Source organism: Dama dama, chromosome 33 (assembly GCF_033118175.1).
Source record: "Dama dama isolate Ldn47 chromosome 33, ASM3311817v1, whole genome shotgun sequence".
In the NCBI taxonomy this organism is placed as follows: Eukaryota; Metazoa; Chordata; class Mammalia; order Artiodactyla; family Cervidae; genus Dama; species Dama dama.
Genome location: NC_083713.1, coordinates 8,716,234 through 8,839,771, shown reverse-complemented (window position 1 = coordinate 8,839,771; position 123,538 = coordinate 8,716,234). Strand labels below are relative to the sequence as shown.

General features: G+C 50.1%; 2 long non-coding RNA genes and 3 pseudogenes across 3 annotated transcripts; 3 read left to right on the top strand and 2 right to left on the bottom strand.

The window, feature by feature from the left end:
• Window positions 1–4,564: 4,564 nt before the first annotated feature.
• Window positions 4,565–38,724, bottom strand: LOC133050745 (liprin-alpha-3-like; annotated as a pseudogene).
• Window positions 38,725–42,511: 3,787 nt separating this feature from the next.
• On the bottom strand, window positions 42,512–49,612 carry LOC133051246 (uncharacterized). Its single transcript, XR_009691808.1, has 4 exons — window positions 49,475–49,612; window positions 44,984–45,103; window positions 44,834–44,887; window positions 42,512–42,529 (listed from the first exon to the last, which is right to left on the bottom strand). It is a non-coding gene; the product is annotated as an uncharacterized LOC133051246 (long non-coding RNA).
• Window positions 49,613–49,873: 261 nt separating this feature from the next.
• Window positions 49,874–104,207, top strand: LOC133050803 (uncharacterized). Of its 2 annotated transcripts, XR_009691699.1 has the most exons (8): window positions 49,874–50,074; window positions 91,400–91,482; window positions 92,767–92,852; window positions 95,061–95,180; window positions 95,277–95,330; window positions 102,740–102,838; window positions 103,310–103,474; window positions 104,128–104,207. It is a non-coding gene; the product is annotated as an uncharacterized LOC133050803 (long non-coding RNA). The 2 variants fall into 2 exon arrangements; XR_009691700.1 differs by lacking the exon at window positions 92,767–92,852.
• On the top strand, window positions 87,270–87,388 carry LOC133051347 (5S ribosomal RNA; annotated as a pseudogene).
• LOC133051359 (5S ribosomal RNA) lies at window positions 93,636–93,754 on the top strand (annotated as a pseudogene).
• Window positions 104,208–123,538: the final 19,331 nt, after the last annotated feature.

Sequence of the window (123,538 nt, the reverse complement as noted above, 5' to 3'; positions counted from 1 at the left end):
GTGCATTGATTATATGCCAGATGCTGGGCGTCCCCCTTCCCAAGCAGGGGCTGCCACCTCCCAATTTACAGAGGAGGACACAGTGATGGTCACGCGGTCAGGGAGTGGTGAGGGCAGGTGCACACCCAGGCAGTGGGACCGTGCACTTTGCCGAGCCCAGCCCCCGCTCTGGTGGATGCAACGGGAATGAGATGGTTCTATGGCGTCCCTGACTCAATGGCCTTGAGTTTGAGCAAACTCCAGGAGATAGTGAAGGACAGCAAAGCCCGGAGTGCTGCAGTCCACGGAGTGCCAAAGAGTCGGACACAACTGAGCGACTGAACTAAAGCCTGAGTGTGTGCTAAACTGCTTCGGTCGTGTCTGACTCTTTGCGACCCCAGGGAGTGTAGCCCACTAGCTCCTCTGTCCATGGGATTCTCCAGGCAAGAATGCTGGAGTGGGCTGCCATGCCCTCCTCCAGGGCATCTTCTCGACCCAGGGATCCAACCCACATCTCGTTATCTCTCACATTGGCAGGCAGGACCTTTACAGCTCGCGCCACCTGGAAAGGCCCCGTGAACGCTGATGCAGAAAAGAAGGGCTGCTCCTAAGTTAAACTGGAAGAGCAGCAAGCTCAGGTTGTAACGAGGAAACCACACGATGAGCGACAACAGTGCGGACAGAAACAAGCAGGGACGCCTTCACCCACATAAAGAAAACAAGTGTGCCGTTCGGAAGAGGAGCCCGTCAGCCCTTGGAGGGACAGTTGGAACCAGAATGAAAACCGAGGCCGTGGTCAGCAGTGCCCACGCACACGGCCTGAGTGGCGTGGTGTCACTCACCGGGCTTCCTGCGTCCCCAGAGCTGCTGCCGGCGGTAACATCTCTGAGTGCTAGGCCGGCAGCGTCCCTGAGTGAGCTGAGGCATCGCTGCTGTCCTTGCAGTGCTGCTGCGGGGCCCTCTGTGGGCGGCCACCCTCGTCCCCTGCCCCGCCACCCGCTGGGGCCTGGCTGTCCCCCTGGGATCCTTTCAGCCCCTGAGCATGGGTGTTCCCAGGCCTCTGCCTAGCCGGACTGGGACGCAACTCAGGACTTGGGCTTGAGATATCAAGGCGACCGTGAATCTGGAAGGACACTGCCCTGGGGCCCGTGAGAGAGCAGGAGAGCAGAGCCCCCACGGGGAGAAGCAGAGCTGGGGAGCGTGCCCACAGCACCGCTGCCTCCTGCACAAGTGCCCCCTCGCCACTCCTTGACCTGAAATAGACCCCAGCTGCTGCTGCTCCGCAGGTGATTCCTACAGATGCACCTCCTGCAAGAGCTGTTGTCCTGCTGCTCGGGGGCTGCCTGAGTGTGCTCAGGAGGATCAGACAAGTGGGGCTGCCATGCCTGATTCTGGGGGAGGGCCTGACGCTGGACTAGGGCCGGATGTTGAGGGGGTACGTCTGATGCTGGGGAGAACGTCTTGTGCTAGACTAGGGTCAGAAGCTCGGGGACAGCCTGCTGCTGGCCGAGTGTCTGATGCTGAACTAGGGCCTCATGCTGAGGCGGGGGGGGGGGGGGACTTCTGATGCTGGACTAGGGTCTGAGGCTGGGGGAATGTCTGATGCTAGACTAGGGTCTGATGCTGGGGGAGGGCCTGTTTCTGGGCGACTGTCTGATGTTGCACTATGGTCTGATGCTGGGCTAGGGCCTAAGGCTGGGGTGGGGGGAACTTCTGATGCTGGACTAGGGTCTGAGGCTGGGGGAATGTCTGATGCTAGACTAGGGTCTGATGCTGGGGGAGGGCCTGTTTCTGGGCGACTGTCTGATGTTGCACTATGGTCTGATGCTGGACTAGGGCCTGATGCTGGGGGAGGAGGGCCTGATGCTGGGGCGCGGAGGGGGAAAATCTGATGCTGGACTAGGGCCTGATGCTGGTCTAGGGCCTGATGCTGGGGGAGGGTCTGATGCTGGACTAGGGCCGGATATTGAGGGGGTACGTCTGATGCTGGGGAGAACGTCTTGTTCTAGACTAGGGTCAGAAGCTCGGGGAGAGCCTGTTGCTGGCTGAGTGTCTGATGCTGGACTAGGGCTTCATGCTGAGGGGGGACTTCTGATGCTGGACTAGGGTCTGAGGCTGGGGGAATGTCTGATGCTAGACTAGGGTCTGATGCTGGGGGAGGGCCTGTTGCTGGGCAACTGTCTGATGTTGCACTATGGTCTGATGCTGGACTAGGGCCTGATGCTGGGGGAGGAAGGCCTGACGCTGGGGCGGGGAGGGGGAAAATCTGATGCTGGACTAGGGCCTGATGCTGGGGGAGGGTCTGATGCTGGACTAGGGCCAGATGTTGAGGGGATACGTCTGATGCTGAGGAGAACATCTTGTGCTAGACTAGGGTCAGAAGCTCGGGGACAGCCTGCTGCTGGCCGAGTGTCTGATGCTGGACCAGGGCTTCATGCTGAGGGGGGACTTCTGATGCTGGACTAGGGTCTGAGGCTGGGGGAATGTCTGATGCTAGACTAGGGTCTGATGCTGCGGAAGGGCCTGTTGCTGGGCGAGTGTCTGATGTTGCACTAGGGTCTGATGGTGGACTAGGGCCTCATGCTGGGAAGGAATGTCTGATGCTGTGGGGCGGTCTGATGATGGTGGGCAGCCTGCTCCCAGATGTACGCAGAGTTGTGATTATAAATCTCTATGAGAAATAAAAAAAAAATCTCTATGAGAAATCTTTTTTTCATACTTTCCTGACCGCCTTTGTATGTTCTTTCTTTGTGAAGCATAATTGCTGTGCAATATTGGTTTGATTTCTGCCGTAAATCAACATGAATTAGCCCTAGGTGTGCGTATGTCCCGTCCCTCTTGAATCTCCCTCCCACCTCCCCTTGCTACCTTCTTCTTTCTATGGGTATATGAATAATAAAGAGTGTTGACTAAATTGACATAGAAAGCTCCCACACACAAGCGTGCACACGCACACTCCCTAGTGCATTCCCCTGGCCAGCCCGCCCGGGCACCCTCGGTGAGCCTTGACACCTGCACTCTCTTCCCACCCTCGGCCCGCTGCCCTCGCCTCTGCAGCAGAGGGGCCCTGGCCCCGAAGATGCTGAAGTGATGGAGCCTCTTGTCTCCGGATCCAAGGGCATGAACACCCCGTCGGTCATCCTTTGGGGACACCTATACTTCCGCCTTCTAGCCTTTCCATTCTCTCCATCCGTTTCTCTTACCAGAATGTCCATGTGATGACACGGGCTCCCATTACCAGCTCTGGCCTGTTCTCAGGGAGAGTCCAGCTTTCCCTCGGCACTGTTAAGTGGCAGTGGGAAATTTGGCTTCAGTACTTTATTGAAAGAAAGCAATAAATAATACTGTGATAAAAATTGTTCCAAAGTAAACTGTATGTACTTTCTCACATATTCAGGAAGTTCACAAAATATTAACAGAAAAACAGAATGGTAACAATGAACTGTACAGGTAAACTGAAGGCACTACCCACATGTAAAGAGACATGCCGTCTCTGTCTACCAAGCTATCAGCGGCATCATAAATAACACACCGTGATCTGAACGCATCTCTTGCTGGCTTTTTTAATGTGCCACTGAACAAGTAAAAGTTACATTTGCTACTTATACAATCCAGAATGGCTATGTCATCAAAATCTAAAAGTGTATGCCTAGATCCATTCTTTAAACAAGTTTACAAACAGATGTAAAAAGATGGTTTACAGAAGAAAAATGAGGCCTTTGTCAGAGCTGCATCATGCTGTCTGTCTGTCGGGGATGTGGCTCCTTCACCATCCAGCACATCGGCTCCGCAGCGGGCGCAGGGCATCGCGATTGGTCCCGGAAGAGTCTCAGTGGAGAGGAGGGATCCGGGTCCACAGAGGCCAGGTTGTGGGACAGATTGTCATAGGCTTCTTCTAGTCATACTTTCAGCCCAGATTTCAGTAGAAGCTCACACTCAACACCCGTACTTTTACATCACTTCACGCTGCAGACAAAAAGCATTTCTTGCTGGAAAAAGTACAGTTTAGGTCAGTCGTTAAAATGCGACCATTGGTTGAAATTAAGTTTGCTCATTTCAGAGTGATTGTTGGAGAGCTTGGTTACATTCTGGAAGGATAATGCACACCGTGTCATGATGGTTTTACAATCGCAGGAAAACCCCTTCTCTCATGGTTTATCATTTAAAAATCAAACAAGAATAATGACAATAAATGCATCATTTACAAAAGCCCTATGTTTGTTCATAGGCTTTATACAGACAAGCAGTACAGTACATTCATTTGAAAGACTAAAATCAGGTATCAGAAGATGAATTGATCTGAAAGGATATTTATAGCCTGAATATACAAGAATAAGTATCTATCTAAATGAAGTCATAAGTTTACATAAAGATAAGAAACATTAAATTCTAAAATATTTTCTCTCTGGTATGCATGAATTTTTCACTAATGAAAAACCCTGTAATGAAATCTCTTCAGGTCCATATAACAAGTAGTAACAGATTAAAGATTGCACTGCCGCGGTGGGAGGGACACCCGTGCCCAGGGACGCTAGGGAGCCTCGGGCCGTGGTCTGACCACTCCTGCGGCAGCGGGGCGCCAAGGTCACGTTCTCTGCCGCTGAGGGCTCTCCAGGGCCGACCTCCGGAGACCCGCCGACCCTCCACTCCCAGGGCGTGGCCTCCGTGCCCCCTCGGGACCAGGCCGGCCTGTGCTCACCCCGAAGCTCAGCAGGAGTGAGTCCTGACTGTGGCGGAGTCCAGCCTCTGCGTTCCCGCCACGCTGCCGGGTCCCAGGAGCGCGGGAGGAAGCGTGTAAACCCAGAGTGCGGTCAGTCGTGGAACATCACACGGGCTGGAGGACACACACACTCACTCCCGCAGCAGCGCCCACTCCTACTCAGGGTCTGGGGAAACTTCTAGAGGGTGGATGATCCAGAGAGAGCGAGCCTGGGGGCTGCCACATGGGGGTCCCTGCCACCCGGGGTGGGGGTGGGGGTGGGGGCGGTCACACTAGAGCAGCAACGGCACATTCGATGACAGAAGCGCCGACATGGGGACAGCCACTGCACGTGACCAGCTGCCAGCCTCTCCTTAGACCTCCAGATTCACAGGGATGCATGACGTCTCTTCCAGCCCTCTGGACTGGATCTGTGAGATCGGGACGTGGGAAGGGACCAGCTACTTGTGGGTCAGTGGCCGGGCCCTCGTGGCCTGGAGCCCCGTGATCTGCTGTCCTGGGGGCCATGCCGCTCTCCACAGGCCGCTTCAGGGAGGGCAGAGCACGGGGCTGATCTAAGAAAGCGGAAACTCAGTCTCAGCCTCCCTCGGAAATGTCACCACTAATGTTGTTTTCTCATCACAGTACAGGCTGTAGGGCCCAATGGGTCGGCCCCGACCCCCAACTCCAAGTTGACTAGGAAATCTCCATAACCCCCTAGCAGAAACCCGCTGCCCCCAATTCAACATTTTCCGTCTTCCCCTGGGCCCCTCAGGAACACATCTGATGAGTCTCTGGCCAGGGTTCCAGAGAGGGCTGAAGACAGCGGGGGCTGCTGATGGAGCAGGCCACCTATCTAAACCCTCTGATTCTAAGCGCCCCGGACGCCTGCTGCACTGCGACTTCAAAAGCCTTGAAAACAACCCAGTTACACAGTTTATACCCTGCCTATCTCACGGGGTTTGTAAAAGGTCATCTGCCATATATTATATTCCCGACACCTCTTTCTAGGATTCTTTCTAATTTATCTAAACTCTAATGTCTATGCCAGCGTGTGCATCTGGCAGGGAAATGTTGGATTTATAATGAGGAGAATGGAAAATAAAAAAGCAAGCAGTAAGACTCTTCAATCGACTAAAGCTAAGCTGCAGTTAAGATCTGTAAAAATGAGCTGCATGCTCCTTGGAAGGAAAATGCCGTTTAAAACAGGAGAGCGTCCCTGGGTCTCCCCCACCCCTGGTGAAGCGTGTCATTGAGTTCTGGTGAAGAGACGATGCTGCTTCCCTGTAAGCCCCCTCACCGAAGTGCCCAGCTTAACACTTTGCTCTGTCAGAGCAAGTGAGAGCAAAGCTTATGAATCTACTCGTGGGAAGGGCTAATAACAGGAACAAAACGGCACCAAAGAGACCCTCCAGGCCCCGCTCCCTCGGGGTGAGCGCACACTCCCTCTGGGATCCCCCAGTGTGGCCAGCACCGCCAACCAGGGAGAAAGGAGCCCCTGAGACGCCGCTGTCACGGACGGGACCCTGGCGGCATGGGGGGCGCGTGCACAAGGCGTCTGAGCCACAGAGCCTGACCCCGGCCCAGGCTGTCTGGCCGTCTGTCTTGCCATCAAGTGGGGACACAGCGGCCCCGGGCACCCAGCCTGGACGAGCAGCGTTCTCCGGCAGGGAGGCCGTCAGAGGGAAAACCAGAGCTGGGTTTGAAAGGACAACTGCCAAGCCGGTGTACTTACGGCCCGGCTGAACTCGGGGGAGGACCTCTCTCGGCCTCACCTTCTTCCTTCGCCCCATCGACTGACAGCGTGCAGGGGCCCGAGGGTGGGGACAGCGAGGACGGGACCTGGCGGTTTGCGGGCAGAGACTCTGCGCACGCAGCAGCTGAGCCACAGACATCCTGTGGTCTGAATGTTTTCCTCCAAGAAGGCGCCCTCCTCAAGCTGTTATCATCATCCTTGGAAATTACAGGGCAGAAAACAAGACAGATTTTAAAACAAAGGACAAAAACAGAAAGCCACCAGCCCTTTAAATGGCCGAGTTTGCTACTGCACTTTTGTCCACGTGTATTTGACCCCATTTGTGATGACCATGTGACTGATTTGCCCAAACTGGGACCAGAGGAGCGTGGCAAGGGTGGGGTAACACGCGTGCCAGGACCCTGACTGCACCCTAACTGGACCACCCTGGTTGCCCGGGTGGACATTCCTCCTGACAGTTAGCAGGTTTCACTTCTCACTTTGGAGAAATCACATCTTGCTATATAATACAACACACTGTCATTTGCCATGGAAACATTTTCAAGCTGTAACCAGCCCTGTCTCACACTGAACAGAGCCCATGGATGCTTCTTCAGGTGTCCGATTCTCCTTGTCACACTCACGTCTCCTTAACATCCAATGAAGAGAAGAACTACAGTGTGGGGCTGAACGAGTCACGGTTGTGTGTCACGGGGAATTAATGTTTTGTGTGTTTTCAGTACACTTACGAAACAGTCCCCCAAGCACACGGGGCCTGGAATAGGGTAAGGCCATCCAGTTGCTCCCCAAAACACAACTCACAGACACCATTCCTAAGCAGAAACCAACGTTTCAATATAAAATAACTTTGAGGGAGACTAAAACTTAAATAGCAAAATTTAAATAGGTTTTCTAATGACTCAAATGAACTCAATCACACCAAGATGAGCTTTCAATGGACCATCTCCCCAGCCGTATTTTTATCTTTACTTTCCTTCTTAGTAAACCTGGAGATGAAAACGGCACTTACATGCACAGGGCGATAGTAAGGATTAAGTGAATGAACCTATGAAGGTACCTGGCCTCGTTCAGTAAGTTTTGTTACTGTTACTGCTATCAGTGATCTATTTTCTGAACGTTCGGGGAGGTCTTACCCTGTGTTTAATGGGGAATATCCGTTTTGAAATTTTATTTTATTTATTTTCGGCTGTGATGCGTCTCTGGTGCTGTGTGCACACTTTCTCCGGTTATCACGGTCAGGCTTCACAGTGCAGTGGCTTCTCTTGTTGTGGAACCCAGGCTCGAGGGCACGGGGGCTTGTCACCTCATGGCATATGGGGCCTTCCCAGGCCTGGGATCGAACTATTGTCCCCTGCATTAGCAGGCGGATGATTCTAACCCGCTGGACCACCAGGGAAGCCCTACAGCTAACACCTTATTGAGAATCGCTCCGTTGTACTCAGGCGCTCAGAGCCACAAGCGCACAGCGAGGCACTGCCCCAGGGAGACCCCGCATGGACAGCCCGCGTCCCCTCCGGCCTCCCCACCCGCCTGGCAACTGAAGTGCCTCCGCCTTCCTCCCGCCCCAGCGGAGAGGCTCCCACTCCATCGTCAAGGACACCCCCTCCGGCCTGGGCACAGGACCATGCTGCCTCCTCACGTCCTTTGACGGGGGGCCAGAGCAGTGTTCTTCACACTCACAGGCGTGCACAGCGGGCCCTGCCCTTCTCGGCTCTGGAGTGATCTGCAGCCTGCAGCAGCATTTGTGAGTCGAACAGGACGCATGGCACAGTCACAGGGAGATCTCCAGAGTCGTGGGGAAGTGCTCTCCCCTCAAGACACACAACCTGCAGAGCGATGTGAGCCCGAGGGCAGAGCACAACTTCTCTGGCCACAGAGGCCGATCTCAAACACTCCTTCCCATCTGCCTCCTCTGTAATGATGCGAGGTGTGATTTCTCCTCGGAAAGCATTTCCTGAATTTTCCTTTCCAATAGGAAATCTCTGAGGCGGCTTATACACTGGGAACCAAGAAATAGGACTGTACTAGCCTTTCATTCTGTGCTAGTTCATTCTGGCTTTCTTCTCTTTTCCTTTCCAGTTCTTTTCAGTCATAATTCAACCTTCACAGGCACACAATTCCACACTGCAAACTGTTTCTGTTTCCAAGAGAAAAAGAAAAAAGTTAGACCTGGCCACAGGCAAACGTCTCTCAGCCAACTAGTAAGAACTACTTGCACTGACTGACCTGTGAAAACTGTCAACCATTTTCAGTCGTCCGCAAAGGTCTTTCTCGGTCAAGTGGTCCAGCATCCGCGTGTCCACAAGGCACTCCATGAGGTAGCTGCGGCACTGCCGGAGGCCCAGGCTGGGCAGTCACTCGGTGCCGATCCGCTCGAGGGTCACGTCCCTGTATGCAAGGGTCTGCTTTCAATAACGAAGGATGGTTAATTCAGGAAAAACAACAACAACAAAAAACCCCATGGAAACAGTCACAAGGGCCATTTAAGTCATCTTAAAAATGGATTTTTAAACAATTACATATTCTCAAAGGCTAAGCTAAAGACAACATTGTTGCTCATAACTTCAAAATAATTTGATCTTTTATTTGCTACCTTTTAAATTTGCTGGCAAAGTTTTAGACAAAGAAACTACACCATTAAAAGTCTATGACTCATCTGTGGTAATAAATTTAACCTATCGACCAAACCATGATAAAACTGTAACTGACTGCACATTACTTCTCTGATATAGCTTTTATATGTAATATAATAATATATCAACAAAGAATGACCATGACTCATGAACAAGTTTGAAGGATCAACCTAACTCTACTCACTAAAAACATCTCTGGCTGGCTTTAATTTTAGTTTGAACACTTTGTTTTCTAAATTTCTCTAGCAAAACATCTGCTAATTTCAAAGTCAGTTAAGTGAATTAAAAATAGGTTTAAAAAGAAGAGATAAGGAATACAAGAACTAAACTCGACTGAAAGAAGAAATAGACAAACCCACAATTACAGTCAGGGACCTCAATCTTCCTCTCAGTGACTCAATAACTGATTGAACAGGGAAGCCAAGCAGACAACCATCCAAGGTCAGTGAGGATGTAGAAGCTTTTAAACAGTTCTCCAGGCTAGAATACTGGAGTGGGTTGCCAATGCTCCTCCAGGGGATCTTCCCAACCCAAGGATCAAACCCAGGTCTCCCACATTGCAGGCAGATTCTTTACCATCTGAGCTACCAGGGAAGCCCTCTTAAACAGCACTATCACCCATCCTGATCTCACTGACACTTTATAGAGCACTCCGTCCAACAGCAGCACGATAACACTCTTTTCAAGGGGACACAGGACATTCTTCAAAAGACAGACCAATCTCAGCATACTTAAAGTGACTAAAATCATGCAAAGGATGTTTTCTGATCTCAACAGAATCAAAATAGAAATTAAAAAACCCCTGATATCCAGGAATCTCCCAAACATCAGGAAATTAGCATATGTCTAAAGAATTCATGTGGCAAAGAAGAAATCACAAATGAAATGGGAAATAATTTGAAGTGGATGACAGTGAATATACAATATGCTAAAAGCTACAGGACATGGTTAAATCAGTACCTGGAGGGAAACGGATAGTGTTAAATACGTACACAAATGAAGAAAGATTGTGAATCAATAGTCTAAGACTCTATCTTAGAAAACTAATAAAAGAACAAATGAAATCCACAGAAAGAAGAAAAAGAAAGAGCAAAAATCAATGAAATGGGAACCAGAGAAACAAAACGAAATGAAGAAACTAAAATCAGGTTCTTCAGAAGTATCCGTAAAATTGACTAAGCAGAGTGATGAAGAAAGAAGAGAAGACATAAACTACCAATGTCAAGAATCACAGAGGGAGCATCAGTACAGATCCTACAGACACTGGAAGGATAGGGCAAACTGTGAACAATGTTAGGCAGCTTAGATAAAATACCCTACTTTCTTGAAAGACACAACCTATGAGAGCCACTCAGTAAGAAACAGATGACCTGGATCTATTAAAACTCAAATCTGTACTTAGAAATCCTATCCACCCACACACCCACACACACAAAATCTCTACCCTAAATGACTTTACCAGTGAATCCTAACAAACAGCTATGAAGAAAATCCCAGTTAACACAAACTATTCCAAAATAGTGACAAAAATAACACCCAACTCATTCTGAGGCCAGAATTCTCTTGATACCAAAACCACACAAACATATTACAAGAATATCAGTATGCCTCTGAGACACAGATGCAAAATTCCTTAAAGACTCATCAGGAAATCAGTTACCATTGAAAACTACAAGGTATCATGACAAGCAGGGTTTATCCCAAGAACATAAGATTAGGCCAACATTTGGAAAAAATCAGTGAAATCCACCACATCAATGGGCTGAAAATAAAAACCACAGTATTACCTTAAAAGATAGAGAAAAGGCATCTGACAATATTCATCACTGATATGTGGAAGTCTTAGCAATCTAGGAACGGAAGAAAACTGCCTCAACCTCATGAATAGCATCTATGAAACATGTAGAGCTGACATCATATGGTGCTTTCTCCCAAAGATCAGGAACAGAGCAAGGACGTCTACTCTTATGTCTTTTATTCCACTCTGTACTGGAACTCCTAGCCACTGTAACAAGACAAGAAAAAAGAAATCGAAATCACATGAACTGAAAAAGCAATACAACTGTCTTTGCTGATGACATGATGATTAACATGGAAAATGAATCGACAAAACAGTTACAAGCATGAAAGTGAGTTCAGCAAAGTTGCAGTATACAAGGTCAACATGTAAAAATGCACTCTATTTCTAAATACTAGAAATAAGCCAGAAATTGAAATTTTGAAGAATACCCTTAATTATAATGTCATCAAAACCTATGAACTCCTCAGGAATAGATCTAATGGAATATGTGCAAGATCTGCATAGTGACAGTGGACACCTGACATGTATATACACACACACCAAAGAAGGCACTTGACGTTCTTCAGTCCAAGAAGACTAAGGTATGTGCTGAGGAATTCCGTACATTATGGAATTCTTGGACCTAATACTTCCTGACTACCAGCGTGGATTGTTTCAGAAATTGGCCTCTGATCTACTATTTACACCAAAAAAGCTAGAAGGAATCATAAAAACTCCAACAAGAACACTCAAGTTCTAATAGAAAAAAAAAAAAAAATTTCTATTAGAAAATACATTTCTATAAATAATCATGAGTGGAGATAAACATGAAACATTTTTACATCATCACAGTATCATGTGTTTTCACTCTTTCAATTACAACTCTCATCTCATAAGCCTGACACTTAGAGCATGAATATGTGGTATTATTTTCTTACTTGTTGATTATGGATTTTTAAATAGACACAGAATGCAAAGACTTTGCTAAATAGAGAATTCCATGGAAGGAGAAGCCTCCTCATTTTTGTTCACTCGTTATATAGTCTATTCACATTTTAGTGGTCGATAATATAAGTTCCTGGGAGGATCAGGCTCAGTCCCAGGGAGACCCACATCTCCTGGGCTGTCATCCCAGCCCGTGGAAAAAATGCACACAACAGGGCTCTCTCAGGAAAAGAGAACATTTGGCACAGAAGAGACTCTGTAGGGTCTATTTTTCCATCACTGAAACGGTCACAAACACAAATCAGTTTTCTGAACTCTGAACAAGGTGAGAGTGATGGCACGGATCCCGTTCAATCCGGTACCACCAGTGGATAGCACAGTCCCATGTAGACCCCTGGGTGACGCTACTGGCTAAATTAAGACATTAAAATCTCTGACCACAGCTTGATGTCTTCTGCCGGAGAGCCCGAGGCCATCTCAAACTTCCCTTTGGCTCAGGAGCAGGTCACTGTGTGCCAGCACAGGGGAGATGCACGTTACATCATCTGCCCTTGACGGCTTCACAGAAAGGGGTTCTTGCTTACGCTGAAGACCAAAACTTAGCAATTCTGGCGTCGTTGGCATGGCTCATCCTTGTTTGGATTTCCATTGCAAAAAGCAAACGTTCAGCTTAATTTATATGTCAGCTTAATTCCCAAGATGCAGGCAAAGTTCTGCCTCTTAGTGTAAAATATACTGGTATTTAAGCAACAGTGAAATGCGCTCTTTTCAATTCACTGATGGTCATTACTGACTGGGTTAAATAATTAATGAGGATATTTATCTGGAGCAGAGGCACAGAATACCTAAGTCAAGGTGCCGGGGTCCAGCCCCAGCAGGATCGAGGGGAACCCTCAGGATGAACGGCGTCGGCGAATGAGAGAGAGAGAGAGAGAGAGACCAGACCAGGAAGGTGCGGCAGAGTCTGGCAGTTGCTTTATTTTTCACCATAGCCTTTATACCCTAAGTTGGTACATTTCTAAGGGGCAGATAAGCATACAGACTTAGTTTAACAACATCAGCTTGTCCTTCACGAAACCAGGTGTGCTCTGTATATTTTTTGTTTATGAGAGTCTTTTCCCATAGATTTTTTTGTACATTATCTTCTGGCCTTGAGGTTAGCAGAAAACAGAAAATTGGCAGTCTCATGGTACAGCAAGTTGTAACATAATAGAAATACAATCTTGTTAACATAAAAGTCAGTCTTTTTGCAGAAATTCTCAGCTAAATTTATCTAAAAAGTTTAACACACAAAGACTCTGTGGCTCTGGTGAGGCAGCCCCTGTTTAGCGCTCTTGGTTAAAATTAACAATTATCTTATTGTTTTTACACTAGGGCTAAACTCTTATTTTACTAGATCTGCAACTACATTAACAATAGTTTCTACTGCACAACCTCAGCACATTAACATCAATCTAACGTTGATCTAATAACCACTTTTAAAACAATATTTTTTGTATTTTGTAATAGGGCTTCTTCACCCCCCAAAGGGCTCTGTGCCTATTAGGGCCTTATTAATGGTTAATCTCTATGTATAATATCTTTTGGCTTTCAGATCTGTTGACAATTTATGGCTTGCACCTGGTGCAACTTTAAGCAACTTCAGTAGCCGACCCTGTCTTTTTTGTGGTTAATCTATTTTCTTTCTATTAGGTGTCATCTCCATGGGAACTAGATAGGATTACATTTTTCACAGAACAGAAATGCAAAGGATTGCAAAAACAGCAGATATGGCACAAAATAGGCTCTTAGTCTAAAAGTTAATTACCTGCAAGAAGTCGCCAGCTAATCTCTATCTAAACTATTTTCTATTAGGTGTATATGTGGCTATAATATTTGTGGAGCTTTTCTCACCCCGCGAAGGGGCCTATGCTTAATAGTTTCTTTTGTTAGTGTACTGTGCTTAGGATGTTTAGAACAATCATGAGCATTTTGTGCAATGAGAGCACATATTTATCAAACAAGCCAGAATGCCAGCAAAAGGGATTGAATTGAAGCATTTCCTTCATCCCTGGCCCCTTCATAGGGTACCAGTGTCCAGGAGATTTATTAATTAGCTTTTAAGTTGGTCTTTATTCAGTGAAAGAAGAGCAGGTGAGCTCTCGGCAGGCAACACAAGAATCTGCAGCAGGGCAAATAAGAACAACAGCAGATAAAGGGGGAGGATATAGGGTAGGGTAGAGGCCGAGGCCAACCTGGAGGGTCCCTTATCCTAGACGGCCTTGCCTGTCAGGTGTTTTCCTCGTGACCTCGTCACGGATGGGGTCCCGGATGGCCTTGCCTGCCCAGTATTTTCTTCATGACTTTGTCACGGGCGGGACCCCCCCATAACGGCTCCCAGCATCAAGGGGAGGGGGAGTTCACAGAATCATATTATAGCCACTTTGCTCTTCTGTTAAGTGATATAATTGGCTTTACTTCTGAAGCACAAATAGAGGGAAATGGGTGTTTCACCTCTCAGCTTGTGGTCAGGAAAACTCTGATTCAGAATTCCTTTGATTCTTTGGTTACACAGGTATCTTTCAGGGTCCATACACAGCACTGCCACCAGGGAGCCCCTCAGGGAAACTCCTGCCCACACCTGGTAGACTTCGACTTGTCGAGTGTCACAGAACAAAGTCGGTGGGGTCACAGGCAGGAAAATCACTGTTTTCAATCAAACTGTCTCAAAGCAAGGTTGCAAAACAGTTGTGACAGAGTTTTTGCTTTTGAGTTCAACTGGGGACCTAAAAATTCAACATGTGCATTAAGCAAGAGTAGGCTAAATTTCTGAGAAGTCCATCAGTAGGAAAGACTTTGGAACACATAGGGCTAGGACAGTCCACGGTAAATACCGACAGAGGCAGCGTCTCTATGGCAACTCTTGTGTTGGAAATTTATTTAAACATGATTTTCTCATTAGCAGATCTCATAACTGACGCTACCCCACCGGGGACTGAAACACACCACCCAAGTAGCTGCCCAAGCCATAGGGCTTTGCAGGAAAGAACGTGTATCAAAGAGATTTATGTCCATGAGAATTAACTACCAGAGATGTTCAAAACTGTCCATGAGACGTTCTCTTTAATCTTTTGCTTTGCTTCAGCTAATGCTTTCAAATCGTTACCAGTATTCTGACTAAATCAAGGTGTTGAAAACATCAAGAAAAGTAAATTACAAATTCTCACCCTCCCATTCTTTTTGTTGCTATATATATAGTGAAGAATACATTACAGAAAGTCTCCAACCTGAGCCCAGCTTCCCTCCTCATCCTCCTGATGTTACTTGGTTAGGGATACAAAAGAGCAGAACGATTAGGACTGGTGAGTGGGGGACAGGAGCACCTTCACTCTGCAGGGGAGGGGCAACCGAACTTGGAGACAAGCGTCACAGGGTCAGAGCAGCAGGCAGCAGCCATGCAAAGGCCTCAATCCCAACATCTCATGCAAAGAGCGCCCCCCACCCCCACCCCAGCAAGCACACCCACAGAAGAGAACACTAGGCCCCAGGGCTCAACCGCGGTCCCAGAAGGGAGACAGGCATCGAGTCTGTTCTACAGGGAGCAAGTCTACCAACTTCAAGTTCCTGAAACAAACACAACGTAAGATTAAATATGGATTATTCATATGTTTAACCAATACCTAAGAGAGACACTGATCCAGAACAAATGGAATGTGAAACGACATTTTTGTTTTCCACCAAAAGGCCGAGAACGGCCGCCCTGAGGTGGGGCCGCCCGGGGAGGGAGAGCAGCGCGCGCGGGACTGGCGGTTGGCGGCGTGGCCATGAGTGCCTCCATCTCCTGTGCTCACCAGACGTTTCCTGAGGTCTAGGGGGCCCCGGGACCAGCCACACCCCGGCCAGGGCAGCAGTGGCAGAGAGGACAGGTGGCAGAACCGGGAGCCCGGGCGCGGAGGGGCGGGCGGGGGCAGAGGCCGGCCCCCACCGCCCCATCATCAGCGCAGGGAGAACATGCCAGGCCTGCTCCTGGAACGACCCTGCCCTCCTAACACTGGGTCCCAGCCACAAGGAGGGAGCCCCAGCGCTTCGCCTGCAGCGCTGACCGCCTGAGCCAGGGGAGACGGCGAGAGGACAGAGCGCCCGGGGGCGCCGCTGAGTGCAGGGAGCATTCTCCAGGAGCTGTGAACGCCGCGCGCTTAGAAGGCTCCTGCCCAGGCAGGGCACAGCGGCCAGCTCTGGGTTCTGGGGGCACGGCCCTGAGCAGGTGCCCGCCAGGGACTGGGTCTCTCTGTATCAGAGGAAGCTGCGGGGGCTCCAGCAACGGCACCCCGCGGCATCGCCGGCTGAGACAGCCGAGCCCCCAGGGGGCGGGCGGGCTCCTGGGGAGCTGCTGTACCCCATCCCCGGGGAGCAGCCTCCTCCCGGGGGCTGCTGCTTGTGGTCACCGCCGGTTAAACTCAACTCATAAGAAGCTCCTTTACTGAGACTCTTCATCAAACCTCCGGGGAACTCTCAGCACCTCCATTTCTCAAAAGGTGGCTCTGGTGAGCCCTCCGGGGCACAGAGAGCGGAGCAGATATGCTGAGAACAAGCGCATCTGTGCGGGGTGAGCTCACCACCGTCACGCTCGCACTTAGAGGCCAGACGGACGAGAAAGCCTTCACGCTTTCCGTGTGCAATGATCGTGAGCTGAGCCAGGGCAGCTCCTCAGGGCAGGTACGTCTGGGAGGCCACGTCTCCTCACCAGGGTTCCTTTCCAGAGTGGACATACCGAGCTTGGCGACTGGGCTGTGTCCTCAGTCCGCACTCGAGAAATGAGGAGCTGGCCGGCGCTGATCTCCTGGCGGCAAGCCATGTTTGCACCAGATTTGCTTTAACTTTTCCAACGAGGAGGACCCTCTTACAGGACTTTCAAGGTTTCCCACGTGGAGGAAACTTGGATGAACACGACACGACTTGGTGTGAACTGGCAGATGTACGGACTCTTAAAACCCCGAGAGCCCAGGGTCTACAGCTCCCAAAAAGGAAACTGCTGAAGAGCACAGGCCAGACAAGTCAAATGAGGGGAAAGCAATGCAGCCTGGGGGCTAAGCCTTTTCTCTTTCACTTTCTTGACATTTATATTTCCATGTGTTTTAATACATTTTCAAAAACTTCCTTTTGTTACAGTTTTCACATTTTCAAAACTCCCTTTTTTATGTTTTCAAAAACACCCATTTCTCTGTTACAATGCCACTGCAGCCCAGCTGTTACAAAAATAATCTGTCTGAAGTATTCCATCCTCTATCTTTTAACAACACAACTGCCACAATGAAAAGCTGTCATGGTTTTGAATGCTAGAACTTTAAGCTGGAGCAGCGGACGTCTGTATAGAAAAGCCCAGAAGCGATACAAACGCGGAGGGGAGGGGGTGAGCTCTCCCTACGGAAGGGGGCAGGTGCACGGTTCTGGACGTGGGAGGGGCGGAGGGGCTGCTCAGGGACGTGATCTCCCGGATCGCCAGCCGCAGCTTCAGCTGGCGCAGCGGTTGCTGATGCCGATCTCACGCTGGATCCCTGTGCCCAACAGGGCGGACATGATGGCGTCGTTCTTCACGCTGGCTGGGCAAGCAGCCACATACCAGGCCGGCATCCCGACCCAGAGCTGCGGACGGGAGACACGAGGCAGGAGGTTATGCGTGGCTGTGGAGGGACTGACACTCCCAGCCCAGGACGGGGTGGGGTGGGCATGGGGTGGGGGCGCATACACACCTCCCGCCAGACCCCAGCAGCCGGCCCCTCCCATTGTGCAAAACGCAAGCCTTGTCTCCAGGCTTCCTGAAGCAGCTCGTGCCCACAAGTAACGAGACATTCAAAATTCAAGAATCACTACTATACACGGATATCAAACAAGTTAACCTAGGTATTTATTCTCTTTATGAATGTGCAACAGTGAAACAGTACGTATCTCCTCATTTTCCGTTAATCTTCTAAACCATCTACTTAATGACAGTTCAGACATTTTACAAAGAACACCTGAGTCATGGAATGCTGAATGACTCCCCGCAATTCCCTACAGAATCACCTCCTTCCAGGAGGAAAGAGTTATTGCCAACCTTAAAGGTTCAGAAGTCTGCACATCCAAGGGAGGAGGGTAGTCAAGGAGAAACATCCACTCTCCCCTTTCTAAACAGTGAGGACAGATATGTAGAAGAGGAAACCACAGCAGGGCCTGAGCAGAGGAGCCTGGCCCTGAGAGAGCTTCTGGGATGCACAGCATTGCACAACAGACCCACGCGGAGCAACGCAGACTTTCCACACAGAACTCACCCAGTGAGCAAGGGGACGGCTGGGTGGGGCTGCTGCTCTCCCATGCCGCTCTTCCGCTGATTAGCTGTGTGCTGCATTAAGACCCTGGTTATTCTCTTGGCTAGGGCGCTGTGTGGCTTGCGGGTCCCTCGTTCTCCAACCAGGGATCAAACCCCAGGCCCCTGCAGTGGAAGCGCAGAGTCATAGCTATTGGACTGCCAGGGAATTCCCTAAAGAAACACAGCAGCTTTACAAGACACTCAGATAGCATGCGACTTTACTTAAGACTGTGAAGTCTATGTATGCTTCAAGCTCAAATGTTTCACATCAAATTTCAAGTAACTCTTCCTTTAAGTCAACCTTGGGTTTCCTAGAATAGTAAATATCCTATTTTCTAGGAATAATTATACCCGAAAATACAACATGTGTCTTAATAGCTCAATAGTGAAAGTGAAAGTGAATTCTCTCAGTTGTGTCCGACTTTTTGCGACCCTACGGACTGTAGCCTAGAAGGCTCCTCTGTCCATGGCATTTTACAGGCAAGAGTACTAGAGTGGGTTACCATGTCCTTCTCCAGGGGATCTTCCCAACCCAGGGATCAAACCCAGGTTTCTGACATTGCAGGTGACGCTTTACCGTTTGAGCTACTGGGGAAGCCCCTTAATAGCTCAAGGAGAGTTTCTGAAAAGGCAAACTTTTAAAATTCCCATATCCCAGGGGAACGAGGCATATACCACATGCCTGGAGTTGGCGTCCCAACCACAACCACCATCCAGAAGCAAACGGAAGACTCGCCTGGCTTCTGCTGGAGTTTATTTCCTCGGCTGTAAGATATCGCACCACTCTGCTGTCACCGGCTCACTCTCAGCTGAAACCTCTCTTTACAGAGACGGCTTGAGAGACGAGCCTGGGGGGCTGCCTGCTCTGTGGAATGCTGCGATGACCCTGCTCGGGCCGCACTGCAGGGCAACTTAGCTGGACTCTCCTCTGCCCCCTCGAGGATCAAATTCAAGTCCGAGTCCCCAAGTGCAATTCATTAAAACACTTGTTCTAGCAGTAAAGTGACGTGGCATGCTTCCTCGCCTTAAAATTAGAGTCACGGGAGAAAGACATTCAGAAACACAGTGAATTCTATGGGGAACAGACAGGCCCGAGAGAAAGTCACACCGTCTGTGGATGACAACAGGCGCGTTAAAGCAGAACATGAGCACCAAGGTCAAGCTGTCTTTCCTAACGAGATGCTGTGTGAGCCTCTTCCCATCAAATGCCACACTCGGGGCACCACCCAGACAACAGGTGTGGCCTTGTTTTCTGAGACTGACCGTCCGCACAGCCCAGCACCTCCTACGAGGGTTCGCAGGGCTCCCCTTCACCAGCACCGGGCCCCAGCCCTGCAGCGCTGCGCGGCTCAGAGCCTGGAGCTGGGGCCGAGTCCCACGGGGAGGCCTCAGGACACACACAGCTCAGCAAGCCTGCTGACTCGGCTTCCCCTGCGAGATGGCGCCAAGGGGAAGAGGAAAGACAGCATTGAGAGCAGGAGCTACGTGAGGCCCGGGGGTGTCCCCGCACGCCCAGGACACCGCGTGACCCACAGGGACTCGGACGGCCCCGGCGGCCTCGGCCTCCACTCCTCACGGAGCACGTCCAGCACCTGCTGCGCCTGCAGTGCTCTCCCCGGGAGTTTCCACGGAACATGAAAATCTGAGACTCACCAACCCTGAACAATTGCCTGAAAGTGGATGCGTCGGCTGCGTAAATTTAGCAATTAAAAGAATACCTTTGAGACAAATCGGGCCTTAATAGAAAGAAAACAGTTTTGAGAAACCAACTCATTCTCACATCTATAATGCCATAAATGTTAAACTATATTCAAGTGATATTTTTTCTGGAACACTAAAATATTTTTCACGTTTTATAGATAAGGCATTTTCCCTGTAGTCAATGTTGTCTCTGGCTGACTGACAGAACTGAGATCACCCACTGTGTTCAGAAAATCTTTGTATTTTGAATTGTTCTCTATGAAGCCACCAGAACACCCTAGATTTGCCATGCGTAGCAACAAAGAACTACCCACTTGTGCACGCATGCACACGCACACACACACACACACACACACCCCTAAACACAGACACCGAATCCAGTAGGATTCCTTTAAAATTATCCTTCCATCACTTTGAAGACAAGAGGCGCAGGGCTCCTGAAACTGACGATGAGGCGCGCAGGCCCCTTACTTGCAGGCGTCCCTGACGTCCGTGTGGCTGGCCGTGTACAGCATCCTGTCTGCAGCCGGTCCAGCCGAAGGGACCAGAGCGAGGTGGGGGTCGAGGCTTCACATTTGATAGTGGTCTTGTCATCTCGTACCTCTTCCCGTAAAGCTGGCAGCTGAGGGAATGAGGCAAATGTAAAATTGGGTAACAACAGACTGTGTCAAATCTGTGAATCTGGAGCCCTGTGAATCTGGAGGTCTAAGGAGAGGCTGGCAGCTGGTCACGTGCAGTGGCTGTCCCCATGTCGGCGCTTCTGTCATCGAATGTGCCGTTGCTGCTCTAGTGTGACCGCCCCCACCCCCACCCCCACCCCGGGTGGCAGGGACCCCCATGTGGCAGCCCCCAGGCTCGCTCTCTCTGGATCATCCACCCTCTAGAAGTTTCCCCAGACCCTGAGTAGGAGTGGGCGCTGCTGCGGGAGTGAGTGTGTGTGTCCTCCAGCCCGTGTGATGTTCCACGACTGACCGCACTCTGGGTTTACACGCTTCCTCCCGCGCTCCTGGGACCCGGCAGCGTGGCGGGAACGCAGAGGCTGGACTCCGCCACACTCAGGACTCACTCCTGCTGAGCTTCGGGGTGAGCACAGGCCGGCCTGGTCCCGAGGGGGCACGGAGGCCACGCCCTGGGAGTGGAGGGTCGGCGGGTCTCCGGAGGTCGGCCCTGGAGAGCCCTCAGCGGCAGAGAACGTGACCTTGGCGCCCCGCTGCCGCAGGAGTGGTCAGACCACGGCCCGAGGCTCCCTAGCGTCCCTGGGCACGGGTGTCCCTCCCACCGCGGCAGTGCAATCTTTAATCTGTTACTACTTGTTATATGGACCTGAAGAGATTTCATTACAGGGTTTTTCATTAGTGAAAAATTCATGCATACCAGAGAGAAAATATTTTAGAATTTAATGTTTCTTATCTTTATGTAAACTTATGACTTCATTTAGATAGATACTTATTCTTGTATATTCAGGCTATAAATATCCTTTCAGATCAATTCATCTTCTGATACCTGATTTTAGTCTTTCAAATGAATGTACTGTACTGCTTGTCTGTATAAAGCCTATGAACAAACATAGGGCTTTTGTAAATGATGCATTTATTGTCATTATTCTTGTTTGATTTTTAAATGATAAACCATGAGAGAAGGGGTTTTCCTGCGATTGTAAAACCATCATGACACGGTGTGCATTATCCTTCCAGAATGTAACCAAGCTCTCCAACAATCACTCTGAAATGAGCAAACTTAATTTCAACCAATGGTCGCATTTTAACGACTGACCTAAACTGTACTTTTTCCAGCAAGAAATGCTTTTTGTCTGCAGCGTGAAGTGATGTAAAAGTACGGGTGTTGAGTGTGAGCTTCTACTGAAATCTGGGCTGAAAGTATGACTAGAAGAAGCCTATGACAATCTGTCCCACAACCTGGCCTCTGTGGACCCGGATCCCTCCTCTCCACTGAGACTCTTCCGGGACCAATCGCGATGCCCTGCGCCCGCTGCGGAGCCGATGCGCCGGATGGTGAAGGAGCCACATCCCCGACAGACAGACAGCATGATGCAGCTCTGACAAAGGCCTCATTTTTCTTCTGTAAACCATCTTTTTACATCTGTTTGTAAACTTGTTTAAAGAATGGATCTAGGCATACATTTTTAGATTTTGATGACATAGCCATTCTGGATTGTATAAGTAGCAAATGTAACTTTTACTTGTTCAGTGGCACATTAAAAAAGCCAGCAAGAGATGCGTTCAGATCACGGTGTGTTATTTATGATGCCGCTGATAGCTTGGTAGACAGAGACGGCATGTCTCTTTACATGTGGGTAGTGCCTTCAGTTTACCTGTACAGTTCATTGTTACCATTCTGTTTTTCTGTTAATATTTTGTGAACTTCCTGAATATGTGAGAAAGTACATACAGTTTACTTTGGAACAATTTTTATCACAGTATTATTTATTGCTTTCTTTCAATAAAGTACTGAAGCCAAATTTCCCACTGCCACTTAACAGTGCCGAGGGAAAGCTGGACTCTCCCTGAGAACAGGCCAGAGCTGGTAATGGGAGCCCGTGTCATCACATGGACATTCTGGTAAGAGAAACGGATGGAGAGAATGGAAAGGCTAGAAGGCGGAAGTATAGGTGTCCCCAAAGGATGACCGACGGGGTGTTCATGCCCTTGGATCCGGAGACAAGAGGCTCCATCACTTCAGCATCTTCGGGGCCAGGGCCCCTCTGCTGCAGAGGCGAGGGCAGCGGGCCGAGGGTGGGAAGAGAGTGCAGGTGTCAAGGCTCACCGAGGGTGCCCGGGCGGGCTGGCCAGGGGAATGCACTAGGGAGTGTGCGTGTGCACGCTTGTGTGTGGGAGCTTTCTATGTCAATTTAGTCAACACTCTTTATTATTCATATACCCATAGAAAGAAGAAGGTAGCAAGGGGAGGTGGGAGGGAGATTCAAGAGGGACGGGACATACGCACACCTAGGGCTAATTCATGTTGATTTACGGCAGAAATCAAACCAATATTGCACAGCAATTATGCTTCACAAAGAAAGAACATACAAAGGCGGTCAGGAAAGTATGAAAAAAAGATTTCTCATAGAGATTTTTTTTTTATTTCTCATAGAGATTTATAATCACAACTCTGCGTACATCTGGGAGCAGGCTGCCCACCATCATCAGACCGCCCCACAGCATCAGACATTCCTTCCCAGCATGAGGCCCTAGTCCACCATCAGACCCTAGTGCAACATCAGACACTCGCCCAGCAACAGGCCCTTCCGCAGCATCAGACCCTAGTCTAGCATCAGAAGTCCCCCCTCAGCATGAAGCCCTAGTCCAGCATCAGACACTTGGCCAGCAGCAGGCTGTCCCAGAGCTTCTGACCCTAGTCTAGCACAAGATGTTCTCCTCAGCATCAGACGTATCCCCTCAACATCTGGCCCTAGTCCAGCATCAGACCCTCCCCCAGCATCAGGCCCTAGTCCAGCATCAGATTTTCCCCCTCCCCGCCCCAGCGTCAGGCCTTCCTCCCCCAGCATCAGGCCCTAGTCCAGCATCAGACCATAGTGCAACATCAGACAGTTGCCCAGCAACAGGCCCTCCCCCAGCATCAGACCCTAGTCTAGCATCAGACATTCCCCCAGCCTCAGACCCTAGTCCAGCATCAGAAGTCCCCCCTCAGCATGAAGCCCTAGTCCAGCATCAGACACTCAGCCAGCAACAGGCTCTCCCCGAGCTTCTGACCCTAGTCTAGAACAAGACGTTCTCCCCAGCATCAGACGTACCCCCTCAATATCCGGCCCTGGTCCAGCATCAGACCCTCCCCCAGCATCAGGCCCTAGACCAGCATCAGGCCCTAGTCCAGCATCAGATTTTCCCCCTCCGCGCCCCAGCATCAGGCCCTCCTCCCCCAGCATCAGGCCCTAGTCCAGCATCAGACCATAGTGCAACATCAGACAGTCGCCCAGAAACAGGCCCTCCCCCAGCATCAGACCCTAGTCTAGCATCAGACATTCCCCCAGCCTCAGACCCTAGTCCAGCATCAGAAGTTCCCCCCACCCCAGCCTTAGGCCCTAGCCCAGCATCAGGCCCTCCCCAGCATCAGACCATAGTGCAACATCAGACAGTCGCCCAGAAACAGGCCCTCCCCCAGCATCAGACCCTAGTCTAGCATCAGACATTCCCCCAGCCTCAGACCCTAGTCTAGCATCAGACATTCCCCCAGCCTCAGACCCTAGTCCAGCATCAGAAGGCCGCCCCCCCCAGCATGAGGCCCTAGTCCAGCATCAGACACTCGGCCAGCAGCAGGCTCTCCCCGAGCTTCTGACCCTAGTCTAGCACAAGACGTTCTCCCCAGCATCAGACGTACCCCCTCAACATCCGGCCCTAGTCCAGCGTCAGGCCCTCCCCCAGAATCAGGCATGGCAGCCCCACTTGTCTGATCCTCCTGAGCACACTCAGGCAGCCCCCGAGCAGCAGGACAACAGCTCTTGCAGGAGGTGCATCTGTAGGAATCCCCTGCGGAGCAGCAGCAGCTGGGGTCTGTTTCAGTTCAAGGAGAGGCGAGGGGGCACTTGTGCAGGAGGCAGCGGTGCTGTGGGCACGCTCCCCAGCTCTGCTTCTCCCCGTGGGGGCTCTGCTCTCCTGCTCTCTCACGGGCCCCAGGGCAGTGTCCTTCCAGATTCACGGTCGCCTTGATATCTCAAGCCCAAGTCCTGAGTTGCGTCCCAGTCCGGCTAGGCAGAGGCCTGGGAACACCCATGCTCAGGGGCTGAAAGGATCCCAGGGGGACAGCCAGGCCCCAGCGGGTGGCGGGGCAGGGGACGAGGGTGGCCGCCCACAGAGGGCCCCGCAGCAGCACTGCAAGGACAGCAGCGATGCCTCAGCTCACTCGGGGACGCTGCCGGCCTGGCACTCAGAGATGTAACCGCCGGCAGCAGCTCTGGGGACGCAGGAAGCCCGGTGAGTGACACCACGCCACTCAGGCCGTGTGCGTGGGCACTGCTGACCACGGCCTCGGTTTTCATTCTGGTTCCAACTGTCCCTCCAAGGGCTGACGGGCTCCTCTTCCGAACGGCACACTTGTTTTCTTTATGTGGGTGAAGGCGTCCCTGCTTGTTTCTGTCCGCACTGTTGTCGCTCATCGTGTGGTTTCCTCGTTACAACCTGTGCTTGCTGCTCTTCCAGTTTAACTTAGGAGCAGCCCTTCTTTTCTGCATCAGCGTTCACGGGGCCTTTCCAGGTGGCGCGAGCTGTAAAGGTCCTGCCTGCCAATGTGAGAGATAACGAGATGTGGGTTGGATCCCTGGGTCAAGAAGATGCCCTGGAGGAGGGCATGGCAGCCCACTCCAGCATTCTTGCCTGGAGAATCCCATGGACAGAGGAGCTAGTGGGCTACACTCCCTGGGGTCGCAAAGAGTCAGACACGACCGAAGCAGTTTAGCACACACTCAGGCTTTAGTTCAGTCGCTCAGTTGTGTCCGACTCTTTGGCACTCCGTGGACTGCAGCACTCCGGGCTTTGCTGTCCTTCACTATCTCCTGGAGTTTGCTCAAGCTCAAGGCCATTGAGTCAGGGACGCCATAGAACCATCTCATTCCCGTTGCATCCACCAGAGCGGGGGCTGGGGCTCGGCAAAGTGCACGGTCCCACTGCCTGGGTGTGCACCTGCCCTCACCACTCCCTGACCGCGTGACCATCACTGTGTCCTCCTCTGTAAATTGGGAGGTGGCAGCCCCTGCTTGGGAAGGGGGACGCCCAGCATCTGGCATATAATCAATGCACCTTCCATCTCAGCGTTGTCTTTACTAAGACTAGGGATAGCATTGAATAATCTGCTCCTTTTTCTCTCTTGTGTCTTAACTGTGGTCCAGACCACATCTTGTTTCACTTACCCCTGGGTGTATATCCCACACCCAGCACAAACAAGACACTCTACAAATATCTGGCTGAAGAGGCAGGAACATACCCTGTCCTCAAGGAGATGAAGCCGAGAGAGATGGGGGCCTAATGGTAACACTGTGTGGTGAGGAGACCCCAGGAGGACCTGCGTGACTGTGTGGTGGGGCGTGGGCCATGGGCAGAGCCCCTGAGGAGCTCCTGGGGATGAGGAAGGTGGCAGGAAGGAGGAGGAGGGCCGTTCCTTGTGCGATGTCCAGAGATTGGACCTCACCCCTCACTGATGAGCACTTAGGCCATTTCCAAACACTTGTCAGTGTTCTGGAGGAAAGAATCATTGCCCAGCTCCTACTCAATCAACTTCATAGAATATGTTTCTAGCGTTGGAGTATAAACATCTGCTTTATTCATTCCATGCTTCGTTCATCCACCCATCGAGCCAGCCATCTCTTCAACCATCCACACACACTCACTAGTCCATATTCCACCCACTCATGAATTCCGTCCACCCATCAAGCCAGATATCTGTTCATCCATGCATCCACTCACTAATCCATCCATCCATCCATCCACTCACTAATCCATCCATCCATCCCTCTACACATAATTCATCCACCCATCCACTCATTAACTCATCAGATCATCTTGGACCCACCGAGAAGACGGATGCCTCCTCCGCTCCTGCTCCCAGGAGGACCCCGAGCGTGAGTGACAGGAGCCTCGTGGGGCAGCGGGGGAGACACAGAAGGGACATGCCTGCAGGCCCTCCTCCCTCTCAACGGGGAAGCACCCACCTGGTCCTAAGGCCTCCCTGCCGGGAGTCCAGGCCGGCCCTTTTACTTCTTGCCAAACAAGCGGCCGATGCAGGACCTGATGCCCTTCTTCTTCGCGGCTTTGTGCAGCGAGTCCTGGCTGATGGTGCTGCTGCTGGGGTTGCCCCCGGGGCCGTCCTGAGAGCCGGTCGAGCTTCGGGGAGAGAGAAGGACCTTTAACCGGCGCCCTCATGCAGACACACAACCCTCCTCAAGATCTATTGTTAGAACCGGCCACCCAGCAACACCCGCACCTCAACCTCGAGCACACAGTGGAGGCTCCTTCACCAACCACACTCCACACAAGCAGTGCAGGCTCCCGGCCACAGACATCTGCCCCGGGAAGCTGAGAGTCTCTGACAGGAGTTCCCCCCAGGGAGGGCTTGACTCCAGGCCAGCTGGTGCAGAGGGCACTCCGACCCTCCCTCAGGGTCTCCGCTTGGCAGGTGACGAGGCTCCCAGAGAAGGCGAGCTCCCCTGCTCTGGGCAGCTCCCCCCACCTCCGCAGGGTGACCGTCCCCGGCCGTGGCAGCACAGCTGCTGGTCAGGAGACCACACGTGCCCTCCGTCGAGTGCTGCCTGGCTGAGGACGGGAGCTTAGCAGGCGGTGGTCTGAATGAGGACAGTGTCAGTCACTGCAGGGGATGGAGTCTCCTGAGAGGAGACCCTTGAGGAAAAGGGAGGGACCCTCAAGAGGGAACCCGAGAGGCACGGGGCCGTCACCCTCAGGAACGCGCCCCGGGCGGGGCAGACCTCTAGCAAGAGCAGGAAGAAAGCTCCCACAGCGGGGTCAATCGTAGAGATGGACGTTTTCTAAAATCAGCAAGGCCACTGAGCTCTTCTCACCCAGCACCTGAAGTTCACCACTAAACACAGACACCGAACCCAGTGGGATTCCTTTAAAGACATCCTTCTAACTCTTTCAAGAGAAGAGGCGCAGGGCTCCTGAAACTGACGACGAGGCGCGCAGGCCCCTTACTTGCGGGCGTCCCTGACGTCCTCGGGGCCGGCCGCGCGCAGCGCCCCCGTGTGCAGCCGGTCCAGCCGAAGGGACCGTGGCGAGGCAGGGCTCGAGGTTCCACCTTTGATGCTGGTCTCGTCGTCTTCTTCCTCTTCCATTAAAGCTGGCAGCTGAGTGAGACAGGTGTAAAATGGCAGTGTAAAACTGGCTAACAATAGACTGTGTCAGAAAAGGCAACCTCACAGGCTTTACATTATAACCGGAAACTTATTTGTAAATCTATTTGCTATGCTTTCCTCCAAGTACAAAAAAAACAAAAAACAAGCAAACAAAAAACAACCCTTGTTCCAGCTTAGTGCCATCGTACAGGACTGTCTTGTTCAAGAGAAGCGGGGCGTGGGGCAGCGAGAGCACCCGACTGAGTGCAGACACCCTGGACGGGAGCCTCCCTGAAGCCGGGCTCCGCCCTCCCTGGAATCCAGCGACCAGATGGCCCCGCCGGGCAGGACAGCAGAGCGACGCCAGCACCGTGAACCCTGCATGGCATGAACCGCCCTGATGAAAGCACTCTGCTCATCGCCAGATGCTGCTCAGAAGCACCACCAGCAAGAGGAAGAAGCCTCTCAGCAAAGGCGTCCAGACCCTTCTGTTTGAAGGAGCAAAGCACACAGCTTGTGCCACCACCCAAGATCATTGGTAGTGAGGATGCAGCCTACTGGAGCCCAGGACAACAGGGGAAAGACAGAAAAGGTACCTCACCCGGCATGCGAACACCACGTGTCTGGCTCGTATTCCTCAGTAACGGACAGACTGGGGGCTAACACTGAAGTGCTCACTCGCAGTTCCAGTGTACTTTGCTCACTGTGGTTTACATAGAGCACCCCTAGGTCTTCACTCAGAGATGACCTTGTATGAGACTAGAGGGGTGGGATGGGGAGGGAGATGGGAGGGAGGATCAAAAGGGAGGATCATACCCACGGCTGAGTCACGCTGAGGTTTGACAGAAAAGAACACAATTCTGTAAAGCAATTATCCTTCAATTAAAACATAAGCCAATTAAAAAAAAAAAAGAGATGTTTCTCCTGGAGTCCCAGCTTTTCCGCTGGTCCTGGGTGTGAGGACAGGAAAGACAGTGGTGGTAACAGTGTGGGGAACAGATTAACCCCTTCAGGGTCCAGCCAGGTCTCACTAGTACATTTGGGTGTGTGGTTAAGCCAGGGGAAGTTTCAGGAAACAGGCACGGCAAGTATTTTTGTAAACAATGAGTGTCTTGTTTTAACCAACTAACCTGTGCCTTTGTAGTGGGATTCTCTAAAGAATACTGATCCACTGCAGCCCCACAGGAGCTTGGTGACAACAAAGTGACTCAGTGCAAAATACAGCTGAGCCCGTTCAACAGCAGCTGGGTAAACTATGCACCCTCCCCTCATCTCCAACAAGAACCCTCAGGCAACAGAAGGCTACAGAGGCTAGAAATTATCCCCACGGAACTGAACAGGGATCAGTCTCAAATTCAAGTTACAATAAGCCTTTATAAAAATCAGAAAACAACAGAAACAGAGTGGGAAGTGACACGCCTGGGTTGACCGTGGACTCAGGGGAGACAAACACCTGCCTCAAACTCAGAGACCGCGGCCAGCCCCTTCCCCGGGCCTCCTCCTGAGGAAGGCCTCTGGGTCCCCAGCCTGGCCGCCTGCCCCCAGGAGGGAAGCCCGCCCCCCTGGTGCCCACGTGACTAGGATGGGCAGGACGGTGTCCTCACGTAACAGGAGGACACAGCAGGCCACAGTGCCGGTGAGCGGCACACCCAGGTCACCAGCCCCAGGGCACAGTGCTGCTCCGCGGGGCCCAGCAGAAGGGCTCCCGGGCACTGAGCTGCGTGAACTGGAGCGCGGCTGCCCGAGTCCTGCGGGAAGGTCCCAGGAGTGGTCGGTCAGCGGGCTGGGAGCGGGAGAGGGACAAGGACGGCCAGCCCTCGGGGCACTGGACTCAACAACAGGGGCTCATCCAAGGGACCCGAGGGGAGAGGCAGCGAGCTCCCTCCTGATGCTCCCTCCTTCAGGGATGCTGTGAGGGACACGAGGGCCTCTGGAGGAAAGGGGGCTGGATGGCAGCAGGGTTAAGTGTCCAGGCTCTCATCAGACCAGTCCGCACCACACTGCTGGGTGTGCGAGCCTGGGCACGGGGCCCGGCCTCTCTCAGCCTCAGTGTCCACGTCTGCTGACTGGGGATGACAGCAGCCTGGCCCTCACCTGGGTGTCTGCCAGATGACATGACAGGCTCGGAAAGCACTCGCCACGCTGCCTGGCACACAGAGGCTCCTGCACACTGCTACCCCCGTCATTAGACTGGATTCCCCCAAAGCTACCACCTTCGGCTCGGATTCAGCCGTTTCTTTGAATAACACGCTGAGCGGAAATTCCACCGTGGTCCAGACGTTAGGACTTGGCACTCTCACTGCCGGGACACCGGCCTGGTCCCTGGTTGGGGAACTAAGATCCCATAAGCTGTGCAGCACGGCCAAAAAATAACTGAAGAAAATTTTAAAAATAATCCTATGTCTATTATAAATAAGCATGAGTTGATTAGAAGGTAAACAAGTGGGAGAAAGGCAAACTGTTACAAGAGTCCCCGAATGACCTATTACCAAGAGAACCATCAGCATATTTCAACTGGTGGATGAGTTTCAAAACTTCCATTAAAATGTCAATTATTCACCAGTACATAACCACATAATGTTCATTCATGTAACACGATAAGGACTCTTTAATACTTCACAGAGAAACAAACGCATGCTATATTATTAAATAGTTAACCATGCTTCCTTAACTCACTAGGCTGAAAGATGCATGCAAAGAAATGAACAGAAACCAGATTGATTGCAACTCTGATGCTAAAAATGCAAGAAGCGTCACAGGCAAATACAGTAAAGCAAACATGACAGCAAACATAGAAGTGAGATGAAGACTTAGAGAACATGGAGCTGGAAACAGAGCATATTTTTAACCACAGAAGCGAAATGAGCTATTCAAGGTTTACTAGAGAAACACTATAAGTTATTACTCAGGAGATACCATTCTATTACAATATCATGATTTATTAAAGCAGAGCATTCTGGTCAGCAAAGGGCCTTAAGAGTTGTCTGTTCTCAGCCAAAATTTGCTATAAGTTAGTTTCCCTTAATAGAAAACACGTTATACTTTAAAGTAGTAATTTCACTGATTAGGAAGTTACCATAATACCTATTTTAAACCTGAACAAATCTAACCACCTATTGGACATTAATGTAAAATCCTTACCTAGAACTTGATATAAAACTTCTCAGAATAAATCCATTAAAGCAGGCATCCCATGAAAATCTGTAAGGAAAGCTAGCATAATAGCAAGTGGAGTCTTCACATCTTATGAACCATAAAAGATACTTTGTACAAGAGTCTAGGAGAGACATTAACCATGCAAAAACTGATGAGATTTACCGTCTAAACTCCAAGCATCAACACCGAAAGGATATTGGGTCAAAAGACCATTAATTCTACGTTTAGAGGAGCATTTCTTCATGGAAGCATAATCTCATTTATGATTACACAGGTTATGTAGTGCATGATCCACCTACACAATGCTTCTAACTCTATAGCGATACACTAACTTTAACTTACTGCTATGCAGGAAAAACACCATTTAATGGGACACGAAGACAAAGCACAAACCAGACTAACGGGACACAGCATTGATATGACCAGAGCAAGGGGGAGGATGGCGGAGGGGAGATGGATGTGTGAACTACAGCCTCCGGTGGGGGGGATGGGAGGCTGGAGTCTGGATTGATGATGGCTAAACAGGCAACAGGATGAGTCAGGAAATCAAAACCAATGATGAAAGCAGACACGCCATCAGAAAACTGCACAAGGAGAAAATATTCAGAACTGTTCTTTTACAAATACTCGGAAAGAAATCAAGCATGAAACCACAGAGAAATCGTCCAAGAATTTTAAATATCAACTACTTAGACAATGATACAATTATAAAAGCAGTGTGTCAACAGACCACAAAATGGACCAGTTACCACTTCACATGCATCTAAAATGACCCACAGTTAATTTAATTCTATGCTAACAACGCAGCTCACAGGAAATGGGTGGTAACAGAAAAAAGGGATAATACAAGTGCAGTTTCAAGGCAGAGTGTTGTACACGTGATTCACGGGGTAAACAGCAGTGCACTCAGAAACCGAGGCTATACACGAAAGCAAGCCGGCCCATGTGCTTTAGAGCCGCACACTCTGTCACCAGAAGACCGAGGGCGTCATCCCGTGTTGAGACGCGGAAGAGTGAGGCAGCCCGACTTCTTCCCTGGGGCTCTGGGGCACCGGGCCTTTAACTGGTTTCATGCGCACAGCTGGCCTGAGGGAGCAGCCAGGCCCGTCAGCAAGCGGACCAGTTCAGAGTAGGTTTTCTTGCCACCGCATGCCCTGCACCCTGCAGCCATTCGTCCCCAATGGAACATGTGCTGCGCGGCTTTCACTCGCCATGAGGGCAGCCTATGGTTACTTTCACGAGGCTGTCTGCTCCCTGACCACAGAAACTGACCTGCCGCTGCCGTGCCCAGCAAGGGCCAGGCCCACCGCTCCAGAGGCAGTCTCTGGCTGAGTTCATGACGGCGTGCTAAGCCGGTGGTCCAAATATCAAGACGGATTGGTCCCTGTGCCATTAGGGAATGATTAAAGACCAGGCAGTTTTAAAAGTCTTAGACCTCTGAGCATAGCAATTGTACCTGATTTTCTTCTGGGGAGAACGAGAAAAAACAAAGAAAGAAAAACGGTGTGCTCGGGGAGGCATGCGGCAGGGAGGAGGCAGACACATACCGGAGTCAGGACGTCCAGCCGATCTCCCTGGAGCTCCGGGCTGTGCTGCCTCCCTCGGGGTGGGGAGCGCTCCCTGCTGGGCGGGCAGGAGCCGGCAAGTGAGGAGGCAGGACACAGGTTGAGGGAGCTCAGGGACTTAAAACGCCGAAGGCTGCCTAAGCGCGACCTGCCCGCCCTGCTGTCAGTCTCCTCGGCCCGCTGCTCCGAGCTCTCCTTCTCCTCCTGGATCCACCTAAAAGAGAGCAAAACTCGTCAGCTGCCCTCGTCAGCACAGGACCGTGTCTGGACAACAAATTTGGGCTGGCATTCTGTGTCACGATGAGCAAATTCCGGGAACATCTGCTCATTTCACATCTCGGCTAAAAGGTTCGACTTTAACTCTCTTGAATATTCTCAAACTTGGAATAACTTAGCACTGAGTCTTACAAACTGGCCCCTGGTCATTCACGTTTGATTTGACTTATTTACGCTAACATTCTGACGGGGCCTGGGTGGCGACTCTCTCCCTGTGAGGAGACACCTGAAGTTGACCACCTTCATCTTCCCTGCTCTCAAGGCAGAGAGGCACGTCAGGGTCTCAAGTCTTTTCCACTGGGAAACGGGAACTCTCTATAACCAACACAGCGATTCACGAACAAGCCGGAGTTTCTAAACAAAAGTCCCCAGACCAGATGAAGTGCTGAGGGGATTTTTCTTTTTTAATGGTTGTATGTGTAACAACGCATCACTTGATGAAGTTCTCCACCAGCTTTGTGCGAGTTTCTGGCTTCATGTCAATGTGACGCATTCACCTAGAATTCACGCTTCCTGCTCTTCTCCCCTAATGTGTAGTGGATGATTTTATATAGCAGTTTAAATACTCGATGATGCCTATAAAATGATTTCCAAAATAAAATACAGGATTCTGGCAGGTCATAACCTCTTCAGCTTCATTCTACCTATAAGTTCTGAAAGTTTTTCACTTGTGAGAGCAAGCTGAGGGACAGAATTTACCATTTATAAAACAAGTCAACTTACTGCCTAAGGAAAATTGACTTTACCTGACAACTTGCTGTAAAAATAAACATATTCATATGGAACCGTTCCATATTTCCGGCGGGGAAGGGGAAAGCCCGTCTTTCTGAGCTGGTCTGAGCTGACACAAGGCCAAGGAAGCAGTCTGTCTCGGCGTCAAAAGTGCAGGCGCCACCACCTGCGATGGCTGGCTGTGCCGTTCACCCCTGCCTTCCCCCCGAGCCCCGCGTGCTCGGCACACAGGCACGGACGGGCACCTCGGCCTGGGCTGACGTGACGAGAACTATCTGAGCAGCAGCTCTGCCTGGTCCTGCGCACGGTCACCGGCCTGCGGCCGCTCTGGACACGGGCCCGGGACAGGGGCGTAGCTGTGCGCGTGTGGCCCAGGCAGGCCTCGGGGCCCCCGGACACCCGGCTGCACCCAGACCCAAGGCCCGCTGCTCACCACGAGGCGGGCCTTTGCGTTCTATCCCGATCTGTAAACTGTTACAACTGCCAAGACGGTGTCTAAAGAAAACATCTTAAATATACTGATGAGATGAGAAAAACTCAAACCCATGTCTTTGGACCACTGTCTTACAACAAGCCAATCTTCACACTGTATTCAGTTAAAAAGGACAATGCAGATCTGAGTGGGAATTTGCCAACCCCCAAACCCCTGCTTTTCTGTTCCAGGTGGCTTTGCACAGGAACACGGGAGTCTCCGATGGACACAGGTGGGTGAACCCACAGGGCTGGGGGGCACACGGGCCGCAGAGGACACCGCCTCGGCACCTCACCCACCTTGGGGCTCAGAGCTGAAGGGAAAACGCCAGAACACCGCCCCACAGAGTGCTGACACCAGCTGTGGACAGAACGCCCTGCCTCACTGAGCTCTCTCATCAAGGGCGATCTCAGAACTGAAAATCCTTGAAGCAGGCCTGAAGTCAATTCTCTCACTGTGGAACACTCAGAATTCTCGTAGGAGAAGAGAGCTCCTCAGAGAAGCCCAGGTTCTGGGGAGCTGAGTTCGGGTGCACCCACCGGATCTCTTCACTGATGGCGTCCAGCTGCTCCTGAAGCATCACAGGAAGAGTGTCGCCATCGGCCTGCCCACTGGGCGGCAGCTGACCGGCCGAGCTGAGGAGGGTGACCCCGTCGCCCTCGCCGTCAGACACAGCCTCGTCACTCTCGAACGCCTGGGCCACGGTGGCCACCACGCGGGCCTGCTGCGCGGACTCCCAGTCCTGCTCCCTCTGGCTCTGCACCTGGGCACGAGAAGACCACGGCTCGTCCGCGACATTCAGGACAGCTCTCGTCTGTCAGGAACCGAGCACAATTTGTATGGAAGCCCCAACTTTGTATAAACGGCCATGCTTATGAGACACGGCCATCTCTTAAGCGAGCAGTACTGAAGAAACGGGCAGCAGGAGAATCGAGTTCCTAGGTGGCCTGGTGACAGTCAGGTCTCAGCGTGGACGGAAGGCAATCCTATGAGGTTATTCACAAGGGTGGGCTGACCGAGTCAGAGACAAAAACCCAAAATTAAAAACATACATCCATGCCTCCATCGGGCAGGCTGAAGGAAAATAAGAAGGAAAAAATCCTTCAGCTCCGCAGCCGCTGGGTCCACGTCAGCGGTCATCACTTGTACTAGCTCCCCGAGGAGTGCCGTCCTCACAGGTTCCCAGCCCTCCGTGCTCCAGGCTGGTCTGAACACGCACAGACAGGAGCGAGCTGGGCAGCTAGGGGACTGGAGGGCCAGCACCCCGCGGCTGTCCTCTCGGGGCACAGGCACTCGGGCTGTTCTGAGGGACAGCCCCTCGCACCACAAGGGCGGCTCTGCCATGAGAGACGCACGGGAGAGTGCCTGCTGGGGCCCGTGCCGCCCTCCCGATCTCACACCTCACACCCTTCTCTCTGCAAGTCTCCCCCCTGTCCGACTCTCAACCCAGGTCCTGCCTTGTTTCCCAGACATGACTTCAAAGCATCCGAGGGGCAGCCTCTAGGTGCTGGCTGCCGGCTCCCTGGCCGCGTGGTCTCAGCCCACACCCCCTGTGTTCCTCACGACCCCTCCCAAGGGCTGGGCCACCCCCTTCGCTGGCTGCAGGACCACCTGCCATCATCCCAGTTCCGCTCCAGCAAAGAAGCTGCCTATGGGTTCACCCCCATCCGCCCGGTCAGCACATCCTCTCTTCTCTGACCTTCAGATGGCACAACGGGAACCAGCAGACTCCTCCTCCAGGGCTCCCTGTAGCGCCCACTCGGGGTCTCTGAAGGCTCCCTGGGAGCGGCCTCTGCTGTCCCCCTCCCGCCTGGTCTCCAGCTCTCTGCAAGCAGGCGCTGTGCCCCGCCCTGCCGGGCAGCTCCCGGGGGCTGCAGGAACCCATGTCACCAAGCCCCCTGTCCTCCTTGCCCACCCCGCCGCCCTCCAACATGTCTCTCCCTGGCTCCAGGCCCCACCCTCCCTGGGGTTATTCCTCAGGCCCTTGCGCCCCATTTCAAAGATAAATAACACATGATGTCCACCACTACAGCCTTCATACTTTTTGAGAATGAAAGTACACAAATGACGAACCCTTAACTGAATTACACGATGACTGTCCAAACTCACCTGTTTGTCTGCGGTCCTTAATTCCTCTTCTAAGGAACTACACCTTTCGAGAGCGTGTCGTAGTTGCTCTCTCCACTGAAATAAAAGGGGCCGAATCACTGTGTGTTGATGTGTGTACATACGTTAGTGCGCTTCTTATTCTACCCTCACCTGATTCCATGGCTACTGTAACAGAATACCTTTAATGTCTCTCATTGACCTTAAGGTGAAGAAAATCTGCTTACTAACAGCTTTAAATTCTCAGTTTCAGAGGAAAAAACTGTTATCCTAAAAGAACTGTATTACCCAGTTTTTAATTGCAAATTGGTATACAGAATAAAAAAAACCTTGAGACATTTATGCCAACTAATACTTTTTAACTGGGCACTTCCCAGGTGTCTCAGTGGTAAAGAATCTGCCTGCCAATGTGAGAGGGCAGGTTCGATCCCTGGGTCGGAAAGATCCCCTGGAGTAGAAGATGGCCACCCACTCCAGTATTCTTGCCTGGGAAGCCCCATGAAGAGAGGAGCGTGGTGGGCTACGGTCCACAGGGTCGCAAAGACTCGGACATGTCTGAGCATGTACTCAGGCAACGCTTTTTAACCATATAAAACTCTGAGTTCTTACAGAAAAGCCTGTATTTACAAGAATTCAAGAAGCTCAAAAGTCAACTAGTTCCATAAATACACGCATCGTCCACCTAACCAGGCAGCAAATGTACAAATCCAGGACGGCCGCGTGGCTGGTACCTTCTCGTCCAGGGCCTTGTGGTGCTCAAAGAGCAATCTCAGCGCCCTGAGCAGCTCCACCTCGCTGGTCATGCTGGCTGGGGACTGCGCCTGCTGCGGGCCCGCCGTCATCCGGAGGGACGGCACATACCGGGAAACCAGGATCTCCAGGTGTTCCAGCAGCAGCTGCAAGGCGGGGCCAAAGGAGCACCTTCAACCTCACACTTGAATTCAGGGCTGAGAACGCCTCTCAGCCTCATGCTAAGACCAAAACCATGCTAAGGCACGTCGGAATCCCGCCAGTTCAGTCTGAATTTAGAGTGGACTTCCCCAGTGTCCCAGGAGTTAACACTCCACACTTCTGCAGGGCTCATGGGTTTTAATCCCTGGTCGGGGAACTAAGATCCCACACAAACTGCAGCATGGACAAAAATGGAAGCTAAGAGAACTCTCCCCTCAAGTGTACTAAAATTACATTAGCTCTCATCATAAATTTGAAGCAAGGTATGAGAACCCCAAACTGATCCACCTCGGTCTGCTCAGTGGGAAGATGTGAAAAATGACTTGAAAACCAGACAGACTTTAAAGACACCAACACGGAGCCCAGCGGTGACCCCCGCGGGGCACAGGTCAACACGTGAGACTCCGCCTACTGACCCTGGTGTTGTTCCTTTCGGCTTTCAGCTCCGCGATTTCCGCTTCTCTTGTAAGAAGCTGCTCCCTGCATGCCTTTAGTTGTTGAGATGTGGCCAACTCCTAGAAAACAGGTAAATGAGGAAGTAACTAAACGCAAACACAAATGTTAAAGAGAGCGAGACTCTGAAGACTGACACTGTCCATTCTCTCCAGGCTCCACTCAAAGGATCTCCCTGCCCCTCCGGAGAAGAGGGGGTCCGCTGACCCCAAGGCCACACAGACCCCTACAACTCAGACTGGCCTGCAGCCTCCACCTCGACCTGGCAGGCACGCGGCAGGGGAGAACCCGGAATCCAAGCCAGCCTTCTCAAGACCCAGGGAAGTCTGAGAAACTTTCTTAAACATACACCTAACAACAAAGTGGATAAAGAGATTCTTCAACGACACACAGACAAGTGACCTAGAGCCCCTGGGGAGAGTGAAGAAGAAAGGTAAGGTCTACAAGGCCACCAGGCTTTGGAGTGTTCCTCTGCGAAAGAGGCTGATGGCACCCCAAGGCCATCTGTTAGCCTGACTCCACTGAAGTCACCCAGTCATTCAATGAACTGCTTAAAATGGTAAATTCATGTTATATGTATTTTATCACAATATGTATGTACGCGGGGCCGTCCATGTGGTGAACTTGCTCAAACCGAACCACACGGACTCTTTCATTCTTCGATTGTTCTTTGCACAAATACAAAAATCCTGGGCCACGTATCCCCTACTACATACTAAGTATTCGGCACCTAGAGCACTGCCCAACACTTTTTAAGAGGCATGCAGTAGACATGTGAAGCTATGAGGGTGTATGTTATATACATGAGCACTAGGTACCCGTCACGAGAACACTGGACGAACTGGTCTGTGCTTTGTAAGATGGGAGACGTTAAGGGGCTTAGCCTTTCTGCTTCAAGGACTGACTCTCTAGCTCGATCCACATGCCCCAGAGACTCCTCCAGCCAGGGGATGCCTTGTTTGGAAGAAGAGAGACCTTAACGGGCTTAGCCTTTCTGCTCCAAGGACTGACTCTATGGCTCAGTCCACGTGCCCCAGTGACTCCTCCAGCCACTGTTTCCCTTCCTGTGGGGCCCCCGCCCATCGTCCATGCACCACATGCACAGCCTCTTACAAGGTCAACCTGCTGGGGTCGATCCTGCCCAGGAGGCCAGAACGCCCTGGCCGGCAGGGCCCACAACCATGCGAACACAGTGAAACAGAACCCCAACGCTTCACCAGGTGAGGGCCAACCCGACGGGCCCAGCCCCCGGCTGCTCTCACCTCCGGCCACTCTGCTTCCAGGACTTGGGATGAGGCCAACTTATTTCTTGTCTTGGCCTTTTTCTTGGGGTTGCAGCATGGGAAAAGCGCCCAAAGGCTGGCCCTTCTGCGACCCATCCTCGCGGATGTGGGCAGCCCCCCACTCAGGGGCACCTGCTGTTTCCCAGGCAGATACCTCAGCACCTGAGGTATCACCACCGATTGCACACTATGACCACCGGTCTCACGCACACACCACTCTCTCACACACACCGCTCTCACACACACCACTCTCACACACTGCTCTCACACACACCGCTCTCACGCACACACCGCTCTCACGCACACACCGCTCTCACACACACCGCTCTCACGCACACACTGCTCTCACACACACCGATCTCACACTATGACCACCAGCTCCGCTGTCTCAAGAAGAAATGGCACGAAGGCTCTGCCTCCAGCACATCTCCCAGGAGCCCAGAACATGGAACCCACTCTGTCACAAGGGGCTCCATGGTAACAGGGGGGCTGGGCTCAGGCCCACCATCAAGGGTGCAGAGAGCGGGGAGGGGCTGCCAAAAAGATGGCAGGTGTGTGTTGGGTGCGGGAGAAGGAAGGCCGTGCCCACAGCTCAGGCCCACCCTCAAACGTGACCCTGCAAAGTCACTGGGTCACAGTCAAACCGAACAGTATAAACTGCTTCAGAAACCACCACCACTAGGGATGAGCACGTCTTCTAAGTGGGCTTCTGCTTCCTCCACCCCCGAAATAAGCCTGCAGTGAGGCTACTGAAAGGGCACCCCTGAACTCAAGGGTGTGCCCAGAACCCACCCAGCTGAGGAGCACTCACTATGCTGGCTGCCCCTCACTCTCACCCTGAGCTTGGTCCTCCCTGACTGGCTCCCTCACTCGAGCTCAGCAAGGGCTTGACCAACCTCGCTCCGGGCGCTTACAATGAACCCACAGTGGGGACAGGGTTTCATTCAACCTGCTGCGAGCTCGCGCTCTTAACTTGGACCCTGGGCCGCCAGAAGACTCGGCCCCATGGGGGCGGCATGGTGGAAGTTCAGGGGTGGCCCTGCCTCCAGCCGTGACAGCCAGCGCCTCCCAGATCCCGCCAGGGGCTGCCCTGCCCTCCCTCCGCGCCCGAGTCTCCCACCCCCTCTCCTGGCCCCACTCCCAGCCTCGCGGCTCTCCACGCGCCAGGGCATAGCCCATACTGCTCCTGGCTCAGCCCGGACCTCTGCGGTCACTTGAGGACTCAGTCCCCTGGGTGCTTGGGGTCGTATGTCCGCCCATCTCAGCAATGACAGACTCTGGGGAGACAGGGTACAGTTTGGGGTCCCGCCCTCAGTGCACCCTGAACACGTTCTCTTTTTTTCGCTTTATCTACTGGAGTTCTCTGAGACGTCTTTTGAAAACCTCAACTGCGGCTTTCAAAAACACTGTAAAATCACTGTGCTCAACTTGAAGAATAAAATCTTCATTGTCAACCTGAAAGTGAAACTGGAGGGAAGATTAAAAGCAGTCACTTTTCTTTTTTTTTTTAATCGACGAAAGAGCCTTTATTTACCTATTTATATATCTGCCTTGGTCCAAAAAATACTAAAGGTGGTAAAAGCAGTCACTTTTCAAACTGAAAAAGAAAACCCACATGTGACCCCATCACAGAACACAGGTCACGCAGCCCCGCCCTCCTCAGCTTCTCGTCCACCACCAGCATCCTGTCATTGCAAGGCCTGCCCTGGGCTGGCAGGCACAGGGGAAGCGGGCACACCGGCTCCTCCGTCCCCAGGCTGCGTGGGCCGCTTGCTCCACCTTCTTCCCAAATTCAAGTGGCACTGAAAGAGCGTGGGCAAGCTGGGGATTCTGATCCGAAACACAACCGTGGGTACTAAGCAAGGACCCCTGCCTCTTGTTTTCCTGGGATCAAATAAAGATGATCAGTATAATTACTGTGATGCTTACATGTGGCCTCAGATGAGAGAAGACACCCAGGGCTTCCCCACTTCCAGTTACAGACGCAAGCAGCTTGTAGGTCAGCCTACCCAGAGCTAGAAAAGCTAAATACATTTTAAAAGAGGTCCTCAGGCAGCCACAATCCAAGATTTGAAGCAACAGGGAAGCCCAGTGAGGCAGCTGGAGACTGAGAGGTCCGCTCCTTCCCCCACGGCATCTGAACAAAGCTGACTCTGCGAACAAAAGGCAGGGGAAAGTCCAGCAGAGGGGACTGGCTAACACAGCTCTGGACGGTTCCTCGGGCTGGGAAGACAAACATATGAGCGCAGCCCTGACAAGTCAGTCCGGATGGTAGAGCCCAATCTCCCCAAGAAAAGTTGGGCACAGAAAACGTACCCAACACTCTGCCCAAACTGGCTGAGCGCTGAGTATCAATCACCTCGTGGTCTTCAGGAGGCGGACGGTGGGATTCAGGACCTGCCGAGAAGGAGGGGCCCTGGGAGGGCCCCCAGGCTTCCAGACGGAGACGCCGGAGGGCTCCTCCCTGGGGTCGGGTGGGGGGAGGCGGGGAAGGTGGGTGAAGGCTGCTGAGACTCACCTTACAAGGACCCCCCCCAGCCTCAAGTCACTCAGGCCCTGAGTGAACAGAGAGCTCTGTCCCCACTAGAGGTCTACGTCAGAGGAAAGTCTGGGGAAGACAGCATCACTCAGGACCTCTAGGGTTTTCCAAACGTAGTGTCCAACATGCAACCAACAAAGCAAAAAAGGGTGTAACAACAAACAGGACCAAGAGAAAAAGAACTGAAACAGATCCAGAGGTAGCAGATGTCTATCAGAATATCAGAGGTATGCTAGAGGTATCAGATGCAAACGTCACCAGTTCAAAAAATATACTTGACCAAAGGAGAAATTTCTGAGAATCAAAACCGATGCTACAACTTTAAAATAACAGGGACTGAATTTACGAACTCAGTCTCTGGGCTTAACATCAAACTGGACGTACCTGAAGAGAGGATCAGTGAACTGAAGGATGGATCAGTTAAAAAATATATATAAGAGGGAAAAAAGTACAGAAAGAGCCCGTTGTGAAACTATGTTGTTAAAAGCTATAAATGGGTCCCCTTATGAGGGAGAAAAGACAGAAAGGGGAATAAGAAATGCCTCCAGGGGTTGGAAGTAAAGAGCCTCTTGATGAAAGTGGAAGAGGAGAGTGAAAAAGCTGGCATAAAACTCAGCATTCAAAAAATGAAGATCATGGCATCCGGCTCCATCGCTTCATGGCAAATAAATGGGGAAACAATGGAAACAGTGACAGACTTTATTTTCTTGGGCTCCAAACTTACTGCAGATGGTGAAATTAAAGGACACCTGCTCCTTGGAAGGAAAGCTATGATGAACCTAGGCAGCATGTTAGAAAACAGAGACATTACTTTGCCGACAAAGGTTCATTTAGTCAAAGCTGTGTTTTTTCCAGTAGTCATGTATGGATGTGAGAATTGGCCCATGAAGACAGCTGAATGCCGAAGAATCAATGCTTCTGGACTGTGATGTTGGAGAAGACTCTTGAGAGCCCCGTGGACTGCAAGGAGATCCAACCAGTCCATCCTAAAGCAAATCAGTCCTCAATATTCACTGGAAAGACTGATGCTGAAGCTCCAATACTTTGGCCACCTGATGCGAGAAACTGACTCACTGGAATAGAACCTGATGCTGGAGAAGACTGAAGGCGGGAGGAGAAGGGGACAACAGAAGACCAGACGGTTGGCTGGCATCACTGACTCGATGGACATGAGCTTGAGCAGGCTCCGGGAGCTGGTGATGGACAGAGAAGCCTGGCGTGCTGCAGTCCATGGGGTCGCAACGGGTCAGACGCTGAGTGACTGAACTGACTGGCACGGACGGGGGCAAGAGTTGGCTCAAGAATCAGACTATTGACTCAAAAATGAAAACCACACATTGGTTTCAGCAGCTCTGCGGGTGCCTGAGGCGAGAAGAAAATGTTCCAGCGCTCAGAGGAAAAAAGGTGTGGCTTTTAATGGCACAGCAACGCCGAGAGCTGACTTTTCAAGAACAACGAAGTCAGGAGATCATTGACGGGCGCCTGTAAAATGCTGCAAAGAAACACCACCAACCTGGAGTTCTACACCCAACAAAAACATGCTTCCAAGGGGAAAGAAAATAAAGACTTTTAGGGCAAATGGAAATGAGACAACTCTTCACCCACAGACATGAACTAAAAAGATATTAAGGCCGTGCTTTGGGAAAAAGAAAAGTAGTCTCTGACTGAAATATAAAAAACAAGTAAAGACCAACCATGAGGTAACTCTGACAGTACACATTAACTCTACAATCATGACAACACCAAAAATATATCTACAGTTTTAAAGGATAACAGTGACAAGGAGCAAACAGCCCTGTCAGGGAGGCAGTAACAGCACTAAGTTAGACTTAAATGTAAACCACGCGCCGTATCTGCGCACACTCACCCAACCACCTGGCAGAGGAGGAAGAACTAGAAAAGCACCTCATCCTTCTAACAGAAGGCCCGAGACAAGGACACAGAAGAGGCGGGACAGACAGAAAACAAACAGCAACACGCTGTCTGCACACGGGAACATCAAACTGTAAACAGAGCAAAGGTTCTCACGGAAAGATAAAAAGTGTCAAACTGATTAACATCAAAACTCTACACTATTCACAGAGGTACATGTGAAGATGGAAGACCACAGACAGGTGATACGAAAAGATACGCAGGCAAACAAGGACAGAAAACTGATGTGGCAATATCACTGTCAAACAGTGCCCTGAGTAAGAAGCATTCCTAGCGATAAAAGGAAGCATCTCATACTGATACAAGTTCAGTCTACCAAAAAGATGAGGATTCTAAATTTGAATGTACCTAATAACATAACCTCAAAATATCAATACATAAAAACTGACAGAAACAGAAAAGGAGTAACAGCCAGGTTCACAATCGCAATGGCAGACGTTAAAGACACATCTCTCACGGAGCTGGGCTCCCTGGTGCGTGGGCACCTGCAGCCATGAAGGACCTGAAGTGCGGCCGGCGCTGCGCTGAGGCGTGCTGCACACGTGAGACACGCACTGGAGTTTAAAGACGCAGCGTGAAGAAGAGAACAGAAACTGATTCATTGGGTTCCATCATGCTGATTGATCACACACGGAAAGGGTACTGCTTTGGGTGTGTTAAAATAAAACGTATTACGGATGATTTCACCTACTTCTGCTTTACTCAACGTGGCTACCGAAATCTGAATTATATGATTGACAAACCTGATCTAAGTGATACGCACGGAACACTGCATTCCCCCTGATACGCGTGATTTTCAGGGGCCCAAGGAACATATAACAAAAGGAATATATATTGGGCCACTAGGAAAGCTCGAATTATTTCAAAGGACTGAAATAATGCAGGGTATGCTTAGGGATTGCAATGGGCTGACGGTCTATGTGCCCTCAAACTTCACCCCGCACGTGGAGATGATACTCGGAGGCAGGGACTCTGGGAGGGGTCAGGTCAGGAGGGAATGGGCTCCCGTGATGCGAGAACAGGGAGAAGCAGCAGGCAGTCTAGGAACCAGGAACCAGGCCTCACCAGACGTGGCACCTGCTGGTGATCTTGGGACTGCCCAGCCTCCAGTACTCTAAGAAACAACTTTCTCTTGTCTAGCAGCTAGTCTACAGTATTGGTAACAGTAGCCCTAAAAGCCTAAGACAGGGCTCTTCATGGAATTAAGCTAGGAATCAAAAAAGGGTCACTAGAAAAACCTTCCCAAACATTGGGAAGTTAAATGACATACTTCTTGAAGAACTTCATGAATAATAATTTTAAAAAACACAACGAAAATTAGAAATACTTTTCCATAAAAGATAATGAAAGTCTGGCTTATTCAAACTTGTGGGACCCAGTGAACTATGTTTACAGGGTCTTAAAGCCTTAAACACATATCCTGGAAAAGAAGGAAGGCTAAAAATCAATTAAGCCTCTATCCCAAGAAACCAGAAAAGAAGCAGAGCAAACGACACACAAGGCAGATAGAAGAAAAAGGAGCAGAAAATAAGGAAACAGTAAGCACATACGAATTTTTTTAAAAAAACAATGCCAAAAGTTGGCTCTTTGAAAGGATTGATAAAAATGATAAACCCCTAGAGAAACTGATTAAGAAAAAGAGACAGGGCACAAATCACCAATATCAAGGATTTTTAAAAGGGGAGACAACCCATCTTGCAGACAAGAAAGAGATTATGAACACAGTTCACTTACCAATTGTAGAGTCTGCTGGCCTCACTAAATTCCTAGCAGTGGGAAATGCTTTACCTAAATAGACCCAAGAAGACATACAAAATCAGAAATTTTTATTTGCATGAAAAAAATTAAATCTGAAGTGAAAAGCCTCCCCACAATGAAACCTACTTGTTTTGCCAATCAATTCTTCCAAAAAGCCAGGGAAGTAAACAGCAATCTCACAGGAACTCTTGGGGTAAACCAGGAACACTCTCCTCCTTGTTTCATAAGACTAGCATAACCTTGATACTAAAACCAACAAGGAAAAGAAGTACAAGAAGGTCAAATTGCTGACTCTGAGTAGAGATGCTGCTGCTGCTAAAGCTAAGTCACTTCAGTCGAGTCCGACTCTGTGTGACCCCATCCCTGGGATTCTCCAGGCAAGAACACTGGAGTGGGTTGCCATTTCCTTGGGCAACTTTCAAGACAAGACTCTTAAACCATGTCCAGAATTCACTTCATATCTTTGCCATTTTCTTCTCCAGTTTATAACAAGTATGCTTCCACAAAACCTAGAGAGGCCCAAAGGAAGACAGGTGGGGTGTATAAAAGCCTCAGCACTTAAGACTCAAGAGACATGAAAACTTTCTGGCCAAAGAAATGAATGTGTGATGGTGGGATTTGGAAGAGAGATATGAATAGCTTTGGGACTACACAATGGCCCCTGACACCTCAATGTAGGAGAGGCTCATGGCATAGACACTGAGTCTTTGGGTAGGAGTGAGATGGGGCCTGAAGACATTTTGTTGTTGTTCAGTCACTAAGTCATGTCCAGCTCTTTGAGACCCCATGGACTGCAACACGCCAGGCTTCCCTGTCCTTCACCATCTCCCAGAGCTTACTCAAAACTTATGTCCATGGACTCAGTGTTGCCATCGAACCATCTCATCCTCAGGCGCCCCCTTTTCCTCCTGCCTTCAATCTTTCCCAGCATCAGGGTCTTTTCCGATGAGTCAGCTCTTAACGTCAGTTGGACAAACTATCGGAACTTCAGCTACAGCATCAGTCCTTCCAGTGAATATTCAGGGTTGATTTCCTTTAGGATTGACTGGTTTGATGTCCTTGCAGTTCAAGGGACTCTCAAGAGTCTTCTCCAACACCATAGTTCAAAAGTATCAATTCTTTGGCGCTCAGCCCTCTCTACAGTCCAGTTCTCACGGTTCAGGTCAAAGAGTCGGACATGAGGGCCCAGCACCCAGGTTCAAGTGCTGGCTCTGCCCCTGTCGGGCCCAGGGACCTTGATCTCCTTGTCCCACCTCTCAGAGCCTCAGTTCCTTCCCTCGGTAAAGGGATCTGACCCCTGTACCACAAGCCGGGGCAGGATGCCCACACAGGGTGAGGTGGGGATGGGGGTTTGCATCCAGGCTGACAAGTCCCTGAGAACATCTGTGGCTGCATTATCCTTACATACGGAGCTGTTGAAATTAGACTTGAGGTGCCTCAAAGTCGAGAAACCCCACCCCAATGTCCAGGCTATGAGGAGGGACCCCTACCCCCAACTCCACCCTCATCACCACACTTAGCCAAGTCAGGGAACTGTCTCCGACACCAGCTCACGCCCACAAGGCCTCAGCTGGAAACTGCAAGAAACATGCCCCTCCCCCCGCCCCATGTCCATGGCCTCCCTGCCCACCCCCAGCAGATTAAAGCCTCTCCATTCTACAGATGGAAAGACTGAGGCTGCTCAGCCCCCAGGTCGTGGCCGGGCTGGGTCTGGACACACACATGTGGCCTCAGAGGGGCTGGGCGGGGTATGAGCCTCCCTGGGAGCTCAGGTGCCCTCACTGCCTGACCGAGCCTCCTGGAGTCTGGTGTGGAGGCGGCTCCCATCCTCCAGCAGGCAGCTCCTCGCTTGCTTTTCAGAAAACAACATCCACAAAGATGGGAAACAGATGGCGCCACGGCCCACACCAGCTCCGGGGAGGAATGAGGAGAAACTACAGCCCGCCAGCCCTGGGGTGCGGTGGCGAGCCCTGAAAGGCAGCTCAAAAGCAAACTGACCTTGTAGGGTTCACGTGTCTGCGGCCTTCATAATTCTGCCAAAGCCGGAGTCAAGTTCAACATCAGGGCAGTGTGGGCCTCGGTCAACCCCAGTACTCAGACGGGATTTTCAGTGTGGCCTTCTTGGCAATGACCAGTGGGCATAAATTATGCTCTGGCTTTGAGGTTGGACTTGAAAAATGCTGATGGGTTTCAGTTACAAGGAAACATGTTGGCCCACAAGCTGCTCTTGTCTGTTTCCTGGGAACCCTGGCCGCTGACCCCAATGCCATTGGAGGGACAGAAGAGTGGGGGGTGGACAGATGAGGCGCTCCTGCAGAAAGCAGGCCTGGGCCGCCTGCCTCCGGGACCTTTCCCCACCATTTCCATCCTGTCTGCTGCCCCAGGGGTCTCTGGCATGACACCGCTCCTGGACACTCGTGTGTGATACTGACTTCTGGATCAAGGTGTCAGATCCTAATTTGACAAGCAGGGCCCCTCTTGTGGGTGGCTGGGCAAGCTATTTTTAAGCTGAGTTCCTCTGGGCCTACGCTTCCTGGGGGAGGTGGGGGGCAAGAGGGTCACCTGTGGTCACAGCCAGTCAGCCAGGCTCAGCCTCCACGCGTCCTATACACGAAGTTATGAACCCGTTTCTTCCAGACCCACCACTCCTCCCTCTGCTGGGTTCAAGTGAAGTGTCACATCTCAGCCAGAAGGCAAATTCTGAGCTCTTCCTCTGGCAGAAACAACTTCACAAAATAAGCCAAGAAAGAGAGCTGGGAAAGCAAACCACACCAACGACCAGAAAAGCATTCCTCACGAGACAAAGCTAGAGAAAAACCAACATCCTTGTGGCCCAAAAACCCTCTTGGAAATCAACGTTCAGTAAGGAAGAGACGAAACATGTCAAGTTCCAAGGACAGGCATTGCCCATGGCCAGTGTAGTTTCGAGACGGCCTGACCGCTCAGATGTAGGCACACACCAATGTCAACCCCAGGTAGACAGCAGTGATGGCCATCACCATAGTAAGTGTTTAGTCTGGTGACAACCTGCCCCAGGCACCACATAAGGGGGCAGACCTGGTTCTCTTCCTCCGCCCCCACACCATTCACTCACGAAGGCAGCTCAGGTGCTATCGTGCCCTGCCTGCCTGTCTGGCTCATCCATGACCACCGCCAGGCAAGGACTCTGCCTTCTCTTCTCTGTGCACCATGAACCTGCACGCAGTGGGCCTTCAGAACCTCAGGAGACTCACCCCACCCCCACTATAGACAGAACCCTCCCCAGGCATTAAAACCGCCGTGGAGCCACTTTGGCCCAAGCCCTGGTTACGGATCCCTGGAGCCTCCTACAGCTTCTACAGCGTGAATAATCAGGTCCTTTATACACAGATTCCTGTCTGTCAGATCTGAGCTTTGGATTCATTGTCAGCTCTGTCCCTTCCATGGCAGCCAGGTGGGCCGCGATGCAGACAAAGGAGCTCATGAGCTGAGTTTCAAGGGAGGCACTGAAAGGACAGCGATGGATGCAACCTGATGCAAACTGAAGGAGGGTCCCTGCATGTCTCAGAAAAGGCCTCTGGTGTACAGGTGTGGAGGAGGGCCCCCACGGTGCAAAGGAAAGAGAGGTACTCAGGGGCAAAGGCTCTTGGCCTCTCCTGTAGCAGCTCCAGTTGGAAGCTCGTGAACAGTGGACAGCCAATGTGGTCACCTGAGCGTGACTCTTAGTCCCTCACAAAGCAAGAGAAAGGGGGCAGGGTGTGGGAGTACCCAGAGGGTGTGGTGGGGTGGGTGAGGGAGGTGTCCTTCTTCTCTTCAGTGCAAATTGCTTTTGTGAGTCTCAGAGCTGCCAGAAGGCAGTTACCAAGTCAGGTCCCCACTGTATCCAGTGTGGGCTGGCTGCCTTAGCCCCTGTCACATGGACAAGCCACACCATATGGCTTCCCTGAGTTCTAACAACAGGATCTGGGGGTTTTGTGTAGGTACACACTTCCTTGCTGTAGCTGTGTTACCCCCTTCTTTGAGCCCCAGTTTTCTCCTCTAGAAAAAGGACATCCATTGCTACCTTAGCAGGTTGCTACCTTAATCCCGTGAAGACTAATTAGGGTAATTCTACAATTAGTAGCTGGCCTTAAGAGATATTGGGCTTCCCCGACAGCTCAGCTGGTAAAGAATCCTCCTGCCATGCAGGAGACCCCGGTTTGCTTCCTGGGTCAGGAATGCTGATCCGCTACACAGGGACAGGCTACCCACTCCAGTACTCTTGGACTTCTCTTGTAGCTCAGCTGGGAAAGAACCTGCCTGCAATGCGGGAGAATTCGGTTCAATCCCGAGACTGGGATGATCCCCTGGAGAAGGGAAAGGCTACCCACTCCAGTATTCTGGCCTGGAGAATTCCATGGACTGTATAGCCCATGGGGTCGCCAAGACTTGGACACGGCTGAGGGACTTCCACTTCACTTTCAAGGGATATGACCTGAATCCAGGTTAAACTGGAGTCTCCCAGTGTCATCCGGCATTTCTTCCCTGAGGCCGGCCAAAACCCACACAGGTGCATTTCCACAGGTCTCCGCTCAGCCAGCTGGACAGAAAACCCAGCGTGGTTCAAACAAGCTGACAGACAAGCAGGAGAGGACTCACGGGCAGACGGCTTCCCTCCGGTCTCAGGTGGAGCTCCGGGACCACAGCAGGAACCAGGACTCTCAACCCCTGGGCTCAGCAGCGCCCTCCGTCTCAGGCCGGCGGCTCTGCCCCGACGGGCGGGCGCGGGAAGGCCACCAACCGCCCCAGGTTGACCTCACGCCCCTCCCACTGCTGTAGCCTGACCTCACGCGGCCCCACCCCTTCCGGCAGAACCAGCGCTCCTCCTCCCTTGAGGCCAGCGTGAGGCCCGGCCCTGGGCCCTGATTGGTCACCGCCCCAGTCCTGAGCCAATCACGGTGGCCAGGGAGGATGGAGCACACAGATTGGCCAGGTCCAGGTCATGTGACCATCCCCTCCAGGACACGCCTGAGCCGCTCACCCTGTGTCAGGGGTGGAGACAGTGCGATGCCCCCAGAGCGGGGCTAAGAGTCCCGTCACTGTGTGCGTGTGCTCAGTGTTCTGGGAGCCTGAGAGTCCTGGGAGTGCCTGCCAGTCCTCTCTACACACCGCAGACGGAATAGTCATGACGCATCTCTTCCCTTCCGAAGCGCTGTTTCACGCACCCACTTTCAGGGGAGCAAGACGTCCTGTTCAAAGGTAGGTTTGGAGATCTTCCCTCTCTTAACCTCTGGGCTTCTTTCTTGTACCATCTTAGAATAACGTATTCAGTTTAAAAGCCCCCACGCGCACCACCACATGCTGCTTTGCCTGTTCAGGATTCTTAGCTGTTCTGAGGAGAGGGCAAGGCCCCGGGGCCTCCCAAAGGGAATGAGTTTTGTCCAAGGGAGCACCTGAGAGGTGAATCACTGAATCACTTTGCTCTACACCTGAAACAGGCAGTTTATTGTCAATCAACATCACCTCATTTTAAGAAAAGATATTCCCTCATGAAAAATGGTTCAGAATTTTGTGAAGTTTTTTCTTCAATTGTTGGTTGTTAGTAGGTGTCTAATTGGTTTGGTGGTGTTTTTCGAGGTACCTTCCCACATGGATACCAAGTTGTCCCAATGGGACGATTCCCTTGTCCTTTCTCCTGGAAGTGTCCTTTCTGCGTTTACACATTAAGAAGCTGTTTTAAAAATGCCAAGTATCAAAAACGTCAGTTCTTTGGTAATTTGTACAGCACCCCAGAGGCACGTTTCCATGTGTGTGTCTTCGCTTCGCATTTCACCTTTGCCAGTTTCTAGTGTACACAAGTACCCTCAGAGGGTTCTCTGTAGTGAACCATGTATGTTTCTGTGAGGACAGAGGATGTGAGCACGGAGGACGGGCTGAGTCCATAGTGACCATGTGACCATGCTCAGCAAGCCCACTATTAAGTCTGGCTGAGACTTCCTCAGGCAAGCTCTGTGTTTCTTCCTCTTCATCTCTGGATACACAAAGTGATGTTGGTGGATTGGGACGTGGGTCCCTGGGTCCAACAGTGTAGAGATATACCCATAGCCTGCTTTGCCATTATATTTTCCTCCTGTGGTCTCTGCTGAGCTGGTGTGGAGATATTTCTGCTAAAGACTTGAGAGGTAGTCAATCCTTCTGCTTCTCATCCCCTGCCTCGTCTGTGCTTCTGTCATTTTTTTTTTTTAATATAGCTAATTTCAATGTTGTTAGTCCTTGTGTCATTCTGACTCTCAGGCACCTGTGGTTTAATAGACCCCCAACCCCCAAGAGCTCCTCTTTGCCTGGTGGGGACATGGAGCACTCAGGGAGCAGCACCACATCGCAATGGAGCCTGGACCAGAGAGACGGTTCTTGCCAGGAAGGCTCCATGCCTGCTGTGGGGGGTTTGGAGTTCACATCTGATTGTGCATCCCCCGGGCCCTCGGTGCAGGCCCTGCTATGAGATCTGGAAAGGAGGTGGCTTCCCTCCCTGACACAGAACTAGTTTTTTTGTTTGTTTTTTTTTTTTGTCCTCGTCCTTGTCCAGTCCCATTTGTCTCCCAGGCTCTACACTTGACCCTCACCCACAGGATCAGGAGAGCCCATTTCTAGACGAATTTCATACAAGGAGAGGCTCCCGGAGACACTCCAACCCCCGGGCCTAAGTAAGTATTTCCTTGGAGTTTCACAGCCCTGGGAAGAGATACTGGATTTGTGTCCATTTTTCAGTTGAATATGTTGAGCCTCAGTGTGATTTGCCCTGAGTCACTCTGCAGGTCAGTGAGTAAGGTAGGATTTGAACCCAGACACTTTGTCTTGGAGCCCATGACTGTACAGGTGTTTCTGCTCCTCGATTCAATTTATTTCAGGTTTTGTTTTTTTTTTTGATGCATTTGTATATGGGACTGTTCTGTTCTCTCTCTGATGTTTCATATCCTGCTCTATTGCTGAATTTATTAGTTTTAAAGCTTGTTACTTAGTGGAGTTTTTAGGGTGTCATATAAATCCTGTCGTAATCTAATAGTGGCAGTGTAACTTCATCTGTTCCTATAGGGATGCTTTTTATTTCCCTTTCTTGCCTAGTTATGCTGGGTAGGACACTTCCCCCTCTGTGTTGAACAAGAGTGATGAGAGTGGGCATCCTTGTACTATTCCTGATCTTTTAGGAAAATCTTTCACCTCTTTACCACTGAGTTGGATGTTAGCTGTGGGATTGTCTTATATACCCTTTAGGATGTTCCATGTATAGCCACTATATTGAGAGATTGTAGCCAAATTGATGTTACACTTTGTTGAAAGCTTTTTCTGCAATCGTTGAGAAGATCACATGATATCATTCTTAGTTTTGCTCATATTGTGTATCACAGGGATTGATGTGCAGATAATAAATCATGCATGCAGGCACAGAATCAATTCCATTTGATCATCGTGTATGATTCTTTTAATGTATCTTCAATCTGGTTTGCTAATATTCTTTTGAGGATTTTTACATCCGTGTACACCAGGGTCAGGGTTCTCTGGTGGTTTGTTTGGTAACGAATCTGTGTGCAATGTGGGAGACCTGGGTTTGACCCCTGGGTCAGGAAGAGCCCCTCAAGAAAGGAATGGCTACCCACTCCAATATTCTTGCCTAGAAAATTCTGTGGACAGAGGATCTGGTGGGCTACAGTCCATGGGTCACGAATAACTGGACATGACTGAGTGACTCACACTTACAAGAGTGCTTCTTGACATTCTTAATATCTAAATTTAAGATTTTCTCTCAGGCAAAAGTTACAGTCTAAGGCAAAAATGTCAAAATCCAAGAGTCCTTAGAAGTAAATGACAATAAGGCAGAACAGATGAAAGCAAGAAGGACTCCACATGATTTATTTTTCGTAAGAATTTTAGATCTTCAGAGGAATTCTCATGAAACTGCGTGAAAATGCAAGCCTTGGTTTAAAATGGAACCCTTTTTGGTATTATGTTTCTATGTTGAGAGTGAAGTTTTATTATTTCTGTATGAGATATTAAGCAATACTGTGTAGCTAGTAAAATCATATTTTCAAAACCTGTAATGACATTTATAAGCACTTGTAGTGGAAAAATAGCTAGGGATAGAAGATGATCCCATATAGCTTTAGATGACTGTACAGATGTATTGAATGATAGTTTTCAGATTGTATTTATTTCTTTTTAGTTGATTGATAACTGCTTTACAATGTGTGGTTGGTTTTCCTCATGCACCAACACGAATAGGCCATACATTGTCCACTCTTTGGTGAGCTTGCCTCCCACTTCCCGCCATCCCACTCTCTAGGTCATCACAGGCCACCATCCTGGGCTCCGTATGTTATACAGGAACTTCCCACTAGCTAGCTATTTTACATATGGTAGTGGTGATGTTTCAATGCTAGTCTCTCAATTCGTTCCACCTTCTCCTTCTCCAGCTGAGTTCACAAGTCCTTCCTCTACATCTGTGTATTTACTTCTGCCCTTCAAATATTCACCAGTACCATTTTACAAGATTCCATGTGTATGCATTAATATAGTATGTTTGTTTTTCTCTTTCTGACTTACTTCCCTCTGTATCACAGTTTCTAGGTTCATCCACCTCAGTTAAACTGACTCATAGCTGTTCCTTTTCCTGGCTGAGTAATATTCCATTGTGTATATGTTCCACAACGTCTTTATCCATTGTTCTCTTGATAGACATTAGGTTGCTTCCATGCCCTGGCTATTTTAAATAGTGCTGCAATGGACATTGGGGTACATATGACTTTTTAGAGGTATGGTTTTCTGGGGTATATGGCCAGTAGAGGATTGTTGCATGCTATGGTAGTTTTCTTCCTACGTTTTTAAGAAACCTACACTCCTTCTCCATAGTGGCTGCATCCATTTCCATGTCTGCCAACAGTGCAAGAGGGTTCCCTTTCTTCCATGTCCTGTCCAGCATTTATTATTTGTAGAATTGTTGATGATGGCCATTCTGACTGGTGTGAGGTGATACCTCATGTCGTTTTGATTAGCATTTCCGTAATAATGAGCGATGTGGAGCATCTTTTCATATGTTTGGTGGCCTTCTTAATGTCTTCTTTGGAGAAATTTGTTCATGTCTTCTGCTCAACTTTTCAATTGGTTGCTTTTTTTCTGATATTAGGCTCGATGATCTACTTGTGTACTTTGTAGATAATCCTTTGCCAATTCCTTGTTTTACAATTATTTTCTCCTGTTCTGAGGGTTGTCTTTTCATCTTGTTTATAGTTTTCTTTGCTGCTTAAATAATTTGAAGTTTCTCTAGATGCCATTTTTAAAATTTTGGTTTTTTATCTCAGTCATTCTCAGAAGTGGATCAAAGAGGATCTTGCTGTGATAAATGTCAACGAGTGTTCTGCCTATTTTTTCCTCTAACAATTTTATAGTTCCTGGCCGTACTGTTGGTCTTCAATCCATTGTGAATTCATTTTTGTGTATAGTGTGAAGCAGTGTACTAATTTCATTCTTTTCCATGTAGTTGTCCAGTTTCCCAGCACCACTTCATGAAGAGGCGCTCTTTTCTGTCCTTTCTCATTGTGCATTCTTGCCTCCCTTGTCAAAGGGAAGGTGCCTGTAGGAGTGTGGGTTTACCCCTCCACTTTGTATCTTGGTCCATTGCTCTTTGTTGCTATTTTTGTGCCTGTACCATAGTGTCTTGATGACTCTAGCTTGGTCGTATAGTCTGAAGTCAGAAAGGTTGATTCCTCCAGTTCTACATTTCTTTCCAAGGTTGCTTTGGCCCTTCTGGGTCTTTTCCTCTGCCATATACATTGTAAAATTATTAGTCCTAGTTCTTTAAAAAATGTCTTTGGTTGTTTGATAGGGGTGAATTGAATCTGCAGATTGCCTTGGGTAGTAGAGTCATTTTCACAACATTGATTTCCTTCAAGTCAAGAACATGGCATATCTTTCTATCTGTTTGTTTCATCTTTGTATCTTTCATCATACAGCCTGTCTTTCTGCATACACGTTTCGTCTGTTTAGGTAGGTTTATTCCTAGCTATTGGAGAAGAAACTGGCAACCCACTCCAGCAGTCTTGCCTGGAAAATCCCAAGGATGGAGGAGCCTGGTAGGCTACAGACCATGGGGTCCCGAAGAGTCAGACATGACTGAGTGACTTCACTTTCACGTTTCACTTTCATGCCTTGGAGAAGGACATGGCAACCCACTCCAGTGTTCTTGCCTGGAGAATCCCAGGGACGGGGGATCCTGGTGGGCACCCGCCTATGGGGTCGCACAGAGTCGGACACGACTGATGCGACTTAGCAGCAGCAGCATTCCTAGCTACGCTATTTTTCTTGTTTCAGTGGGGAATGGCACTGTGTCCTTAATTTCGCTTGCTGATTTTTCTTGTTGTGTGATAAGTATGCAAAGGATTTCTGTGTGTTACTTTTGTATCCTGTGCTTTACTAGATTCACTGATTAGCTCTAGTAATTTTCTGGTTCTATCTTTAGGGTCTTCTGTGAATAGAAACAGGTCCTCTGCAATCAATGAGAGATGGACTTCTTCTTTTCCAGTATGCATTCTTTTTTGTTTTCTTCTCTGATTGCTGTGTCTATGACTTACAAAACTGTATTGAATAATAGGAATGAGAATGGGCACCGTAGTCTTGATCCTGATCTCAAAGGAAAAGCTTGCATGGTGACACCACTGAAACTAATGTTTGCTGAGAGATTTTCCTATATGACCTGTCTCATGTTGAGGTAGGTCTCTTCCATGCCCAGTTATGGGGCGTTCTTTAAATCATAAACTACTGTTTAATTTTGTCAAAACCTTTCTCTGCATCGATTGAGATTATCTTATGGTTTTTATCTTTCAGTTTGTTTATATAGTGTATCACATTGATTGATTTGCACATAGTGAAGAATCTTTGCATCCTGAGGATAAACCCCCCTTGAACTTGATGTATGACCCTTTTACTGTGTTTTTGTTTAGTTTTGTTTTTGCTAGCGTTTTCCTTGGGATTTTTGTGTTGATGTTCTTCAGTGATGTTAGCCTGTAATTTTCTTTTCTGCGTGGCATTTCTGCTTCATTTTGGTTCATGGTGATGGTGGCCTCACAGAATGAGTTGGGAATGCTCCTCCCTCCACATTTTTCTGGAAGAGTTTGACCAGCATAGGTATTATCACATCTCTACCATTTGAGAGCATTCACCTGTGAAGTCCTGGCCATTTGTTTGTTGGAGACTTTTGATCACAGTTAGTAGTGCTTGTGATTGATGTGTTCACCAGCTCTAACAGCTTGTGATTGGTGTTAGTGCTTGATTGATTCATATTTTCTGTTTCTTCCTGGTTCAGTCTTAGAAGATTGTACTTTTCTAAGAATTTGTCCATTTGTTCCAGGTTATCCATTTTATTGTCATGCAGTTGTTTCTGATTGTCTCTCATGATCGGTTCTCTTTCTGTGTTGTCTGTTGTAACGTCTCCTTTTTCATTTCGAGTTGATTTGAGTCTTTGCCCTATTTTTCTTGATGAGTCTGGCTCATGATTTGTCAATTTTGTTTATGTTCTCCAAGACGTATCTTATTGTTTTATTGATCTTTGCTAGTGTTTCCTTCATTTCCATTAATTTCTGCTCTGATCTTTATGAATTCTTTCCTTCTGCTAACTTTGGAGGTTTTGTGGCCCTTTTCCTTCTTTTTCTAGGTTCTTTAGGTGTTAGATTAGGTCATTTGATGTTCTTTTCATTTCTTGAGGTAGGCTTCTTGTCTTGCTATAAACTTCCCTCTTAGCATTGCTTTTATTGCATCACATCGGTTTTGGGTTGTCATTTATTCATTGCCATTTGTTTTTCGGGATTTTTAAATTTCCTCTTTGATTTCTTCAGTGACCTGTTTGAGTTCTCCATGTGTTTGTGTTTTTTACAAATGTTTCTTATCAATGATCCCTAATCCTGTATCAGTGTGATCAGAAAAGATCCTTGCTATGATTTCAGTTTCTTAACTGTGCCAAGGCTTGATTTGTGACCCAAGATGTGATCCGTTCCAGAGAATGTTCATGTGCATTTAAGAGGGAAAAAAATGCATTCTGCTGTTTGGTGATGGAATATGCTAAAGATATCAATAAGGTCCATCTGGTCTAATGTGTGGAGAAGGCAATGGCACCCCACTCCAGTACTCTTGCCTGGAGAATCCCAGGGACAGGGGTGCCTAGTGGGCTGCCGTCTATGGGATCGCACAGAGTCGGACACGACTGAAGTGACTTAGCAGCAGCAGTCTGAAGTGTGATTTAAGGCGTATGTTTCTGTATTAATATTCTTTGTGGATGATCTGTCCATTGGTCTAAGTGAGGTGTTAATATCCCCTAGTATTATTTTCTTACTGTCAATTTCCTGTTTGATGTTTGTTTCTGTATGTCTTATATATTTAGGGGCTCCTGTGTTGGATGCGTGTGTATTATTATTGCAATATCTTCTTCCTGGATTGATCTCTTTATCGTTGTGTAGTGTCCTTCCTTGTCTCTTGTAATAGTCTTTCTTGAAATGTCTATTTTATCTGATATGAGAATTGCTACTCCAGCTTTCTTTAAATTTCCATTTGCATGGAAAACCATTTTCCAGGCCCTCAGTATTAGTCTGTGTGTGTCCCTAGGTCTGAGGTGGATGTATTATTGACAGCATTTTTATGTGGCCTGTTTTTGTTTCCATTGAGCCAGTCTGTGTTTCAGTTGGACCATTTAATCCTTTAATATTTCAGGTGATTATTGATATGCATGATACTATTATTATTTACTTTATTATTCTGGGGTTTGTGTTTTTTTTTCATGTCTATTCACTCCCTTCTATTTCCTGCCTAGAGAACGTCCTTTCGTATTTGTTGTAAAGCTACTTTGGTGGTGCTGAATGTCTTCACTTTTGCTTATCTGTAAAGGTACTGAGTTCTCAGAGTAGGACAGGACTGAGCAACTAAGCATAGCACATGCCAAGCACAGCAACTCGGAGAATCTGCTCTTGCTGCAGGATCCACCTTCTGTCCACTTCCACTTTTCCCTGCAGGTCTCACTACCTGCTGATCATGTTGCCAGAGTGTCCCTCCTAGGTGTCTTGTCACCAGTTTGAGGACATGACCTCCAAGATGTCAGGCCAGTGGGAAGTTGATGCCACACACCTTAGCAGCTGGCGGTCTGGCGCCTCTGGTGATAATTTCATTAAGCTCAGCCCTCCCCCACCCTAGATCTTCTCGTTGGCATTGTTGGTGTTAATCTGAGGACTTCTATAGGACACATGTGACACGTGGCTCTTCAGTAAGAGGAGCTGCTAGCCTTGGCTGGCAGAGTGAGGCAGGGGGCTGTGTGCTAGGTTCCTTTGTCTGAGAAGGAGAACACCTCAATTTCATGAGGCCTTGAGCTCTCAGACCCAAAGGAGTGAAACCGGGGCTGTAGAAAGTTGACAGGCACTGACTGGAAATCTGTGTGAGGAGGTGCTGCTTCTGGCTGTGTCCTGTGTCTCATGCTGAGCACAGAAAACTGATGCTTTTGAACTGTGGTGTTGGAGAAGACTCTTGAGAGTCCCTTGGACTGCAAGGAGATCCAAGCAGTCCATCCTAAAGGAAATCAGTCCTGGGTGTTCATTGGAAGGACTGATGCTGAAGCTGAAACTCCAATACTTTGGCCACCTGATGCGAAGAGCTGACTCATTTGAAAAGACCCTGATTTTGAGAAAGATTGAAGGCTCGAGGAGAAGGGGACGACAGAGGATGAGATGCTTAGATGGCATCACCGACTCAATGGACGTGAGTTTGGGTAAACTCCAGGAGTTGTTGATGCACAGGTAGGCCTGGCGTGTTGCGATTCATGGGGTCGCAAAGAGTCGGACATGACTGAGCGACTGAACTGGCTGGCTGACTGACCAGCACCATCATCATACACAGTCACTGGCCCTTGTCCAAGTCCAACAGCTCCAACTCCCCCTATCCCCTGGCAGCCTTTTTTTGCTTTGTGTTTGCAGTGGGCTTATCTGGGCATCTCACAGTGGAACCATAGATTATTTGCCCATTTCTCTTTAGCTTGTTTCACTTGGCATATGACTTCAAACTTTACTTACTTTGCCACCCATATCAGAATTTCCTTACTTGTTAAAAATAAATAGCACATAGTCTCACCATCATGTACAATCAGGAAGGTACACATTAAAATTGTGATATCTCACACCACACCTCTTAGGACTGCCAAACTCCAAAGATAAGATAATAGCCATTGCTGGAGGGTGAGGAACCACAGGAACCATTCCTGGTTGCTGGTGGGATGCCTGTGCAGCCCCCACAAGAGACAGTCTCGCAGTTTTCCCCAAAGCTCCACAGGTCTCACCTTGGGATCCAGCCACCGCGCTTTCAGTAATTAGGCAGTTGCTCTGAGATTCTAAGTCCAAATACAAATGAGGATGCAACTTCGCGCGGCAGTTCTATTCACAGTGGCTACAAACGTGAAGACATCAGGATATCCTTCAGTAGATGAACGTGCAAGCAATTGGTGTATACAGATATCAAGGGGACCAGAACACACCACCCCAAATTAGGTCTGTCTGACTTATTTTAGTTTGATTAATTTGGAAAAAAAAAAAAAAAAAAAACTGAGTCGAGGTTGCCCCCTATTTTTTTTAAGATTTGCTCATGTCTTTAGGCCACGCTGTGTCTCCGTTGCTCTGGGCGGGCGTTCTCTAGTTGTGGACGTGGGTTCTCCTCTGGGTGCAGAGCACGGGCTCCAGGGGTGCAGGCTCAGGACTTGGGGTGCCCGCCTTTAGGAGCTGTGGCTCCCGGCTCTAGGGCACTGGCTCAGCAGGTGTGCATGAACTCAGCTGCCCTGAGGCATGTGGGAGACTCCTGGATCAGGGACAGAACGTGTGTCCACCGCATTAGCAGGCAGATTCTTAGCAGCTGGCTCACCAGGGAAGACTGAGGTTGCCCTTCTGTGAGGTACATTTACATTTATTAGGGAAATCGCCATTTGTAAGGGTGTGCCTCTTTGAACCTAGGAGAAGGATAATTACATCTCAAGGAAGGAACACTTATCAGTGAAGAAGTCAGGACTTCAATCTGCAGACAATCATCTATTTATTTACTGTGCTTTGCCTGGTAACCTGCCATAAATGGCTTCCGCCTTCCCCTCAAGGTCTTTTTTCTGTTTGGGGCTGAAGAGCCATTTAAGGTGAAGTCTTAGGTCATTTCAGGGAGTGACTCAGTTTTCCTTGACATCTCCTCTCTATGCAAAAGGTATACATGTTAATTGAACTTCTGTTTTTCCCCTGATAAAATGTGTTCAATCATGAAGGAGGGCTCGACCAAGAACCTGGAAGGGAAGAAGGAAATTTATTTTCCTCCTGTATACATGCAAAGGAATAACACTCAACAATGGAAAGGAATGAAACATCAACCCTTGGAAGACAGGGATAAATCTTCGATGCATATGGCTAAGTGAAAGAATCCAGTTGAATAGGCTGCACCCAGTATGACCCCATTGTGACATTCTCGGAAAGGTAAAGCTACATAGATGATGAGCAGATCATGGAGTGGGAATTGGAAGTGATCATTTAGGATGAATACCTGTCAATATGCATTTGTCTAAGCGTATCATTTTATATAGTGCAAAGGGTCAATCAGAATCTATTCAAGTGTTCTTCTGTATTGTATAAGTAAGTCACAGGATGGAATACCAAACACAGCAGAATCTCAACATCATTCACTATTCTATCACTATTCGAGAAATGCAAGTCAAAACTGCAAATGAGATATTAGCTCACATCAGTCACAATACCTGTGATCAAAAACTCTAGAACCAATGCCGGAGAGAATGTAGAGAAGAGAGACCCCTGTTGCACTGTTGGTGGCAATGTAAATTGATAAAGCCGCTGTGGAGGGCAGTATGCAGGTTCCTTAAAAAACTGAAAATAGAACGACCATACCACCCAGCAATCCCACTGGGTTTGATGAGGCTACCATAGTTCAGAAAGACATATGCACGCTCATGTTCATTGCAACCCTTTTTACAATAACTAGGACATGGAATCTGGAGAAGGAAACGGCAACCCACTCCAGTCCTCTTGCCTGGAAAATCCCGTGGACGGAGGACCCTGGTAGATTACAGTCCATGGGGTCAGGAAGAGTTGCACAGGACTGAGCGACTTCACTTTCACTTTTCACTTTCATGCATTGGAGAAGGAAATGGGAGCCCATTCCAGTTTTCTTGCCTGGAGAATCCCAGGGACAGAGGAGCCTGGTGGGCTGCCATCTGTGGGGTTGCACAGAATCGGACACGACTGAAGCGACTTAGCAGCAGCAGCAGGACATGGAATCACCCTAAATGTCCGTCAACAGAGAACTGGGTAGGGAAAGCTGCTGCATTGCCGGGGTCCACCCTCAGCAGGATCCAGAGGTACCCTCAGGATGAACGGCGTCGGCGAGAGAGAGAAGTGAGACCAGCCTTGATAGGGCCAAGTCCGCGAGGGGGGGAGAGAGAGAGAGAATGACCAGATGGGGGTGTTTGTAGGGTCTGGCAGAGTCTGGCAATGCTTTATTTTTTTACCATAGCTTTTATACCCTAAGTTAATACATTTTTAGGGAAAGAAAGTTTAACATTACATCATCTTGTCCCTCAGGAAACCAGGGTGTTTCCAGTAAGTTCTTTGTGAGTATCTTTTACATTATCTTCTGGCCTCGGGTCCTATTGACATTTTATGACCTAGGTGAATGAAAAGCTGTTTTCCTGTAATCTATTCTTTAATGAACACAAAGGTTAGTCCTTTTGCAGAAGTTATTAGTTGAATTTATCTAAAAGGTTTACAACACAAAGACTCTGCAGCTCCAGTGAGGCAGCCCCTGTTTAGCATTCCTGGTTAAAATGAACAATTCTAACCACTTTTAAAATAATATTTTTGTGTTACATTAATACGCATTTGCCAAGCAGGCTAGAATGCCAGCAAAGGGGTCTGAATTGAAACACTCTTTTCATCCTGGATAATCTTATAGGATACCGGCGTCCGGGGGACATGTTGATTAAAGTTCTAAGTTGACTCTGTTTGGAGAGAAATCGGGGAAGGCCTTCTACCTGTGTCACAGAAATTAGGGAGTAGTCTAACACAGCAAGCATCAGAAAGACAGAGATCATCTTTAATGTGAGCGCCGGGCAGCTTTTCGAAATCCCTGAAGTCCTGATCTGCCTCGCTTGGCAGGCCTTCTCCTCATGCCCTTGTCATGGGTGGGATCTCGTGTGCTGGCTCCCGGCACTGCATATGTACGGTGTAATGTTGTGTGGCCATTAAAGAAATGAAAGTGGGTTCTCTGAAGAGATGTGGATGGACAGTCAGTCATGAAGTGAAATGAGACAGAAAATCAAAAACAAATATTGTGTATTCGTGTATATATATACACACACACATGTATATATGTTTGTAGATACGAATCTATACATGTATATATGTACACACACACACATAGAGAGAGAGGCTTCCATGGTAGCTCAGCTGGTGAAGAATCCTCCTGTAATGCATGGGGCCCCGGTTCAATTCCTGGGTTGACAAGATGCCCTAAGAAAGGATAAGCTACCCATTCCACTATTGTTGAGCTTCCCTTGTGGCTCAGACGGTAAAGAATCTGCCTGCAATGTGGGAAACCTGAGTTTGGTGCCTGGTTTGGGCAGATAGCCTGGGAAAGGGCATGGCAACTGACTCTTGTATACTTGTGTGGAGACTCCCCTTGGGCAGAGGAGCCTGAAGGACGCAGTCCATTGCCAGAGGAGCCTTGCAGGCTACAGAATGGACAGGACTGAGCAACTAAGCCCTGCGTATGTAGAGAAACGGGACCGATGAGCTCATCTGCAGAGCTCAGACAGAGGCACAGATACAGAGAAGGGACTGGAGGACCCCAGGGGGCGGGGAGGGGGCTGAGCTGAGACAGGAGCGCTGACACGCATGCAGTGCTGGCGTGTTTCCTGTTGTTGCTCTCTGTTTGTTTTTAAACGTCCTTTATTTATTTCTAATAGTCCTCAGGTCTTTAAAACAGAGAGCTAGTGGAAAGCGGCTGTGTAGCATACGGAGCTCAGCTTGGTGCTCTCCCTTGACCTAAAGAAGAGGAATGAGGGGATGGGTGGGAAGCTCAAAGGGGAGTGGATTGATGTATACATATAAATGATTCACTTCATTGTACAGCAGAGAATAATGTACCATTGTAAAATGACTATCACACAATTAAAAAAGAGAGAGAGGTCCTGGGGCTACGCCTCTGCGCTCCCAAAGCAGGGAGCCCAGATTTGATTCGTAGGCAGGGAACTGTATCGCACATAGCACAACTGAGACCCAGAGTAGCCAAATAAAAGCCAATGAAAAAATAGGAATGCCACAGACAGCATAAAAACTAAAATAGTATCCATATATTTCTGATAAATGTTATAAAAAATGGGGACATTTCCTTTTCAGGAAAAGGCCTGAGGGTTATTAGAAATAAATGAAGGAAATTGAAAAACAAACAAAAAGCAATGAAAGAAAACCTGTTATGTGAAACAAAAGAAGTCAGACACAAATGCAAACCCATGATCCGGCTTTTATGAAATCCTAGACAATAGATCTAATCTCTCGAAACCAGCAAATCATTTGCCGCCTGGTGCTCATCAGAGTGGTTGGGAAAAGGACAAGAGAAGATTTGTGGTGATGGAAACATTCTGTATCTTGTCTGTGGTGGCTGTACGTGGGTGTATTTATCTGCCAGAAATCATAAAACTATATCCTTAAATTAAGTTTTATTGCATGTAGATTATAGTAAGTTCATGAAGCGATACTTAACATGATTTGTCCCTAGAGAAATGCAATTTAAAACCACAAGGAGAAACGATCTCGCATCTAAGATAGCTTCAATGTAAAGATCGGAAACAACAGAATATAACAAGAGTGCACAGGATTAACAAGTGGTGGGAGGACGTGGAGACGCTGGAACCCTGCATCTTGCTGGGGAGAATGGAACATGATGTGGCCACTGTGTAAAACAGTTCACACACCCTCAAAAAGTGAAAATTGACCTCTGAGCTGGCAAGAGTACTCCTAGGTCTAAACCCAAAGAATTGCCAGGAGGGACTCCAACAGATACTTGTACATGAATATTCACACCAGCACCATTCACAACAGACAACAGGGAGATGCAACCCAAACGTTCATCAGTGGGCAACAGATAAACAGAATGTGTAACATACACAGTTACCCCTCAGACAGCACAGAGCACGTAGCCCGGATGTTGCACACACAGCCCCAGCATTCACTGTCCATCTCCTCCAACATCATGGAAGCTCCATTCTGCTGCTTTTCCTTAGTAGTGTATTCCCACTGGGAACCCACGAAGCATCCCAAAGGAATATTTACCAAATAAATGCACTTACTTATAGTAAACATAACAGTAGCTTTGACACGTTCCCTTAAATAGAATGTTTTTACAACCATCAAGCTGTTGATCGTGACTTTAAGTGATGACATATATTTTAAGGAGAAAGAGGCACTGTGATCAGATGTTCCACAAAGTTAATCTGAGGATTAACTCTGAGCTCTGAGTGACTGTTTTTACTTTGACACATGAAATAAAGACTCTCACTTTCTCATAATCGTGACAGGACGTCAGGTCTCTGGCACTGTGTCCCCCGCATAAAGCACAGCTGAGAGCTGCCTGGGTTGACCTCCTGTGTTTCTCCAGTGGGTCACAATCACTGGCTTCCTTGTGAGTCCCCAAGGGGCCTGAAGAGAGACTGCACTCATGGCTCTATGGAGCTTCCTTCTGCTCCGGACCTTCTCCTCTTCCCCTCCCGCCCTCTCTCATTTCCAATGACCAGGCACCCACAGGAATTAATCCCTGGACAATGACTGCATCATTCCATGTTGCAACATTTGCTTCTGAAGCTCCAGTGTTACCCTTTCCTTTGCATTTCGAGTCTCTTTATTGAGTGAGCTTCCTGCAGAAGGATGAGGCATCCCAGATGGATAATCCTTAGACCAGACTGCTAATTCTCAATCCTATCCATTCAGTGCCTCCTTTTCCTAACACATATGTTATTGTTGACTGAAAAATATGGACAGCCTGTAAGTTGAGAACTATGTTTTACTTGGCAGACATTCTGAGGACGTAAGCCTGGGATAGAGCCTCTCAGAGAGCTCTGAGTGACTGTCCCGAAGAGGTCAGGATATAGAAAAGGAAAAAACATGTAGTTGAACATCAAAAGGTGACTGCTACTCACAAAAACAGACATCTCAAGTTAATGCCCTCGGTGCTTTGCTGTGTATGGGAAGATGCAAGAGTCTGGGTTCACTGAAACATGCCTTTGATGTGCACCTTAACTACTTAGGGCCAGTGTCCTGTTTGACTCCCTCCTGTATCCTCTCAGGGCTCACACAGGAGACGGCTATAGTGGCTGGAGGCAGCAGCATCCTTTGTTTACTGAAATGGCATCAACATTCTTTGTCCACATTTCCTTTACCATTCTGAGAAGAAATTAATAGACAAAAGCCTAGCTACACTTATACCTTTAAAGCTCTGATGCCTATACTTTAAAGCAGAAACAACTCAGTACCCTGGTACATTTAATTTCATCAATGCATGTAAATTATTGAACCAGAAAGGATGATGAAGGCAATCAATATTTGTCCTTTTATTTATAACCCCTTTGAATACAGCAGCAAAAATTACCTTTATTACCACTAATAGGGTTTTCCAAAATGATGAACACTTGGTAAAGTTGAAGTAAGATTTTCCTTAGATGTGACTGGAAATTCCATTTCTGGAAAGTTGTGTATATTATGCATGTTAAAATATAGTGTTGGATATTTAATGAAATGTTTAAGATAATATATATGGAAATAGTAAGTATATACTATGACAAGCCTAGACAGAATATTGAAAAGCAGAGACATGACTTGCCGGCAGTGGTCCGGCTAGTCACAGCTGTGGCTTTTCCAGCAGTCACGTACAGACGTGAGAGTAGGGCCCTAAAGAAGGCTGAGCACTGAAGAACTGATGCTTTGGAATTGTGGTGCTGGAGAAGACCCTTGAGAGTCCCTTGGAGCGCAAGGAGATCAAGCTAGTCAATCCTAAAGGAAGTCAACCCTATATATTCATTGGAAGGACTGTTGCTGAAGCTGAAGCTCCAAGACTTTGACCACTGGATGTGAACACTCGACTCATTGGAAAAGACCCTGATGCTGGAAGAAATTGAGGGCAGGAGGAGACGGGAGTGGCAGAGGATGAGATGGTCAGATGGCATCACCAACTCAATGGACGTGAGTTTGAGCAAACTCAGAGACAGCGAAGGAAAGGGAAGCCTGACGTGCTGCAGTCCACGGTCTCCCAAAGAGTTGGACACGACTTGGCGACTGAACAACAATATGAATGCTTTGAAAAATAATTTATGCTTACACGTTTTTTTTTTTTTTTTCCAATTTATGCTTTGTCTGTAGAATGCTTCTAGGAAATATGCTGGATGCCTGTGTCTGCCCTCCATCCCCAGCAAAGAGGATATATTTGGGGGGAGTGAAATATGCATAAATTTTTATGCATAAATTTTTAATAATCATGAAAGTATTCCAGTGAGATCACATTCAATTCGATAATAATTTGACACAGAATATATCATAGTGCACTCTAAGTCCCATCCCCTTAACATAAGGAGTAGATGGTGAAGGCAGTCGGTCTGTGGAGGGGATGTGTGGCATCCGTCTAGAGCTGGGAGCACAGACATTGCTTGAAAGGCCGGAATGGAGGGAGGGTTGCTGTGTTGTGCCTTTCCAGTGTTCACACTTCCCTGAGAAATTCTGCTCCAACCACAGACCTGTTTATAAGTCGCAGGGCTGTCTTTTACTATGTACTCACCTGGAACAAAGTACCCAAGGTTTCTCAAAAGAGAGAAGGAAAAAGATCTGCTAATACTGCTGTCCTCAAATTCTTCACTTATATGTGGAATCTAAAAAATGCCACAAATTCACTTATTTAGAAAACAGAAATAGACTTACAGACCTCGAAAACAAACTTCTGGTTATCAAAGGGGAAAGGGGGAGAGGCAAATTAGGGATTTGGGATTAACATGCACACACTATCATATATGGGAACATCCCTTGGACCGAGGAACCTGGTAGGTTACAGTCCCTGGGGTCGCCACGAGTCAGACACAACTGAGTGACTTCCCTTTCTTTTCACTACTATATAAAATAGATTATCTTCAGAGACCTACTGTGTAGCACAGGGAACTCTTCCCAATATTCTGTAATAGCCTATATGGGAAAAGAATCTGAAAAGGAATAGGTATACACACACGTGTGTGACTCAATCACTTTGGTGCACACCTGAGACTCACACGACCTTATGAGTCAGCTACTTCAGTTAGAAAAAAGGAAGGTTTGGGGAAATTATAATCACTTTTCTCAAAGTAGGGAATAAATAAAATGAGTATGATCATAAATTTTTAAGAGTCCATGGAGAATGATTTGGAGGGATTTTTATGTTGGTTTGACACTGGCTTTGATCCCCACTGTGCTTTTTCCTCATGGCTTAGTTTTAAACCTAAACTGTATTTGATGCTGGGAGCTCTTGTTTGCTTCTGCTTTCCTTGCAGTTTCTTTCTGTCCCTCTGGAAGTCTCCCCTTGCAGGAACACAAATCGCACATCCTCGTGTGTAGTGCTGAGTTGTTTAGAATACGTGTCTGTTTCTGCCAGTGACTGTTTGTATACAAATTCTGTTGTGTGATCTACCTCTAGTTTCTCTCTCTGGGAACATTCACAAATGGTGGAGTACAGGAAGTGCCTTCTGTCCTCCCCCTTTTAAATAACTATCTCCAGTTCTCCTGGGCAGACAGTCTCTCCTGACGTACGTGTACTGAACCTTTCCAGTGATTGTCTATGGTGGCAGGCAGACATTAGAGGAATGGTGCTAGCAGGTAAGATGAGTGCTTCCAAGCTTGTGCCACGAATGTTCACGACACCTTGTTTAAATCCCTTTAAAGCTCTCCCGGTGGCTCAGTTTGTAAAGAATCTACCTGCAGTACAGGAGACTTGGCTTAAATCTTGGGTTAGGAATATCCCCTGGAGAAGAAAATGGCAACCCACCCCAGCATTCTTGCCTGAGAAATTCCATGGACAGAGGAACCTGGCGGGCTATAGTTCATGGGGTTGCAAGAGTCAGACACGACTTAGTGGCTACACCTCCACCACCACCATTCTGCTGATGATACAGGAGAGTAACAGTTTATGTGGAAGACCATCTGGGTTTCCTTGTGAATAAGGCAGAGGTATTTCAGTGGTGTCAAGTGTTGATGGTTGCAGGTACCTGCTAAGGGCTTTAGCAACTGCCAGAGTGAGGTCCTGACAGGTATAGCAGGAACATTCATGAACAGGAATAGCATTTGATGGTTTTAACATTCTTCTTGACGGATGCATCATCCACCCTTCCCCTCCTTGTCTCCCTTGATTGCAACAACTCATGTTTAGCTGGACAATTAGTCAATTAAAGGAATAGTCAAATGTCTTTATGAGGATATAAAATTCCTATATTTTCCTTCACTGAACGTTGGACAAAAAAGTGTTGCCTGCCATTTTAGTAAACAAGGATTGTTGCTTGCCATTAAGCTCTTGGCCACTGCAGCTGCCCCTGATGGTGTACCTGAAGGGATTGGGGTGGAGAGAAGCAGAATGCGGGCCCCAGACAGGACCCGTTTAACATGGACATCAAAGGAATGATTTCAGTGAGCCCAGACTCTTGTATCTGCCCATACACAGAAAGGCATCTGTAATCATTAACTTGAGATGTCGGCCTATCTGTGATTAGCAGTAATCTTGATCTTTGACTACATGTTTTTTGTTTTGTTTTCTCAGCAAAAACTTCTATACATTCTGGCTCCTCCCTTACCTCTTTGAGCTCTCTCCCTCATAGCTCTCTGAGACGCTGTCTCCCAGGCTATAGTTCTCAGTAAGGTCCCCAAATGAAACATAATTCTCAACTTTTAGGTTGTGTGCTTTTTTTTCCCTAGCCAATGACTCATTTAGGAAATTGAATGCTTCTAGATCTGTATTTGGTTCTGAACTTTTTGTTTACTCACCAATATACAAAGATTTGCCAACATGTGGTTGTGATATTTTCAGGGGCCCTGAATAGCCATTCAGTTTGAGATTGCTGTGTGTCAGTGTCCAACATCACTATGGGTCTGTCCGCTATTGCTGTGTGCATGTGTCCACCACAGCTGTTGTCTGTGTCTCCATTGCTGTGTGTCGGTGTTCACCATTGCTGTGTGTACATGACTACCATTTTGCAAATTCCCCTCAGCCCTTGGCATTTAACAGCATTCCAGTTGTTCGTTTTACCTGGGGAGGAAAGATTTGTGGGACTGTGGTATCTTAGTCTGTGGACTGTGAAGACTACATGTCTTGAAAAGCTGGTTTTCAAGTTTAGAGGAAATACAGGCCTACAAGTAGTATAGAGACCACCCATAAACTCTGAGATGTATGATGTATTAAAGGTCTATTTAAGTAGTCATTTAATAATACAGAAGGATTTTTGCTTGAAATTGCTGAGACATCCTCAGTTCAACCCAGAAAATGCTGTTCCATTCCTAATGTACTTAACATGCATAGTTTTAAATTTTTTATTATTTTTAAAATCTTGGCTGTGCTGAGTCTTCGTTGCTTTGCGTGGGCCTTTTCCAATTGCAGCAGGCAGGTCTTCCCTCTAGTTTCAGTGCTCGGGCTCCATTGCAGTAGCTTCTCTTGCTGTGGAGTACAGGCTCCAGGGTGCATGGGCTTCAGTAGTTGTGGCTCGTGCCTTTAGTTGCCCCACGGCATGTGCAGTCTTCCCGGACCAGGGACCCACCCTCTGTCTCCTGCCTTGGCAGGTGGATTCTTAACCCCTAGACCATCAGGAATGCCAACATGCAGATTTTCTATTCAAGTAAGATGAGAGAAACTAACCACCAGACGGATGATTGTAAAATTAGGAGGTGGGTTTCAAACACACATTTAAATATTTACAGGGTAAGGTGACAAGTGCTAGGATAGAATTCTGTGGGAAGAACAGGGTAGCTGCTGAAGAGGTGACAATTACTTGATCTTGGGGGGCCTGGAGTAATCTTCATCATGAGGCAAGATTTGAGGCCATTTGTACAAGTTCCTATAAGCTTGAGAGAGGATATGAGGACTTCCCCAGCAGGTGGGAGAAAGTTTGCTGAAAGGCACAGATGTGGAAAACATGACAATATTTGGGGTGAGGAATTCTGTGTTGGTGAAATTGACTCACAGGAAAGTTGACATTGGATTTGGGTGAAGCCAAGACTGACAGGGATGGATATGGTCAGATGGCTCTGGGGTGGCAGTGATAAGAGAGGGGGAAATCTGCTCCTGAGATTTTTATCAGGGCTGACTGAGCTAGGAAGTGGTACCTAACTGGATGCGGGCGGGGAGAGTCAGCTTCTTTCCTGGGTGTCTGGAGCAGATGGCCATATGCCAATGTTGGGTATTCAAAGGAGGTACATGTGTGGGGAAATTAAGGAACAGATGACCAATGGGCCCTGTTGATTTGTTTTTTCTTTTAAGTTTTTATTTTGAAATAATTCCAGATTCACAAGAAACAGCATCCATAGTACCCAAAGGTCCTGTGTAGCCTTTCCCCAGTTTTCCCCAATGATGACATCTCACAGAAGTATAGTACAATGCTAAAACCCGAAAACTGACATGGGTATTTTTTATGGACCTTTTTTCAGTTTTGCCAGTTTCACATGCACTTGTGTGTGTATGTGAATGAGTGTATGTGCATGCATGTTTGTGTGTGTAGTTCTATACAGCTGTATCACATGTGCTGGTTTGTCTAACTGTCACTACAATCAAGAGACAGAATTGTTGGAAATTCCCTGGTGGTCCAGTGGTTAGGACACAGAGCTTTCAGTTCTGGGGCCCAGGTTCAATCCCTGATAGGGACCGATCCTGCAAGTCATGCAGCCAACTGACAAAAAAGATACACAATTGTTCCACCTCTGCAAAGATCCCTTTCCCCTTTACTAATCCCTGACAGTTTCTATTCTGATTTCCATCTTAGTTTTGTCATTGTGAACGTGTTATATAAATGGAATCATGTAGTATGTAACCCATAGCCTTTTGATACTGGCTATTTTCACTCAGTATTAATTCTGTTGCGATCCAGCCAAGTTTTGAGTGTATCTAAAGCTCATTTCTTTGCACTGCTGAATAATATTCCATGGTATGAATGCTCTAACATTTGTTTATACATTGAGGGACCTTTGGGTTGCTTTCAGGATTGAGCTACTTGCTGCCCAATTCTGTAATTTGATTATGGAACTTCCACAGGACTTCCTCCAACAGACTCTTCGAGGGCACAGACAAAACCTTGTGAGCACGAGGAGCCAGGAAATAGGAGCAGTGTCCCCACACGAGACTGAGCCGTACTTGCCTGTGAGTGTCCAGGAGTCTGGCGGAGGCATGGGTCGACAGTGCCCTGCTGGGGGTCAGAGGCCCTGAATACAACAGTGCGGGCACAAGTCCTTTTGAAGGAGGTTGCCATTACTACACTTACCCCTAGCAGAACATTAAGGTTTTTTTTTTAATGAAGAATAATTGCTTTACAGAATTTTGCTGTTTTCTGTCAAACCTCAACATGAATCAGCCATAGGTATATGCATATTTTTTGTGCTGATATAAGTTTTCTCCTACTGTTCGTGGGTTTCTCAAGGCAAGAATACTGAAGTGGTTTACCACTCCCTTCTCCTGTGGACCACGTTTTGTCAGAACTCTCCACTGTGATCCGTCCCTCTTCGGTGGTCCTACATGGCATGGCTCATAGTTTCATTGAGTTAGACAAGGCTGTGATCCAAGTGATCAGTTTGGTTAGTTCTCTGTGACTGTGGTTTTCATTCTGTCTGCCCTCTGATGGATAAGAATAAGAGGCTTGTGGAAGCTTCCTCATGGGAGAGACTGACTGTGGGGGAAACTAGGTCTTATTCTGGTGGGCGGAGCCATGTTCAGTAAGTCTTGAATCCAACTCTCTGTTGATGGGCGGGGCTGTGTTCTCTCCCTGTTGTTTGGCCTGAGGCAAAGTGTGGTCCGGGTAATTGTGGTAATGGTGACCTTCAAAAGGACGTGTGCACACACTGTTGTGTTCAGCGCCTGGACCCCGCAGCAGGCCACTGTCGACCCGTGCCTCCACCAGACACTCCTGGACACTCGGAAGAAAGTCCGGCTCAGTCTCTTGTGGGGACACTGACCCTCTCTCTTGGCTCCTGGTGTGCACAAAGCATTGTACTGTGTTTGTACAAACAAACATGTACTCCAAATCTGTGTCCCCGGTCCTGTGGATGTTCTGTAATCAAATCTCACTGGCCTCCAAAGAGAATTCCCTGGGGGTTCTCAGTCCCCCTGCTGGATCCCCAGGTTGGGAAATCTGTTGTGGGTTCTAGAACTTTCTTAACAGTGCGAGAATTTCTTTGGTATAATTGTACGGTTTGTGGGCCGTCTGCTCGGCGGCTCTGTGGTGGTGCAAACCGTGACCTCCTCCACGAGGGCTTATGCCACACGCTGCATGACCCAGGTCTGCTGCAGCCAGAGCCCATGACCCCATGGCTGGCCACCGCTGACCCAGGCCTCTGCAGGAGACACTCAGACACTCAAAGCAGGCCTGGCTCAGTCTCTATGGGGTCTCTGGGTCCTGGTGTGCACAAGGCTTTGTTTGAGCCATCTGAGCATCTCTGGTGGGAATGGGGCTTGATTCTGAACATGATTTCACCCTTCCTATCCTCTTGTTGGGGCTTCTCCTTTGCCCTTGGACATGGGGCATTCACACCATGGATTACTATTCAGCAATGGATAGAAATGAGCTTTCAATACACTCAACACTTGGCGGTATTGCAACACAATTATACTGAGTGAAAATAAGTCAGTATCAAAAGGCTATGGGTTACATACTATATGATTCCATTTATATAACACTTTCAAAATGACAAAATTAAAGAGATGGAAAACAGAATAGTAATAGGTCTTGGAGTACGAAATGAAGCAGGGCAAAGGCTAACAGAGTTTTGCCAAGAGAACGCACTGGTCATAGGAAACAGCCTCTTCCAACAACACAGGGGATGACTGTATACATGGACATCACCAGATGCTCAAAACTGAATCAGATTGATTATATCATTTGCAGTCAAAGATGGAGAGGCTCTATACAGTCAGCAAAAATAAGACCAGGAGCTGACTGTGGCTCAGATCATGAACTCCTTATGGCCAAGTTCAGACTTAAATTGAAGAAAGTAGGGAAAACCCCTGAATCTGCCTACAATTCAGGAGACCTGGATTCGATGCCTAGGTCAGGAAGATGCCCTGGAGAGGGGAATGGCAACCCACTGCAGTATTCTTGCCTGGAGAATCCCATGGACAGAGGATCCTGGCAGATGACCATCCGTGGTGTCACAAACAGTTGGAGACCATTCAGGTATGACCTAAATCAAATCCCTTATGATTATTCAGTGGAAGTGACAAACAGATTCAAGGGACTAGATCTGATAGACAGAGTGCCTGAAGAACTATGGACGTAGGTTCATGATATTGTCCAGGAGGCAGTGATCAAGACCATCCCCAAGAAAAAGAAATGCAAAAAGCAAAATGGCCATCTAAGGAGGCCTTACAAATAGCTGAGAAAGAAGCGAAGCTAAAGGCAAAGGAGAAAAGCAAAGATATACCCATCTGAATGCAGAGTTCCAAAGAAGAGCAGGAAGAGATAAGAAAACCTTCCTCAGTGAACAATGCAAAGAAATAGACAAAAACAACAGAATGGGAAAGACTAGAGATCTCTTCAAGAAAATCAGAAATACCAGGGGAACATTTCAGGCAAAGATGAGCACAATAAAGGCCAGAAACGGTTTGGATGTAACAGAAGCAGAAGATATTAAGAAGAGGTGGCAAAAATGCACATACGAACTATGCAAAAAAAGATCTTCATGAGCCAGATAACCATGATGGTGTGATCCCTCATCTAGAATCAGACATCCTAGAGTGTGAAGTCAAATGGGCCTTAGGAAGCATCACTACAGACAAAGCTAGTGGAGGTGATGGAATTCCAGTTGAGCCATTTCAAATCCTAAAAGATGCTGCTGTGAAAGTGTTGCACTCAATGTGCCAGGAAATTTGGAAAACTCAGCAGTGGCCACAGGACTGGAAAAGGTCGGTTTTCACTCCAATCCCAAAGAAAGGCAATGCTAAAGAATATTCAAACTACTGGACGATTGCACTCTTCTCACATGCTAGCAAAATAATGCTCCAAAGTCTCCAAGGCAGGCTTCAACAATATTTGAACCACGAACTTGCAGATGTTCAAGCTGTATTTAGAAAAGGCAGAGGAGCAAGAGATCAAATTGCCTCCATCCGTTGAATCATGGTAAAATCAAGAGAGTTCCAGAAAAACATCTACTTTCTTGACTGTGCCAAAGCCTTTGACTGTATGGATCACAACGAACTGTGGAAAGTTCTTAAAGAGATGGAAATACCAGACCACCTTACCTGCCTCCTGAGAAATCTGTATACAGGTCAAGAAGCAACACTTAGAACTGAACATGGAACAATGGACTCCTTTCCAAATTGGGAAAGGAGTATGTCAAGGCTGTATATTGTCACCCTGCTTATTTAACTTATATGCAGGGTGCAAAATGCTGGGCTGGATGAAGCACAGCTGGAATCAAGGTTGCCTGAAGAAATATCAGTAACCTCAGATATGCAGATGATACCACCCTTATGGCAGAAAGTGAAGAGGGACTAAAGAGCCTCTTGATGGAAGTGCTAGAGGAGAGTGAAAAAGCTGGCTTAAAACTCAACATTGAGAAAACTAGAATCATGACATCCGGTCCCATGGCTTCAAGGCAAATCGATGGGGAAACAATGGAAACAGTGACAGACTTTATTTTCTTTGGCTCCAAAATCACTGCATATGGTGACTGCAGCCATGATATTAAAAGACCCTTGCTCCTTGGAAGAAAATCTGTGACAAACCTAGAGAGCATTTGAAAAAGCAGAGACATTACTTTGCTGAGAAAGTTCTGTCTAGTCAGACCTATGGGTTTTCTGGTAGTCGTGTATAGATGTGAGAGTTGGACCATAAAGAAAGCAGAGCATTGGAGAGTTGATGTGAACTGTGGTGTTAGAGAAGATTCTTGAGAGTCCCTTGGATTGCAAGGAGATCCAACCTGTGAATCCTAAAGGATATCAGTCCAGAATTTTCATTGGAAAGACTGATGCTTAAACTGAAGCTCCACTACTTTGGCCACCTGGTGTGAAAAACTGACTCATTGGAAAAGACCCTGATGCTGGGAAACATTGAAGACAAGAGGACAAGGGGATAACAGAGGATGAGCTCGTCGGATGGCATCACTGACTCGATGGACATGGGTCTGAGCAAGCTCCGGTGTCCGTGTTGGACAGGGAAGCCTGGCGTGCTGCAGTCCATGGGGTCATCAAAAAGCAGGCACGACTGAGCGACTGAAGTGAACTAAACTGATCAGTTTCCTCCTTTTGAGAGAAATGCCCAGCATATGTTAAATGTATGTTTAGAATGTATTTTTAAGAAGGTGCCAGACTATTTTCCAGAATTGCTGTTCAGTTCAGTTCAGTTGGTGATGTCAGCACCAGGACCCAGGAGAAAGAAACAGTGACCCCACAGGAGAGTTGCCTGTAGATGTCCAGGAGTCTGCGGCAAAGGCGTGGGTTGGTGGTGGCCTCCTGCGGTGTTGGGGGCACGGACTGTAGCAGTACATGCATGGGATCTTTTGAGGGAGGTCACCGTTCTCTTCATTCAGTTCAGTTCTGTTCAGTCACTCAGTCCTGTCCGACTCTTTGCGACCCCATGGACTGCAGCACGCCAGGCCTCTCTGTCATCACGAACTCCGAGAGTTTATTCATACTCATGTCCATTGAGTCGGTGATGCCATCCATGTATTCCTTAACTCCACCATAGTTTGGTCCCAGGTAAATAGCTGGAGTAACAGGCAAATTTGGCCTTGGAGTACGGAATGAAGCAGGGCAAAGGCTAATAGAGTTTTGCCAAGAGAACGCACTGGTCCTAGGAAACACCCTCTTTCAACAACACAAGAGAAGACTCTACACACAGACATCACCAGATGGTCAACAGCAAAATCAGATTGATTATAGTCTTTTCGGCCAAAGATGGAGAAGCACTCTACAGTCATTAAAACAAGACCGGGAGCTGACTGTGGCTCAGATCATGAACTCCTTATTGCCAAACTCAGACTTAAATTGAACAAAGTAGGGAAAACCAGTAGACCATTCAGGTATGGCGTAGATCAAATGCCTTATGACTGTACAGTGGAAGTGAGAAATAGATTTAAGGGACTAGATCTGATACACAGAGTGCCTGAGGAACTATGGACGGAGGTTCGTGGCATTGCACAGGAGACAGGGATCAAGACCATCCCCATGGAAGAGAAATGCAAAAAGGCAAAATGGTTGTCTGAGGAGGCCTTACAAATAGCTGTGAAAAGAAGAGAAGCGAAAAGCAAAGGACAAAAGGAAAGATATTCCCATTTGAATGCACAGTTCCAAAGACTAGCAAGGAGAGATAAGAAAGCCTTCCTCAACAATCAGTGTGAAGAAATAGAGGAAAACAACAGAAAGGGAAAGACTAGAGATCTCTTGAAGAAAATGAGAGATACCAAGGGAACATTTCTTGCAAACATGGGTTTGATAAAGGACAGAAATGGTATGGACCCAACAGAATCAGAAGATATTAAGAAGAGGTGGCAAGAATACACAGAAGAACTGTACAAAAAAGATCTTCACGACCCAGATAATCATGATGGTGTGATCACTCACCTAGAGCCAGACATCCTGGAATGTGAAGTCAAGGGGGCCTGAGAAAGCATCACTATGAACAAAGCTAGTGGAGGTGATGGAATTCCAGTTGAGCTGTTTCAAATCCTAAAAGATGATGTTGTGAAAGTGCTACACTCAATATGCCAGCCAATTTGGAAAACTCAGCAGTGGCCACAGGACTGGAAAAGGTCGGTTTTCATTCCAATCCCAAAGAAAGGCAATCCCAACGAGTGCTCAAACTACCGCACAATTGCACTCATCTGACATGCTAGTAAAGTAATGCTCAAAATTCTCCAAGCCAGGCTTCAGCAATACATGAACCGTGAACTTCCAGAAGTTCAAGCTGGTTTTAGAAAAGGCAGAGGAACCAGAGATCTAATTGCCAACATCCACTGGATCATCGAAAAAGCAAGAGAGTTCCAGAAAAACATCTATTTCTGCTTTATTGACTATGCCAAAGCCTTTGACTGTGTGGATCACAATCAACTGCAGAAAATTCTGAAAGAGATGGGAGTACCAGACCATCTGACCTGCCTCTTGAGAAACCTATATGCAGGTCAGGAAGCAAAAGTTAGAACTAGACATGGAACAGCAGACTGGTTCCAAATAAGAAAAGGAGTAGGTCAAGGCTGTATACTGTCACCCTGCTTATTTCACTTATATGCAGAGTACATCATGAGAAACGCTGGGCTGGATGAAGCCCAAGCTGGAATCAAGATTGCCGGGAGAAATATCAATAAACTCAGATATGCAGATGACACCACCCTTATGGAAGAAAGAGAAGAGGAACTCAAAAGCTTCTTGATGAAAGTGAAAGAGGAGGGAGGGTGAAAATTTTGGCTTAAAGCTCAGCATTCAGAAAACTAAGAGCATGGCATCTGGTCACATCACTTCGTGGGACAGAGATGGGGAAACAGTGGAAACAGTGTCAGACTTGATTTTGGGGGGCTCCAAAATCACTGCAGATGGTGATTTCAGCCATGAAATTAAAAGATGCTTATGGCTTGGGAGGAAAGTTATGACCAACCTAGATAGCATATTAAAAAGCAGAGACATTACTTTGCCAACAAACGTCCATCTACTCAAGGCTCTGGTTTTTCCAGTGGTCATGTATGGATGTGAGAGTTGGACTGTGAAGAAAGCTGAGCGCCAAAAAATTGATGCTTTTGAACTGTGGTGTTAGAGGAGACTCTGGAGAGTCCCTTGGACTGCAAGGAGAGCCAACCAGTCCATCCTAAAGGAGATCGGTCCTGGGTGTTGATTGGAAGGACTGATGCTGAAGCCAAAACTCCAGTGCTTTGGCCACCTCGTGCAACGAGTTGACTTATTGGAAAAGGCCCTGATGCTGGGAGGGACTGGGGGCAGGAGGAGAAGGGGACGACAGAGGATGAGATGGCTGGATGGCATCAGCGACTCAATGGACATGTGTTTGCGGAAGCTCTGGGAGTCTGTGATAGACAGGGAGGCCTGGAGTGCTGTGATTCATAGGGTTGCAAAGAGTGGGACAGGACTGAGCGACTGAACTGAAATAGCAAGGAGGAAGCACAACTCCACCCATCAACAGAAAGTTGGATTAAAGATTTACTGAACATGGCCCCACCCATCAGAACATGACCCAGAATCCCCCACAGTCAGTCTATCCCATCAGGAAGCCTTCATAAGCCTCTTATCCTTGTCCATCAAAGGGCAAACAGACTAAAAGCCACAGAATGGCTGTACCATTTTAATATTCTCAGAGGCAATATGTGAGAGATCTAAGTTTGCTACATCCTTGCTACTGTCACCATTTAAAAATTTTTAGCTGTTGTAATAGATGGATGTATGGCAATATCTCTTCATCATTGTAATGGGCAATTTTCTAATGGTAAATGACCATCTTCAGTTCAGTTCAGTTGCTCAGTCAGGTCCGAGTCTTTGCGACCCCATGAACTGCAGCACGCCTGGCCTCTCTGTCCATCACCAACTCCCAGAGTCCGCCCAAACCCATGTCCATTGAGTCGGTGATGCCATCCAACCATCTCATCCTCTGTCATCCCCTTCTCCTCCTGCCCCCAGTGTTTCCCAGCATCAGCGTCTTTTCCAATGAGTCAGTTCTTCGCATCAGGTGGCCAAAGTATTGGAGTTTCAGCTTCAGCATCAGTCCTTCCAATGAACACCCAGGACTGATCTCCTTTAAGATGGACTGGTTGGATCTCTTGAGAGATCCAAGGGACTCTCAAGAGTCTTCTCCAACACCACAGTTCAAAAGCATCAATTCTTCTGCGCTCGGCTTTCTTTGTAGTCCAAGTCTCACATCCATGCATGACCACTGGAGAAAATGACCATCTTAGCATGTGTTTATCTTCTGTGTGTTCTCTCAGTGAAGTCTCTGTCTTTTGCCCATTTTCTTGTGAGATAGTAGGCTCACTGTCACTCCTCTGCGCCACCTCATTCTGCCTTGTTGCTGCTGGGTGGGGGGTAGGAGTGCCATCTGCCCCCTGCTCAGACACCAGGGAGGAGGTTGGGGCAGTGGGTTTCTGGGCAGCACATCCTCCTGCCAACCAGCTTTAGCGCATCCCTGCAGGTCAGGGGGAATGTTCGGTTCTCCACTTGGCCACACTGACTCCAAGAGGGGTCAGTTTTCTTTTCATTTTTGGTTGGTCAACAAGTATTAAAAATGAGGTTTTTTCCTACCAGACATCCTTTCCCCAGTCCTTTGTGTAGAGCTGGTCCTGGGTCCAGGCCTCTCTAGCACCCCATCAGGGATGAAGGAGGAAAGAAAGCCCAGGAGCTTACATCATTCCTCAGGTTGTGACGTTCCTGCCTGGTCCCCTTCCCTGCATTTTTCATAGTTTTCCTGTATGTGCTGGTGTCTAAGGCCCCAGACCCCTTTGTTAGTTAGCCTGGGGCTCAGTAGAGCTCCTGTGGAGAGACATTGGTGTTGGCCCTTGACGTCAGGAGGTGATGGGTGAGGGCCTGGACCTCACTGGACGAGGCCCGAGATCTGCGTTTTCTTCATACACTGGGGGTGAGCCTCTTGGTGATGACGCCCGTCTGTCAGGGCTCCATGACACTTGTACACACAGGACACCTTGCAGGCGCCTGCCTGTTCCTAAGGGCGCAACAGACAGCAGCTCTTGTTCTCCTATAGGTGAGACTCTTGGCTCCAGAAGGTCATTGTTGAGCTTAGTGGAAGAACAAAAGCCAGATGATGGAGATTCAAACACCAAGCACTCGGTGAGGGAAGTCAGTTTGCCTCTGAGATTCTGAGCTGGAGAAGGGGAGAGAGAGGCCTGTGAAGGAGGGAGAAGGAAGTCTAGAGCTCAGGCAGGACAGGAGGAGGAGCCGAGGGGAGCGGAGAGAGGGGAGGCGTTCAGGTAAATCACAGGGAGAGCGCCGTGCCGCTGGTGCTGTCAGGGGAGCACAGGGGCAGAGACGGGAACGCTGCCCCGGAGGCCAGGGCAGGCTCCCTCAGCCCGCATCCAGCGCAGGACTGCGCTCCTGACCGACGTCTCCGCGTCCTGTGACCTGTGCTTCCCCAGAATCAGACAGCCACTGTCTCCACTCCTGGTGGTCACTGTTTCCACTGCGTAAAGAAGAGAAAAGAGACTGAACGAGGAGACAGGAGGTTAGAAAGAAAAGAGTGAGTTCACAGTGATTTACATGTATGGTAAGCGCCACTCTTTTATTACTACTACATCTCGTGTTTAGTAACCATCTGCTTTATTTCAGTGAGGAGAAAATTGACGTTATCCATGTGCTTATGTCGGTTTCTTTCTGCTCTGGGCACTGGGCCTCGTGTATCTGTTCACGGCTGTGACGTGTGCTTGAAGGAAACGTGCATTCCTCCAGTGCTGCCGTGATACAGGGGGATGCGGCTGGTGGAGGGGGAAGGAGGCCTCCCCAGAGCAGAGAGGCTGGAGCTGAAGCCAGGTGGCTGTAGGTGTGGCCAGGGTGAGAGGTGTGGGGGATGTTCTAGATAAAGGATGTGGCGTTTGTGGATGAGGAACCGAAGGGAAGCTGGTGAGGGCAGACTTGCTCAGCGGGAGCGGGCAGGACACAGACAAGGGGGCGGGGAAGGGGGCCAGGCCCTGGGAGCTTAGCAGGGGCCCAGGGTCTCTGTGTGCGTCCAAGAGTGAGGATAGTGATATCGTCCACAGGATACTGTGACACAGGTATGAGTGGGGACGATGGGAGCACAGGCGCAGATCCACACCTTTACAGCCGAGCGGCCCACCATTTAGGACAGGTATCCGAGCCTTGGATATGATGGGGACCAGGTGGACCCCCGCGTCGTGGACAGACGGAGGCTCCACACGTGGGGATGGAGAGGGCAGAGCAGTGGGGGTGGAGGATGGTGAGCAGTTCCGAGACTCGGCCGTCCATCAGCTCCCAGGTGGGCGACTCATTCCTGCTTTACTGTCATCAGGACCACTGAAGAAGACATGAGCAAGATGTATCTTTAGAGTGTTTTGGTCCAAGATGCTTCTGCAGTGTCCAGATGAAAATGTCTAGGGAGTAGTTGCCTGTGTGGATGTGGAGGGAAAACCCGAGCTGATCACAGAAACACAGGCTGAAGACATTTGTCCCGGGTGGTTGGGTGGGTGCGGGTCAGGTGAGGGGGGCTGGAGGCGGTCACTGGGGGTGAGGGGAAGTCCAGGGACAGAGGGTGTGATGCTGTGATGACAGGAAGCAATGCCATGCGGCAGACACGAGGGCGAGAGTTGATGCCCTTTGAGGATCAAGGCAAGGGTCTGCAGATGAGATTGAGTATAAAATCCTGCGGGGACGGGCGAGGCTGAGTGAGGGAGCTGGTGAAAGTCTGGCTCGCACAGTGTTTCCACTTGCATCCCTGGGAACCCTGGCTCTTCAGGAGCATTTGTATCACATCCGCTCTGTCTCTTTCTGACACGCACACTTGTTTTATAGTCAGTTGATTATGAGGATTGCTGTCAAAATGGCATAGCTCTTTCAACAACATAACTTCTGGAAGTATTTATTTAGCGTGGCGTTGTCTAGTCACTAAGTCGTGTCTGACTCTCTTGCTACCCCACCTGCCAGGCTCCTCTGTCTGTGGGATTCACCAGGCAAGGATACTAGGGCGAGTTGCCATTTTCTTCTCCAGGGGATCCTCCCAACCCAGGGATTGAACCCATGTCTCCTGCATTACAGGCGATTCTTTCCCACTGAGCTACGTTGGAACCCCCTTATTACTATAGTATGTACCACCCAGCAATTCTTAATGAATCTCAGGACCCAAGTCAGTGTTCCCTGGAACCCCACTTGAGAACACTGGTTGAGCACTGTCAACAGACTTGGCCACAGAAAAGCCCACGGTCTCTCTCGACAGCCTCCCCTCCCTGTGCGTCGCCTGCTCCCAAGCCTCTCCTCTCTGGGAGCTACAGTTTCTCTCAGGAGCTGGAGGAGCAGCCATCAGTTGCAGGGTATGTTGGTTTCGGCCCATGGAGGTCAAAATACGTGGTGACCCGTGGCAGCCAGGAATGCCCTCTGCTCTGGCCAGCGGGTGGGTGAGCGCTCTGTCTGGGGTGTTAGGTGCCGTGAGTCTCAGGGAGGAACGAGGCGAACACTAGTGACACTCGTGAGTGGTGAGTGAGAGCCTCTCCCTGAGCAGCACTGGGTCTATTTCATTTTTAGGCAGACGGGAAGTCATGGGAAAAGGAAACTCTGGTAGAAACCTGCAGATAATTGGGGTGGGAGTGGGAAGGGGTACGCAGTCCCTGTGCTGGAGACGGAAACAATTTGGTCTTGTGAGGCTGGGAGAGGGAGGGCTTGTTATTCGAATGTCTGAAACTTGGAAATTCTTTTATGTGGTTAACTGATATGTGAATGTGTGGTTGCATTGTCCATATGTTTGGTGAAAAGAACCTATTTTGGCAGGAACTGTGGAGTGATAGTGAGCTCACTAGCACCTCCTTCGTATATAGAAAGAGTTACATACAGTTTTAAAAGCAGTGGAAGATCGCTGTAGCCGGGTTGAGCAAATAAGAATGGTGTTATGAGCAGCATGGAATGTTGTGTGGTGGGATTTTCCTTGAACGTGAAGCCCAGTATATATATTTTCATCTCCAGTATCTGGTGTACAGTAATCAGTCGGCCTTTGATTGAAAGGGTGGATGAATAAATCCCTAATACTCGTCCTTTTGAAAGCCTGACTTTAAACTGATGGACCAGCGAAGAACCCTTGAGACTAACTTCACTTTGTGGGCCAAACAGAGTCAGAATTATCCGGATGACCTTTACGTTCTTGTACAGATTGGTAGTCACTAGTCTGACATAGTTGATGGTTGCCGATAAGAAAAAGAATTTGGGGCCTTAACAGGTAGAAAATAACTGACTCTTGTTTTACAAGATTTGCACAAGTTTGCAAGGAGAAAACTGACATTATGGGCTAGAAGAAGCAGTTGGTCTTAGTGTACTGATGAATAGTAAACTGTGTAGATTTGACGAATACTGCTTAAAAATCTGTGGTGTTTAGCGCACACGCTCGCGCTCAGTCATGTCTGATTCTTTGCTGCACTGTGGACTTGTAGTCTGCCAGGCTTCTGTTTCTGTGGAATTTTCCTGGCAAGAATACTGGAGTCGGTTGCCATTTCCTACTTCAGGGGATCTTCCCAACACAGAGATTGAACCCACATCTCTTTCTTGCATCGCCTGCATTAGCAAGCAGATTCTTTACCACTGTGCCACCTGGGCATCCCTTTTAGTCCTGCTTCTTACACCTTTATACTCATACTCCTGAGTAACACATTGATGATTCCTACATGAGAGAGTGATATTGAATGAATACACAGATGAGTAAATTCACAGGTGCTTTTGCTGAGCGTAACTTTCTTACTTCTTCATCTACTTGTTTGTGTCCTAACACGTGAAATAACTAGTTCTGCCTCATGCATGCTTAGGTGTCTGTTTTGGATTGGCATTACCTCACATGGACTCTCACTGTGCTCTTCAGGTGATGGGAGACAGCTGGCGTGTTCTGCATGTCATTGCGTCCTCATTATTTCTTGTTTCCAGTGTCCTGTCATTATCTTTCCTCCTTTGACCTCTGTCTTCTCTCTGGACTTGGAGGCCTTCTGTCTTCCCGTTGGATTACTGATTTAACTTTTCAACGTTTTAAGAATTTCCTACCTGCTAAGTAGTATGTCAAGGCTGTATATTGTCACCCTGCTTATTTAACTTATATGCAGAGTGCACGCATGCATGCTAAGTCACTTCAGTCGTGTCCAACTCTGTGTGATCCTGTGGACAGCAGCTTGCCAGGCTCCTCTGTCCATGGATTCTCCTCCGGCAAGAATACTGGAGTGGGATGCTATGCCCTCCTCCAGGGGCTCTTCCCTTCCCAGGGATCAAACCCATATCTCCTACATATTACCTGCATTGGCAGGCATGTTCTTTACCACTAGTGCCACCTGGGAAGCACTTTATGCAGAGTATATCATGTGAAATGCTGGGCTGGCTGAATCACAAGCTGGAATCAAGATTGCCAGGAGAAATGCAACCATCTCAAATCTGCAGATGATAGCACTTTAATGGCAGAAAGCAAAGAGGAACTAAAGAACCCCTTGATGAAGGTGAAAGAGGAGAGTGAAAAAGCTGGCTTAACGGTCAACATTTAAAAAAACAAATATCGTGGCATCTGGTCCCATCACTTCATGGCAAATTGATGGGGGAAAAATGGGAACTGTGACAGATATTCTCTCTTGGGCTCGAAAATCACTGTAGACAGTGACTGTAGCCAGGGAACTAAAAGATGCTTGCTCCTTGGAAGTAAAGCTGTGACAAACCTTGACAGCAGATTAAAAAGCAGAGACATGACTTTGCCAACAAAGGTCCATCTAGTCAAAGCAATGGTTTTTCCAGTAGTCCTGTATGGATGTGAGAGATGGACCGTAAAGAAAGCTGAATGTTAAAGAATTGAAGCTTTTGAATTGTAGTGCTAGAGAAGACTCTTGAAAATCCCTTGGAATGCAAGGAGATCAAACCAGTCAATCATAAGGGAAATCAACCCTGAATATTCATTGGAAGGACTGATGCTGAAGCTGAAGCTCCAGTACTTTGACCCCTTGATGTGAAGAGCTGACTCTTTGGAAAAGACCCTGATGGTAGGAAAAAGTGAGGGCAAGAGGAGAAGAGGGCGACATAGGATGAGATGGTTGGATGGTATCACTGACTCAGTGGACATGAGTGTAAGCAAACTCAGGGTGATAGTGAAGGAAGCCTGACATGCTGCAGTCCATGGGTCGCAGAGAGGCGGGGACGGTTTAGCAACTGAGCAACAGTTATATAGTCATCCCTGGATATCTGCAGGGAAGGGGGCACGAGGGAGCATTGATGCAAAAAAGGTGTTGAAGTCCCTTAAATAAAATGACACAGTTCTTGCATAGAACACCCCACCCTGCCCTCCTGTGCACTTTTAATCACCTCAGGGACTTATAACGCCTCATGTGACAGACATGCTGTGTCAGTGACTGCTGGAGTGCAGGGAATTCTAGTTTACCTTTGGGAACTTTATGGAACTTTCCCCCAAATAGTTTGGATCTGCATTTGGTTGAATCCTTGAATTCAGAGCCCAGGATGCAGACGCCTGAGCACATCATGAGTCAGACTGGTCACCAGGACCACAGAGATACACAGGGCGTGGCCCTTCTCTTGCAGAAGTTGTCAACATGTCTGCGCATCCCCAGTAAGTCATGGTGGTATGTGTGGCACAATACAGAGCAAATACAAGGTTCTGTGTTGTTCTGGAGAGAGCCTGGTTATAGTAGGGGTTGAGGTGGGCGAGGCAGGCTTTGCAGCAGATGGTGTAGCTTTACTTGTCAGTATTCTTCTGTCACATCATATTCCAAAAGCAAAATTTATGAAACCCTCAAGATTGACCAGTCTGTCATCAAATCAACTTTCCCTGCTGAAAGAAGTTTTCTTGGAGGAACTAGTCTTTGCTAGTTAATCCCATCAAGAGAAATGCCTGCCTTTCAGAATAATCAGTGAGTTCAAAACAGAACCATCCCTTCACTTAAAAGTTGATCAGGTTCTGTCATGTCCAGCAGTTTTTGGCTGGGCTGCTTTTCTGTGTAAACAACAAATAATCTTGAAGGGATTTTCCCTTCTGAGGACTAGACTCAAATCCAAGATAGGGTGATCTACTCAAATTTCTTCATACACTTAGGCAATGAAGTATTTAGGCTGTTTTGAAACATCTCTGTGAATGATAGAGACATTAAAATCAAAATCATCCAGATTCTCCATAAAGCATAAGTTTGTGTTTTGGTCAGCCTATAAAGTTCTCTACCTTCTGTTAAAATGTAGAGAATCCTCTCCCAGAAATACACAAATTTAGAATTACTAAGTTTTAGCTTGAGAGTTTCAAGGAAAAAAGAAGACACTTGGGAGGAAAAGAAGCCTGGAGCTATTTTTGAATGAAAAAGAAAATTCAGGAGAATCAAAATCTTTTATTTTTGTTGCATGACTTAATAATTCAACTGTACTTTTCTTTCTCCCAAAGCAGATAGGCATAGACAATGATTGCAATAGGTAAATAGGCACTTTTTGTTTTAAAAATCTTATAACAGTTTTCGGATCAAATTTCTTCCAGATTTAATTTGATTAATTTCTGAATAAGAACTACCATTTTTAAGTAAAATTACTGCATTTCAGAGAGTCTTATAGTTTATCTGGCATGTGGGATCTGAGTTCCCTGAGCAGGAATTAACCTCTGCCCCACTACAATGGAAGCTCAGAATCCTAGCCACTGGATTGCCAGAGAAGTCCCTCTAGAGGGTATTATACGCAGCTCAAAAGCAAGAATGGGAAATCATATTGATTTAAACCATGCTGGAATAACTATTTTGCACATCACCAATAGCCAAGAATGGTTTCCCTGATAGCTCAATTAGTAAAGAATCTGCCTACAATGCAGGAGACCCCGGTTCGATTCCTGGGTCAGGAAGATCCCCTGGAGAAGGGATAGGCTACCCACTCCAGTATTCTTGGGCATCCCTTGTGGCTCAGCTGGTGAAGAATCCGCCTGCAACGCAGGAGACCAGGGTTTGATCCCTGGGTTGGGAAGATCCCCTGGAGAAGGGAAAGGCTACCCACGGTACTGTTCTGGCCTGGAGAATTCCACAGACTGTATAGGCCATGGGGTCACAAGGAGTCAGACACGACTGTGAGTTTCACTTGCACTTTTGATAGGCAATACTATTTGGGAGATTTGGAGATGCTCTGGTTTGCATTTCACAGATAAACTTTAAAATACCACATGTATTAGGTCAAGCTTTACCTCAGACAGATGCTAAGAGATGTGAAAAAGTGTAGAGTTTTGCTGTATTTAAGCAAACCCTGGCCGGGCCAGGCGGGTTGTAGCCGGGGTTGGCGGTATGCGGAGGCGGGGCGGCGTCAGACGGCCGCCGGGCTGCCGGCCCTGGCCGACCGGAGTCCTGTCGCAGGTCGTGCGGCTCAAGTGCAGCCCGCGGCCCTTGGAGAGGTGTGGCCGGCTGGCCTGACCAGCAGGCAACTCAGACCAAAAGGGAGGCGCAACGCAGGGCTCTTAAGGTTCTTAAGGCGCCAGGCTGCAGCCAGCTCCGTCTAGGGCCATACCACCCTGAACGCGCCGGATCTTGTCTGATCTGGGAAGCAAAGCAGGGTCTGGCCTGGTTAGTACTTGGGTGGGAGACCGCCTGGGAATACCGGGTGCTGTAGGCTTCCTGCCTCCCCTGTCCTTTAGCCCTGCCCCCCCCCCCCCCCCCCCCCCCCCGCCACCCAACGGGCGCGGTTGGCCACCCTGAGCCCCACCCGCCCCTGGCCCCTCGCACCCGGCGCGCTCAGAGCCGTCTCCTGCCTTCCAGCTAGTCGGCCAGCCGGCCTGCCGGCGGCCGATGGACACACCGTCAACCCAACTCTTGGGTCCTCCCAGCCCCAGCCCCTCCCCCGGTGGGTGGCTGGGGCCCTGACTCCTGCCGCAGGCCTGGGTTGCCTCCGGATTTGGCTTCCAGGAAACCAGATGACAGTCGGGTCTCCATCAGGGGCTCCCTTGGCATGCCTCAGGCAATCCCGGGGGCTGCCCCAGCCCGAGCCCCAGCCCAGTACTCCCAGGCGACCATTCGCGCGCGCGCACACACACACACACACACACACAGACACACAAACAGACAGAGACACACAGAGACACACCCCGCCCCGGACAGGTGAAGAGCTGCAAAGCACAGGGAAGGGAGACTCAGAAAGAGGGGAGAGAGTCCTAGTCTGGCAGAGACAACCCTCACAACCCTCACGTTCGGTTTCAAAAGACCGGTGGTCCAATGAAGAACAGGGCGGATGTAGATAGAGTGGCGGCGGCGCCTGCCAATGCACAGACAGCGAGGGGGAGCGCGCGCAGCGAGCCTCTGGCGGCGGGCGGCGAGCGACGCAGTCGGGCCCCCTACGCGCTGCGCCCGGAGCGGCGGTCGGTATCGGTGCTGGAGACGGCGGCGGCGACGGTTTCGTGGCGGCCGCGCGCTGCTCTCTGAGCGGCGGGTGGTGGTGCGGCCTAGACCCTCACTCCTGACACTTCCCTCCCCCAGCGCACCGCGGTAAGTCGGGGGCCGGGGTGGTGGGGGCCGGAGACCGGCGGGCTCCTCCTCCACTCTGGGAGGGCGGGTGGGCGGGTGCGCGGGGCGTCCCAGGCCCTCTCGGCGCCCCAGTCTCGCGCCCTAGCGCGCACCTTCTGCCCTGGGGGAGCGGGCCCCGAGGCCTGGCCCTTGAGGCTCTGAGGAGCGATTGCCCTCTGTGGGGTCTGGGCCCGGGGCTCTGGCGTCAAAGCCTCCCTTGAGTGAGCGTTTCTCGAGCAGGTTGTACTCCTTCATTTGCCCGGCAGTGATTAGGTGGGCAGGCCCTTTGCGGGAGCAGCGCCTTGAAACCCTGAGGGACGGTTTCCTCAGCACTTCGCTGATCACCGTGCGGGATTGGGCTTTCTTTGTTTTGGCTTCTCCAAGGAGAGATTTGCAACCCCAGGGGAGGGTGAGTGGGTCGGGAGTTTGTGAGCTTATGAAAACTGCATCTGAGAAAACTAAGGTCATTTAATGGAGTGAAACCTTACTTTTTGTTCTCCCACGTGTCCCGCGTAAAGCTAGGCGAGAAACGGTGTGGTTTCTGGATTCCTTACTCTAGGCATAAGGACCTTGGAAATTAAGTCAATTAAGTATATGAACAATGTTTCTTGAGAATTTGGCACATTCTCTGTGTTTAGAATTGAACCGAAGTATTTTTCATTTGTGTCTTTTACCCATGAGATACTCATAACACCCCTCCCCAAGATTTAACAATCGAGAATGTCTTCAAACATTGTCAAATGTTACTTGGGAAGCAAAACTGCCTCTCAGTGAGACTGCTGCTGTACAGAGAATATTCCCAATATTTCAATAAAAACATCTTACCTTTAAAAAAAAGAAGAAGAAAGAGGGAGGGAGAGACAGCAAGAGGACCACACAGATTCCCCACCCCCAGCCCCAGCCCCACGCCTCCACACCCTCCCCCGTCCATCGTGGGTATGCACCCGGCCCCCGGTCGGCCTGACCACAGCCTCGCCCGCCGACACACTCACACACTCACTCTCACACACTCACCCTCTGGTCTGGGGACGGGGGCTGGGTCTTGCCTTAGGGAGCCAAGCTGAAGGGGACCTTTGAGACTTCGGCTGCGAGGAAGTCTTGGGGACCCCACGGGGGACTGCCAGCCCCAGGGCACCGCGTCCAGCCTGGGCCGCCCCAAGGGAACGCCCCCTCCCTTGGGGAAGCGGCTTCTTCCGCAGGGCCTCTCTCTGGGGTGGTCACGGTTGTGCCAGTGTGTCTGTCTCGGATCGGATGCCATCCTCTCTCCCGTGTCTGTCTCCCGTTTGCCTTCTGTCAGTCGGTCTGTCTCCCTCTGTCTGTCTCCACCTGTGTGTGTGTGTGTGTGTGTGTGTGTGTGTCCGCGCGTGTCTGTCTTCATCTCCCTCTGGCCGTCTGGGAGTCTGTCTCTGAACCTTCGTCTCTTTCTGCCTCTGAGTCTCCTGACCCCCGGCCTCTCACAGGCGCTGTGGGTCTGGCTCTGGCTGAGGAGCGTGCGCCGGCCGGCTGTCTCCCTTGGCCTGGGTGCGTGCGAGTGTCTGTGTGTGTGTCCGTGTCCGTGCCCCTGCCTGTCGCTCGTCCGCTCTCTCAGGAAGGTCCCGTGCTTGGCGGGCGGCGTGGGGACAAGGGGGGCCCGCGGTCGGGCGAAGGGGCGGGGCTGCCGCGCTCCAGTCGCCGGCGGCGGCCCGCCCGCAAGCCAGACACCTCCGGGGCCACTTGGGCCTGAGCAGCTGTCCGGAGGGGTGGGTGGGGGGCCCGAGCGGGGGGCGGGCCTGGAGAGGCCCAGGGTGGGTGGGCGCCGAGACCTCCGCGCCCCTCACCCCAACCCCCAGCCCCGGCCTGCACGCCCGACCGGCCGCTCGGGGTCCCGGCAACCCTCCGGGCCCCCGGGCCGGGCCAGGCTTGCTTGCCAGGGTGGCGGTGTGCGGGGACGGGGCGGCGTCGGCCGGGCTGCCGGGCCTGGCCGGCCCGAGTTCGGTCGCCGGTCGTGCGGCTCAAGTGCAGCGCGCGCCCCGTGGAAAGGTGCGGCTCCACCGGCACGTCAGAGCGAAAGGGAGGCGCAGCGCAGGGCTTTGAAGGCGCCTGGCGCCAGCCGCCTCCCTCTGATAAGATCATACCACCCTGAACGGGCCAGATGTCTTCTGATCTGGGAAACTAAGCAGGGTTAGTTAGTACTTGGATGGGAGAGCCCCTAGTAGTTAGGAGCTCCAGGCTTTTGCATAAAGTAGACGACAAGCCAACGTATAGGTGACGAAACGTTTATCGAGAAAAATCCAATGAAACCTGAATTCAAAGATGGTTTATGGCATAGAAGCAAGTGTTTTCCATTAGGTTCCCCCTCCCCCCGAATTAACTTGCATGATGGTTTCCCAGTAGCATAATGCTTAGTTTTTATTCCTTCTTTCCTTGTCTGTATCCATCTTTTTGCATCATTATGTGGTGCCTTATTGGCATAATTTTCCGCCTTTTGTCTTTTTTGTAACTTTTCGAAAAAGGACTTCTTAGGCATTAACATACTGATATTACCATAAGGGGGAAAGACTTCTTCCCTACAACTGCATTGAAAAAATTTGAACTTAAGAAAATATATTTTAATGTAGCAGAATTATTATTTTTAACAAATGCTTTCCAATCTAGCATTTGTTAAATCCTTAACTGCTGATAAGTGTTCAGGCTTCCCTGGTGGCTCAGCTGGTGAAGAATCCACCTGGCATGCAGGAGACCTGGGTTCCATCCCTGGGTTGCAGAGACCCCCTGGAGAAGGGAAAGGCTACCCACTCTAGTATTCGGGCCTGGAGAATTCCATGGACTGTATAGTCCATGCGTTCGCAGAGTCAGACATGACTGAGCGACTTTCACGGGTCACCAACAACGGTTCAGCCTGAAATAAGAACTTTCAAAAATCTTTGAACACAGATGCTCTAACTTATTTTCCCTCTGGGATCAATATCTTGCATTTACTCTCAGGTTACGTATACACAATAGGCACAGAACTCTCTTATTGTGTCTTTTATTTCCATATAAATTAACGTCCTAGGAAACTTAAAATAGAAACACTAAAGACAGTGTTGCGCAGAGCAATCTCTGTTAAATGCCCCATTATCTCACTGAAGTTCCTATACACATGCAGGGACTGAAGGAGGACAGGAAGATGGCAGAAGAGCAGCCCGCGAGCCACTGCTGTGTCTGTGCACATCAACTACAGACTGCAAGGTAAGGACAGTATTTTACATAAATAGAAACATAGTTACAGTTCAGATTTCCTTTTGAAGTTGCCTCCATAATTGGTTTGCAATAGCAACAGATTCTCCCCTTTCTTCATAGCCATACGCCAACACCCAACACGTATCATTTTAAAAAATCTATTAATGTCAGAGAAAGCCATCACAATACTTGAGGAGTGACTTCAAGAAAACTCCAATCAAGTCACAGTACTCAGGCAGGTGGGTTTAATAAACAAGTCCTAGGTAGATATCAATCCACCTAAAAGTGGGCAGTAATGTTGGAAGACATCTAGGATTTCCTTTTTAAACCCACGCTCCAAGGAAAACAGTACTGAGTTTACCAGAGGAACAGTAAAAAGAGGACATCACTGGAGGGGAGTTTACACAGCCAGTCTGGCCCTGCGGTCTGACGCTGGGGTAGCATCTATCTGCTTGCTTGGCCCCTGTGTCCCTCGGGGAGGACACGGGCTCGAGAGTGCAGAACAGTATCATCACTAGGACTGCCCAGAGCTGCTGTGAACATCCAAAAAGTTGCACTTGAAGAGTTCTTTAGAGGGCCTCCCTGGTGATCCAGTGGCTGCTCCCAATGCAGGGGCCTGGGTTCAATCTCTGGTCAGTGAACTAGATGCCATACACTGCAAGTGAGAGTTTGCCCGCCACAATTAAAGATCCCTTGTGTGGCAACCAAGACCTAGTGCAGCTTACAACAAAGAAAAAGGCACCGCACGTTCTTTAGAAAGTGCTATAAAAGGCTATGAATGATTGCTTCTACGAAGCAAATAGTAAGAAATACGTGTATTAGTTGCTCAGTTGTGTCCGAGTCTTGGTGACTCCATGGACTATGTAGCCTTGCAAGTTCCCCTGTCCATGGAATTCTCTAGGCAAGAATACTGGAAGAGGTTGCCATTCCCTTCTCCAGGCGATCTTCTCAACCCAGCCATGGAACCCAGGTCTCCTGCATTGCAGACAGAATCTTCACCACCTGAGCCACCAGGGAAGCCCAGGAAATACGTAGACCGGATTCCTGTGAATAAAGACGGGTGCCATTAGAGAGAAAATAACCTACTAGGTTCATTTAGTTCTATTATTGCGATTCTCCTTGGGAGTTAAAAATAAGAGTACTTCTGGAGAACCTGACAAAAGCTGTGATTCATCTTAATAAAAGACTTCTCATGGAGATCTTGAAACCTGTTTCCTGAAAGAAATGAGTTATAAATATATTTCTTACGCCTGGTGGCAAAGTTTCTAATGACAGAATTCATCTCCCATGCAGCTCAATGAATCCCTGTTTTTAAACAAGAGAATGAATGAAAGCGTTGAGTGCAGCAGCCATGAGGTTCCCTACTGTCACAGCTCACAGTAAGGCAAGAAGGATCAAAGTAACTGTCTATCTGTCTGTTTTAGCAGTTGGTGAAAATCCAGTAGATCCTGTCTTCAATTCACGTAGAACTCTTTAAGGAAGAGTGTGAAGGCCCTCAGGAAGGTCCCGTGCTTGGCGGGTGGCGTGGGGACAAGGGGGGCCACGGTGGGGCGAAGGGGCGGGGCTGAGGCGCTCGGGTGGACCGCGCCGGTGGCTCGCGGTGGGTTTGGGCCCCGGGCAGGTGCCTGGCAGGATGGGCGCTCAGGGCCCCGGCTGCGCTACGCCTAGGCCCGCGGGAGGCTCAGAGGACCGAGGGCCGCGGTCGGCGGCGGGCCCGAATCAGACACCTCCGGGGCCACATGGCCCTGAGCCACGAACGCGAGTGGGGCGGGGGGGGGGGGGGGGGCGCCGACAGGGGGCGGGCCTGGAGAGGCCCAGGGCGGGAGGGCGCGGAGACCTCCGCGCCCCTCACCCCAACCCCAGGCCCAGGCATGCACCGCCAGCCGGCCACTCGGGGTCCAGGAAGCCCTCCGGGGCCCCGGGCCGGGCCAGGCGGGTTCTGGCCGGCTTGGCGGTGTGCGGAGGCGGGGCGGCATTGGACGCCCCCCGGGCTGCCGGCCCTGGCCGACTGGAGTCCGGTCGCAGGTTGTGAGGCTCCAGTGCAGCCCGCGGCCCTTGGAGAGGAGTGGCCGGCTGGCCTGATCGGCAGGCAAGTCAGACCCAAAGGGAGGCGCAACGCAGGGCTCTTAAGGTTCTTAAGGCGCCTGGCTGCAGCCACCTCCGTCTAGGGCCATACCACCCTGAACGCGCCAGATTTTGTCTGATCTGGGAAGCAAAGCAGGGTCTGGCCTGGTTAGTACTTGGGTGGGAGACCGCCTGGGAATACCGGGTGCTGTAGGCTTCCTGCCTCCCCTGTCCTTTAGCCCTGCCCCCACCCCCCCACCTCCCCCACCCCCCCCCCACCCCCCCCCCCCGGCGCGGTTGGCCGCCCCGAGCCCCACCTGCCCCTGGCCCCTCGCACCCGGCGGGCTCAGAGCTGTCGCCTGCCTTCCAGCCGGCTAGCCGACCTGCCGGCGGCCCTCGAAGACAGCAGCGGCCCAACTCTTGGGTCCCCGCAGCCCCAGCCCCTCCCCCGGTGGGTGGCCGGGGCCCCCACTCCCGCCGCAGGCCTGGGTTGCCTCCGGATTTGGCTTCCAGGAAACCAGATGACAGTCGGGTCTCAATCTGGGGCTCCCTTGGCATGCCTCAGGCAATCCCAGGGGCTGCCCCAGCCCAGTACTCCCAGGCGACAGCGGGCACACACACACACACACACACACACAGACACACAGACACACAAAGACACACACACAAAGACACACACAGAGACACACAGACTCACCCCGCCCCCCGCCCCGGACAGGTGAGGAGCTGCAAAGCACAGGGAAGGGAGACTCAGAAAGAGGGGAGTGAGTCCTAGTCTCGCAAAGACCACCCTCACAACCCTCACGTTCGGTTTCAAAAGACCCGTGGTCAGGTGAAGAACAGGGCGGATGTAGGTAGAGTGGCGGCGGCGTATGCCAATGCAGACCGGACTGGAGTCCGGTCGCAGGTCGTGCGGCTCAATTGCAGCCCGAGGCCCTTGAAGAGGTGTGGCCGGCTGGCCTGACCGGCAGGCAAGTCAAAGCAAAAGGGAGGTGCAATGCAGGGTTCTTAAGGTTCTTAATGCGCCTGGCTGCAGCCACCTCTGTCTTCAGCCCCCATCTCACTCCTACCCAAAGACTCAGTGTCTGTGCCATGAGCCTCCCCTACATTGAGGTGTCAGGGGCCATTGTGTAGTCCCAAAGCTATTCATATCTCTCTTCCGAATTCCACCATCAGACTTTCATTTCTTTGGCTAGGAAGTTTTTATGCCTCTTGAGTCTTAAGTGCTGAGGCTTTTATACACCCCACCTGTCTTCCTTTGGGCCTCTCTAGGTTTTGTGGAAGCGTACTTGTTATAAACTGGAGAAGGAAATGGCAACGGTATGAAGTGAATTCTGGACATGGTTTAAGAGTCTTGTCTTGAAAGTTCCCCAAGGAAATGGCAACCCACTCCAGTGTTCTTGCCTGGAGAATCCCAGGGATGGAGTGATACGACTGAAGTGACTTAGCAGTAGCAGCAGCAGCATCTCTACTCAGAGTCAGCAATTTGACCTTCTTGTACTTCTTTTCCTTGTTGGTTTTAGTATCAAGGTTATGCTAGTCTTATGAAACAAGGAGGAGAGTGTTCCTGGTTTACCCCAAGAGTTCCTGTGAGATTGCTGTTTACTTCCCTGGCTTTTTGGAAGAATTGATTGGCAAAACAAGTAGGTTTCATTGTGGGGAGGCTTTTCACTTCAGATTTAATTTTTTTCATGCAAATAAAAATTTCTGATTTTGTATGTCTTCTTGGGTCTATTTAGGTAAAGCATTTCCCACTGCTAGGAATTTAGTGAGGCCAGCAGACTCTACAATTGGTAAGTCAACTGTGTTCATAATATCTTTCTTGTCTGCAAGATGGGTTGTCTCCCCTTTTAAAAATCCTTGATATTGGTGATTTGTGCCCTGTCTCTTTTTCTTAATCAGTTTCTCTAGGGGTTTATCATTTTTATCAATCCTTTCAAAGAGCCAACTTTTGGCATTGTTTTTAAAAAAAATTCGTATGTGCTTACTGTTTCCTTATTTTCTGCTCCTTTTTCTTCTATCTGCCTTGTGTGTCGTTTGCTCTGCTTCTTTTCTGGTTTCTTGGGATAGAGGCTTAATTGATTTTTAGCCTTCCTTCTTTTCCAGGATATGTGTTTAAGGCTTTAAGACCCTGTAAACATAGTTCACTGGGTCCCAGAAGTTTGAATAAGCCAGACTTTCATTATCTTTTATGGAAAAGTATTTCTAATTTTCGTTGTGTTTTTTAAAATTATTATTCATGAAGTTCTTCAAGAAGTATGTCATTTAACTTCCCAATGTTTGGGAAGGTTTTTCTAGTGACCCTTTTTTGATTCCTAGCTTAATTCCATGAAGAGCCCTGTCTTAGGCTTTTAGGGCTACTGTTACCAATACTGTAGACTAGCTGCTAGACAAGAGAAAGTTGTTTCTTAGAGTACTGGAGGCTGGGCAGTCCCAAGATCACCAGCAGGTGCCACGTCTGGTGAGGCCTGGTTCCTGGTTCCTAGACTGCCTGCTGCTTCTCCCTGTTCTCGCATCACGGGAGCCCATTCCCTCCTGACCTGACCCCTCCCAGAGTCCCTGCCTCCGAGTATCATCTCCACGTGCGGGGTGAAGTTTGAGGGCACATAGACCGTCAGCCCATTGCAATCCCTAAGCATACCCTGCATTATTTCAGTCCTTTGAAATAATTCGAGCTTTCCTAGTGGCCCAATATATATTCCTTTTGTTATATGTTCCTTGGGCCCCTGAAAATCACGCGTATCAGGGGGAATGCAGTGTTCCGTGCGTATCACTTAGATCAGGTTTGTCAATCATATAATTCAGATTTCGGTAGCCACGTTGAGTAAAGCAGAAGTAGGTGAAATCATCCGTAATACGTTTTATTTTAACACACCCAAAGCAGTACCCTTTCCGTGTGTGATCAATCAGCATGATGGAACCCAATGAATCAGTTTCTGTTCTCTTCTTCACGCTGCGTCTTTAAACTCCAGTGCGTGTCTCACGTGTGCAGCACGCCTCAGCGCAGCGCCGGCCGCACTTCAGGTCCTTCATGGCTGCAGGTGCCCACGCACCAGGGAGCCCAGCTCCGTGAGAGATGTGTCTTTAACGTCTGCCATTGCGATTGTGAACCTGGCTGTTACTCCTTTTCTGTTTCTGTCAGTTTTTATGTATTGATATTTTGAGGTTATGTTATTAGGTACATTCAAATTTAGAATCCTCATCTTTTTGGTAGACTGAACTTGTATCAGTATGAGATGCTTCCTTTTATCGCTAGGAATGCTTCTTACTCAGGGCACTGTTTGACAGTGATATTGCCACATCAGTTTTCTGTCCTTGTTTGCCTGCGTATCTTATCGTATCACCTGTCTGTGGTCTTCCATCTTCACATGTACCTCTGTGAATAGTGTAGAGTTTTGATGTTAATCAGTTTGACACTTTTTATCTTTCCGTGAGAACCTTTGCTCTGTTTACAGTTTGATGTTCCCGTGTGCAGACAGCGTGTTGCTGTTTGTTTTCTGTCTGTCCCGCCTCTTCTGTGTCCTTGTCTCGGGCCTTCTGTTAGAAGGATGAGGTGCTTTTCTAGTTCTTCCTCCTCTGCCAGGTGGTTGGGTGAGTGTGCGCAGATACGGCGCGTGGTTTACATTTAAGTCTAACTTAGTGCTGTTACTGCCTCCCTGACACGGCTGTTTGCTCCTTGTCACTGTTATCCTTTAAAACTGTAGATATATTTTTGGTGTTGTCATGATTGTAGAGTTAATGTGTACTGTCAGAGTTACCTCATGGTTGGTCTTTACTTGTTTTTTATATTTCAGTCAGAGACTACTTTTCTTTTTCCCAAAGCACGGCCTTAATATCTTTTTAGTTCATGTCTGTGGGTGAAGAGTTGTCTCATTTCCATTTGCCCTAAAAGTCTTTATTTTCCTTCCCCTTGGAAGCATGTTTTTGTTGGGTGTAGAACTCCAGGTTGGTGGTGTTTCTTTGCAGCATTTTACAGGCGCCCGTCAATGATCTCCTGACTTCGTTGTTCTTGAAAAGTCAGCTCTCGGCGTTGCTGTGCCATTAAAAGCCACACCTTTTTTCCTCTGAGCGCTGGAACATTTTCTTCTCGCCTCAGGCACCCGCAGAGCTGCTGAAACCAATGTGTGGTTTTCATTTTTGAGTCAATAGTCTGATTCTTGAGCCAACTCTTGGCCCCGTCCGTGCCAGTCAGTTCAGTCACTCAGCGTCTGACCCGTTGCGACCCCATGGACTGCAGCACGCCAGGCTTCTCTGTCCATCACCAGCTCCCGGAGCCTGCTCAAGCTCATGTCCATCGAGTCAGTGATGCCATCCAACCGTCTGGTCTTCTGTTGTCCCCTTCTCCTCCCGCCTTCAGTCTTCTCCAGCATCAGGTTCTATTCCAGTGAGTCAGTTTCTCGCATCAGGTGGCCAAAGTATTGGAGCTTCAGCATCAGTCTTTCCAGTGAATATTGAGGACTGATTTGCTTTAGGATGGACTGGTTGGATCTCCTTGCAGTCCACGGGGCTCTCAAGAGTCTTCTCCAACATCACAGTCCAGAAGCATTGATTCTTCGGCATTCAGCTGTCTTCATGGGCCAATTCTCACATCCATACATGACTACTGGAAAAAACACAGCTTTGACTAAATGAACCTTTGTCGGCAAAGTAATGTCTCTGTTTTCTAACATGCTGCCTAGGTTCATCATAGCTTTCCTTCCAAGGAGCAGGTGTCCTTTAATTTCACCATCTGCAGTAAGTTTGGAGCCCAAGAAAATAAAGTCTGTCACTGTTTCCATTGTTTCCCCATTTATTTGCCATGAAGCGATGGAGCCGGATGCCATGATCTTCATTTTTTGAATGCTGAGTTTTATGCCAGCTTTTTCACTCTCCTCTTCCACTTTCATCAAGAGGCTCTTTAGTTCCAACCCCTGGAGGCATTTCTTATTCCCCTTTCTGTCTTTTCTCCCTCATAAGGGGACCCATTTATAGCTTTTAACAACATAGTTTCACAACGGGCTCTTTCTGTACTTTTTTCCCTCTTATATATATTTTTTAACTGATCCATCCTTCAGTTCACTGATCCTCTCTTCAGGTACGTCCAGTTTGATGTTAAGCCCAGAGACTGAGTTCGTAAATTCAGTCCCTGTTATTTTAAAGTTGTAGCATCGGTTTTGATTCTCAGAAATTTCTCCTTTGGTCAAGTATATTTTTTGAACGGGTGACGTTTGCATCTGATACCTCTAGCATACCTCTGATATTCTGATAGACATCTGCTACCTCTGGATCTGTTTCAGTTCTTTTTCTCTTGGTCCTGTTTGTTGTTACACCCTTTTTTGCTTTGTTGGTTGCATGTTGGACACTACGTTTGGAAAACCCTAGAGGTCCTGAGTGATGCTGTCTTCCCCAGACTTTCCTCTGACGTAGACCTCTAGTGGGGACAGAGCTCTCTGTTCACTCAGGGCCTGAGTGACTTGAGGCTGGGGGGGGGTCCTTGTAAGCTGAGTCTCAGCAGCCTTCACCCACCTTCCCCGCCTCCCCCCACCCGACCCCAGGGAGGAGCCCTCCGGCGTCTCCGTCTGGAAGCCTGGGGGCCCTCCCAGGGCCCCTCCTTCTCGGCAGGTCCTGAATCCCACCGTCCGCCTCCTGAAGACCACGAGGTGATTGATACTCAGCGCTCAGCCAGTTTGGGCAGAGTGTTGGGTACGTTTTCTGTGCCCAACTTTTCTTGGGGAGATTGGTCTCTACCATCCGGACTGACTTGTCAGGCCTGCGCTCATATGTTTGTCTTCCCAGCCGGAGGAGCCGTCCAGAGCTGTGTTAGCCAGTCCCCTCTGCTGGACTTTCCCCTGCCTTTTGTTCGCAGAGTCAGCTTTGTTCAGATGCCGTGGGGGAAGGAGCGGACCTCTCAGTCTCCAGCTGCCTCACTGGGCTTCCCTGTTGCTTGAAATCTTGGATTGTGGCTGCCTGAGGACCTCTTTTAAAATGTATTTAGCTTTTCTAGCTCTGGGTAGGCTGACCTACAAGCTGCTTGCGTCTGTAACTGGAAGTGGGGAAGCCCTGGGTGTCTTCTCTCATCTGAGGCCACATGTAAGCATCACAGTAATTATACTGATCATCTTTATTTGATCCCAGGAAAACAAGAGGCAGGGGTCCTTGCTTAGTACCCACGGTTGTGTTTCGGATCAGAATCCCCAGCTTGCCCACGCTCTTTCATTGCCACTTGAATTTGGGAAGAAGGTGGAGCAAGCGGCCCACGCAGCCTGGGGACGGAGGAGCCGGTGTGCCCGCTTCCCCTGCGCCTGCCAGCCCAGGGCAGGCCTTGCGATGACAGGATGCTGGTGGTGGACGAGAAGCTGAGGAGGGCGGGGCTGTGTGACCTGTGTTCTGTGATGGGGTCACATGTGGGTTTTCTTTTTCAGTTTGAAAAGTGACTGCTTTTACCACCGTTAGTATTTTTTGGACCAAGGCAGATATATAAATAGGTAAATAAAGGCTCTTTCGTCGATGAAAAAAAAAAAGAAAAGCGACTGCTTTTAATCTTCCCTCCAGTTTCACTTTCAGGTTGACAATGAAGATTTTATTCTTCAAGTTGAGCACAGTGATTTTACAGTCTTTTTGAAAGCCACAGTTGAGGTTTTCAAAAGACGTCTCAGAGAACTCCAGTAGATAAAGCGAAAAAAAGAGAACGTGTTCAGGGTGCACTGAGGGCGGGACCCGAAACTGTACCCTGTCTCCCCAGAGTCTGTCATTGCTGAGATGGGCGGACATACGACCCCAAGCACCCAGGGGACTGAGTCCTCAAGTGACCGCAGAGGTCCGGGCTGAGCCAGGAGCAGTATGGGCTATGCCCTGGCGCGTGGAGAGCCGCGAGGCTGGGAGTGGGGCCAGGAGAGGGGGTGGGAGACTCGGGCGCGGAGGGAGGGCAGGGCAGCCCCTGGCGGGATCTGGGAGGCGCTGGCTGTCACGGCTGGAGGCAGGGCCACCCCTGAACTTCCACCATGCCGCCCCCATGGGGCCGAGTCTTCTGGCGGCCCAGGGTCCAAGTTAAGAGCGCGAGCTCGCAGCAGGTTGAATGAAACCCTGTCCCCACTGTGGGTTCATTGTAAGCGCCCGGAGCGAGGTTGGTCAAGCCCTTGCTGAGCTCGAGTGAGGGAGCCAGTCAGGGAGGACCAAGCTCAGGGTGAGAGTGAGGGGCAGCCAGCATGGTGAGTGCTCCTCAGCCGGGTGGGTTCTGGGCACACCCTTGAGTTCAGGGGTGCCCTTTCAGTAGCCTCACTGCAGGCTTATTTCGGGGGTGGAGGAAGCAGAAGCCCACTTAGAAGACGTGCTCATCCCTAGTGGTGGTGGTTTCTGAAGCAGTTTATACTGTTCGGTTTGACTGTGACCCAGTGACTTTGCAGGGTCACGTTTGACGGTGGGCCTGAGCTGTGGGCACGGCCTTCCTTCTCCCGCACCCAACACACACCTGCCATCTTTTTGGCAGCCCCTCCCCGCTCTCTGCACCCTTGATGGTGGGCCTGAGCCCAGCCCCCCTGTTACCATGGAGCCCCTTGTGACAGAGTGGGTTCCATGTTCTGGGCTCCTGGGAGATGTGCTGGAGGCAGAGCCTTCGTGCCATTTCTTCTTGAGACAGCGGAGCTGGTGGTCATAGTGTGAGATCGGTGTGTGTGAGAGCAGTGTGTGCGTGAGAGCGGTGTGTGTGAGAGCGGTGTGTGCGTGAGAGCGGTGTGTGTGAGAGCAGTGTGTGAGAGTGGTGTGTGTGAGAGCGGTGTGTGTGAGAGAGCGGTGTGTGCGTGAGACCGGTGGTCATAGTGTGCGATCGGTGGTGATACCTCAGGTGCTGAGGTATCTGCCTGGGAAACAGCACGTGCCCCTGAGTGGGGGGCTGCCCACATCCGCGAGGATGGGTCGCAGAAGGGCCAGCCTTTGGGCGCTTTTCCCATGCTGCAACCCCAAGAAAAAGGCCAAGACAAGAAATAAGTTGGCCTCATCCCAAGTCCTGGAAGCAGAGTGGCCGGAGGTGAGAGCAGCCGGGGGCTGGGCCCGTCGGGTTGGCCCTCACCTGGTGAAGCGTTGGGGTTCTGTTTCACTGTGTTCGCATGGTTGTGGGCCCTGCCGGCCGGGGCGTTCTGGCCTCCTGGGCAGGATCGACCCCAGCAGGTTGACCTTGTAAGAGGCTGTGCATGTGGTGCATGGACGATGGGCGGGGGCCCCACAGGAAGGGAAACAGTGGCTGGAGGAGTCACTGGGGCACGTGGACTGAGCCATAGAGTCAGTCCTTGGAGCAGAAAGGCTAAGCCCGTTAAGGTCTCTCTTCTTCCAAACAAGGCATCCCCTGGCTGGAGGAGTCTCTGGGGCATGTGGATCGAGCTAGAGAGTCAGTCCTTGAAGCAGAAAGACTAAGCCCCTTAACGTCTCCCATCTTACAAAGCACAGACCAGTTCGTCCAGTGTTCTCGTGACGGGTACCTAGTGCTCATGTATATAACATACACCCTCATAGCTTCACATGTCTACTGCATGCCTCTTAAAAAGTGTTGGGCAGTGCTCTAGGTGCCGAATACTTAGTATGTAGTAGGGGATACGTGGCCCAGGATTTTTGTATTTGTGCAAAGAACAATCGAAGAATGAAAGAGTCCGCGTGGTTCGGTTTGAGCAAGTTCACCACATGGACGGCCCCGCGTACATACATATTGTGATAAAATACATATAACATGAATTTACCATTTTAAGCATTTCATTGAATGACTGGGTGACTTCAGTGGAGTCAGGCTAACAGATGGCCTTGGGGTGCCATCAGCCTCTTTCGCAGAGGAACACTCCAAAGCCTGGTGGCCTTGTAGACCTTACCTTTCTTCTTCACTCTCCCCAGGGGCTCTAGGTCACTTGTCTGTGTGTCGTTGAAGAATCTCTTTATCCACTTTGTTGTTAGGTGTATGTTTAGGAAAGTTTCTCAGACTTCCCTGGGTCTTGAGAAGGCTGGCTTGGATTCCGGGTTCTCCCCTGCCGCGTGCCTGCCAGGTCGAGGTGGAGGCTGCAGGCCAGTCTGAGTTGTAGGGGTCTGTGTGGTCTTGGGGTCAGCGGACCCCCTCTTCTCCGGAGGGGCAGGGAGATCCTTTGAGTGGAGCCTGGAGAGAATGGACAGTGTCAGTCTTCAGAGTCTCGCTCTCTTTAACATTTGTGTTTGCGTTTAGTTACTTCCTCATTTACCTGTTTTCTAGGAGTTGGCCACATCTCAACAACTAAAGGCATGCAGGGAGCAGCTTCTTACAAGAGAAGCGGAAATCGCGGAGCTGAAAGCCGAAAGGAACAACACCAGGGTCAGTAGGCGGAGTCTCACGTGTTGACCTGTGCCCCGCGGGGGTCACCGCTGGGCTCCGTGTTGGTGTCTTTAAAGTCTGTCTGGTTTTCAAGTCATTTTTCACATCTTCCCACTGAGCAGACCGAGGTGGATCAGTTTGGGGTTCTCATACCTTGCTTCAAATTTATGATGAGAGCTAATGTAATTTTAGTACACTTGAGGGGAGAGTTCTCTTAGCTTCCATTTTTGTCCATGCTGCAGTTTGTGTGGGATCTTAGTTCCCCGACCAGGGATTAAAACCCATGAGCCCTGCAGAAGTGTGGAGTGTTAACTCCTGGGACACTGGGGAAGTCCACTCTAAATTCAGACTGAACTGGCGGGATTCCGACGTGCCTTAGCATGGTTTTGGTCTTAGCGTGAGGCTGAGAGGCGTTCTCAGCCCTGAATTCAAGTGTGAGGTTGAAGGTGCTCCTTTGGTCCCGCCTTGCAGCTGCTGCTGGAACACCTGGAGATCCTGGTTTCCCGGTATGTGCCGTCCCTCCGGATGACGGCGGGCCCGCAGCAGGCGCAGTCCCCAGCCAGCATGACCAGCGAGGTGGAGCTGCTCAGGGCGCTGAGATTGCTCTTTGAGCACCACAAGGCCCTGGACGAGAAGGTACCAGCCACGCGGCCGTCCTGGATTTGTACATTTGCTGCCTGGTTAGGTGGACGATGCGTGTATTTATGGAACTAGTTGACTTTTGAGCTTCTTGAATTCTTGTAAATACAGGCTTTTCTGTAAGAACTCAGAGTTTTATATGGTTAAAAAGCGTTGCCTGAGTACATGCTCAGACATGTCCGAGTCTTTGCGACCCTGTGGACCGTAGCCTACCACGCTCCTCTCTTCATGGGGCTTCCCAGGCAAGAATACTGGAGTGGGTGGCCATCTTCTACTCCAGGGGATCTTTCCGACCCAGGGATCGAACCTGCCCTCTCACATTGGCAGGCAGATTCTTTACCACTGAGACACCTGGGAAGTGCCCAGTTAAAAAGTATTAGTTGGCATAAATGTCTCAAGGTTTTTTTTATTCTGTATACCAATTTGCAATTAAAAACTGGGTAATACAGTTCTTTTAGGATAACAGTTTTTTCCTCTGAAACTGAGAATTTAAAGCTGTTAGTAAGCAGATTTTCTTCACCTTAAGGTCAATGAGAGACATTAAAGGTATTCTGTTACAGTAGCCATGGAATCAGGTGAGGGTAGAATAAGAAGCGCACTAACGTATGTACACACATCAACACACGGTGATTCGGCCTCTTTTATTTCAGTGGAGAGAGCAACTACGACACGCTCTCGAAAGGTGTAGTTCCTTAGAAGAGGAATTAAGGACCGCAGACAAACAGGTGAGTTTGGACAGTCATCGTGTAATTCAGTTAAGGGTTCGTCATTTGTGTACTTTCATTCTCAAAAAGTACGAAGGCTGTAGTGGTGGACATCATGTGTTATTTATCTTTGAAATGGGGCGCAAGGGCCTGAGGAATAACCCCAGGGAGGGTGGGGCCTGGAGCCAGGGAGAGACCTGTTGGAGGGCGGCGGGGTGGGCAAGGAGGACAGGGGGCTTGGTGACATGGGTTCCTGCAGCCCCCGGGAGCTGCCCGGCAGGGCGGGGCACAGCGCCTGCTTGCAGAGAGCTGGAGACCAGGCGGGAGGGGGACAGCAGAGGCCGCTCCCAGGGAGCCTTCAGAGACCCCGAGTGGGCGCTGCAGGGAGCCCTGGAGGAGGAGTCTGCTGGTTCCCGTTGTGCCATCTGAAGGTCAGAGAAGAGAGGATGTGCTGACCGGGCTGATGGGGGTGAACCCATAGGCATCTTCTTTGCTGGAACGGAACTGGGATGATGGCAGGTGGTCCTGCAGCCAGCGAAGGGGGTGGCCCAGCCCTTGGGAGGGGTCGTGAGGAACACATGGGGTGTGGGCTGAGACCACGCGGCCAGGGAGCCGGCAGCCAGCACCTCGAGGCTGCCCCTCGGATGCTTTGAGGTCATGTCTGGGAAAGAAGGCAGGACCTGGGTTGAGAGTCGGACAGGGGGGAGACTTGCAGAGAGAAGGGTGTGAGGTGTGAGATCGGGAGGGCGGCACGGGCCCCAGCAGGCACTCTCCCGTGCGTCTCTCATGGCAGAGCCGCCCTTGCGGTGCGAGGGGCTGTCCCCCAGAACAGCCCGAGTGCGTGTGCCCCGAGAGGACAGCCGCGGGGGGCTGGCCCTCCAGTCCCCTAGCTGCCCAGCTCGGTCCTGTCTGTGCGTGTTCAGACCAGCCTGGAGCACGGAGGGCTGGGAACCTGTGAGGACGGCACTCCTCGGGGAGCTAGTACAAGTGATGACCGCTGAGGTGGACCCAGCGGCTGCGGAGCTGAAGGATTTTTTCGTTCATATTTTCCTTCAGCCTGCCTGATGGAGACAAGGATGTATGTTTTTAATTTTGGGTTTTTGTCTCTTACTCGGTCAGCCCACCCTTGTGAATAACCTCATAGGATTGCCTTCCGTCCACGCTGAGACCTGACTGTCACCAGGCCACCTAGGAACTGGATTCTCCTGCTGCCCGTTTCTTCAGTACTGCTCGCTTAAGAGATGGCCGTGTCTCATAAGCATGGCCGTTTATCCAAAGTTGGGGCTTCCATATCAAATTGTGCTCGGTTCCTGACAGACGAGAGCTGTCCTGAATGTTGCTGACGAGCCGTGGTCCTCTCGTGCCCAGGTGCAGAGCCAGAGGGAGCAGGACTGGGAGTCCGCGCAGCAAGCCCGCGTGGTGCCCACCGTGGCCCAGGCCTTCGAGAGTGACGAGGATGTGTCTGACGGCGAGGGCGACGGGGTCACCCTCCTCAGCTCGGCCGGTCAGCTGCCGCCCAGTGGGCAGGCCGATGGCGACACTCTTCCTGTGATGCTTCAGGAGCAGCTGGATGCCATCAACGAGGAGATCTGGTGGGTGCGCCCGAACTCAGCTCGCCAGAAACTGGGCTTCTCTGAGGAGCTGTCTTCTCGTACGAGAAGTGTGAGTGTTCCATAGTGAGAGAACTGACTTCAGGCCTGCTTCAAGGATTCTCAGTTCTGAGATCGCCCTTGATGAGAGAGCTCAGTCAGGCAGGGCGTTCTGTCCACAGCTGGTGTCAGCCCTTTGTGGAGGGGGTGTTGTAGGGTGTCGCCCCAGCTCTGAGCCCCAAGGTGGGTGAGGTGCCAAGGCGGTGTCCTCCCCGGCCCGTGTACCCTCCAGCCCTGAGGGTTCACCCTCCCGTGTCCATCGGAGACTCCCACGTTGTGGTGAAAAGCCACATGGAAGAGAAAAGCAGGGGTTTGGGAGTTGGCAAGTTCCCACTCAAATCTGCATTGTCCTTTTGAACTTAATACAGTGTGAAGATTGGCTTGTTGTAAGACAGTGGTCCAAGGACATGTGTTTGAGTTTTCCTCATGTCGTCAGTATATTTAAGATGTTCTCTTTAGACACCGTCTTGGTAGTTGTAACAGTTTACAGAACGGGATAGAACGCAAAGGCCCGCCTCGTGGTGAGCAGCGGGCCTTGGGTCTGGGTGCAGCCGGGTGTCCGGGGGCCCCGAGGCCTGCCTGGGCCACACGCGCACAGCTACGCCCCTGTCCCGGGCCTGTGTCCAGAGCGGCCGCAGGCCGGTGACCGTGTGCAGGACCAGGCAGAGCTGCTGCTCAGATAGTTCTCGTCACGTCAGCCCAGGCCGAGGTGCCCGTCCGTGCCTGTGTGCCGAGCACGCGGGGCTCGGGGGGAAGGCAGGGGTGAACGGCACAGCCAGCCATCGCAGGTGGTGGCGCCTGTACTTTTCACGCCTAGACAGACTGCTTCCTTGGCCTTGTGTCAGCTCAGACCAGCTCAGAAAGACGGGCTTTCCCCGTCCCCGCAGGAAATATGGAACGGTTCCATATGAATATGTTTATTTTTACAGCAAGTTGTCAGGTAAAGTGAATTTTCCTTAGGCAGTAAGTTGACTTGTTTATCAATGGTCAATTCTGTCCATCAGCTTGCTATCACAAGTGAGTAACTTTCAGGACTTATAGGTAGAATGAAGCTGAAGAGGTTATGACCTGCAAGAATCCTGTAGTTTATTTTGGAAATCATTTTATAGGCATCATCGAGTATTTAAACTGCTATATAAAATCATCCGCTAGACATTAGGGGAGAAGAGCAGGAAGCGTGAATGCTAGGTGAATGCGGCACGTTGACATGAATCCAGAAACTCGCACAAAGCTGGTGGAGAACTTCATCAAGTGATGCGTTGGTTACACATAAAAACTTATAAAAGAAAAATCCCCTCAGCACTTCATCTGGTCTGGGGACTTTTGTTTAGAAGCTCCAGCTTGTTTGTGAATCGCTGTGTTGGTTATAGAGAGTTCCCGATTCCCAGTGGCAAAGACTTGAGGCCCTGACGTGCACCTCTGCCCTGAGAGCAGGGAAGATGAAGGTGGTCAACCTCAGGTATCTCCTCACAGGGAGAGAGTCGCCACCCAGGCCCCGTCAGAATGTTAGCGTAAATAAGTCAAATCAAACGTGAATGACCAGGGGCCAGTTTGCAAGACTCAGTACTAAGTTATTCCAAGTTTGAGAATATTCAAAAGAGGGAAAGTCGAACCTTTTAGCCGAGATGTGAAATGAGCAGATGTTCCCAGAATTTGCTCATCGTGACACAGAATGCCAGCCCAAATTTGTTGTCCAGACACGGTCCTGTGCTGACGAGGGCAGCTGACGAGTTTTGCTCTCTTTTAGGTGGATCCAGGAGGAGAAGGAGAGCTCGGAGCAGCGGGCCGAGGAGGCTGACAGCAGGGCGGGCGGGGCGCGCTTAGGCAGCCTTCGGCGTTTAAAGTCCCTGAGCTCCCTCAACCTGTGTCCTGCCTCCTCACTTGCCGGCTCCTGCCCACCCAGCAGGGAGCGCTCCGTGCCCCGAGGGAGGTGGCACAGCCTGGCGCGCGAGGGAGACCAGCTGGGCGTCATGACTCCGGTATGTGTCTGCCTCCTCCCTGCCACATCCCTCCCCGAGCACAGTGTTTTCCTTCCTTTGTTTTTTCTGTTTTTCCCCAGAGGAAAATCAGCTACTTTTGCTCCGCTCAGAGGTCTAAGACTTTTAAAACTGCCTGGCCTTTACTCATTCCATAATGGCACAGGAACCAATTAGGCTTCATATTTGGACCACCGGCCTAGCACGCCATCATGAACTCAGCCACAGCCTGCCTCTGGATCGGTGGGCCTGGCCTGTGCTGGGCACGGCAGCAGCAGGAAAGTTTCTGTGGTCAGGGAGCAGACAGCCTCGTGAAAGTAACCATAGGCAGCCCTCATGGTGAGTGAAAGCCAGGCAGCACATGTTCCATCTGGGACACCTGGCTGCAGCGTGCAGGGCATGCGGTGGCAACAGAACCATGACTCTAAACTGGTCAGCTTGCTGATGGGCCTGGCCGCATGCTCAGGCCAGCTGTGCGTGTGAAACCAGTTAAAGGCCCCGTGCCCCAGGGCCCCAGGGAAGAAGTCAGGCTGCCTCACTCTTCCGCGTCTCAACACAGGATGACCACCTAGGGCTTCTGGTGACAGAGCGTGCAGCTCTAAAGCACATGTGCCTGCTTTCTTGCCTGTGTAGCCTAGGTTTCTGAGTGCATTGCTGTTTACCCCATGAATCACGTGTATAACACTCTCCTTGAAACTGCACTTGTATTATCCCTTTTTTCTGTTACCACCCATTTCCTGTGAGCTGCGTGGTTAGCATAGAATTAAATTAACTGTGGGTCATTTTAGATGCATGCGAAGTGGTAACTGGTCCATTTTGTGGTCTTTTGACACACTGCTTTTATAATTTGTATCATTGTCTAAGTAGTTGATTTTTAAAATTCTTGGACGATTGCTCTGTGGTTTCATCCTTGATTTCTTTCCGAGTATTTGTAAAAAAACAGTTCTGAATATTTTTCCTTGTGGAGTTTTCTGACGGTGTGTCTGCTTTCATCATTGGTTTTGATTTCCTGACTCATCCTGTTGTCTGTTTAACCGTCATCAATCCAGTCCGCAGCCTCCCATCCCCCCCACCGGAGGCTGTAGTTCACACATCCATCTCCCCTCCAGCATCACACCACTTGCTCTGGTCATATCAGTGCCGTGTCCCATTAGTCTGGTTTGTGCTTTGTCTTCGTGTCTCATTAAATGATGTTTTTCCTGCATAGCAGTAAGTTAGAGTTAGTATATCACTATGCAGTTACAGGCATAATGTAGATGGATCATACACTATATGGACAGCAGATGCCTCTCCCAAGGAGCCTTCAGAGACCCCCAGTGGGCGCTGCAGGGTGCCCTGGAGGAGGAGTCTGCTGGTTCCCGTTGTGCCATCTGAAGGTGAGAGAAGCGAGAGGATGTGCTGACCTGGCTGATAGGGGTGAACCCATAGGCAGCTGGTTCGCTGGAGCAGAGCAGTGATGATGGCAGGTGAGGTGGTCCTGCAGCCAGCGAAGGGGGAGACCAGGCCCTGGGGAGGGGTCGTGAGGAAGACAGGGGCAAGGGCTTTGGCCACAGGGTCCAGGTAGTCGGCAGCCAGCACCTCGAGGCTGCCCTGCGGTTGCTTTGAGGTCATGTGTGGGAGAGAAGGCAGGACCTGGGTTGAGAGTCGGACAGGGGGGAGACTTGCAGAGAGAAGGGTGTGAGGTGTGAGATCGGGAGGGCGGCACGGGCCCCAGCAGGCACTCTCCCGTGCGTCTCTGATGGCAGAGCCGCCCTTGCGGTGCGAGGGGCTGTCCCCCAGAACAGCCCGAGTGCCTGTGCCCCGAGAGGACAGCCGCGGGGGGCTGGCCCTCCAGTCCCCTAGCTGCCCAGCTTTCTCCTGTCTGTGCGTGTTCAGACCAGCCTGGAGCACGGAGGGCTGGGAACCTGTGAGGACGGCACTCCTCGGGGAGCTAGTACAAGTGATGACCGCTGAGGTGGACCCAGCGGCTGCGGAGCTGAAGGATTTTTTCCTTCTTATTTTCCTTCAGCCTGCCCGATGGAGGCATGGACTGTTTTTAATTTTGGGTTTTTCTCTCTGACTCCATCAGCCCACCCTTGTGAATAACCTCATAGGATTGCCTTCTGTCCAGGCTGAGACCTGAGTGTCACCAGGCCACCTAGGAACTGGATTCTCCTGCTGCCCGTTTCTTCAGTACTGCTCGCTTTAGAGATGGCCGTGTCTCATAAGCATGGCCGTTTCTCCAATGTCAAGGCTTCCATGTCAAATTGTGTTCGGTTCCTGATAGACGTGAGCTGTCCTGAATGTCGCTGATGAGCCGTGGTCCTCTCGTGCCCAGGTGCAGAGCCAGAGGGAGCAGGACTGGGAGTCCGCGCAGCAGGCCCGCATGGTGGCCACCGTGGCCCAGGCCTTCGAGAGTGACGAGGATGTGTCTGACGGCGAGGGCGACGGGGTCACCCTCCTCAGCTCGGCCGGTCAGCTGCCGCCCAGTGGGCAGGCCGATGGCGACAGTCTTCCTGTGATGCTTCAGGAGCCGCTGGACGCCATCAGTGAAGAGATCCGGTGGGTGCACCCGAACTCAGCTCCCCAGAACCTGGGCTTCTCTGAGGAGCTGTCTTCTCGTACGAGAAGTCTGAGTGTTCCATAGTGAGAGAACTGACTTCAGGCCTGCTTCAAGGATTTTCAGTTCTGAGATCGCCCTTGATGAGAGAGCTCAGTGAGGCAGGGCGTTCTGTCCACAGCTGGTGTCAGCACTCTGTTGGGGGGCGTTGTAGGGTGTCCCCCCCAGCTCTGAGCCCCAAGGTGGGTGAGGTGCCGAGGCGGTGTCCTCTGCGGCCCGTGTGCCCCCCAACCCTGAGGGTTCACCCTCCCGTGTCCATCGGAGACTCCCACGTTCTGGTGCAAAGCCACCTGGAACAGAAAAGCAGGGGTTTGGGGGTTGGCAAATTCCCACTCAGATCTGCATTGTCCTTTTTAACTTAATACAGTGTGAAGATTGGCTTGTTGTAAGACAGTGGTCCAAAGACATGGGTTTGAGTTATTCTCATCTCATCAGTATATTTAAGATGTTTTCTTCCACACCGTCTTGGCAGTTGTAACAGTTTACAGAACGGGATAGAACGCAAAGGCCCACCTCGTGGTGAGCAGCGGGCCTTGGGTCTGGGTGCAGCCGGGTGTCCGCGGGCCCCGAGGCCTGCCTGGGCCACACGCGCACAGCTACGCCCCTGTCCCGGGCTCGTATCCTGAGCGGCCGCAGGCCGGTGACCCCGCGCAGGACCAGGCAGAGCTGCTGCTCAGATAGTTCTCGTCACGTCAGCCCAGGCCGAGGTGCCCGTCCGTGCCTGTGTGCCGAGCACGCGGGGCTCGGGGGGAAGGCAGGGGTGAACGGCACAGCCAGCCATCGCAGGTGGTGGCGCCTGCACTTTTCACGCCTAGACAGACTGCTTCCTTGGCCTTGTGTCAGCTCAGACCAGCTCAGAAAGATGGGCTTTCCCCATCCCCACAGGAAATGTGGAACGGTTTTTTCCACATGAATATTTTTATTTTTACAGCAAGTTGTCAGGTAAAGTGAATTTTCCTTAGGCAGTAAGTTGACTTGTTTTATAAATGATAAATTCTGTCCATCAGCTTGCTCTCACAAGTGAGAAACTTTCAGGACTTATAGGTAGAATGAAGCTGAAGAGGTTATGACCTGCAAGAATCCTGTAGTTTATTTTGGAAATCATTTTATAGGCATCATCGAGTATTTAAACTGCTATATAAAATCATCCACTACATGTTAGGGGAGAAGAGCAGGAAGCGTGAATGCTAGGTGAATGCGGCACATTGACATGAAGCCAGAAACTCGCACAAAGCTGGTGGAGAACTTCACCAAGTGATGTGTTTGTACATATTCAACCATTAAAAAAGAAAAATCCCCTCAGCACTTCATCTGGTGTGGGGACTTTTGTTTAGAAACTCCGGCTTGTTCGTGAATCGCTGTGTTGGTTATATAGAGTTCCCGATTCCCACGGCAAAGACTTGAGGCCCTGACGTGCACCTCTGCCCTGAGAGCAGGGAAGGTGAAGGTGGTCAACCTCAGGTATCTCCTCACAGGGAGAGAGTCGCCACCCAGGCCCCGTCAGAATGTTAGCGTAAATAAGTCAAATCAAACGTGAATGACCAGGGGCCAGTTTGCAAGACTCAGTGCTAAGTTATTCCAAGTTTGTGAATATTCAAGAGAGTTAAATTCGAACCTTTTAGCTGAGATGTGAAATGAGCAGATGTTCCCGAAATTTGCTCATCGTGACACAGAATGCCAGCCCAAATTTGTTGTCCAGACACGGTCCTGTGCTAACGAGGGCAGCTGACGAGTTTTGCTCTCTTTTAGGTGGATCCAGGAGGAGAAGGAGAGCTCGGAGCAGCGGGCCGAGGAGACTGACAGCAGGGCGGGCGGGGCGCGCTTAGGCAGCCTTCGGCGTTTTAAGTCCCTGAGCTCCCTCAACCTGTGTCCTGCCTCCTCACTTGCCGGCTCCTGCCCACCCAGCAGGGAGCGCTCCCCACCCCGAGGGAGGCAGCACAGCCCGGAGCTCCAGGGAGATCGGCTGGACGTCCTGACTCCGGTATGTGTCTGCCTCCTCCCTGCCGCATGCCTCCCCGAGCACACTGTTTTTCTTTCTTTCTTTTTTCTCTTTTTCCCCAGAAGAAAATCACGTGCATTTACTATGCTCAGAGGTCTAAGACTTTTAAAGCTGCCTGGTCTTTAATCATTCCATAATGGCACAGGGACCAATCAGTCTTCATATTTGGACCACCAGCTTAGCATGCCATCATGAACTGAGCCAGAGCCTGCCTCTGGAGCGGTGGGCCTGGCTTGTGCTGGGCACGGTAGCGGCAGGGAAGTTTCTGTGGTCAGGGAGCAGACAGCGTCATGAAAGTAACCATAGGCCGCCCTCATGGCGAGTGAAAACCAGGCAGCACATTTTCCATCGGGGACGCGTGGCTGCAGGGTGCAGGGCATGTGGTGGCAACAGAACCAAGAATCTAAACTGGTCTGCTTGCTGATGGGCCTGGCCACGCGCTCCGGCCGGCTGTGCGTGTGGAACCAGTTAAAGACCCGGTGCCCCAGAGCCCCAGGGAAGAAGTTGGGCTGCCTCACTCTTCCGAGTCTCAGAAAGGGATGACGCCCTAGAGCTTCTGGTGACAGAGTGTGCCGCTCTAAAGCACATGTGCGGGCTTTCTTGTGTGTGGAGCCTCGGTTTCTGAGTGCATTGCTGTTTACCCCGTGAATCACGTGTACAACACTCTGCCTTGAAACTGCACTTGCATTATCCCTTTTTTCTGTTACCAGCCATTTCCTGTGAGCTGCGTGGTTAGCATAGAGTTAAATTAACTGTGGGTCATTTTAGATGCAAGTGAAGTGGTAACTGGTCCATTTTGTGGTATTTTGACACACTGCTTTTATAACTTGTACCATAGCCTAAGTAGTTGATATTTAAAATTCTTGGAAGATTGCTCTGTGGTTTCATGCTTGATTTCTTTCCGAGTATTTGTAAAAGAACAGTTCTGAATATCTTCTCCTTGTGGAGTTTTCGGACGGTGTGTCTGCTGTCATCATTGGCTTTGATTTCCTGACTCATCCTGTTGCCTGTTTAGCCCTCATCAATCCAGACTCCAGCCTCCCATCCCCCCACGGGAGACTGTAGTTCACACATCCATCTCCCCTCCCCCATCCTCCCCCTTGCTCTGGTCATATCAGTGCTGTGTTCAGTTCGTCTGGTTTGTGCTTTGTCTTCGTGTCTCATTAAATGGTGATTTTCCCGCATAGCAGTAAGTTAGAGTTAGTGTATCACTATACAGTTAGAAGCATAATTTAGATGCATCATGCGCTATATAGACAGCAGATGCCTCTCCCAAGCAGCCTTCAGACACCCTCAGTGGCCGCTGCAGGGTACCCTGGAGGAGGAGTCGGCTGGTTCCCGTTGTGCCATCTGAAGGTGAGAGCAGCGAGAGGATGTGCTGACCGGGCTGATGGGGGTGAACCCATAGGCAGCCGGTTTGCTGGAACGGAGCAGGGATGATGGCAGGTGGTCCTGCAGCCCGCGAAGGGGGTGGTCAGGCCCTGGGGAGGGGTCGTGAGGAAGACAGGGGGCGTGGGCTGAGACCACGCGGCCAGGGAGCCGGCAGCCAGCACCTCGAGGCTGCCCCTCGGATGCTTTGAGGTCACGTGTGGGAGAGAAGGCAGGACCTGGGTTGAGAGTCGGACAGGGGGGAGACTTGCAGAGAGAAGGGTGTGAGGTGTGAGATCGGGAGGGCGGCACGGGCCCCAGCAGGCACTCTCCCGTGCGTCTCTGATGGCAGAGCCGCCCTTGCGGTGCGAGGGGCTGTCCCCCAGAACAGCCCGAGTGCCTGTGCCCCGAGAGGACAGCCGCGGGGGGCTGGCCCTCCAGTCCCCTAGCTGCCCAGCTCGCTCCTGTCTGTGCGTGTTCAGACCAGCCTGGAGCACGGAGGGCTGGGAACCTGTGAGGACGGCACTCCTCGGGGAGCTAGTACAAGTGATGACCGCTGAGGTGGACCCAGCGGCTGCGGAGCTGAAGGATTTTTTCCTTCTTATTTTCCTTCAGCCTGCCCGATGGAGGCATGGATGTAAGTTTTTAATTTTGGGTTTTTGTCTCTGACTCGGTCAGCCCACCCTTGTGAATAACCTCATAGGATTGCCTTCTGTCCACGCTGAGACCTGAGTGTCACCAGGCCACCTAGGAACTCGATTCTCCTGCTGCCCGTTTCTTCAGTACTGCTCGCTTAAGAGATGGCCGTGTCTCATAAGCATGGCCGTTTATACAAAGTTGGGGCTTCCATACAAATTGTGCTCGGTTCCTGACAGACGAGAGCTGTCCTGAATGTCGCGGACGAGCCGTGGTCTTCTCGTGCCCAGGTGCAGAGCCAGAGGGAGCAGGACTGGGAGTCCGCGCAGCAGGCCCGCGTGGTGGCCACCGTGGCCCAGGCCTTCGAGAGTGACGAGGATGTGTCTGACCGCGAGGGCGACGGGGTCACCCTCCTCAGCGTGGCCGGTCAGCTGCCGCCCAGTGGGCAGGCCGATGGCGACACTCTTCCTGTGATGCTTCAGGAGCCGCTGGACGCCATCAGTGAAGAGATCCGGTGGGTGCACCCGAACTCAGCTCCCCAGAACCTGGGCATCTCTGAGGAGCTCTCTTCTCCTACGAGAATTCTGAGTGTTCCACAGTGAGAGAATTGACTTCAGGCCTGCTTCAAGGATTTTCAGTTCTGAGATCGCCCTTGATGAGAGAGCTCAGAGAGGCAGGGCGTTCTGTCCACAGCTGGTGTCAGCACTCTGTGGGGCGGTGTTCTGGCGTTTTCCCTTCAGCTCTGAGCCCCAAGGTGGGTGAGGTGCCGAGGCGGTGTCCTCTGCGGCCCGTGTGCCCCCCAGCCCTGTGGGTTCACCCACCTGTGTCCATCGGAGACTCCTGTGTTCCGGTGCAAAGCCACCTGGAACAGAAAAGCAGGGGTTTGGGGGTTGGCAAATTCCCACTCAGATCTGCATTGTCCTTTTTAACTGAATACAGTGTGAAGATTGGCTTGTTGTAAGACAGTGGTCCAAAGACATGGATTTGAGTTTTTCTCATCTCATCAGTATATTTAAGATGTTTTCTTTAGACACCGTCTTGGCAGTTGTAACAGTTTACAGATCGGGATAGAACGCAAAGGCCCGCCTCGTGGTGAGCAGCGGGCCTTCGGTCTGGGTGCAGCCGGGTGTCCGGGGGCCCCGAGGCCTGCCTGGGCCACACGCGCACAGCTACGCCCCTGTCCCGGGCCTGTGTCCAGAGCGGCCGCAGGCCGGTGACCCCGCGCAGGACCAGGCAGAGCTGCTGCTCAGATAGTTCTCGTCACGTCAGCCCAGGCCGAGGTGCCCGTCCGTGCCTGTGTGCCGAGCACGCGGGACTCGGGGGGAAGGCAGGGGTGAACGGCACAGCCAGCCATCGCAGGTGGTGGCGCCTGCACTTTTGACGCCGAGACAGACTGCTTCCTTGGCCTTGTGTCAGCTCAGACCAGCTCAGAAAGACGGGCTTTCCCCTTCCCCGCCGGAAATATGGAACGGTTCCATATGAATATGTTTATTTTTACAGCAAGTTGTCAGGTAAAGTCAATTTTCCTTAGGCAGTAAGTTGACTTGTTTATCAATGGTAAATTCTGTCCCTCAGCTTGCTCTCACAAGTGAAAAACTTTCAGAACTTATAGGTAGAATGAAGCTGAAGAGGTTATGACCTGCCAGAATCCTGTATTTTATTTTGGAAATCATTTTATAGGCATCATCGAGTATTTAAACTGCTATATAAAATCATCCACTACACATTAGGGGAGAAGAGCAGGAAGCGTGAATTCTAGGTGAATGCGTCACATTGACATGAAGCCAGAAACTCGCACAAAGCTGGTGGAGAACTTCATCAAGTGATGCGTTGTTACACATACAACCATTAAAAAAGAAAAATCCCCTCAGCACTTCATCTGGTGTGGGGACTTTTGTTTAGAAACTCCGGCTTGTTCGTGAATCGCTGTGTTGGTTATAGAGAGTTCCCGTTTCCCAGTGGAAAAGACTTGAGACCCTGACGTGCCTCTCTGCCTTGAGAGCAGGGAAGATGAAGGTGGTCAACTTCAGGTGTCTCCTCACAGGGAGAGAGTCGCCACCCAGGCCCCGTCAGAATGTTAGCGTAAATAAGTCAAATCAAACGTGAATGACCAGGGGCCAGTTTGTAAGACTCAGTGCTAAGTTATTCCAAGTTTGAGAATATTCAAAAGAGGGAAAGTCGAACCTTTTAGCCGAGATGTGAAATGAGCAGATGTTCCCGGAATTTACTCATCGTGACACAGAATGCCAGCCCAAATTTGTTGTCCAGACACGGTCCTGTGCTGACGAGGGCAGCTGACGAGTTTTGCTCTCTTTTAGGTGGATCCAGGAGGAGAAGGAGAGCTCGGAGCAGCGGGCCGAGGAGACTGACAGCAGGGCGGGCGGGTCGCGCTTAGGCAGCCTTCGGCGTTTTAAGTCCCTGAGCTCCCTCAACCTGTGTCCTGCCTCCTCACTTGCCGGCTCCTGCCCGCCCAGCAGGGAGCGCTCCCCGCCCCGAAGGAGGCGGCACAGCCCAGCGCTCCAGGGAGACCGGCTGGGCGTCCTGACTCCGGTATGTGTCTGACTCCTCCCTGCCGCATGCCTCCCCGAGCACACCGTTTTTCTTTCTTTGTTTTTTCTTGTTCTCCCCAGAAGAAAATCAGGTACAATTGCTATGCTCAGAGGTCTAAGACTTTTAAAACTGCCTGGTCTTTAATCATTCCCTAATGGCACAGGGACCAATCCGTCTTGATATTTGGACCACCGGCTTAGCACGCCATCATGAACTGAGCCAGAGCCTGCCTCTGGAGCGGTGGGCCTGGCCCTTGCTGGGCACGGCAGCGGCAGGTCAGTTTCTGTGGTCAGGGAGCAGACAGCCTCGTGAAAGTAACCATAGGCTGCCCTCATGGCGAGTGAAAGCCGGGCAGCACATGTTCCATTGGGGACGAATGGCTGCAGGGTGCAGGGCATGCGGTGGCAAGAAAACCGACTCTGAACTGGTCCGCTTGCTGACGGGCCTGGCTGCTCCCTCAGGCCAGCTGTGCGCATGAAACCAGTTAAAGGCCCGGTGCCCCAGAGCCCCAGGGAAGAAGTCGGGCTGCCTCACTCTTCCGCACGTCTCAACACGGGATGACGCCCTCGGGCTTCTGGTGACAGAGTGTGCGGCTCTAAAGCACATGTGCCGGCTTTCTTTCGTGTATAGCCTCGGTTTCTGAGTGCACTGCTGTTTACCCCGTGAATCACGTGTACAACACTCTGCCTTGAAACTGCACTTGTATTATCCCTTTTTTCTGTTACCACCCATTTCCTGTGAGCTGCGTTGTTAGCATAGAATTAAATTAACTGTGGGTCATTTTAGATGCATGTGAAGTGGTAACTGGTCCATTTTGTGGTCTGTTGACACACTGCTTTTATAATTGTATCATTGTCTAAGTAGTTGATATTTAAAATTCTTGGACGATTGCTCTGTGGTTTCATGCTTGATTTCTTTCCGAGTATTTGTAAAAGAACAGTTCTGAATATTTTCTCCTTGTGCAGTTTTCTGATGGCGTGTCTGCTTTCATCATTGGTTTTGATTTCCTGACTCATCCTGTTGCCTGTTTAGCCCTCATCAATCCAGACTCCAGCCTCCCATCCCCCCCACCGGAGGCTGTAGTTCACACATCCATCTCCCCTCCCCCATCCTCCCCCTTGCTCTGGTCATATCAATGCTGTGTCCCGTTAGTCTGGTTTGTGCTTTGTCTTCGTGTCCCATTAAATGGTGTTTTTCCTGCATAGCAGTAAGTTAAAGTTAGTGTATTGCTATAGAGTTAGAAGCATTGTGTAGGTGGATCATGCACTACATAACCTGTGTAATCATAAATGAGATTATGCTTCCATGAAGAAATGCTCCTCTAAACGTAGAATTAATGGTCTTTTGACCCAATATCCTTTCGGTGTTGATGCTTGGAGTTTAGACGGTAAATCTCATCAGTTTTTGCATGGTTAATGTCTCTCCTAGACTCTTGTACAAAGTATCTTTTATGGTTCCTAAGATGTGAAGACTCCACTTGCTATTATGCTAGCTTTCCTTACAGATTTTCATGGGATGCCTGCTTTAATGGATTTATTCTGAGAAGTTTTATATCAAGTTCTAGGTAAGGATTTTACATTAATGTCCAATAGGTGGTTAGATTTGTTCAGGTTTAAAATAGGTATTATGGTAACTTCCTAATCAGTGAAATTACTACTTTAAAGTATAACGTGTTTTCTATTAAGGGAAACTAACTTATAGCAAATTTTGGCTGAGAACAGACAACTCTTAAGGCCCTTTGCTGACCAGAATGCTCTGCTTTAATAAATCATGATATTGTAATAGAATGGTATCTCCTGAGTAATAACTTATAGTGTTTCTCTAGTAAACCTTGAATAGCTCATTTCGCTTCTGTGGTTAAAAATATGCTCTGTTTCCAGCTCCATGTTCTCTAAGTCTTCATCTCACTTCTATGTTTGCCGTCATGTTTGCTTTACTGTATTTGCCTGTGACGCTTCTTGCATTTTTAGCATCAGAGTTGCAATCAATCTGGTTTCTGTTCATTTCTTTGCATGCATCTTTCAGCCTAGTGAGTTAAGGAAGCATCGTCGAAAGGTTAACTATTTAATAATATAGCATGCGTTTGTTTCTCTGTGAAGTATTAAAGAGTCCTTATCGTGTTACATGAATGAACATTATGTGGTTATGTACTGGTGAATAATTGACATTTTAATGGAAGTTTTGAAACTCATCCACCAGTTGAAATATGCTGATGGTTCTCTTGGTAATAGGTCATTCGGGGACTCTTGTAACAGTTTGCCTTTCTCCCACTTGTTTACCTTCTAATCAACTCATGCTTATTTATAATAGACATAGGATTATTTTTAAAATTTTCTTCAGTTATTTTTTGGCCGTGCTGCACAGCTTATGGGATCTTAGTTCCCCAACCAGGGACCAGGCCGGTGTCCCGGCAGTGAGAGTGCCAAGTCCTAACGTCTGGACCACGGTGGAATTTCCGCTCAGCGTGTTATTCAAAGAAACGGCTGAATCCGAGCCGAAGGTGGTAGCTTTGGGGGAATCCAGTCTAATGACGGGGGTAGCAGTGTGCAGGAGCCTCTGTGTGCCAGGCAGCGTGGCGAGTGCTTTCCGAGCCTGTCATGTCATCTGGCAGACACCCAGGTGAGGGCCAGGCTGCTGTCATCCCCAGTCAGCAGACGTGGACACTGAGGCTGAGAGAGGCCGGGCCCCGTGCCCAGGCTTGCACACCCAGCAGTGTGGTGCGGACTGGTCTGATGAGAGCCTGGACACTTAACCCTGCTGCCATCCAGCCCCCTTTCCTCCAGAGGCCCTCGTGTCCCTCACAGCATCCCTGAAGGAGGGAGCATCAGGAGGGAGCTCGCTGCCTCTCCCCTCGGGTCCCTTGGATGAGCCCCTGTTGTTGAGTCCAGTGCGCCGAGGGCTGGCTGTCCTTGTCCCTCTCCCGCTCCCAGCCCGCTGACCGACCACTCCTGGGACCTTCCCGCAGGACTCGGGCAGCCGCGCTCCAGTTCACGCAGCTCAGTGCCCGGGAGCCCTTCTGCTGGGCCCTGCGGAGCAGCACTGTGCCCTGGGGCTGGTGACGTGGGTTTGCCGCTCACCGGCTCTGTGGCCTGCTGTGTCCTCCTGTTACGTGAGGACACCGTCCTGCCCATCCTAGTCATGTGGGCACCAGGGGGGCGGGCTTCCCTCCTGGGGGCAGGCGGCCAGGCTGGGGACCCAGAGGCCTTCCTCAGGAGGAGGCCCGGGGAAGGGGCTGGCCGCGGTCTCTGAGTTTGAGGCAGGTGTTTGTCTCCCCTGAGTCCACGGTCAACCCAGGCGTGTCACTTCCCACTCTTTCTGTTGTTTTCTGATTTTTATAAAGGCTTATTGTAACTTGAATTTGAGACTGATCCCTGTTCAGTTCCGTGGGGATAATTTCTAGCCTCTGTAGCCTTCTGTTGCCTGAGGGTTCTTGTTGGAGATCAGGGGAGGGTGCATAGTTTACCCAGCTGCTGTTGAACGGGCTCAGCTGTATTTTGCACTGAGTCACTTTGTTGTCACCAAGCTCCTGTGGGGCTGCAGTGGATCAGTATTCTTTAGAGAATCCCACTACAAAGGCACAGGTTAGTTGGTTAAAACAAGACACTCATTGTTTACAAAAATACTTGCCGTGCCTGTTTCCTGAAACTTCCCCTGGCTTAACCACACACCCAAATGTACTAGTGAGACCTGGCTGGACCCTGAAGGGGTTAATCTGTTCCCCACACTGTTACCCCCACTGTCTTTCCTGTCCTCACACCCAGGACCAGCGGAAAAGCTGGGACTCCAGGAGAAACATCTTTTTTTTGTTTTTTAAATTGGTTTATGTTTTAATTGAAGGATAATTGCTTTACAGAATTGTGTTCTTTTCTGTCAAACCTCAGCGTGACTCACCCATGGGTATACATATACCCCTTCCCTTTTGATCCTCCCTCCCATCTCCCTCCCCATCCCACCCCTCTAGTCTCATACAGGGTCATCTCTGAGTGAAGACCTAGGGGTGCTCTATGTAAACCACAGTGAGCAAAGTACACTCGAACTGCGAGTGAGCACTTCAGTGTTAGCCCCCAGTCTGTCCGTTACTGAGGAATACGAGCCAGACCCGTGGTGTTCGCATGCCGGGTGAGGTACCTTTTCTGTCTTTCCCCTGTTGTCCTGGGCTCCAGTAGGCTGCATCCTCACTACCAATGATCTTGGGTGGTGGCACAAGCTGTGTCCTTTGCTCCTTCAAACAGAAGGGTCTGGACGCCTTTGCTGAGAGGCTTCTTCCTCTTGCTGGTGGTGCTTCTGAGCAGCATCTGGCGATGAGCAGAGTGCTTTCATCAGGGCGGTTCATGCCATGCAGGGTTCACGGTGCTGGCGTCGCTCTGCTGTCCTGCCCGGCGGGGCCATCTGGTCGCTGGATTCCAGGGAGGGCGGAGCCCGGCTTCAGGGAGGCCCCCGTCCAGGGTGTCTGCACTCAGTCGGGTGCTCTCGCTGCCCCACGCCCCGCTTCTCTTGAACAAGACAGTCCTGTACGATGGCACTAAGCTGGAACAAGGGTTGTTTTTTGTTTGCTTGTTTTTTGTTTTTTTTGTACTTGGAGGAAAGCATAGCAAACAGATTTACAAATAAGTTTCCGGTTATAATGTAAAGCCTGTGAGGTTGCCTTTTCTGACACAGTCTATCGTTAGCCAGTTTTACACTGCCATTTTACACCTGTCTCACTCAGCTGCCAGCTTTAATGGAAGAGGAAGAAGACGACGAGACCAGCATCAAAGGTGGAACCTCGAGCCCTGCCTCGCCACGGTCCCTTCGGCTGGACCGGCTGCACCCGGGGGCGCTGCGCGCGGCCGGCCCCGAGGACGTCAGGGATGCCCGCAAGTAAGGGGCCTGCGCGCCTCGTCGTCAGTTTCAGGAGCCCTGCGCCTCTTCTCTTGAAAGAGTTAGAAGGATGTCTTTAAAGGAATCCCACTGGGTTTGGTGCCTGTGTTTAGTGGTGAACTTCAGGTGCTGGGTGAGAAGAGCTCAGTGGCCTTGCTGATTTTAGAAAACATCCATCTCTACGGATTGACCCCGCTGTGGGAGCTTTCTTCCTGCTCTTGCTAGAGATCTGCCCCGCCCGGGGCGCGTTCCTGAGGGTGACGGCCCCGTGCCTCTCGGGTTCCCTCTTGAGGGTCCCTCCCTTTTCCTCAAGGGTCTCCTCTCAGGAGACTCCATCCCCTGCAGTGACTGACACTGTCCTCATTCAGACCACCGCCTGCTAAGCTCCCGTCCTCAGCCAGGCAGCACTCAATGGAGGGCACGTGTGGTCTCCTGACCAGCAGCTGTGCTGCCACGGCCGGGGACGGTCACCCTGCGGAGGTGGGGGGAGCTGCCCAGAGCAGGGGAGCTCGCCTTCTCTGGGAGCCTCGTCACCTGCCAAGCGGAGACCCTGAGGGAGGGTCGGAGTGCCCTCTGCACCAGCTGGCCTGGAGTCAAGCCCTCCCCGGGGGGAACTCCTGTCAGAGACTCTCAGCTTCCCGGGGCAGATGTCTGTGGCCGGGAGCCTGCACTGCTTGTGTGGAGTGTGGTTGGTGAAGGAGCCTCCACTGTGTGCTCGAGGTTGAGGTGCGGGTGTTGCTGGGTGGCCGGTTCTAACAGGAGATCTTGAGGAGGGTTGTGTGTTTGCACGAGGGCGCCGGTTAAAGGTCCTTCTCTCTCCCCGAAGCTCGACTAGCTCTCAGGACGGCCCCGGGGGCAACCCCAGCAGCAGCACCATCAGCCAGGACTCGCTGCACAAAGCCGCGAAGAAGAAGGGCATCAGGTCCTGCATCGGCCGCTTGTTTGGCAAGAAGTAAAAGGGCCGGCCTGGACTCCCGGCAGGGAGGCCTTAGGACTAGGTGGGTACTTCCCCGTTGAGAGGGAGGAGGGCCTGCAGGCATGTCCCTTCTGTGTCTCCCCCGCTGCCCCACGAGGCTCCTGTCACTCACGCTCGGGGTCCTCCTGGGAGCAGGAGCGGAGGAGGCATCCGTCTTCTCGGTGGGTCCAAGATGATCTGATGAGTTAATGAGTGGATGGGTGGATGAATTATGTGTAGAGGGATGGATGGATGGATTAGTGAGTGGATGGATGGATGGATGGATTAGTGAGTGGATGCATGGATGAACAGATATCTGGCTTGATGGGTGGACGGAATTCATGAGTGGGTGGAATATGGACTAGTGAGTGTGTATGGATGGTTGAAGAGATGGCTGGCTCGATGGGTGGATGAATGAAGCATGGAATGAATAAAGCAGATGTTTATACTCCAACGCTAGAAACCTATTCTATGAAGTTGATTGAGTAGGAGCTGGGCAATGATTCTTTCCTCCAGAACACTGACAAGTGTTTGAAAACGGCGTAAGTGCTCATCAGTGAGGGGTGAGGTCCAATCTCCGGACATCGCACAAGGAACGGCCCTCCTCCTCCTTCCTGCCACCTTCCTCATCCCCAGGAGCTCCTCAGGGGCTCTGCCCATGGCCCACGCCCCACCACACAGTCACGCAGGTCCTCCTGGGGTCTCCTCACCACACAGTGTTACCATTAGGCCCCCATCTCTCTCGGCTTCATCTCCTTGAGGACA